Genomic DNA, 144,179 nt, shown 5'->3' on the forward strand with positions numbered 1-144,179 from the left:
ACGGCACATTCCACTGTTACAGGAGTTTTTGTCATGGAAAGAGGAGCGCAGTGGAGCCGCATGGCGCAAAGCAACGCCGTGATGAAGCCTCACGGGACATGTTGGGGCATGTCCAGCTCATGCACAATCACAATCGGATAATCAATCAATCAATTTTTTTATATAGCGCCAAATCACAACAAACAGTTGCCCCAAGGCGCTTTATATTGTAAGGCAAGGCCATACAATAATTATGTAAAACCCCAACGGTCAAAACGACCCCCTGTGAGCAAGCACTTGGCTACAGTGGGAAGGAAAAACTCCCTTTTAACAGGAAGAAACCTCCAGCAGAACCAGGCTCAGGGAGGGGCAGTCTTCTGCTGGGACTGGTTGCGGCTGAGGGAGAGAACCAGGAAAAAGACATGCTGTGGAGGGGAGCAGAGATCGATCACTAATGATTAAATGCAGAGTGGTGCATACAGAGCAAAAAGAGAAAGAAACAGTGCATCATGGGAACCCCCCAGCAGTCTACGTCTATAGCAGCATAACTAAGGGATGGTTCAGGGTCACCTGATCCAGCCCTAACTATAAGCTTTAGCAAAAAGGAAAGTTTTAAGCCTAATCTTAAAAGTAGAGAGGGTGTCTGTCTCCCTGATCTGAATTGGGAGCTGGTTCCACAGGAGAGGAGCCTGAAAGCTGAAGGCTCTGCCTCCCATTCTACTCTTACAAACCCTAGGAACTACAAGTAAGCCTGCAGTCTGAGAGCGAAGCGCTCTATTGGGGTGATATGGTACTACGAGGTCCCTAAGATAAGATGGGACCTGATTATTCAAAACCTTATAAGTAAGAAGAAGAATTTTAAATTCTATTCTAGAATTAACAGGAAGCCAATGAAGAGAGGCCAATATGGGTGAGATATGCTGTCTCCTTCTAGTCCCCGTCAGTACTCTAGCTGCAGCATTTTGAATTAACTGAAGGCTTTTTAGGGAACTTTTAGGACAACCTGATAATAATGAATTACAATAGTCCAGCCTAGAGGAAATAAATGCATGAATTAGTTTTTCAGCATCACTCTGAGACATGTTGATAAACATGTTGATGGTTTGGATGAAGTAACTGATGAAAATAACTCAGACAGAACAATCGGAGAGAAAGAGTCTAACCAAATACCGGCATCACTGAAAGCAGCCAAAGATAACGATACGTCTTTGGGATGGTTATGAGTAATTTTTTCTCTAATAGTTAAAATTTTGTTAGCAAAGAAAGTCATGAAGTCATTACTAGTTAAAGTTAATGGAATACTCAGCTCAATAGAGCTCTGACTCTTTGTCAGCCTGGCTACAGTGCTGAAAAGAAACCTGGGGTTGTTCTTATTTTCTTCAATTAGTGATGAGTAGAAAGATGTCCTAGCTTTACGGAGGGCTTTTTTATAGAGCAACAGACTCTTTTTCCAGGCTAAGTGAAGATCTTCTAAATTAGTGAGACGCCATTTCCTCTCCAACTTACGGGTTATCTGCTTTAAGCTACGAGTTTGTGAGTTATACCACGGAGTCAGGCACTTCTGATTTAAAGCTGTCTTTTTTAGAGGAGCTACAGCATCCAAAGTTGTAAAACTATTGACGAGATACTCTATCTCACTTACAGAGTTTGGGTAGCTACTCTGCACTGTGTTGGTATATGGCATTAGAGAACATAAAGAAGGAATCATATCCTTAAACCTAGTTACAGCGCTTTCTGAAAGACTTCTAGTGTAATGAAACTTATTCCCCACTGCTGGGTAGTCCATCAGAGTAAATGTAAATGTTATTAAGAAATGATCAGACAGAAGGGAGTTTTCAGGGAATACTGTTAAGTCTTCTATTTCCATACCATAAGTCAGAACAAGATCTAAGATATGATTAAAGTGGTGGGTGGACTCATTTACTTTTTGAGCAAAGCCAGTAGAGTCTAATAATAGATTAAATGCAGTGTTGAGGGTGTCATTCTCAGCATCTGTGTGGATGTTAAAATCGCCCACTATAATTATCTGAGCTAAGCACCAAGTCAGACAAAAGGTCTGAAAATTCACAGAGAAACTCACAGTAACGACCAGGTGGACGATAGATAATAACAAATAAAACTGGTTTTTGGGACTTCCAATTTGGATGGACAAGACTAAGAGTCAAGCTTTCAAATGAATTAAAGCTTTGTCTGGGTTTTTGATTAATTAATAAGATGGAATGGAAGATTGCTGCTAATCCTCCGCCCAGGCCCGTGCTACGAGCATTCTGACAGTTAGTGTGACTCGGGGGTGTTGACTCATTTAAACTAACATATTCATCCTGCTGTAACCAGGTTTCTGTAAGGCAGAATAAATCAATATGTTGATCAATTATTATATCATTTACCAACAGGGACTTAGAAGAGAGAGACCTAATGTTTAATAGACCACATTTAACTGTTTTAGTCTGTGGTGCAGTTGAAGGTGCTATATTATTTTTTCTTTTTGAATTTTTATGCTTAAATAGATTTTTGCTGGTTATTGGTAGTCTGGGAGCAGGCACCGTCTCTACGGGGATGGGGTAATGAGGGGATGGCAGGGGGAGAGAAGCTGCAGAGAGGTGTGTAAGACTACAACTCTGCTTCCTGGTCCCAACCCTGGATAGTCACGGTTTGGAGGATTTAAGAAAATTGGACAGATTTCTAGAAATGAGAGCTGCTCCATCCAAAGTGGGATGGATGCCGTCTCTCCTAACAAGACCAGGTTTTCCCCAGAAGCTTTGCCAATTATCTATGAAGCCCACCTCATTTTTTGGACACCACTCAGACAGCCAGCAATTCAAGGAGAACATGCGGCTAAACATGTCACTCCCGGTCCGATTGGGGAGGGGCCCAGAGAAAACTACAGAGTCCGACATTGTTTTTGCAAAGTTACACACCGATTTAATGTTAATTTTAGTGACCTCCGATTGGCGTAACCGGGTGTCATTACTGCCGACGTGAATTACAATCTTACCAAATTTACGCTTAGCCTTAGCCAGCAGTTTCAAATTTCCTTCAGTGTCGCCTGCTCTGGCCCCCGGAAGACAATTGACTATGGTTGCTGGTGTCGCTAACTTCACATTTCTCAAAACAGAGTCGCCAATAACCAGAGTTTGATCCTCGGCGGGTGTGTCGTCGAGTGGGGAAAAACGGTTAGAGATGTGAACGGGTTGGCGGTGTACACAGGGCTTCTGTTTAGGGCTACGCTTCCTCCTCACAGTCACCCAGTCAGCCTGCTTCCCCGGCTACTCGGGATCTGCCAGGGGATAACTAACGGCGGCTAAGCTACCTTGGTCCGCACCGACTACAGGGGCCTGGCTAGCTGTAGAATTTTCCACGGTGCGGAGCCGAGTCTCCAATTCGCCCAGCCTGGCCTCCAAAGCTACGAATAAGCTACACTTATTACAAGTACCGTTACTGCTAAAGGAGGCCGAGGAATAACTAAACATTTCACACCCAGAGCAGAAAAGTGCGGGAGAGACAGGAGAAGCCGCCATGCTAAATCGGCTAAGAGCTAGTAGCTACGCTAAGCTAGCGGATTCCTAAAAACACGCAAAGTGAATAATGTGTAAATAATTTAGAGGTGATTCAGCAGAAGGAGTGCTTTAGTTAAGGCACGTAAAGATTACACTGGGAAACAAATCGTAATCTAGATAACTAGATCAATCTAACTGCGCAGATTAAACAGCTAACAGATACAGAAAAACACCGCTGTGCTCCGGAACAGGAAGTGATACAATACCGCAATGAGAGCCAACCACCAGTAGAGGCAAGCAGACTAATCACACGACTGGAAAGCAACTGGAATCCATCTGAAAGCCATCTCAAAGCCGTCCTGTGAGACCAACACAGAGGTGGTTTTGTCCCGCACCATGAGCGGCATGGTGGCGCATTCATCCGCTTCTTTTTCCATGAAAAAAACTCCTGTAACAGTGGAATGTGCCGAAAAAGTGCTGATGTCCACGTCTCCTGCCTTTTTGTGAAAGTCAGACGACCTCCCGGATCAACAAAGCCTTCACGTTGGAAATGATCTGGTTGTTTCAGCGGGGTCTGAGCATGTCGATCGGCGCTGGGAGCGCGCCGCGCTCTCAGCAGTTGTGGGCCGTCCTTAAAGCGGCAGTAACACTCCGTAATCTGTTTAATCCCCATAAAATCGTCCCTGAAAGCCATATTAATTTTTCGAACGGTGTCCACCTGGAGGTCTCTCACAGTTTGTGGAAAAAAAATTGATGCAGCAAAGCTCCAAATTGTTCAGACATTTATTCGCAATAAAAAAATAGACGAGAGGGGTGGACCAGTGCTCACACAAAGCCTGCTCACAGGCGAATGACGCAACCGACAGGCGTGAAAAAACTCACGCATGCGCACGAAGGTTCAAGCTTGGCTGACGCAATCACACGTGATTCAAATCCATATGGTTTTTGCATTTTGACAAGACCTGCTCTATGAAAGAGGAACAATTTCTTCATTTAGGTTACTTTGTAGATTAGGTGAAAATTTTGTACTTTGAAATTTGTAGCAGCAGTTCAGATTGGTTAAAGAAGCATTGATATTTTATCTCGATCTTCTGTGAAAAAGTGCAAAGCCTGAAATTGCATTTCAAGATTTTGAATACGTTTCATTTTGCAAAATGACTTTTTACATTTACCATTTTCCAGGAATGTCTAGTCATCTGATTCAACTTCACCTTCATCAGAATGTATCTCTTCATCCCCCAAATCCCCATCATCAAAGAAATGCTCTTCCTCTACCGGTGCATCTTTGTTTTCTCAGTCAGTGCAAGAGCAGAACTCTGCAACTTATTCTTGAAACAAGCGCATGATTTAGTGTGGCATTTATTCTTCTTGCACTTGCAGTTTGCCAGCTCAAGAACTGAATCGGAGACTGGGAGAAGATCCATCCATTTAACCTGGAGGACACCATCATCAATTGTCCATCCATGGCTGATTGGTGGTGGGATGCTTGGATTGGGTTGAAGGCAGCGGTGATGAATCCCTGCCTGATAATTTGCCCAAAGAAGATGCTTCTCCAAGGAATCTTTGTTGGGTGGCAGGGTGTCATCCATGTGTTTGCCAGTTTTAAAAAGAGCTGCCCTGACATCATTCACATGCTTCAGATCTTTGACATACAGTGAACAAACAAATTCCTCTGCTTTGCTGACCAAGCCCTCATCAACCTCCAACGTCCTCCCAACTTGGGAGAAGAAATCAACAAATTTGGGTTCCCCCAACATCAGTTTGATGGGCCTCACTTTCACAGACACTGTCACAGTCTGTGAAGGCATGTAGTCTTATCAAGGCCAATGGGGCCGAAGGATTGCCGGTTCCTGTCTCAAACCACAGACAACAGTCCAAATCCTTGAACTTTGCAGTGCACAGAATCAGTACATCTGTGTCAGGGGACTGAATTACTATGGAGTTCGCAGTCTCCCTGGCATGAAGTAGTAGGTGGGTGTCTGCCTCTTCATGAGAGCATTTCAGCTCTTCAACTTCTGCAACTATGGGAGAGAATGAGGTGCCAGCAAAACAGATTTTGTGGCAGGTGTCTGAATGGCCAATGAAGAGAGTGAAGGAGTGTCCCCGGCCATCTTGTACCCATGATTTGATAAAGAACTGAATGAGAAGGTCTTTGTTTGTCCCACAGTACGTCTTTCACTGAGCAGGTACTTTTTGACCCTCTGAAAAAATCTCAGTGGCCCTCAACTGTGAAGCAGACTGAACCTTAGCCCTGTGGTCCCACTCTGCATTCTTGATGCTGACTGTTGGGTACTGGTCTGTAACAAGATGAACCGTCTTTGCAGAGCTCTCCCTGGCACATTTTGCCACTTTCTTCAGGTACAATGTGGCAAGTTCCCCAAAGGTCTTTGGAATCTCTCTCAGGCTGATGCTCTAAAGGATGGCCATCGCATCAAGTATCCAAACTGAATTGGGTGGGACTCTATTGGCAACAGATAATGGCGTTTTGTCCTCCAGGTGATGACGCAGATTCGCCTTGTGCATCTCCATGAGGCTCAGGGTGTAAGCCAGTAACTCCTCAATCTTGATCACCCTTTCTCTTCCTATAATTACAAGGTGTGCCATCAGATTCCTCGCTGACTTGAGAATTGTTTCTTTCCCACTAGTTTTAGTCTTTGTTACCTTGCCAACACCTCAGAAGGACTTTGACTTCAGGTCTTTGATGGCATCATGGAACCCTTTCTTGACTGTTAGAAGCTGGTCCTGGCAGAACTCTATGAAACAAAGCTCTCCTTTCTCTGAAGCAGACAGGATATCCTTGGCAATGGCATCAGGGACCATTACTCCAGAGACAATATGGACTAGATTCTTGGAATCATAGGTACAGGGATTGATGAATCCCTCCATGCACTCAGTGATTTGGCAGATAGCAGCTTCTTCCCTCTTGGAATGGGGTACATCTAGATTCTTCCATGTCCATCCCTTGACATCCCTCCCAGCATACTCGAAACAAGATTTTGTTATTGCTGCCCTCTCTGGATGAGACAGGATCCATCTTTGAGATGCACCCTTGTTAAGAGTGAATCCCACCATTCTGCCTTTTGTCTTTGTGTCCCTGTTGCATGTCTGCTCAATTGTCATGTCACATGCAACTTGTGAAAACCCATAGCGCTCTTGTCTTTGCACCACGAAGTCTCCATTCATGAAATTGTAAAGTTGAGTTCAACATCCAAAACATGTAAGAGCTCTTTATGTTAAGGAGAGGTAGCAGGTGAACATAACTAAACGCAGCTGCAATGTTTTGGAGTGTACATGGTTTCTCACCTCTCAATTGCCTCCAAGGCCGCAGTACTTTCAACTTCTTCATACTTTGACAGTGAGATCTAAACTCTTGATGATTCTATGAACTCAGACCAGCTTTTATCAGTGAAATCTGTAATTTTTGACTTGCTTTCACAAGCATGCATCAAGCAGGTGGCCATGTTTTCATCCTCGAACCCAGGGGCTTACCTGTAGTGCATTTATGTACAGAAGAGCCTGGGTTCTACCTCGATCTAGGCATTAGTCAGCCATCAATTCTAATGATTTTTTTCTAGAAAATGTGCAAATCTTTTCAAGTGGAAACAGGCTGAAATTACATATCGATAGATAAAGAAATTTTAAAAGTTATTTCCCAGTAGTTACCAGATATGCACTACAAAAATTAAAAATAAATGGTCACATCTCATGGCCTAATCACCTTTCCTTCTAACAACACTCAATAAGCATTTGGGAACTGAGGACACTAATTGTTGAAGCTTTGTAGGTGGAATTCTTTCCCATTCTTGCTTGATGTACAACTTCGTTGTTCAACAGTCCGGGGTCTCCATTGTTGTATTTTGCACTTCATAATGCACCACACATTTTCAATGGGTGACAGGTCTGGACTGCAGGCAGGCCAGTCTAGTACCTGCACTCTTTTACTACGAAGCCACGCTGTTGTAACATGTGCGGAATGTGGCTTGGCATTGTCTTGCTGAAGTAAGCGTGGACATCCCTGAAAAAGACGTTGCTTGGATGGCAGCATGTGTTGCTCCAAAACCTGGATGTACCTTTCAGCATTGATGGTGCCATCACAGATGTGTAAGTTGCCCATGCCATGGGTACTAACACACCCCCATACCATCACAGATGCTTGCGTTTGAAATTAGCGCTGGTAACAATCTGAATGGTCTTTTTCCTCTTTTGTCTCGAGGACACGACATCTAAGTCATGCTAAGCTAACTGAGCTAGCTGTGCTCAGCTTGGCTGATTATTTCTTGTGAATCTTATTTTGTTTTATTTTATTGTTTTGTTAGTATTTTATTATTTTTTAGGAGTGCATTAAATTCTGTATTTTTGGTGTTTTTAAAAATTTTTATATGATGCTGGCAGAGAGGGTGGCTCTCTTGGAGAGCCGTGTTCGCAAGTTGGAACAGCTTATTAGCCTCGTGGACATTGATGTTACGGGCATGGTTGATGTTGACCCAGCTGTTATGCCTACTGGCATTAGTAAAGAGGGGCCGGCCAGGGAGGATGGTTTTCGGACTGTCGTCGGGCGGAGGAAGTCACATGGTGCTCGGCGGAAGTCACGTGGGGCGCGGTGCCCAGTTGTGGCACCCAAATTATATTCACCTGTGCGAACTATGAACCGATTTTCTCCTCTGGATATGCCTGATGTCAGTCTTATGAGCCCACGGACTTCCACTGTCCCCAGGCCGAAACGTCGGTGTTAGTGATAGGGGATTCCATAACCCATAAGGTTGAGTTGCAGACGCCACCTGATGTTCAGTGTTTTCCTGGGGCGAAAGCTCCTGACATTGCCTCTTACCTCAGAGTACTAACGCTGCAAAATGGTAAACAGACCAAGAAATCCGACATGAAATACAGTCATATAGTTATTCATGTTGGCGCAAATGATGTTAAGATGAAGCAGTCAGAAATGACAAAAATGAATATAGAGAAGACTTGTGACCTTGCTAGAAGGTCATGTCGGCATCGATTAATAGTTTCTGGTCCCCTCCCCTCCCGGGGTGGTGATGAGGTTTTTAGCAGGCTGTTATCGTTAAATAAGTGGCTGGCACAGTTTTGTACACAACACGGTTTTGGTTTTGTCGATAACTGGCCTTCGTTCTGGGTCCGGCGTGATCTGTTGATGCCAGATGGCTTTCACCCTACTAGAGAGGGAGGTGCCATCTTGTCCGTGAATATAGATAGGGCTCTGCAGGGAGGGTAACACTTGGAGTATACAGCAGGTCACAGAATATGGGATGAATGTGGGTGTGGGATCCACTAGTTTAGCGGGGAATTTAGTGCGGACAATTCAAGGTGCTGAAAGTGTTTTTTTTAGGAGGGAGATTTATCAGATTGAGACTGTGGCCTGCTCCTGTAGACGTGTTCATAGAATTTACAGGGGTATATGTTTTTCAAATTTAGTACCTATTACTACATTGGATGACATTGGAATCGAGGATGGCCTGCTGGTTGTTCCTGCTGTATTAAATATTTCACGTCTGATGCCTGCGATCCGTGTGGAGTGTGTCAGGCCTAAACCTATTTTTAGGTATCTTGGAAATGTTATTTTGGAACCACCCACAAACCCAAATAGTCCAATTGTCAACTTTGCCGAGGTCCTTAGTTTGGGTCTTATAAATGTTAGATCATTGTCTTCAAAATCTATGTTGATTAATGATTTAATTGTGGATCACCATTTGGATATGATTGTTTGTGTGAAACCTGGCTTAAACCTACAGTTGTTTTTCCCCTGAATGAAGCATGCCCACCGGCATACACATTTAGTCATGTTTCCCATGGTATGAAGCAGGGCGGGGGTATTGCTTTTATTTATAAGTCTAGGTTTACGTTAGTAACTGTTGGGGGTCACAGGTATGGATCGTTTGAGCATCTGATTCTCCGCTCTGCCAATGATGTTACTTATTGTTTGGGGCAGAAGTATGGACATCAGTCGTGTTATTTTGTCATTGTTTATAGGCCCCCTGGCCCATATTCTGAATTCCTGGATGAATTTGGTGAGTTTATTTCTAACTTGTCAACTAATGCTGATAATGATCTTGATTATGGGTGATTTTAACATGCATTTGAATCGGCCCTCTGAACCCCTCTGTAAATCATTTATGGAGATTGTAGATGCATTGGGATTTCAGCAGTGTATTCAGGGCTTGACACATATTAGTGGTAATACCCTGGATTTGGTTTTGGTATGTGGTATTGCTGTCATGAATATTGGTATATTGCCCCTTGCATCAGTGGTCTCTGACCATTCACTTATTAAGTTTACATTTACATTACCGCGTTTAGTGGAGCAAAAACCTGGCCTATTACTGCGGCGACGCATTAAACCTTCAAGTAGGACTGAACTTGAAGCGAGATTGCCTGGTCTTTTAACTTCAACTTTGCAGAATGCTCAATCAGTGGACAGTCTGGTGGATGGTTTGAATTCGGTACTCAAAACTACACTTGATGAAATTGCGCCTCCTTTATTAAGGCCTTGCCTTCCCAAAGTGCAGTCGCCTTGGTTTAATGGTTACTTGCGGGACCTCAGGCAGAAGGCTAGAGGTCTGGAACAGAAGTGGCGTAGCTCTAAATTAGAGGTGTTCCACTCTGCATGGCATGATGCAGTTGCAGAGTATAAGCACGCACTATGGACTACAAAGCGGGCTTACTATTCGGATTTGATCAATAAAAATAAGCACAACTCAAAATTTTTGTTTGATACTGTAGCATTTCTTATCCATGGTCGGTCACCTGTTAGTCCTTCTCCGTTTATAGCTCAAGATTTCTTGGAGTACTTTGAGAAGAAAATAGAAGACATTAGATTGAGCATATCAAAACATGCTTTGGCTAAATCACTGCACCCTGCTGTGGAGGTGGGTGTTAAAAATGAGGTGACATCTAGATTTACAGAATTTGATACTATTTCACTAGACGCGCTAGCAAAGCTCGTGACGTCTACAAAAAGCACAACCTGCCTATTTGATCCTATACCAACAAAATTGTTTAAGGACTTGTGGCCCGTTCTTGGGCCGACTGTGCTGGAAATTGTTAATCTTTCATTAAGCTCTGGTTCTGTGCCTGGGTGTTTTAAATCTGCAGTGATTAAACCACTGCTTAAGAAATCTGGTCTTGACCCTGGTGTATTGAGTAATTACAGGCTGATATCAAATCTGTCATTCTGTTCGAAAATTCTGGAAAAAGTGGTCTCACGGCAGCTTGCAGACCATCCTACTGAGAATGATCTTTTTGAGCCACTTCAGTCTGCTTTCAGAAAACATCACTCCACAGAGACAGCGCTTACCAGAGTGGTGAATGACTTTCTGTGTACAGTGGATTCGGACACCACAATGGTTTTAGTGCTCTTGGATCTTAGTGCTGCGTTTGATACTATGGATCATCGTGTTTTACTTGATAGGCTAGTAGTTAGTTTCCCTCTGGCAGATCCCGAGCAGCCGGGAAAGCAGGCCGACTGGGTGACTGTGAAGAGGAAGCGTAGTCCTAAACAGAAGCCCCGTGTACACCGCCAACCCGTTCACATTTCTAACCGTTTTTCCCCACTCGACGACACACCCGCCGAGGATCAAACTCTGGTTATTGGCGACTCTGTTTTGAGAAATGTGAAGTTAGCGACACCAGCAACCATAGTCAAATGTCTTCCGGGGGCCAGAGCAGGCGACATTGAAGGAAATTTGAAACTGCTGGCTAAGGCTAAGCGTAAATTTGGTAAGATTGTAATTCACGTCGGCAGTAATGACACCCGGTTACGCCAATCGGAGGTCACTAAAATTAACATTGAATCGATGTGTAACTTTGCAAAAACAATGTCGGACTCTGTAGTTTTCTCTGGGCCCCTCCCCAATCGGACCGGGAGTGACATGTTTAGCCGCATGTTCTCCCTGAATTGCTGGCTGTCTGAGTGGTGTCCAAAAAATGAGGTGGGCTTCATAGATAATTGGCAAAGCTTCTGGGGAAAACCTGGTCTTGTTAGGAGAGACGGCATCCATCCCACTTTGGATGGAGCAGCTCTTATTTCTATATATCCAGGGTTGGGACCAGGAAGCAGAGTTGTAGTCTTACACACCTCTCTGCAGCTTCTCTCCCCCTGCCATCCCCTCATTACCCCATCCCCGTAGAGATGGTGCCTGCTCCCAGACCACCAATAACCAGCAAAAATCTATTTAAGCATAAAAATTCAAAAAGAAAAAATAATATAGCACCTTCAACTGCACCACAGACTAAAACAGTTAAATGTGGTCTATTAAACATTACGTCTCTCTCTTCTAAGTCCCTGTTAGTAAATTATATAATAATTGATCAACATATTGATTTATTCTGCCTTACAGAAACCTGGTTATAGCAGGATGAATATGTTAGTTTAAATGAGTCAACACCCCCGAGTCACACTAACTGCCAGAACGCTCGTAGCACGGGCCGAGGCGGAGGATTAGCAGCAATCTTCCATTCCAGCTTATTAATTAATCAAAAACCCAGACAGAGCTTTAATTCATTTGAAAGCTTGACTCTTAGTCTTGTCCATCCAAATTGGAAGTCCCAAAAACCAGTTTTATTTGTTATTATCTATCGTCCACCTGGTTGTTACTGTGAGTTTCTCTGTGAATTTTCAGACCTTTTGTCTGACTTAGTGCTTAGCTCAGATAAGATCATTATAGTGGGCGATTTCAACATCTACACAGATGCTGAGAATGACAGCCTCAACACTGCATTTAATCTATTATTAGACTCAGTTGGCTTTGCTCAAAATGTAAATGAGTCCACCCTTATAAGACTGAAATGATGGTTCTTGGTCCAGTGAGACATCGGCATCAATTTGACCAGCTAACGGTTAGCCTAGGCTCGTGTGCCATACATCACACTGACAAAGTGAGGAAACGGGGTAATTTTTGATCCTGTTTCCTGTCCCCAGATGTTTTTGCTTTTGGCTTAGTCGGTTGTTCTTGGCTGTCAGGGGCCAGCCGTTTGGTGGGGGTACTGTTGTGGTTCTGTCAGTGTCGGGGTTTTAGTCTCCTGTCTCTTTTGTTTGTCTCTGCTTTTATTTGTCAAGTAGTCATCTCTGCATTTGTGTCTTTATTTCCTTCAGTTTCTAGCATTGTCTGGCTATCTGGTGCCATCTGGTGTTCCCTTTTATTATATTCAGTTTCAGGTAATGTCTGAATGTTTGCTGCCCTCTGATGTTCTCTTAAATTCTCTACATGTCATCAGTCTGATTAAGTGCACCTGCTTGGGTCTGCAACAATTAAGGCTGGTTTATATATATATATACACACAATGAGGAAAATAAGTATTTGAATACCCTGCGATTTTGTTCTCCCACTTAGAAATCATGGAGGGGTCTGAAATTTTCATCTTAGGTGCATGTCCACTGTGAGAGACATAATCTAAAAAAAAAAATCTGGAAATCACAATGTATGATTTTTTTTTATAATTTATTTGTATGTTACTGCTGCAAATAAGTATTTGAACAGCTGTGAAAATCAATGTTAATATTTGGTACAGTAGCATTTGTTTGCAATTACAGAGATCAAACGTTTCCTGTAGTTTTTCACCAGGTTTGCACACGCTGCAGCAGGGATTTTGCTCCACTCCTCCATACAGATCTTCTCTAGATCAGCCAGGTTACTGGGCTGTCGCTGAGAAACACGGAGTTTGAGCTGCCTCCAAAGATTTTCTCCAAAGATTTTTTTTTTTTTGGTCTTAATTCCACTTGCCGTGTTTGGAGGAAGAAGAGTGCTGACTACCATCCCAAAAACACCGTCCCTACTGTGAAGCATGGGGGTGGAAGCATCATGCTTTGGGGGTGTTTTTCTGCACATGGGACAGGACGACTGCACTGTATTAAGGAGAGGATGAATGGGGCCATGTATTGTGAGATTTTGGGGAACAACCTCCTTCCTTCATATGAAAATGACCCGAAGCGCACAGCCAGGATAACCAAGCATTGGCTCCATAAGAAGCATATCAAAGTTCTGGAGTGGCCTAACCAGTCTCCAGACCTAAACCCAATAGAAAATCTTTTGAGGGAGCTGAAACTCCGTGTTTCTCAGTGACAGCCCAGTAACCTGGCTGATCTAGAGAAGATCTGTATGGAGGAGTGGACCAAAATCCCTGCTGCAGTGTGTGCAAACCTGGTGAAAAACTCCAGGAAACGTTTGACCTCTAATTGCAAACAAAGGCTACTGTACCAAATATTAACATTGATTTTCACAGGTGTTCAAATACTTATTTGCAGAAGTAACATACAAATAAATTATTTTTTTTTTTAAAAATCATACATTGTGATTTCCAGATTTTTTTTTTTTTTTTTTGATTGTGTCTCTCACAGTGGACATGCACCTAAGATGAAAATTTCAGACCCCTCCATGATTTCTAAGTGGGAGAAGTTGCAAAATCTCAGGGTGTTCAAATACTTATTTTCCTCACTGTATTTTGAACCAGGTACAGTACGACTTGTGAACAACATTATGATATATTATAGTAAAGGGCAGCGCTATGAGCTGGGTTAAATTTACCTGTAAGCATAGAAGAGAATGATTCTTGTTGGGTTCAGCAGATGCACTTACTAGTAACACGCTTAAAGGACAAAATTAGGGGGTAGGGGTAATAATGTGGTTTATGTGGTTTTTAAAATACCACATGCCCTCCAGTTGCCCTGCATATTGTTACTGGGTGGTCAGGAACTAAAATGCTATAACCTTTGTCAACCTTTCAACATTTGATGGCACAGAATGGAGAAAATGGAGCAATTTTTTTTCTAAAAAGGTGAAATTTTGTTAATTTCTTGATATTTTTTCTTAAAAATTAGTATAATTTTTTTTTACCAGCTTTGCATTAATAATGATTAATGTATAATATGCTCCCTAATAGGTAGACACAATGTATTGATCATTTTGATGGCTAACAAAGCCCATATCTACATATCATTATTTGCATTTTTTGATGGGTACCGAACTTCAAGAGCTCAGTATCTATATATCAATAAACTAGGGTCAATATCTCATTGACCCTAGTTTTGAGAAATATATGTCAGCGAAAATCCCCCTTTGGGGCGGTGGATACCCGGCCTGTGGTCTAATTGAAAAGAAGATTCAAAACCACAAAACTAATTTCTGGCAATAGAAAATAAATATGTTTTAAAAATAGTACTAAAGTCACATTTCAAATGCCAACCAGCAACCTGTTCCACAAGATAAGAGCATGGAAAAAAAAGGCTCTGAATCCTGCTGACTTCTTTTTAACCCTTGGGACACAGAGCAAGTCTGCGTCCAAGGGCACGAGGAGGCTCAACAGGTTCAGCAAGATAGCTGAGTTCATGACCATTTACAGCCTTATAACCTTGAAATCTGCGAGTCACATGGAGCCAGTGAAGGGAAACCAGAACGGCTGTGATCAGACCTCCTCCTTTTCATCAAAACAAAGCAGCAGTATTCTGTACCATCTGTAGACATATTTGTGGCATTTCCAGAAAATAAAACATTTCGATGGTAAACTATGGAATGAAAAGATAATAATTGGACAAATGCCAGAACATGTCCCGTGAGGCTTCATCACAGCGTTGGTTTGCGCCATGCGGCACCGCCGCGACGCGCAGAATTCCTCCGCACAGCTGTCTCAATGTGCCGAAAAAGTGCTGATGTCCACGTCTTTTCACAATTCCTGTGCTAGTCAGACGACGTCCCGGATAAAACACAACATCCAATTTGTTAATGAACGGCACATTCCACTGTTACATGAGTTTTTGTCATGGAAAGAGGAGCGGAGGCTTCGTGCGTCGCGGCGGTGCTGCATGGTGCACAGCAACGCCGTGATGAAGCCTCACGGGACATGTTCTGGCATGTCCAGGCACATCCACAATTTCTCAGATAATCACTCGATGGAAAAACCACCAACAGCTGTCTGAACGCCATCCTTTGAGACCAAAATAGAGGTGTTCCTTTGTCTTGCTCCATCAGCAAATCGGTCGTGACGCGCGAAGCCTCCGCTCGGCTTTCCATGACAAAATCTCTTGTTAAAAGTGAAATCTGCCGGAAAATGGTTGATGTCCAGCTCTTGTGATAACCAGAGAAAGTGCACACGACGGTCCCGGCTCCACAGAGCCATCCGTTTAGAAATGATCCGGTGGTTTGTGGCTCTCGATGACGGCACGGAGCACGGCGCGCCGAGCGTCCTTAAAGCCGTCCTTAAAGCTGTAGTAACACTCCTTATTCTCTGTGAAGCCCGTAAAATTTTCACCGAAAGCCAGATAAATTTTTCGAATGGTTTCCAGCTGCCAGTCTAACAGTTTCTGAAAAAATTCTGATGGAAAAAAAGCCCAAATCATTCCGCCATTTCCTGACAATGAAAATCCGCCAAGGGGGTGGACCACTCGTCACTCAAAGCCTGCTCACAGGCGAATGACGCAACCGACAGGCGTGGAAAAACTCACGCATGCGCACGAGGGTTCAAGCTTGTCTGACGCAATCACACGTGATTCAAATCTATATGGTTTTTGAAAAAAATAATAAGGTCGGATACTTTTCTAGTAGACCTCGTACATTTCCACTTTATCAGTTCCATCAGTGCAATAACTTACTGTCATCAGGTCAAACTCGCCACTCTATTTTCATGACTGTTGTTCTAATATTTATTGTTAATTTGTTTCTTTGCAGACATGCAGCCGTTGTTGGTGATTAAAGAAGAAACTCTCCTTGAACACCAGGAATGGAATCTGAGTGTTGACCAGGAGGACATTAAAGAAGAAGAGAAGCTGTGGATAAGTCAGCAGGGAGAGCAGCTTCAGCAGCTGGAGGAGGCAGATCTCACCAAGTTTGGTTTCACTGCCGTCCCTGTGAAGAGTGAAAATGATGATGAAAAACCAGAGTCATCACAGCTTCATCAAAACCGAAGTGATGAGAGCACAGAGGCTGAGCCTGTAGCCAGCAGCTCATCTGTACACAGAACACTGACAGCAGAAGCTGATGGAGAGGATGATGGAGGACCACAACCAGCCAGCAACTCAGGTCCAAACAGTCATTTACAACCAGATACCAGTGGCAGGAGTTCAGACAGTTCTGGAACTGATGACAGTGATGACTGGAAAAAGACCAGAGAACTACAGTCACATTTTAACTGTCGAAAAAATACCAATATTGTTCATTCAGACAACACTGATGAGAAACAATTTAAAGGCTCTAAATGTGGAAAAGCATCTGGTCACTTGAGGAAGAGGAGACAAGCAAGCAAGAAACCATTTAGTTGTTGTGATCGTGGTAAAAAACAGGAACAAAAGGGCACTCAGAACAAACCCATTAGAATTCAGACAGGACAAAAAGCATTTGGCTGTACTGAATGTGGTCGAAGATTTGAACGAAAGAGCAACCTGACTAGACACATGATAATTCATACAGGAGAAAAACAGTTTGGCTGTTCTGAATGTGGTCAAAGATTTGGACAAAAGAGCAACCTGAAAAACCACATGATAATTCATACAGGAGAAAAAAAATTTGACTGTTCTGAGTGCGGTAAAAGATTTGGTCTAAAGAGCAGCCTGAAAAACCACATGATAATTCATACAGGAGAAAAACAATTTGGCTGTTCTGAATGTGGTCAAAGATTTAGACGAAAGAGCCACTTGAATACACACATGATAATTCATACAGAACAAAATCAATTTGACTGTTCTGAGTGTGGTAAAATATTTGGACTAAAGATCAGTCTGGACAAACACATGATAATGCATACAGGAGAAAAACAGTTTGGCTGTTCTGAGTGTGGTAAAATGTTTGGACTAAAGAGCAACCTGTACAAACACATGATAATTCATTCAGGACACAAACCATTTGCTTGTTCTGAATGTGGTCGAAGATTTGGACAAAAGAGCAACATGAACACACACATGAGAATTCATACAACTTCTTCGAGTGTTGCAGGGAGACGTCTCTCCTCTGCCAGCACTCGGCTCGATAACCGCCCAGATCACCAAAGAACTGTTCCCGGAACCCAGCAACAACAGCCTTAAAGGGCCAACTGTAAAGTTGTCCATTCAGGAGAGGAAAAAGATCTTACACTGCTTCACTTGCTCAAGATATGAGAAGTGGGGCAGGGAAAAAAAGTCTCTCGAATCTCAAAATATTTAACAGCAGAAATAATATAAAGTATAGAAGAAGAATCCCAAGAAAAATGAATGATCACCAGTGGCTAGAGGAAGCGAAACAGGTTTGAAAGGAGTCAGTGGAAGAGGGAGGAAGAGTGGGTATTGCTGTGGACAATAGAATATGCCAAAGTGAAGTTAGATGTGATCAAATGTCATAAGTATGTATTTAATTCATGCACTTGAATTTTTTTTTTTTTTGTGGTGTTGTCAGGTTTTGCTTAGTTTTTCAGCTTTTTCAGTTTATGAATTCTTTTTCAGATAATTTTCACAGAACATTGGTTATCTCTGCTAAGCATAATTTGTTGTTGATTTTGGCACTTTGGCCACATAATGCAAAATGTACACCAAATGGGCTTTTCAATATAAAATTCAAATGTCCACAAAATCCACAGTCTGGATCAGATCTGGATCAAACTTTGTCAGGCAATAGTGCGTGCCAGTCTGCACCTCAGTTTAAAATATGAGTGCGATCAGGGCACGTTTGATTATGGTATTGTGTAAATGAGGTTTTCAATGTTTAAAATTGAATGGCCACAAAATCTGTAATCTGGATCAAACTTTGTCAGTTGATAAAGGATACTAATTTCCATAACACTCTAATATAAAAGAATTTTTTTTATAATTTTTGACAGTTATGAATCTTAAAAAATCGTTGTGTTAAAGATAAGGATCTTTCCAGTTTTCCAACATTTTTTCTGACTTTGACCTTCAACATTGAATCAGTTCTTGCCTATCAAGATATAAATCTTCAATAAAAATTTCATAACGATATATGAAAAATTGTGGGCTCCAGGCCATTCTAAAACAGACAAACAAAAAGTGGCCAAAACAGAACCTCATTGGTGGAGGTAATTAAACAATGTTTTAAGAAATCTCCCAAAAAGGTTTGGACCAGAGTGGAAAGTTTGGTCATTATTAAACTTAAAATGTCAAGTAATTTCCTTGGTGATCTTTAAAGTATTAGGGAGGGTGTCTGCTGCAGAAATTACCCATACATGGCTGCGTTTTCTATTGCCACAGTTAAGAGGAGGACATTGTCAAGAAAATACTGCCAACCAGACTCTCCTCAAAATATCCATCTCTTTGGTGTACATTAGACTGCACGGAAATTTTGTTTGAAAGACCAAGGCATCTTGAACTTCAAACTCTGACTTGGTGTGACTACAAATACCCGCAAACACCTTGTTGCATTGCCTGCAAAGGTCTGATCAGCCTTCTATCAGATGGTTATGGGCGTAGAGCTTCAGATAACGCTATTGTCAGGCTTCCTGTTGCTCTTGGACCCTGGTGATGAAATACTGGTGGATCAGGGTTTCACAATAGAGTGTGTTTATGGTGTGCCAAGCTACATATACCACCTCTGAGCTCAGGGATCGAGCAGAAAAATTCCATTGATGTTGGCAAGACCAAGAAAGTTGTAAATGCCGGATACATGTTGTGCGAGCCGTAGGCAGCCTGAAACGGTTTGGCATCCTCAAGAACAAAGTGCAATTTAACACTGATGCCTCTTCTGGATGACATGGTCTTTGTGTGTGCAGCATTGTACAATCTTCTCCCACCACTCGTGTCCTGGGAATAGCACTGCACGAGATCTAAACACTTGGTTTTTTTTTATATTTGTATGTGAAGTATTTTATAAGGAGACATTGCACATTTCAACAGTAATTCAGGGTTCTCAGTTTTGCATATATTTGTCATGGGATTGTTTCTTTATCACTAACCAATATGTTTTGTAGGTACTTATCCATATTTTTGTTTGAGTGTAAATATGGATTGTAACTTTATCATCCTCAATTAACAATTTTGGGGGGAAATGTCTGTAAAAACAGTTGTCCTCTTATTTATGTTAGAATTTTTGTGTGGCAGTGTGTATGCAACTCAGATGTAAAGTCTGTCCTGCTTCATCATATCTTGTGATTTCATAGCACCCATTTCAGTGAATAGTCATTTTGGGTACAAAACGGTTATTAAAATAGTTTCTATTTTTCTTGTTTGAATATTTCTTTGCCAATAGTCGCACCGTCATTCATCCATTCTCATTAAAATCACTTTTCTGAGACCCCAACAAATGTAAGGAATATTCATGAGATATCAACTAAGCTGACCAGCAAGTATTACAGCTACATTTATGTATTTAAATCATTTTTTCTAAGAACAGCGAGCCAAGCTAAACAAACAAGCTTTACTGTAAGCTGCAACAGCTAATGCTAACCATAGGCCACAGAGCAAAAGCTGTATCTTGTCAGTTGGTGGTGACTCAAGGTGCAACGTAATTTCTTTATTTCAGAGAGAATGTCATTTAAATGCAATTTTCAAGAAGTTCCCTCCTCAAAAGTTGCTCTAAAGTTTTTAATTACTCTTTTAATCATATCAATTAGTCTTCGTTTTAGACTGTTGTAATTATTGGGAAAAGCAGGGAGGTTGATTTGAAAAATCTCCTGAGTTATTTCCTGACACCTGTGCCTTTGTTCTTGGGAACTGGTAATGTGAAGTCAAATTGTTGCATGAGTTGGAAAAAGGAGCCAAGTGTTATGGTTAGAGGTTCAGACGGAACTGAACTGTTATAGGTGATGGACTCAAACACTGGGAGCAAGAACCAGAACAGCTTGTGAACGAAAGCAGATTTATTTATAATACTAAATAAATCAAAAGTGCTGAGCTGAGACAGGGCCCACATGTCGTGGTGGAAGTTCGGGAACTGCAGTGCACACAGGGACAGACTTGGGAGTCTGAGAACAGCTGGAGTCCTGGAGCATATTGAGCTGGGACTGGAGCCAGGAGGGACACACAGAGCCAAGGAACTAGGAGGATGGAGGAGAACAGAGGTGAGTGATTGCACTCGTAACACTGAAAGACTAACCACAAATGGTTCACTGAAGGCTTAAAGCAGGAACGTTCACAGTTCAGGAAATAAAATTCACTGTTGAGGGAATAGGATTCACTGTTCAGGAATTGTCCTCAGAGGTCGGGTCAGATGCTGTGCGTCTTATGATGCAGTTTCCATTAAGCTGGACTTGACTTTAGATACAACTTTGAGAGTTCTTAGTTCTGCATCAGAGCTCATACACTTCTTGGAATTAATTCTTGGAAACATGCATAGTCACAAATGAGCAGCATGAGAACGGGATCTCACAGACATGCAGGAACTAAACTGAAGCATGGCAGAACTACACGCTCTGACGTTGAGAGCAGATGAGTTCCAAAGTGACTTAGTGCTTGGTAGTGGCATGGGAGCCAGGAGCGTACACAACATGGAAGGCGCGCAGGAGGGCATCTGGAAACACTAGAAATAAACGAGCTCTAATACAGGAATTAGAGTTGGTCAGGTTACCTTGGAATGAGCTGTGGAAAGCTCAGATGTCGAGTGCATGGAAGCAGCAGGAATGTGGCACAGTCAAGGTCACGGAGAGCATATGTAAGGTTCACGGTGTCATGGACTTGGAATCACAGATTGCTCTGGCTGCATCACAGAAGACTGGCAAAGACTGAGCTCAGAGCCGGGGTTTAAGTAGCTGGCTCATAATCAGGAGCTCATGAATGTCAGGTGAGAGGAGATGATGAGCTGCAGATGTTCCTCGGCTCTGAAGTGCGCCACCTGGAGGGAAAACAGACAAAGTACACACAAAAGGTTAGACAGGGCAAAGGACCAAGGCAGACCATGACAGCAAGTGTGTGCCAGAGATACTTTGGGGTTCAGGTTTGATTTTTGATGTAGTGGCCTTTGTTCAGCAAGCACAGAACATCTGTGTCACATCTGGTCATTTAGCAGACAAGCTTCTGAATGAATTAGTTGGTGTGACCAAAAAGTGTGGATGCAGTATGGTGGACTTTGTATGTGATCACTATCCATCACGCAGCATTAAAAACTGAAGGAGAATGCAGGGCAGTCAGTGGGCTCAAGCAGTTAAAATCACTTGGCCTGAGCAGAAAACACCAAAGCAATTCGAGACGTTCTTGGCTGAGGGGTCAGATAAGGAAAACCTGATTGAATTTTTGTGCGAGTCTTGGGTGAAGTCCTGATACAGACGTCTTTGTGCCTCACTGACAGCAGCTCATGAAATCTTAGCTGCTGACTTGCTCTTCCTCACTGGTTCTGGAGATAACCGTTGAATCATCTGTATCTGCAAGCTTGCTGAAACACTTGGGAAGAAAAATGCAGAGAGCACTTCTCAACGTCCACACGTTCACTGATTGCAACTCTGAGTGTCTCCAAAGGAAAGGGCAAAGTAAAACCCCTCACCTTATTCCTTAAGTCAGAGGACTTTGTAACCTTGTTTGCTGAGTTGGACACAGAGTGGGAGACTTCAGAATCTGTACTGCCAACCACTGAGAGATTTGTTTGTGCAACGTATGACCAGAAGGAATGTTCAGATGTGAATGTTGCCAGGTATAGTTTGTTTAGGCGAATGTGTAGATCAGATTTTCCGTTGCTGCCTCCCAACCAGGATTGTCTGCTGCACCATGTGAAAAGTGCCAAACTATCAAGCAGTCATTCATAGTAGGTCCTTTCTGCCTAGCGGGACCATATTTTGATTACGGAAAACCAGTGGTGGTGTTATGTGTTGGACGCAGGACGGAGAACCGACCAGCGTTTGAAGGACCCAGTATGAAATAAGCAGAGCACGGTACAAAGGATAACAAAATTTAATGACATAACAGTGACGTGCTAAGTACAAACAAATGAGTGCGCGGTCTGGCGTGGTGGATAAGCGGTGCGCTCCTAGCAGCACAAACGGTCCGGAGCCAGAACCAGTTTGGACCCAAGGACCCCGCCGACGCCCCCCAGGTGGCCGCGATAAACCGAGTCTGTGAAAGAAGAAACCATCATGTGAGTCCACACTCCACACACAGAGAGACCACTCAAAGGTGTACATAAACAGCAAACACTTCCTGGCTTAATCACTAATCAGCTTCCCACCCTGCAGGCATGGAACACCCAGTTCACATTATCATTGCAGTGGAAGCTGATTAAACGACTAACATAACAGCTCAATATAATAAGGTGTGAGGGACACCACATTTACTGACTGTACAAATGTTAGTCACAAAACCTAACGTACCTCAGGAAGTGTGCTGACGAGCGTGAGACCTCACCCCCTCCTCTTTCACAGACCATGGCGTCAAACCTGGACGGTCTCTGCATCCATGATAATGAGATGGCTCTCAAGACGACGATCTCACCCGTCTGGTCACAAGGTCGAGTCTCTGGCAAATACACACTGTGTACTCCAGACTTAAATGCCACCATGCTCCAATCCATGTAGATGCACCACAGCTGTGAGTCCTGATGAGCTGCACATGATCAGCCTCAGGTGATCAGGGTGAGGTCCTGATAACTCAGCCACACAGCCACTCAGTCCTAAATGCGTGCCACCTGGAAGGAAAAACAAAAAACAGAAACAGAAGACAGAAACGAAAGGCAGCCAGGCACCCCCAACCATACAACAGGTGGGCACTGTTCAGGATGTTATGAGGCCTCGCGGAGCATCTGATTGATGCGTTATTATGACACCGCACCGCAAAGTTCAACTACCAAAAATAGCAACATTCTGGGTGCAATGAACATGTTTTCACTATTAATTGATTTGTGTGACTGACATCGTTATTCAAGCATTCAAACGGCGATTTGTATCGCCACACAACTCCAACCACACGAGAAGGTTTTTTGACAGTTCTTGTTATTGAAAGAAACCTTGTCTCCCTAACCAGATAGAGTTGTGATGTCATCACGCATGCACTTAGGCGCTGTCAAGCAGGATGTTTTTCTGCTATGCTGGGGGGAAAAAAAAACAAAACAGAAATTTTTGTCTTGGAATATTCTTGTGATTTTGTTGCACCATAACTCTGTCCAGGATCATTTTGGAGCACATCCCCGATTTCAAATTATATAATGTCCATTTTGCTTCAGGGTCTGTGGAATTAGATGTCTATTGTCATTTTAAACCAAGATAAAAGTCCACTGTGTCCTTCATGATATCACCACCAGGGGGCAGGCTTTTACCTCCCTATTCCATGATACGTATGTTGATCAGTTGTTATGATGCATTTCTACAACACTTAACTATTTCTTGTAAATGTCAATAAAATATTATCTATTGATATTCTAAATAATTCTTTAGCCGTTTTCACATCTCATGGATATGCCGCTAATTAACGGCTAATTACTCATTAAGGACCAACTATTTTTGAGGGAACTTGGCAGTTTCTGATAGTCCTGACTACCACAGATCAAAATCAAATGATATTCTCTTGCCACTTGAAAGTCAGTGCAAATTCAAAAACTATATCCTGGACAGATTTTGCCCCGTGGCCAACCGGTGGGAACTGAAAAAACTGTTTTCTGTCAAATCTGTGATTTATTTGCTACGAGGTAAGAAGCTCTGAGAACATTCTCTCAACATCACATCAGTCCAAGATGATCTCCAGTCTGCTTCTTTACTCTGTTGATTTGAAAATAACCCCAGTAGAAATTTAAATATCACTGTTTGTTGTAAATAATCACAAAATGTAGGAATACTTTAATAACTACACAATGAAAGATTAAGTTTTAGAAAAACATGGTTTGAGTTGATTTAGTGTGAAACTACAGGTTCAGCTATAACACCATGAATTTATTTTTGGTAAATGGATTTTTTGAACACGATGCAAAGATCAGAGGTGATCAGCCCCCACAGAGGATTGATTGATAACATTAATATGACGTCATAGAGCCGCATCGTCATGCAGGAGTGTTTTACAGAATGACCACAGAACACAACTGACACATTATGGTGGGCGTGTCTGTCCATGCAGAGGAGGAGGAGCCAACATCCAGCTGACTGAAGCTGTCAGAAACCTGGATCAGAGCAGCTGAACGTCAGCGTTGTAAATCTGGACACCCTGTTGTCCTCAGTTCATGTCCGTCTCTTCTGTCATGTTGATCTTCCAGCATTTCTGCTGCCAAATTGTCTTCATGACAGAATCAGAAACGCCGCTGATTTTTCCCCTTTAAGACACTCCTCGTTCCACCTCCACCATCGACCTCTGACCTTACAGTTACAGCAGCAGACATCATGAACTGGTTCTAGTTAATAACCAGAGCTCAACCGGGTTTATTCTCCAACTATTTCCCTGCACTATGCAGGTGAGGAAAATGATGACAAACCCCAAATAAATTTTTTTTACCAACAGCTGTAAATTTTCTAAGAGTCATTTTAGTGTTTATACTATTGGGTGACCGGGGATTGCCTCAAGGTATTTTTTCAGGTTCTTCTTCATCAGGCCTGTTGCTCCTACCACAACTGGAATGATATTGATGTCTTTCAATGACCATGTTGTTCTTAGGTCATTTTTCAGGTCTTGGTATTTTGAGATCTTTCCCCTTTCAGCTCGATTCAGGCCGTAATCATTGGGGACTGTCACATCAATGATTTTGGCTGTTTTCTCTTGCTTGTTCCAGATGACAATATCAGGTTTGATTGCACCTCCTTCTATGTGTCTTCCTGCTGGGATCTCTTTGTCGTAGAAGATCGTTATTTTTCCATTGGATGAGACTGGTGTTGGCTCGTGCTCCCAGACATGTTCTTTGACTTACATCTCCAGTTCCTTGCAGATCTTCCAGTGGAGATATTGACAGATCTTGTTGTGTCTGGATGTATAATGCCCATCTGCCATGAGGACCTGGCATGCTGAAGTTAGATGGTTTACACTCTCAACAGCTGTATGACAGAATCGGCATTTATCATTCTGTGAGACCCCTGCCATTTTTTTTAAGCGATTTGTTAGAAGTCCCTGATCTTGTGCTCCAATCAGAATTCTTTCTCCATCAAAACCAAGTTTTCCATTTTTAAGCCACTGCATTGATCCAACTTTGTCGATGTATTCCTTTTCGAGTTGTTCTTGGAAACGTCCGGCTCTTTTGTGCTGTTTCCATCTTTCCACTCGATGTTTTCCTTCTCTTTTGCTGTATTGTTCTCTGGTCTGTCTTGCAAGTTTTGTTGCAGGCATGAGACTGTTGCTTTTTCTCTCTTGTAGAAGTTCTCCGACAAAGTTTTTTGCCAATTTAGTGACTGAGGTCTGTTCAGTTAAGGCCTCGTGGTGTTGTGCGACCTTTTTTACGATTTCTTCCTCAGAGCTCTTTAAGTACTGTCCAATAATTATCATCGATGCTCTGTAGGCCTGGTTGATTTCAGTGAGACCCAGACCGCCTTCTCTGCGAGGGAGATATATTCTGTCCATGCACTGATTTCTGTATGTGGGTGATTCTTAGACTACGGGCACTTATTATGTCCTTTGATCATACTGTATGAAAAAACAAAAAAAAGGGGAAATTTCACACTTTTATAGTTATCTTTACAATGAAAATGTGTTAAGAAATTTGTTGTAGTAGTCTATGATGACTTTTTCACCTTTTTTCAGCATCATTATATGCAAATATTACCGTTTTGTGCTTGTCCCACACCCAGACTTTTGATCTTCAATGATAAAAATGAATGGTAAAGAAACGTTTTTTCTAATGTTTTAAAATATCTCTGAATAAAATATCAGTAAAATAATCAAAACATAATTGGGGTATTCAGTGTCATACAACTGTTGTGATTTTTTTAAACAAAATGTAGTTGTCCCACACTATTGCCGTAATTTCCACCACAACACTGTAATGTCCCTTTAAACAGTTTGTATGAAAGATTGTTTGGGTAGTTTCTATGGAGATAAACAGTGACATCAGAGCACATGTATATAGCGCCAAATCACAACAAACAGTTGCCCCAAGGCGCTTTATATTGTAAGGCAATGGTGTGGTGGAAATTACATTTACAAGGCCAATAGTGCCCGTAGTCTAAAAATCACCCATGTGACTTTGTGGAGGGTGAGCATCTTCCTGGTTTTTGTGTCCAACTTATTAAGCTCACATTGTGGCCAGTCCACTATGCCAAACCCATTGCAAACCCATTGCATTGGTATTGCAAACTGGTTTATGGCTGTGATCTTGTTTTTTGGTGTCAACTGTGTTTTGCAGATCTTTTTAAGCGGTTTAGGTATTCTTGTGTTGTTTTTGTTCTCATTTTCTTGTGCTCAATTGTATTACTTTGTTCAATTCCCAAGTATTTGTATGTGGAGTCTGCAGCCAGATCTTCAATGTAGCTCCCTTCATCCAATTGTATGTTTTCGGTTTTTGTCTTTTTACCTTTCGTCAATGTGCATTTTGAGCATTTATCCAGTCCAAATTCCATATCAATATCTTTTGAGAACTTATGGACAGTTTCCACAAGCTGATTGAGTCCCTTTTTTGTGTAGGCATAGATTTTCAAATCATCCATGAACAGCAGGTGGTTTACAAGTTTTTGGTTTTCCTTTCCTTTGTCTTTACTTAAGTCATATCCGATGTCATGCTCCTTCAGGATCTTGCTGAGCGGGTCCATGATTAAGCAGAATAAGAGAGGCGAAAGGCTGTCTCCCTGAAGTATCCCTCTCTGAACTCGTATGTCTGGGATTGTTATTTGTCCCTCTGTGTGGTTGAGGGTGATGGTGGTGTTCCACTTGTTCATTTGTGCTCTCGGGAAAGATCTTATTTCCTCATTGATGTTGTAGAGTTCTAAACACCTCATGATCAAGGAGTGTGGTACACTATCAAATTTTTGTAGTCAATCCATGCTGAGGTTCCTCTGCCTTTTTTTGCAATCCTCCAGAATAGTTTTGTCTGTCAGTAACTGGTCTTTAGCTCCTAATCTTCTTCTGGAACAACCTTTCTGTTCATTTTCCAGGTAGCCACCAGTGTCAAGATGTTCATAAATGGCATCAGTTATGATTCCTGTCAGCCATTTGTACATTGTTGTTAGGCAGCAGATGGGTCTGTGCTTGTTGGGAAGCTGTGTTTCCTTGGTCTTTGGAATTAGGCTTGTGTTCCCTGTCGTTAGCCAGTTTGGTGTGTCCTCTTCTCCGTTCAGTATTCTTGTGAAAGTCACAGCATAATGTTGGTGTAATGCTGTCAGTCTTTTCAGCCAAAAATTTGGGATTTTGTCAATGCCAGGTGGCTTGAAGTTACTGTATTCACTTATTTTCTTTCTGATGTCCTCTTCAGTGATTACAATTGCTGGCATTTGTTGTTTGTCTTTGTTTTTCTGTTTTATTTTTTCAATCCACTCAGCCTCTTGGTGTTGTTTTGGGTCTTCAAAGAGTGGTCTCCAGAATTTTTGAATTTCCTCTCTCTCAGGTGGCTGTTGTACTTCTATTTTGTCGTTTGCCAGCTTTCTGTACACTAGTCTGGGATTTTTGCAAATAGTTTATCTGTTTTGCTTGTATTTTCTTATCTTTGTTCCTAATTTGTGCTGCAAAAGCTTTTACTAAGGCTTGATGTTCAGCCACCCCTCCACCTAGCTGTTTGTCTTCAACATTGTATTTTCTTTTAATGCGATTTACTTTTTTAAGAAAATTCTTTTTGTGGTCCTTGTTTCCTAAAAATGTGGCCATTTGGGAGATCTCTGCTCTTAGATGGCTGATTTCTTCTTGTAATTTCTTTTTCCATTGTGGCATGGTATTCTTTTTCTTATTTGTGGTTCCGTTTCTCTCCAAATCTTGTGGGGCTAGTTTACTTTGTATGTACCATGCCGCTCTATAATTTACAGAGTTTAACTCTGTCAATGTGGCTCCTCTTGGGACCAGTTTGGTCAATCCTATGTTAACTTTTTGCAGGATATTTTTAAATTTTGTATTCTCCTTTAGTTTAGTCAGCTTTGGCTGCTCTTTCATGTCCATTTTTCTTGTTGCTTCAATCTTATTTGCCAATTCCTCTTCTAGTTCCTGCTGTTCTGGGTCTGTGTGCACCTGTATATTGTTTTGTAAATGAGCTGGTGAGCTGTTCATTTTTTCGGGGAGCAGTGAGTTGCTCGTTTTTTCGGGGGGCAGTGAGTTGTTCGTTTTTTCGGGGGGCAGTGAATAGTAAGTTTTTTCGGGGGGCAGTGAATGGTTCGTTTTTTCGGGGGGCAGTGAGTTCGTTTTTTCGGGGGGCAGTGAATAGTAAGTTTTTTCGGGAGGCAGTGAATGGTTCGTTTTTTCGGGGGGCAGTGAATGGTTCGTTTTTTCAGGGGGCAGTGGATGGTTTGTTTTTTCAGGGATGTACTTTTTTTGAGGGCAATCATTTTTTGGTGGTGCAATGGGTTGTGTCAGAGGGCAGATGTCGTCTCTGATCATTTGCTCAACCTCCTGTTGCATCGCTTTTATTTCATCCTCCAAGAAATGTTTTTGTGTGATAAAGTTGGATTTTTGGGTGGTGAGAGTCTTACATGGGATGTCTTTCTTACTTGGGCAGTGGTGGCGGGGTATTTTTTGCCATTCTCTAGATCTCTTTGTCTGGTTTTTGGGGTATTTCATTTTGGCATATTCCTTTGCCCACAGCAGTATCCACTCTTCCTCCCTCTTCCACTGACTCCTTTTAAACTGGAGTTGCTTCCCTTTATCCATCAACTGATAATCTTTTACCGCTTCCTTTATTTATTTATCCTTTATTTTTTTATTTCCTCTGCTGTCAGATATTTTGCGATTTGTGAGGCGATCGATTCCAGTTTTGCAGTTGTGGTGGCTTCTTTCTTTTCTGGTGGTAGATCCGCTTCTTGTATGCGCTCCTCAAATACTGCCTTTTTCTTTCTGCCCCACTTCTCATGCCTTGAGTAAGTGAAGATCTTTTTTTTCCCTCTTCAATGGTCCAATTTACTGTGACGTAGTTTCGTTTGTTTCTTCTGGCCCATTGATGCTGTTGTTGCTGGGGTCCAGGATCAGAACTATGCTGATCTGGTGGATTATCCAGCCGAGTGTCCTTCTGTTCCAGTATTTGTCGTCGATCAGAACAGCTAAATGGTTTTCTTCTTGCTTGCCTCCCCTTTTGTTGCTCTGAGTTGTTCATGTGACCAGATGCTTTTCCATATTTAGAGCCTTTAAATTGTTTTTCATCAGTGTTGTCTGAATGAACAATATTGGTATTTTTTTGACAGTTAAAACTTGACTGAAGTTCTCTGGTCTGTTTCCAGTCATCACTGTCATCAGAACTGTCTGAACTCCTGCCACTGGTATCTGGTTGTAAATGACTGTTTGGACCTGAGTTGCTGGCTGGTTGTGGTCCTCCATCGTCCTCTCTATCAGCTTCTGCTGTCAGTGTTCTGTGTACAGATGAGCTGCTGGCTACAGGCTCAGCCTCTGTGCTCTCATCACTTTGGTTTTGATGAAGCTGTGATGACTCTGGTTTTTCATCATCATTTTCACTCTTCACAGGGACGGCAGTGAAACCAAACTTGGTGAGATCTGCCTCCTCCAGCTGCTGAAGCTGCTCTCCCTGCTGACTTCAGGAAGAGTTTCTTCTTTAATCACCAACAACGGCTGCATGTCTGCTTTGTACAAGCGAACTCGAGGATTGAAAGCAGTTTCCAGAACTTTCCGTCCTTTGTTCTCTTCTTTTAGACAATGAATTTCTTCTTCATAGTTTGTGATCAATCCTGCTAACAACTCAAATACTTCTTCATCAGCAGCTGTTGGCAGTTGTTTCAGCCTGTCCCTCAGCTGTCGGGATTTAGAAATGTTTGTAGAAAACCTTGTAGTCAGTAGAAGAGCGGAGAAAAGTCCAGGCACCGAGGAGTCAGTCCATTCATTTGTACTGTATGAATTAACGTGTGCATTCATGTGGCTCTTTTGTCCAAATCTTTGACCACATTCAGAACACTCAAATGGTTTTTGTCCTGTATGAATTATCATGTGTCTCTTCAGATGGTTCTTTTGTCCAAATCTTTGACCACATTCAGAACAGTCAAATGGTTTTTCTGCTGTGTGAATTGTCATGCGTTTGTTCACAGAGCTCTTCTGTTTTTGTCTTTTAGTCCGATCAGAACAGCCAAATGGTTTCCCACTTACTTGCTTCTCCTTTTGTTGCTGAATTTTTCACGTAACCAGATGGTTTTCCATATTTGGGTGATTTTTAGACTACGGGCACTATTGGCCTTGTAAATGTAATTTCCACCACACCATTGCCTTACAATATAAAGCGCCTTGGGGCAACTGTTTGTTGTGATTTGGCGCTATATACATGTGCTCTGATGTCACTGTTTATCTCCATAGAAACTACCCAAACAATCTTTCATACAAACTGTTTAAAGGGACATTACAGTGTTGTGGTGGAAATTACGGCAATAGTGTGGGACAACTATATTTTGTTTAAAAAAAATCACAACAGTTGTATGACACTGAATACCCCAATTATGTTTTGATTATTTTACTGATATTTTATTCAGAGATATTTTAAAACATTAGAAAAAACATTTCTTTACCATTCATTTTTATCATTGAAGATCAAAAGTCTGGGTGTAGGACAAGCACAAAACGGCAATATTTGCATATAATGATGCTGAAAAAAGGTGAAAAAGTCATCATAGACTACTAGAACAAATTTCTTAACACACTTTCATTGTAAAGATAACTATAGAAGTGTGAAATTTCCCCTTTTTACTGTTTTTCATACAATATGATCAAAGGACATAATAAGTGCCCATAGTCTAAGAATCACCCTTATATTTTTGTTGAGTGTATGTTTAGGTGTCTTGATGGTCAAACTTGCACCCTTGTTAAGGGCAATTTTCAAGGTTTGTTGTAAAATAATTCAAAAGCTCAATTCAGGCTGGGCCACATAGCCAAAAAATTAAAACTAAAAAAATCCCATATTGGTAAATTTTCATCTTTACTCTGACTCATAATTTGACTAAAGCTTGAAGAAACCATGTCAAATTGAAAAACCAATTATTAGCAATTGATTAAAATAATTTGTCATGTTGTAGTAAATACACTCTCAGAGCATTTTGTAATTTAACAATAATTTGGTCCCAGTGTCAGAGACGAGGAAAAACACCCTGAAGCTCTGATCTTGTGCCAAACATCAGGGCGACTCCCCCAATATAGATCTGACAGAGACAGATGTACATACAGAACAGTAACACTGAACAGCACAGTAACAGTCAGGAGCAGAAAAACAGCCGAAACACACAGAAAAATCCTACAGCAATAAAATGCAACAGCCAATCACATCTACTGTTCACACTGAGCAATGACAAAGACAACTGATGATGTCATGTAGTCTAGCAGTGGGCGATGTAGCCTCAAAATTATCCATTAGACTATAACTCCTCCCTGTCACTCAATAACATAACAGCTGTCCCCTCCCTGTCTCACTGTGTCTCATCAGTCCTTTTAATGTTCCTCAAATGTCCAATACTAACATGTCTGCAGTTGGTCACATGTCCAAGAACTCTTCCACTCTCAGAATGTGTAATAAATCATTTTTATGTGTGATATTATCAACACCATCAGGGGCCATAATTCACCCTCAGTGTTAAAGAGCTTTTTAAAGTTGTCTTATCCAGATAGATCTTCAGTTTTATTTTCTTCTAATATGGTTATTTTTATTACAGGGCAGCGTGGGGGTTAGTGTGCTTGCTTCCAAACCAGAAGGTCATCGGTTCAAGAGCACCTGTGCCCATTCTCCATGTCATGTGGAATTGTGTCTGGAAGGGCATCCGGTGTAAAACTTGTGCCATATCAACATGCAGATACATATCAGATCTGCTGTGGTGAGTCTGAACAAAAAGAAGCTGAAAGAACTTACGATGGTTATTTTTCTTATCCAGTCTCCTGCTCTTCATGTCGACTTGTATCTCTGGTTATCTGTGCAGCTGGAACATCAGCAGTTTAAATTAAGTCTTCTGATTCTAACTCAGGGGTGGGCAACTTGTTCCAGAAAGGGCCAAGAGGGTGCAGGTTTTCTTTCAGTAACTGATTCCATCAGGTGATTTCACTGATTAACTGATTCCATCTGCTCAAAGTGATATTAATCACTGAAATCACCTGATGGAATCAGTTGCTGCAAAAAAAAACCTGCACCCTCTCAGCTCTTTCTGGAACAAGTTGCCCACCCCAGTTCACGTTTTGAAGCTCAGTCTTTCTACAACAACGTGAGCAATGTGATGCATCTTATGTTCAGATGTTAATTCATGAGCTTCAGATTTTATGAAGTGTGCAAAGTTCCATTTTTGTTTGTATAAAATGAGGAACAACAGTAATCGATAGTATCTATTGATCAGCTTCATCAGTCCATCACCAAGCTGAACTGTCCATTTATCATCATTGGATCATCATCATTGACTGGTCGTTGGCTCTCACTGCGGTATTGTATCACTTCCTGTTCCGGAGCACAGCGGTGTTTTGCTGTATCTGTTAGCTGTTAATCTGCGCAGTTAGATTGATCTAGTTACCTAGATAACAATTTGTTTCACAGTGTAATCTTCACGTGCCTTAACTAAAGCACTCCCTCTGCTGAATCACCTCTAAATTATTTACACATTATTCACTTTGTGTGTTTTTAGGAATCCGCTAGCTTAGCGCAGCTACTAGCTCTTAGCCAGTTTAGCATGGCGGCTTCTCCTGTCTCTCCCGCACTTTTCTGCTCTGGGTGTCAAATGTTTAGTTATTCCTCGGCCTCCTTTAGCAGTAATGGTACTTGTAATAAGTGTAGCTTATTCGTAGCTTTGGAGGCCAGGCTGGGCGAATTGGAGACTCGGCTCCGCACCGTGGAAAATTCTACAGCTAGCCAGGCCCCTGTAGTCGGTGCAGACCAAGGTAGCTTAGCCGCCTTTAGTTTCCCTCTGGCAGATCCCGAGCAGCCGGGAAAGCAGGCCGACTGGGTGACTGTGAGGAGGAAGCGTAGTTCTAAACAGAAGCCCCGTGTACACCGCCAACCCGTTAACATTTCTAACTGCTTTTCCCCACTCGGCGACACACCCGCCGAGGATCAAACTCTGGTTATTGGCGACTCTGTTTTGAGAAATGTGAAGTTAGCGACACCAGCAACCATAGTTAATTGTCTTCCGTGGGCCAGAGCAGGCGACACTGAAGGAAATTTGAAACTGCTGGCTAAGGCTAAGTGTAAATTTGGTAAGATTGTAATTCACGTCGGCAGTAATGACACCCGGTTACACCAATCGGAGGTCACTAAAATTAACATTGAATAGGTGTGTAACTTTGCAAAAACAATGTCGGACTCTGTAGTTTTCTCTGGGCCCCTCCCCAATCGGACCGGGAGTGACATGTTTAGCCGCATGTTCTCCTTGAATTGCTGGCTGTCTCTGCAGCTTCTCTCCCCCTGCCATCCCCTCATTACCCCATCCACGTAGAGACGGTGCCTGCTCCCAGACCACCAATAACCAGCAAAAATCTATTTAAGCATAAAAATTCAAAAAGAAAAAATAATATAGCACCTTCAACTGCACCACAGACTAAAACAGTTAAATGTGGTCTATTAAACATTAGGTCTCTCTCTTCTAAGTCCCTGTTAGTAAATGATATAATAATTGATCAACTTATTGATTTATTCTGTCTTACAGAAACCTGGTTACAGCAGGATGAATATGTTAGTTTAAATGAGTCAACACCCCCGAATCACACTAACTGCCAGAATGCTCGTAGCACGGGCCGAGGCGGAGGATTAGCAGCAATCTTCCATTCCAGCTTATTAATTAATCAAAATCCCAGACAGAGCTTTAATTCATTTGAAAGCTTGACTCTTAGTCTTGTCCATCCAAATTGGAAGTCCCAAAAACCAGTTTTATTTGTTATTATCTATCGTCCACCTGGTCGTTACTGTGAGTTTCTCTGTGAATTTTCAGACCTTTTGTCTGACTTAGTGCTTAGCGCAGATAAGATAATTATAGTGGGCGATTTTAACATCCACACAGATGCTGAGAATGACAGCCTCAACACTGCATTTAATCTATTATTAGACTCAACTGGCTTTGCTCAAAATGTAAATGAGTCCGCCCACCACTTTAATCATATCTTAGATCTTGTTCTGACTTATGGTATGGAAATTGAAGACTTAACAGTATTCCCTGAAAACTCCCTTCTGTGTGATCATTTCTCAATAACATTTACATTTACTCTGATGGACTACCCAGCAGTGGGGAATAAGTTTCATTACACTAGAAGTCTTTCAGAAAGCGCTGTAACTAGGTTTAAGGATATGATTCCTTCTTTATGTTCCCTAATGCCATATACCAACACAGTGCAGAGTAGCTACCTAAACTCTGTAAATGAGATAGAGTATCTCGTCAATAGTTTTACATCCTCATTGAAGACAACTTTGGATGCTGTAGCTCCTCTGAAAAAGAGAGCTTTAAATCAGAAGTGCCTGACTCCGTGGTATAACTCACAAACTCGCAGCTTAAAGCAGATAACCCGTAAGTTGGAGAGGAAATGGCGTCTCACTAATTTAGAAGATCTTCACTTAGCCTGGAAAAAGAGTCTGTTGCTCTATAAAAAAGCCCTCAGTAAAGCTAGGACATCTTACTACTCATCACTAATTGAAGAAAATAAGAACAACCCCAGGTTTCTTTTCAGCACTGTAGCCAGGCTGACAAAGAGTCAGAGCTCTATTGAGCCGAGTATTCCTTTAACTTTAACTAGTAATGACTTCATGACTTTTTTTAACTAATAAAATTTTAACTATTAGAAAAAAAATTACTCATAACCATCCCAAAGACGTATCGTTATCTTTGGCTGCTTTCAGTGATGCCGGTATTTGGTTAGACTGTTTCTCTCAGATTGTTCTGTCTGAGTTATTTTCATTAGTTACTTCATCCAAACCATCAACATGTCTATTAGACCCCATTCCTACCAGGCTGCTCAAGGAAGCCCTACCATTATTTAATGCTTCGATCTTAAATATGATCAATCTATCTTTATTAGTTGGCTATGTACCACAGGCTTTTAAGGTGGCAGTAATTAAACCATTACTTAAAAAGCCATCACTTGACCCAGCTATCTTAGCTAATTATAGGCCAATCTCCAACCTTCCTTTTCTCTCAAAAATTCTTGAAAGGGTAGTTGTAAAACAGCTAACTGATCATCTGCAGAGGAATGGTCTATTTGAAGAGTTTCAGTCAGGTTTTAGAATTCATCATAGTACAGAAACAGCATTAGTGAAGGTTACAAATGATCTTCTTATGGCCTCAGACAGTGGACTCATCTCTGTGCTTGTTCTGTTAGACCTCAGTGCTGCTTTTGATACTGTTGACCATAAAATTTTATTACAGCGATTAGAGCATGTCATAGGTATTAAAGGCACTGCGGTGGTTTGAATCATATTTATCTAATAGATTACAATTTGTTCATGTAAATGGGGAATCTTCTTCACAGACTAAGGTTAATTATGGAGTTCCACAAGGTTCTGTGCTAGGACCAATTTTATTCACTTTATACATGCTTCCCCAGCATTGCTTAAATTTTCATTGTTACGCAGATGATACCCAGCTTTATCTATCCATGAAGCCAGAGGACACACACCAATTAGCTAAACTGCAGGATTGTCTTACAGACATAAAGACATGGATGACCTCTAATTTCCTGCTTTTAAACTCAGATAAAACTGAAGTTATTGTACTTGGCCCCACAAATCTTAGAAACATGGTGTCTAACCAGATCCTTACTCTGGATGGCATTACCCTGACCTCTAGTAATACTGTGAGAAATCTTGGAGTCATTTTTGATCAGGATATGTCATTCAAAGCCCATATTAAACAAATATGTAGGACTGCTTTTTTGCATTTACACAATATCTCTAAAATTAGAAAGGTCTTGTCTCAGAGTGATGCTGAAAAACTAATTCATGCATTTATTTCCTCTAGGCTGGACTATTGTAATTCATTATTATCAGGTTGACGTAAAAGTTCCCTGAAAAGCCTTCAGTTAATTCAAAATGCTGCAGCTAGAGTACTAACGGGGACTAGAAGGAGAGAGCATATCTCACCCATATTGGCCTCTCTTCATTGGCTTCCTGTTAATTCTAGAATAGAATTTAAAATTCTTCTTCTTACTTATAAGGTTTTGAATAATCAGGTCCCATCTTATCTTAGGGACCTCATAGTACCATATCACCCCAATAGAGCGCTTCACTCTCAGACTGCAGGCTTACTTGTAGTTCCTAGGGTTTGTAAGAGTAGAATGGGAGGCAGAGCCTTCAGCTTTCAGGCTCCTCTCCTGTGGAACCAGCTCCCAATTCGGATCAGGGAGACAGACACCCTCTCTACTTTTAAGATTACGCTTAAAACTTTCCTTTTTGCTAAAGCTTATAGTTAGGGCTGGATCAGGTGACCCTGAACCATCCCTTAGTTATGCTGCTATAGACTTAGACTGCTGGGGGGTTCCCATGATGCACTGAGTGTATCTTTGTCTTTTTGCTCTGTATGCACCACTCTGCATTTAATCATTAGTGATTGATCTCTGCTCTCTTCCACAGCATGTCTTTTTCCTGGTTCTCTCCCTCAGCCCCAACCAGTCCCAGCAGAAGACTACCCCTCCCTGAGCCTGGTTCTGCTGGAGGTTTCTTCCTGTTAAAGGGGAGTTTTTCCTTCCCACTGTCGCCAAGTGCTTGCTCACAGGGGGTCGTTTTGACCGTTGGGGTTTTTACGTAACTAATGTATGGCCTTGCCTTACAGTATAAAGCGCCATGGGGCAACTGTTTGTTCTGATTTGGCGCTATATAAATAAAATTGATTGATTGATAAGTCACAGTTTGTCTTATTTATTTTGCTGATATTTGGTGTTCAATCAACGCAAACTAACAGCTATCATTTGGATGTGGTGGAGTTGGTCTGAAATAAAGTTTAGTGGACAAACCTGCTCTGGATCAGCGAACTTCAGGCTTGAAAACAGCATCCAGCACGTTGACTAGTTTCTTCTCTTCTTTAAATCCACTCGTTTCTTCTTGCTGCTCTGCGATCTGTTTGTTTCTACCAACTCAAATATCTCGGCTTCATTAGCAGCAGTTAGCCGCTGTTTCAACAACCTTCTCAGCTCTTCCACCTTTTCGCGCTAACTTCGCTTTTTCTTCTTCCGGTTTACTGTCGACATTTATGCTTCTGGAGGTCTTCAAAAACATATTCGAGGATCACAGAGTGGTTTGGTCTGTTCAGAGAAGTTTCCAGCGTCTCCAGCTAACTAGCTTTAGCCTCGGACGACAACAGGAAACAGTTCTTCGTTTGTAGTGAAGAGTTTAACGTTGCATTACCGCCACCTACTGGACTGGAGTATTAACAGTGACTTGCAGTGACAAAAGAAAAATAATGAAAAAAGCTATATCTCCTCCATCAGTCCTGTAATTTAAAGATGTTGAACTGTTGTGTTCTTCAATGTGCTCTTCACTCTGCTGTCATTGTCAGAGTGCAGCAGATGATCAATAAATGACTGACTTTGCTCCTGTGAGCAGTTTTCCTCCCAGTCAAACAAACTGAAGGCTGTTTGTTCCTCCTTTATGTTAAGATGCGGTTTTCCAGTCCAGTGATGTTGATCAATGATGAATGAATAAATTTATTTAGCACACAGACTCAAAAAAACGATCCACAAGACAATTCCACAGTGACGTGTGACCAAAAGGGGGTGAACAGAAGCAAAGCTTATAAACACCCATCCCTTATATACATACATATATACTCATTACCAACCCCCAGAGCAAGCACACAGGTGACAGTGGTAAGGAAAAACTCCCTCTGATGTATTGAGGAAGAAACCTCAAGCAGACCAGACTCAAAGGGGTGACCCTCTGCTTGGGCCATGCTACAAACACATTTAACACAACACAAAGTCAAATCCCATCATCATAAACATATCTAGTGTAGATACATACCTACATACACATACAAGGACATACATACATATATACACATACCTACATACACGCATATGCAAAGCACACACACACAAACTGGACACAACTAAACAATGATCAACAAAACACCCTAACCCTCTACACCTTTCCTCCTCCCTATACCTAAAAAAAACCATGTACCTATACCGCTGCTTAAACTGGTTCATGCTTGGACACTGCTTGAGCTCCACCCTCAATCTGTTCCACATCCTCACTCCGCAAACAGAAATACAAAAACCTTTTGTTGTACGTGCCCACTGATGTTTTAAGTTAAACTCCCACCTCAGATTATAATCCCCTACTCTACTAAAGAACCTGTTTTTAATATTTCCAGGAAGTAAATTGTTTATTGCTTTATACACGATTTGTACATTTTGAAAATGAACCATATCAGTAAATTTTAAAATTTTGGATTTTAAGAATAGTGAATGATCAATGCCATGGATGTTACCATCTTCAAATGTGGCACCAAATATTAGGTCACTGTAACTATGAGGATGTGTTAAAGTTGAAAAGTGACAGAGGGGATGAAAATTAAAGGTCAAACTGATGAGGCTGATCTTAAATGTCAAGTGTGAGTCGAGAGCAGGAACAGAGAACCAGATGAAAGAGCAAAAGTATCACTCGGACATACAGATTTGTCAGGACCTACAGAGCCAGCAGCAAAGGATGGTTTCAGGTCCACATTAACATTCACTGATCACTATTCAGGAGCTACTTTTGGGTATTTTTGAAAGCTCAGAGTGACACAGTTAAAGCTACAGAGAAGTTCATTGCTGATGGAGCATCTTATGGAAAAATCAAGTGCATCAGATCAGATAACGGCACAGAGTTTACATCTCCAGAGTTTCAGTCACTGCTTTGTCTAAACACCATTCAGCATGAGACCTCAGCTCCTTATTGTCCCCATCAAAATGGGACAGAGAAGAAGTCTGACCTTTCAAGGATGAGAAGATTTGGGTTGGTGTGTCGTGTCCACAAACAGAACAAGAAAAAGGTGCACTCACAATGACAAAAAGGGGTTTTTGTTTTCTGACAAAAACAGCTCTTCATATCTTGTCTTTTATCCAGATACAGGAAGAGAACTCAAAAACAGGTTGGTGAAGTTCATCATCAAATGTATAAATGAGTGTCAGACTCGGACAGATCTTGACATGGTGCCACAGATTAATGCTACCTGGTAGCATTAATCTGTGGCACCAGAAGATCAAATGAGCACCCCCCCCCCCCCCCGACTACTTATTTGGAACCCAAAAGGTCACATCCTTCAGCTCCTTCTGGGAATTTGTAGGCCAAATGGAGCATGTGATATGACTCTTCTGAGGTCCCTCCAGTGGCATTGAATGGAGGTAACAGAATGCTGCTGATAGGTGGTGCACCCGCTCCACTGCCCTGTCCAGCGGCGTTGTTACAGCTTGGTGAGTGGAGAGGACAATTGATTCAAGAAGTCTCAAAAAAGAAGTTCTGGTGGGCTACTCCATCCGGTGGATTAGTTCAATGCCACTTGAAGAACGTCTGTTGGAGAATAGCCTTTAATGCAGGAAGTTGATTTCATGAGCTTCATTCTGATCCTGCACACAGTGAGGTGGGAGCGACGTGCCACTACACCAGATACATGGTTGCCCTAAGTTTTGGTAAAAACTCTTAACATTTGTACCTGCTCTCTTAGAGAATTTTGGACCTGAGGCAAAATGCCTTCATGTCCTGGATTTGTCCACGGTTTCTCTCTAATTTTAACATACCCAGAAACCCTCTGACAGGAAGCGTTCAGAGGAGAATGCAGATCCACTTCAGTTGAGTCCTTTCAATGCCACCACAGAGAACTATAATGGTGTTGGGGAACCAGTCTTTGGATACCTTAAAAGAAGTCTTTAATGGCTTCAACTGTGGTATTTCATGATCTCCAGGTTTTCTTTGTGTCCTAAAACAGAAGTGAAGTTTCACTTTAACAGTATTGTGTTGAATCGGTTTGGATTTTTGTTTGGATCATTTGAGCCGCTCTGGTGTCTTTGAGCCAGGGGTTCCCAACCTCCCTCTGCATCTGAGGTTTTGATGTCTGATATTTGTGATCCCGGCTGCTTCAGATACTGACGTTTCCTTCCTTTGTGTCTTTGGTCTGGACGTGTTCAATTGTGGATCTGTCCATCGTTTTAGGGTTTTGCACCTGTGTGACTGATTTGACTGAAACCTTAATTGATCATTACTCAGTGTGGTTCTTCACTTTGTCATGACCTCGGTCTACTTTTTAGATCACTGGCAGGTGTTTTTGGGCTGTATACAGTGCTTTTGTACAGGAGTAGTTATAGTTGATCACATGACCATGCGTGTGGTGCCATCTGAAGGTTGAGAAATGTTGCTTGGAGCACTTGTGCATTGAACATAAGAGCTCTAGGGGGTTTATTTCTCACTCAGGCAGAGCAGCTCAACCCTGCGTACATGACGACGGGACAGTTTGCCCCCTGTGGCAAGGAATGCACCCTCAGGCTGTTGAGAATGCGCGGCAGCAGGCCTACGGCATGAGGATGCAGGACAACCAGGTACGTTAGACACTACACACAGCTGCAACATCTGAGGATTTAATTTCGAAAAACTAAACTCTCACCTCCTTGAAATTGGTCAAATATGAGAACATTTGTTACATTTCTGTCAGAACTTTCTGTGTCACTATGACTGGGGAATGTTTGATTATGATGTAATGTAAAATACACATTAAATGGGGTTTTCCATATTAAATTTAAATGGCCACAAGATCTGGATCAGATCCGGATCAAACAGTCAGTAAAGGATACCATCCTACATAACACTCTCAAATATGAAAGAAATTTGATCTTTTTGACAGTTATGAATTTTTGAAAATTTGTTCATTGTTGAAGACAGAGATTTTTCCTGACTGTCCTTTGACCATAGATGACCTTGAATATTGAATCATTCTTGCCTATCAGGATAGGAATCTTCAGTAAAAATTTCAGAATGATATATATGAAAAATTGTGGGTACCAGGCTGTTCACAAACATTACTCTGGAACAAAGACGACAGTGTTTGACATAAGCAGGACGTTAAAGAGCAAAGTGACTGCAGCTCACAATGAGCTTCTTCTTGTATTTTTACATAAAACAAACAATAACAGAATCTATAAACCCAGATGATATATTCATGAGAGTTTTAGACACAATATACAAAGAGTTTAATGATGTTGTCGTTTAATGATGTTGTCCGTGAGGAACCTGATCAGAGCATCACAAATGCATTTCTCCTGTCATGAATGTACTGAGATTATCCATAATGCACTGGAGACAGCATAAACTTAACTTTAACGGTCTTAAAACTTGCCTTGTTGCTAAGCGACTGCAAGATCTATATTTTATATAAGGTATATTTGATCTGAATAATTCCGGACGTGTGGGATACGTGGGTTATATCTTGATCTTTCAAACTAACCGGTTGTTTGCAAACCTTCACAGCAATAACAGTACAGCACAGATGAAGCATTTTTATTCTGAGAGCTGTGTGACTGTGAGCGATAACCGGGGCAGCTACAAAATGTAAGAGCTACAAAATGTAAGGCTTGTTAAATTATTCAGAATAACTGATCAAATCAGAATAACTGATCAAAACCTTTAACCTTTTTATGTCTGATATTGTCGAGCAGAGTACTGGAGTTCACAGAATACCTGTGAACGAAGGACTGGCTGCAGAGCAAAAGACCGGAAGTGAAGAACCCAAACTCCTCTTGCGCATGCGCGGCACAACCTCAGCCCCCGAGATCAGAAGTTGGCGTTCCATCTCTCTACTTCTATGATTGATCCAACTTTGTCACTGTATTCCTGTTCCAGTTCTTCTTGTAATAGTCCAGCTCTTTTGTGTTGTTTCCATCTGTCCACTCTATGTTTTCCTTCTCTTTTGATGTATTGTTCTCTGGTCTGTCTTGTGAGTTTTGTTGCAGGTGTCAGATTGCTGCTTTCCTCTCTCTTGTAGGTGATCTTCGGCCAAGGTTTTTGACAGTTTTATTACTGAGGTCTGTTCGGATAAGGTCTTCTCGTGAAGTTGTGCTTCCTTTTTCATGACTACTTCTTCAGAACTGTTTAAGTACTGTTATCGATGCTCTGTAGGCCTGGCTGATTTCAGTGAGACCCAGACCACCTTCTCTGCGAGGGAGATATATTCTGTCCATGCACTGATGTAACCTTGTGGGGGGTGAGCATCTTCCTGGTTTTCCTGTCCAACTTATTAATCTCACACTGTGGCCAGTCTACTGTACCAAACCCATAGGTCACCACTGGTATTGCAAACTGGTTTATGGCTGTGATCTTGTTTGTTGGTGTCAACTTTGATTTGCTGATAAATGGACTGCATGTATATAGCGCTTGACCACGTGTCTATATACATGAATGCATATAGCGTTGGTCATACTTAATGTGACCATTGCTATATACTTAAAGTAGCACTGGTCACGTTAAGTATGACCAGTGCTACATACTTAATGTAGCACTGGTCATACATGTGTACACTGTATGACCAGTGTGCTGACCGATGACAGGGATCCTCTGTTCAAGACCCAGCCATAATGGAAAGTCACTAAGGGCCCTTGTGCAAGGTCCTTGCACAAGGGCCCTTAGTGACTTTCCATTATGGCTGGGTCTTGAACAGAGGATCCTCTGGTCTGAAGCCCAACACTTAACCACTAGACCATCTCCTCCCTATTTTAAGTGGTTTAGGTATTCTTATGTTGTATTCTTTCTCATTTTCTTGTGATCTATTGTAGCATTTTCTTCAATTCCCAAGTATTTGTATGTGGAGTCTTCAGCCAAATCCTCAATGTAGCTCCTTTCATCCAGCTGAATGTTTTCCATTTTTGTCTTTTTACCTTTCTTGATTGTGCATTTTGAGCATTTGTCCAGTCCAAATTCCATACCGTCTTTGGAGAACTTATGGACTGTTTCCACGAGCCAAATGAGTCCCTGATCTAAGTCAGCAAAAATTTTTAAGTCATCCATGAACAGCAGATGGTTCAGAATTTGTTTTTTCCTTCCTCTGCCTCTACTTAAGTCATACCCGATGTCATCTTGCTAAGCGAGTCTATGGTTAATAAAAGTGGTGAGAGTCTGTCTCCCTGAAATATCCCTCTCTGAACTCATACGTCTGGGATTGTTACTTGTCCCTCTGTGTGATTGACGGTGATGGTGGTGTTCCACTTTTTCATTTGTGCTCTCAGGAAAGACCTTATTTCCTCATTGATGTTGTAGAGTTCAAAGCACCTCATGATCCAGGAGTGTGGCACGCTGTCAAATGCCTTTTTGTAATCAATCCAAGCCATGTTGAGGTTTCGGCTCCTTTTTTTGCAATCCTCCAGGATAGCTTTGTCTATCAGTAACTGGTCTTTAGCTCCTAATCTTTTTCTGGAACAACCTCTCTCTTCATTTTCCAGGTAGCCACCAGTGTGCAGATGTTCATAAATGGCATCAACTATGATTCCTGTCAGCCATTTGTATGTTGTTGTTAGGCAGCAGATGGGTCTGTACTTGTTGGGTAGCTGTGTTTCCTTGGTCCCCTGGGCGTGTATGAATTATCATGTGTCTGTTCAGGCTGCACTTATGTCCAAATCTTTGACCACATTCAGAACAGCCAAATGGCTTTTGTCTTTTTTTTTTATTTCTCTTCAATTTCTTTTTTTACAGAGTGTAATGGGCCCCAACCCTGGGGTCTACAGTTACATCCTAAACATTAATCATTATTGGCATTGTATCCGAGGGCTCTCTTCAAGATGGTAACTGTTCCTTTAACTGCGGATATCTGCACCTCATGGGCACTTGGGTGACCAGGGATTGCCTCAAGATATTTCTTCAGGTTCTTCTTCATAAGCCCTGTTGCTCCCACCACGACTGGTATGATATCAATTTCTTTCATTGACCACGTTATTCATAGATCATTTTTAAGGTCTTGGTATTTCGTGATTTTCTCCCTTTTAGCTCTATTCAGGCCATAGTCATTGGGGACTGTCACATCAATAATTTTTGCTGTCTTCTCTTGCTTGTTCCAAATGACAATATCAGGTTTTACTGCACCTCCTTCGATATGTCTTCCTGCTGGGATCTCTTTGTCATAAAAGACAGTCACTTTTCCATTGGATGAGACTGGTGCTGGCTCATACTCCCAAACGTGTCCCTCTACTTCCACCTCCAGTTCCTTGCATACTTTCCAATGTAAATACTTACAAATCTTGTTATGCCGGCTTGTGTAATGTCCGTCTGCCATGAGGATCTGACATGCTGATACTAAGTGGTTTACACTCTCAACAGCTGCATGACAGAAATGGCATTGATCATTCTGTGATATTCCTGCCATTTTTTTTGAAGCCATTTGTTAATAGTCCTTGGTCTTGCGCTCCAACTATAATTCTTTCCCCATCAAAACCAAGTTCTCCGTTTGTAAGCCACCGCACAGATCCTTCTTTGTCTATGTATTCTTTTTCAAGTTCTTCTTGGAATCGGCCAGCCCTTTTGTGCTGTTTCCATCTGTTCATTCGATGTTTTTGTTCTCTTTTGCTGTATTTTTCCCTGACCAGTCTTGCTAGTGTCGTTGCAGGTGTCAGCTCATTGCTTTCTCTCTCTCGCAAAAGATCTCCGCCAAAGTTTTCTGCCAGTTTTATAATAGAGGTCTGTTGTGGCATAGTCTTAATATGATGTTGCATAACCTTTTTCATAACTTCTTCTTGAGAGCTCTTTAAGTACTGCCCAATACTTATTATAGATGCTCTATAAGCCTGGTTGATCTCCACTAGACCTAAGCCGCCTTCTCGACGAGGGAGATATATTCTATCCATACATTGATTTCTGTATGTAATTTTATGTAGGGTGAGCATCTTCCTAGTTTTAGTATCTAATTTGTTAAGCTCACCCTGTGGCCAGTCTACTATGCCAAAGCCATAGCTCAACACAGGCAATGCAAACTGGTTTATGGCTGTGATCTTGTTCTTTGGTGTCAATTCTGATTTACAGATCTTCTTTAAGCGGTTTAAGTATTCTTGTGTTACTTTCTCTCTTTTTTATGCTCTATTGTAGTATTTTCTTCAATTCCCAAATATTTGTACGTGGAATCCTCAGCCAAATCTTCAATAACGTTCCCCTCATCCAACTGTATATTTTCTGTGACCTGCTTTTTACCACCTCTGATTGTACATTTAGAGTACTTATCCAGCCCAAATTCCATACCGATTTCCTTAGAAAACGTATGGACTGCCTCCACTAATCTCCTGAGTCCCCTCTCTGAATCTGCAAATATCTTCAAGTCGTCCATAAACAGAAGGTGACTCACCACCTGTTTATGTTTTCTTCCTCTACCTCCATCTAAGTCATACCCGATGTCCAATTCCTTGAGGATCTTGCTTAATGGATCAATACTAAGACAAAAAAGGAGTGGAGAGAGACTATCTCCCTGGAATATCCCTCGCGTCACTTTTATGTCTGGGATTATTATCTGCCCCTCTGCATGGTTTAGAGTGATGGTGGTGTTCCACTTATTCATTTGTGTTTTCAAGAGAGATCTTACTTCCTTATTGATGTTATACAATTCTAGGCATCTCATAATCCATGAATGTGGGACATTATCAAATGCCTTTTTGTAGTCAATCCAAGCCATGCTGAGGTTTCTCCTCCTTCTTTTGCAGTCCTCCAGGATAGCATTGTCTATCAATAACTGGTCTTTAGCACCTAATCTTTTTCTGAAACAACCTTTCTGCTCATTCTCCAGGTAGCCAGCAGTGTCCAAATGTTCATAAACGGCATCGGCTATAATTCCTGTCAGCCATTTATAAGTTGTTGTTAAGCAACAGATGGGTCTATACTTGTTGGGGAGCTGCGTTTCCTTGGTCTTTGGGAGTAGGGTTGTGTTCCCAGTCGATAGCCAGTCTGGTGTGTCCTCTTTTCCGTTCAATATTTTTGTGAAAGCTGCGGCATAATGGTGGTGCAGTGCTGTCAGTCTTTTTAACCAAACATTTGGGACTTTATCAATGCCAGGTGCCTTAAAGTTACTATATTCATGAATTTTATTTCTTGTCAATTCTTCAGTTATGATCATTGCTGGCATTTGCTGTTTATCTTTGTTTTTCCGTTTTATTATTTCAATCCACTCAGCCTCTTGGTGCTGTTTAGGGTCTTCAAACAGTGGTCTCCAGAACCTCTCAACTTCTTCTCTCTCAGGTGGCTGTTGTACTTCTACTGTATCATTTACCATATTTCTATAGACTAGTCTAGGGTTGTTTGCAAACTGCTTGTTTATCTGTTTGGCCTTTATTTTCTTATCTTTGTTTCTAATTTGAGCGGCTAATGCTTTCACTATGGCTTGGTGCTCAGCCAGCCTCACAGCCAGTTTATCTTCAATATTGTATTTTCTTTTAATGCGATAGACTTTTCGAAGAAGGTTCCTTTTATGACTTTGGCCTCCCAGAAATATCGACATCTGGGAGATCTCTGCTCTGAGGCGACTATTTTTTGTCTTTTTTTTTTTTTTTTATTTCTCTTCAATTTCTTTTTTTACAGAGTGTAATGGGCCCCAACCCTGGGGTCTACAGTTACATCCTAATCATTAATCATTATTGGCATTGTATCCGAGAGCTCTCTTCAAGATGGTAACTGTTCCTTTAACTGCGGATATCTGCACCTCATGGGCACTTGGGTGACCAGGGATTGCCTCAAGATATTTCTTCAGGTTCTTCTTCATAAGCCCTGTTGCTCCCACCACGACTGGTATGATATCAATTTCTTTTAATTACCACGTTATTCGTAGATCATTTTTAAGGTCTTGGTATTTCGTAATTTTCTCCCTTTCAGCTCTATTTTGTCCTGTATGAATTATCGTGTGTCTGTTTAGGTCACCCTTTTGTCCAAATCTTTGACCACATTCAGAACAGCCAAATTTTTTGTCCTGTGTGAATTTTCATGTGTTTTTTCAGGTGGCCCTTTTCTCCAAATCTGCGACCACATTCAGAACAGCCAAATGGTTTTTGTCTTTTGTTTTTTCATTTATCTTTGATGTCTTTTTAGTAGAATGTGTCTGTTGAGGTCAGCCTTTTGTCCAAATCTGCGACCACATTCAGAACAGTTAAATGGTTTGTGTCTTTTGTTTTTTCATTTATCTTTGATGTCTTTTTAGTAGAATGCAATGGGCCCCAAACCTGGGGTCTAAAGTTGCATCCTAGGTTCTATAGTTATCTTAACCAGATCTGGCATTGTATCCGAGGGCTCTCTTCAAGATGGTGATCGTTCCCTTAATCGCAGACAACTGCACCTCATGTGCACTTGGGTGACCGGGGATTGCCTCAAGGTATTTTTTCAGGTTCTTCTTCATCAGGCCTGTTGCTCCTACCACAACTGGAATGATATTGATGTCTTTCAATGACCATGTTGTTCTTAGGTCATTTTTCAGGTCTTGGTATTTTGAGATCTTTCCCCTTTCAGCTCGATTCAGGCCGTAATCATTGGGGACTGTCACATCAATGATTTTGGCTGTTTTCTCTTGCTTGTTCCAGATGACAATATCAGGTTTGATTGCACCTCCTTCTATGTGTCTTCCTGCTGGGATCTCTTTGTCGTAGAAGATCGTTATTTTTCCATTGGATGAGACTGGTGTTGGCTCGTGCTCCCAGACATGTTCTTTGACTTCCAACTCCAGTTCCTTGCAGATCTTCCAGTGGAGATATTGACAGATCTTATGTCTGGATGTATAATGCCCATCTGCCATGAGGATCTGGCATGCTGATGTTAGATGGTTTACACTCTCAACAGCTGTATGACAGAATCGGCATTTATCATTTTGTGAGATCCCTGCCATTTTTTTGAAGCCATTAGTTAGAAGTCCCTGATCTTGTGCTCCAATCAGAATTCTTTCTCCATCAAAACCAAGTTTTCCATTTTTTAGCCACTGCATTGATCCAACTTTGTCGATGTATTCCTTTTCGAGTTCTTCTTGGAAACGTCCGGGTCTTTTGTGTTGTTTCCATCTTTCCACTCGATGTTTTCCTTTTTTTTTTGCAGTATTGTTCTCTGGTCTGTCTTGCAAGTTTTGTTGCAGGCATGAGACTGTTGCTTTTTCTCTCTTGTAGAAGTTCTCCGCCAAAGTTTTTTGCCAGTTTAGTGATTGAGGTCCGTTCACTTATGGCCTCGTGGTGTTGTGTGACCGTTTTTATGATTTCTTCTTCAGAGCTCTTTAAGTACTGTCCAATACTTATTATCGATGCTCTGTAGGCCTGGTTGATTTCAGTAAGACCCATACCGCCTTCTCTGCGAGGTAGGTATATTCTGTCCATGCACTGATTTCTGTATGTGATTTTGTGGAGGGTGAGCATTTTTCTGGTTTTTGTGTCCAATTTGTTAAGTTCGCATTGTGGCCAGTTCACTATGCCAAATCCATAGGTCACCACTGGTATTGCAAACTGGTTTATGGCTGTGATTTTATTTTTTGGTGTCAGCTGTGTTTTGCAGATCTTTTTTAAGCGGTTTAGATATTCTTTTGTTGTTTTTGTTCTCATTTTCTTGTGTTCAATTGAATTACTTTGTTCAATTCCCAAGTATCTGTATGTGGTGTCTGCAGCCAGGTCTGCAATGTAGCTCCCTTCATCCAATTGTATGTTTTCGGTTTTTGTCTTTTTTCCTTTTGTCATTGTGCATTTTGAGCATTTATCCAGTCCAAATTCCATGCCAATGTCTTTTGAGAACTTATGGGCAGTTTCCACGAGTTGAGTGAGTCCGTTTTTTGTGTTGGCATAGATTTTCAAATCATCCATGAACAACAGATGGTTCACAAGTTTTTGGTTTTCCTTTCCTTTGTCTTTACTTAAGTCATATCCAATGTCTTGCTCCTTCAGGATCTTGCTGAGCGGGTCCATGATTAAGCAGAATAAGAGAGGTGAAAGGCTGTCTCCTTGAAGTATCCCTCTCTGAACTCGTACGTCTGGGATTGTTATTTGTCCCTCTGTGTGATTGAGGGTGATGGTGGTGTTCCACTTGTTCATTTGTGCTTTCAGGAAGGTTCTTATTTTCTTATTTATTATTTTATTTTATTATTTTCTTATTTTCTCATTGATGTTGTATAGTTCTAAGCACCTCAAGATCCAGGTGTGTGGTACACTGTCAAATGCCTTTTTGTGTCCTGTATGAGTTAACGTGTCTTTTCAGGTTACCCTTTTCTCCAAAACTGCGACCACATTCAGAACAGATAAATGGTTTGTTTCCTGTATGAATTATGTGTTTTTTCATGGATCCAGATGCTTGAGAATACATAAATTCTGCCTCAGCAATGTTGCATTTGCTTGAACTAACAATATTAATATTTTTTTGACAGTTAAAACCTGACTGAAGTTCTCTGGTCTGTTTCCAGTCATAACTGTCAACAGTCTCAGTTCCAGAACAGTCTCCTGAACTCCTGCCACTGGTATCTGGTTGTAAATGACTGTTTGGACCTGAGTTGCTGGCTGGTTGTGGTCCTCCATCGTCCTCTCCATCAGCTTCTGCTGTCAGTGTTCTGTGTACAAATGAGCTGCTGGCTACAGGCTCAGCCTCTGTGCTCTCATCACTTTGGCTTTGATGAAGCTGTGATGACTCTGGTTTTTCATCATCATTTTCACTCTTCACAGGGACGGCAGTGAAACCAAACTTAGTGAGATCTGCCTCCTCCAGCTGCTGAAGCTGCTCTCTCTGCTGACTTATCCATGGCTTCTCTTCTTCTTTAATGTCCTCCTGGTCAACACTCAGATTCCATTCCTGGTGTTCAGGGAGAGTTTCTTCTTTAATCACCAACAACAGCTGCATGTCTGTAAAAAAACAAAGTTGTTGCACTGATGGAACTGATAAAGTGGAAATATACAGCAGGACCCGATTTCATAAAGCAGTCTAATCTTTCAGTCTACTAAACTTACTTAGTCGACTAAAGCCCCAGTCACACAACACTAACGAAGGACACCAAAGCCCAAACGAAACAAGAAATCTGGACTTACATTTACTCTCGGAGGCATCATTTAACCGATGCCTAGCTTCCTTCCTGCAGCTGGTCAGAATTTTCAAACGAAAAAATGTGAACAAATCCCGACAACGACCTCAATTCGTCCATATTCTTTTTTGCTCTCTGTCCTTGATGGTTCCTCATCATTTGTGTGGTTTCTGTAATGTCAGTTTTCTGTCTGATTGTCATCCAACCTCCCAAGCCTGATGTGTTGCATGAATGTTGATTATATCTGAACGGAATAAGAACTAAACCCCCGACGAGCGACACGTAACATCCTTGCATTGCTGATGACTCGTCCACGTATGGGACGAAAAGCAACGTTGTCATACAAAAAATAAAAAAATAATTGTAAGAACATTTTATCAACTACTTCAACTATTTACGCACGTTCCAAATGTTTGTGGCTAGCTTGCGTGTGCACACACGTTGTTGTGAAGACGAACAACATCTCTCTCCTGTTGTCAAGACAACCAAATCCCACCACTGCAAGTCCTACAGACATGAGGACAAGGCTGGCTGCGCTTGGTCTCATACCTGCAGTCCGTCACGTCATCCTGAATGTTTCATTTTGATTTTGTTTAAAGCGTCAATGTTCGTTTCGTTCTTCTTTCATTACTTTTGGTTTTGTTTTGTTACTTTTTGCGCTCTTGATTCACAGGCTTTTCTGTGATGGGAAAGGTGCAGGATCATCATCGTCCACCTTTTAACAACACCACAACATCCACCTTTGCGATTCTTTTTCCTTCATTCAGCTGTCGCAGTGTGGCATGTGACCATGCCCTAAGGTTAATCGGCTAACATTAGCTGTCTAATCTTAGTTTCACATCGACAGCTAAACTTGTAAATTAGCCGTCTAACGTTAGTCGACAATTTTCACAGCATAAACAGCCTCACGAGTGCCGCTGCCACGAAACACCTCCAATGAATGAGAGTTTGGTTTACTTCCAGGTTGGTCATCTGCTACAACCATTTTTGAGGTAAGACACTGAAGTTTTGTTGACTAAAATAAGATTAACTTCCTCTGTCACAGGCTAAAAACTTTAGCTGGCTAACGTGAAACTTAACCAGACTAAGCACTTTGTGCGATGACTAACATCAAAAGATTAGTTGACTGAGTGAGTTTAATAGACTAGAGCGCTTTGTGAAACTGGCCCAGGAGGATTTGTTTTACATTTCACACATACTTTAGCTGGACTCCAACAAAATGTCAGAACTCATGAAATACAGCATGAATACATCTACAGTGACATTCAGTGATGAAAGTGGACCATGAGAAAAACCTTAAACTTTCCTGCAAGTCCCTAAGACCCTGGCGGGGGGAGGGGGGTGTTCTCTCACAGAAGAATTTGAAATCTCAGATGCTCTCAGGTGACATTTTCAGATCTATTTACCCACCAAAAAAAAATCTCTGACAAAATTATAATCCACAGTCTGTCACATGGATTAGAATACGGTGTTATTACTATTTAATAAAATCACATACTCACACTGGACTGTTACCGTTCTCTCTCTACATTTATTTCAACATCTGACTACAGCAATTTGTGCTCCTATAACAACCAATGGTATCTTAAAAACAACAAAGTAAATTTGATACAAGTAAAGTTGCATCTACTGTTCATTAAGTCACCAATCTAACTTTTAGTTCTCAGGAACACTGATCTGGGATTAAATGAGATTCTTTTCTAAACTTGTATAAATTTAATTTTCCATCCAGTGCTGATGCCAGCATTTCTGGGATAATCACAACTTCACTTTGTGCAAAATGACACGCAAACCTTTTACACATCAATATCTGACTTCTATGAGCGTGATAAATATTTATATTTCCCTCCACATGAATATTTCACACCCACGTAACAGAAGAAACCATAAAATGCAAATTTAGGTCACCTGAATGCATGTAAAAAGGGAACAAAACTGCACAAAAAAATTTTAAAACAAAAGAACAATTGAAGCTGAGTAAATATAAGATATATAAAAACAAACTAATATTATGCAATCTTGCAAAAGGCAGTATAACAGTGAATTATTGCAAAAAATAAAACAAATGTTAAAAGGTACTTGGAAGCTCAAATAAAATCATCAAAAATAAAAAATAAAAAGTTGTAAAAGATTATCAAACATTTTCACACAAATAACGATACAATTGTTAAGGAAAAGAAAGCTACAGTAGATCATCTCTCACTTATCCTCAAATGCTTATCCGGAATCAGGTCACGGGGGCAACAACTCCAGCAGGGGACCACAGACTTCCCTTTCCCGGGCCACATTGACCACCTCTAACTGGGGGACCCCGAGGCGTTTCCAGGCCAGTGTGGAGTTATAATCTATCCACCTCGTCCTGGGTCTTCCCCAGGGTATCCTCCCAGATGGACATGCCTGGAACACCTCCATAGGGAGGGGCCCAGGGGGCATCCTTACCAGATGCCCGAACCACCTCAGCTGGCAAATTTCAATGTGAAGGAGCAGCAACTCTACTCCGAGCTCCCCACGGATGACCAAACTCCTTATCATATCTCTGAGGGAGACACCAGCCACCCTCCTAAGGAAGCCTATTTTGGCTGCTTGTACCTGCGATCTAGTTCTTTCGGTCATGACCCAACACTCATGACCATAGGTGAGAGTAGGAATGAAGACTGATCAGTAGTTCAAGAGCTTTGCCTTTTGGCTCACCTCCCTTCTCATCACAACAGTACAGCAGAGCGAATGCAATACCGCACCTGCTGCGCCAATTCTCCGGCCAATCTCACTTTCCATTGTCCCCTCACTCGTGAACAAGACCCCGAGGTACTTGAACTCCTTCACTTGGGGCAAGACCTCATTCCCTACCCAAAGTAGGCAATCCATTGGTTTCCTGCTGAGAACCATGGCCTCAGATTTAGAGGTGCTGATCCTCATCCCAGCTGTTTCACACTCGGCTGTGAACCGATCCAGTGAGTGTTGGAGGTCACCGGCTGATGAAGCCAACAGGACCACATCAACTGCAAAAAGCAGTGATGAGACCCTGAGCCCACCAAAATGGAAACCCTCCTCCCCGTGACTATGCCTTGATATCCTGTCCATGAATATCACAAACAGGATTGGTGACAAGGCGCAGCCCTGGCGGAGGCCAACCTCCACCGGAAACGAGTCCGACTGACTGCCGAGAACCAGAACACAGCACTCGCTTTGCGAGTACAGAGATTGGATGTCCCTGAGAAGGGACCCCCTCACTCCATACTCCAGCAGCACCTCTCACAGTATCTCCCGAGGTGCCCGATCATACGACTTCTCCAAGTCCACAAAATACATGTAGACTGGATGGGAATACTCCCAGGCACCCTCCAGGTTCCTTGTGAGAGTGAAGATTTGGTCAGATGTTCCATGACCAGGACGGAGTCCGCATTATTCCTCTTCAATCAGAAGTTCAACCATCGGCCAAACCCTCCTTTCCAGCACCCTGTAGTAGACTTTACCAGGGAGGCTGAGTAGTGTGATGCCTCTGTAATTGGCACACACTCTCTGGTCCCTCTTTTTAAATATGGGGACCACCACCCCAGTTTGCCACTCTTTGGCACTGTCCCAGACCTCAACGCAATGTTGAAGAGACATTTCATCCAAGACAATCCCTCCACACCCAGAGCCTTCAGCATTTCTGGATGGATCTCATCAACCCCAGGACCTTGTCACTGCGGACTTGTTTGACTACCTCAGTGACTTCCACCAGGGAAATTGATGAATATCCTCCATCAGCTTCCAGCTCTGCCACTACTATAGGGGGCACTCCAGTCTGATGCAGGAGTTCCTCAAAGTCTTCCTTCCAGTGCCGGATTACATTCTCAGTTGAGGTCAACAGAGTCCCATCCTTACTCATGGGTGCTGGTGAGAAAAATTTTTTTGACGGAAGACAGCACAATACAAGCACCGCAGGCGGGAATTGTACTAGGTGGGTCCGGGGGCATGCTCCCCAGGAATTTTAAAATAAAAAAGGGCGCATTTTGGTGCATTCAGGGGAATTCTGGACACACAATTCTTAATTAGAAAAATCACTTTTCCTCAGTGATTTTTCTAAATAAAAAAAGTGTATCTCTGACTGCAAAAAAGTTGTACACTGTGATACCAATTTTTCACTGGCACTATAACCCAATATATAATACCAAAATAAGACATCCAAAGAAATCTGCTTAGATAATTTTATATGTAATAATAAAACCTCAGATTGCTATTCTGGTGAATTTTAATGGGTATGAAGCCCTCTGAAACAAAGAAAACTCACTTCAAACTGTGAAGTAAAAACACAGTACTGATTAGGAGGGGTCTGGGGGTGCTCCCCCAGAAATTTTTTAAAAGAGCAAGTCTAATTTTGTATATTCTAGTGAATTTTAATGGGAAGCCCTCTGAAACAAAGAAAACACTTCAAACTGTCAAAAATTCTTTGTCTTCTGTAGTATTTTGATCGGTTCTAATCCGGTAAATGCTCCAAAAGGGTGCTGTGTTGCTGACTGTAAAGTCAATAAAATACAAAATTAGGGCCTAAAGCAATTGACAATGTTGTTCTGCTGTGCACAAAGTAACACTGTTACCAGTTTTGAAAACGCATGCACACTGAGAAACTCAAAACTGACTTATTCACATTTAATCGGTAAAATGCTCTCACTCGTAAAACAAACTAGGGCAGCAAGTAATGATTATTTTAGTAATCGATTATTTATTTCAATTAATTGTTTTTTGTTTTGTTTTTTCACTTACATGTGAGTCTTGCCATTATGACTTAGAGCAACATGTGGCCTACAGCATAGGATTAATCCAAAGCAGATATCTTTCCCCATTGTAATGCTATCACTCAGAAAATGCGTCCAACATGTCACGCAACATCAAAGTTTGAGCTTGTAACAAAGTTATGATGTTATATTCTGGGCAATTCCACGGGTGCGGACGTGACATGTTGGACGCATTTTCTGAGTGATAGCATTACAATGGGGAAAGATATCTGCTTTGGATTAATCCTATGCTGTAGGCCACATGTTGCTCCAAGTCATGACAAGAGACCAGAATTTTCTATTGCCCCTGGGACCGCTTATCCCTTCTTGTGTGGGCGTTCAGACGTGACATCAGAAAAATGCCTTTTCAGCAGTCATCAATCCAGCTGTTAGAATTCTGTGAATCTTGGGGAATTATTTCAAAAAGGCTTATACCTGAAGATAAACAACTAAAAGGCCTGGGTTATGAGAACTACAAATTTTATTAAACTCCTTCCATTAGAATACAATAGAAAATTCAAAATGTTGTGGAGGTGACAAAAAACTGTTGCAGACGTGACAGAGTCCAAATACTGGGAACATGGTGAACAATTATATCAATAAAACAACAGAAAAATACCAGCTGCACACTGATGAACACAAAAAAAAAAAAAACCAACAAATCTTTAAAATCAGAAAAGTTATTTATCATTGAATAATTGTCTTAGGTATACTTTCACTATAACTTTAACAGAAACTAGGTGCACACTCAAAATTTTGCACGCTTACCCATTTTCAAAACATGGAACAGCTAATTAAACTAGGTTATGTGAAAACAATCATTTGCTGAGAGTTAAGGAAACAATTAATTTGGACTGAGCTGCAAATTGATGTGTACCATGCAATGGGCTCTCCCATAATGTTCCAAAACATTTGAACTCTGAACTCAGGAATTGAACGGTAGTATATAACAATTCTAAAATGAACAGATATTTCAACATTTTAAAAAGGACACTAGTTAATTATGTGCACTCAAATACTTTTCAAAACAACTCTGTACACTCATGGCTCAAAATCATTTTTTGATGTGTTGCAGTTTAATTTTTAGATCAGAATATGTATAGCAAAGGCAATAAAATTTGGAGCACTTTCATCATTTCTAACCAATCTTAAAATGTTTTATGTAGTAAACTTGCAATTCAAACCAAATTTTGTGTAGCAATTCCTGAAACTTGCTACACACTTACAACGCAAATTGCTACACAAAGGCCTTATTTTGAGTCTTGAGACTGCAGTATTTTCAATTGAGAGACAACAGAGCGAGGGCAAGGCCATGGCCAATCATCCAATGGTTAGGCCTACACATGAAATTACCTAGAAATGAAAGTACTGACACAAATGCACAAACATGAGGGGCATAAAATGCGACAAAATGACTCACCTCTCTAATATAAAAGTGGGAAAATGTGTCCATTCTTCAGAGAAATCAAAAATACATAAAACTGGGGAGAGAAAGCTTGCTTTCAATGTGACCAGTGGGGTATTGCATCATCTTTTCAACCTGGCTACAGGCAGCTGAGAGGGGTCATTTGGATATTGCATCATCTTTTAAAACCTGGCTGGCATTATGAACAGGTAGGCCAGGTTGCCATCTTTTGGTGTCAGCCCTAGCTGTTCATCATGATCCCAGAATCCAGGTAGGCCTTGTATACCACTTCCAGGGATCATAATTGCATTATGAAATTATGTGTGTCACGTCCGCAACAACTTTTCGTATATAGAGTATATATACCATAAAATATCTGGGAGCCAGACTGAAAGAAGAATGATACAAAGTGGGCACCTGTTAGGGGACTGTATGTTACTTTTACATTAGAAAAGAAAACTAATTCTAAGGGGCAAGGAATGAGTACTTCACTTAGAAGTAAAAAAAAATTGTTGCGGACATGACAAGGCGAAGGGGGGGAAACGGGCTTGAAAACTCAAACAAACGGGCCGTGTCAAAAAAAAAAAAAAAAAAAAAAAAAAAAAAAAAAACTATATGAGTGTTGTCAACTGCCATTTAGAAATAATTTTTCTCTCCTTGAGTCATCCCTGTTTTTTTTTCTTTTTCAAATATCCAACAAATAGCTATTTTATTCAATGAATGGATCTATGATTTTTGGGAGGTCCCCCAAGGGGTGGAAGGGAATTTTTTTTGCTTGTCTGTGCATTTTCTATTTCACTAATATCCATTCTCAACAAAAAAAAGTTTTAGGTATAAAAATTCCAGTTGAAATTTTGATGGATAGGTTGACGTTTATGTGGAACTGCCCTTCTCGTCAAAAACATATCTGGAGTAGTGTTTTGTTTTATTTTGTACATACATACATCACAAAGAGATTTCCATCAGGTTTCACCCGATTATGAGCATTGTTAGATGCCTACAGAAACTATCTCAACCACTGACAACATATGTACAGCAAGAGTCCACAAAGTATTTCAAAGGCCTGACTAAAGTGTAATATGTGATCTTTAATAACATATTTTCATGAAAAAAGACAAATGTGCAGTTTACTACATTTTATTTTTTCTTGTGTAAAAACACAGCTTACATGTGGTTTGACCGAAACAAATTATTAAACTTGAATAAAACAGGGATGAAGTGGAGGTTTAACCCTCTGGGGTCTGAGGGCATTTTTCAAGTTTCAATCAAGTTTTATGTCTCGTTTTTCAGGACAACCTGTACTTTCAGAATATATATGCTATAGTAGTGTTTTATAAGTGTAATAAAGGTTTACAATCAGAAATAAGAAAGGAAAACGTAAAGCGGGAAATAATTTTCCACACACATTTATTCAAAACACACAGCAAACTATAATAAACAACTGTTTTGACACTTTATAAAGGTAATTTGAGGTCTTGTGTGAAACACTGTACAACAAAAAGGTTCAAACAATAAACACAAATGCACATTTTGAACAATATATTCAAAATGGTCTATGCGTTATGTCTTCATCTCAAAGCAATTTCTGTCTGCTATTACACAAAGGTCACATCACAAACTTCTGCTTCTCTGAAGTTGACTGTGTGTTTGTTCTCACCTGCTCTGAAAGCAACATTCACATTTCGAGGCCCATTCACACTCTGAGGAGCGGCCCCTCATGGTACCATATGCGCATGTGTATATGTGGTTAAATTTCCCAAATGACGGAAATCCGTCGTGGTGACGGAGAACTTTAACTAGAAGCTGGCACGGTGCACGATGGGTGGCTGCTTAGTGAGGAAATAGTTTATTTGTGTAATTGTTCTGAATAAAAAGCAGTGCGGGCACATTTGGTCATTCAAATATGTTTTTATTATTCATGTCTTTACTTTTTCTTCATGGTGAAACTAGAGTTGCTGACCTTCTTGGTAGGCTTCATAGATAGGGCTTCACAGATAATTGGCAAAGCTTCTGGGGAAAACCTGGTCTTGTTAGGAGAGACGGCATCCATCCCACTTTGGATGGAGCAGCTCTCATTTCTAGAAATCTGGCCAATTTTCTTAAACCCTCCAAACCGTGACTATCCAGGGTTGGGACCAGGAAGCAGAGTTGTAGTCTTACACACCTCTCTGCAGCTTCTCTCCCCCTGCCATCCCCTCATTACCCCATCCCCGTAGAGACGGTGCCTGCTCCCAGACCACCAATAACCAGCAAAAATCTATTTAAGCATAAAAATTCAAAAAGAAAAAATAATATAGCACCTTCAACTCCACCACAGACTAAAACAGTTAAATGTGGTCTAGTAAACATTAGATCTCTCTCTTCTAAGTCCCTGTTAGTAAATGATATAATAATTGATCAACATACTGATTTATTCTGCATTACAGAAACCTGGTTACAGCAGGATGAATATGTTAGTTTAAATGAGTCAACACCCCCGAATCACACTAACTGTCAGAACGCTCGTAGCACGGGCCGAGGCGGAGGATTAGCAGCAATCTTCCACTCCAGCTTATTTATTAATCAAAAACCCCGACAGAGCTTTAATTGATTTGAAAGCTTGACTCTTAGTCTTGTCCATCCAAATTGGAAGTCCCAAAAACCACTTTTATTTGTTGTTATCTATCGTCCACCTGGTCGTTACTGTGAGTTTCTCTGTGAATTTTCGGACCTTTTGTCTGACTTAGTGCTTAGCTCAGATAAGATAATTATAGTGGGCGATTTTAACATCCACACAGATGCTGAGAATGACAGCCTCAACACTGCATTTAATCTATTGTTAGACTCGATTGGCTTTGCTCAAAATGTAAATGAGTCCACCCACCACTTTAATCATACCTTAGATCTTGTTCTGACTTATGGTATGGAAATTGAAGACTTAACAGTATTCCCTGAAAACTCCCTTCTGTCTGATCATTTCTTAATAACACTCTGATGGACTACCCAGCAGTGGGGAATAAGTTTCATTACACTAGAAGTCTTTCAGAAAGTGCTGTAACTAGGTTTAAGGATATGATTCCTTCTTTATGTTCTCCAATGCCATATACCAACACAGGGCAGAGTAGCTACCTAAACTCTGAGTGAGATTGATTATCTCGTCAATAGTTTTATATCCTCTTTGAGGACAACTTTGGATGCTGTAGCTCCTCTGAAAAAGAGAACCTTAAATCAGAAGTGCCTGACTCCGTGGTATAACTCACAAACTCACAGATTAAAGCAGATACCTCGTAAGTTGGAGAGGAAATGGCGTCTCACTAATTTAGAAGATCTTCACTTAGCCTGGAAAAAGACTCTGTTGCTCTATAAAGAAGCCCTCCGTAAAGCTAGGACATCTTACTACTCAACACTAATTGACGAAAATAATAACAACCCCAGGTTTCTTTTCAGCACTGTAGCCAAAGAGTCAGAGCTCTATTGAGCCGAGTATTCCTTTAACTAGTAATGACTTCATGACTTTCTTTGCTAATAAAATTTTAACTATTAGAGAAAAAATTACTCATAACCATCCCAAAGACATATCGTTCGCTTTGGCTGCTTTCAGTGATGCCGGTATTTGGTTAGACTCTTTCTCTCCGATTGTTCTGTCTGAGTTATTTTCATTAGTTACTTCCTCCAAACCATCAACATGTCTATTAGACCCCATTCCTACCAGGCTTCTCAAGGAAGCCCTACCATTAATTAATGCTTCGGTCTTAAATATGATCAATCTATCTTTATTAGTTGGCTATGTACCACAGGCTTTTAAGGTGGCAGTAATTAAACCATTACTTAAAAAGCCATCACTTGACCCAGCTATCTTAGCTAATTATAGGCCAATCTCCAACCTTCCTTTTCTCTCAAAAATTCTTGAAAGGGTAGTTGTAAAAAAGCTAACTGATCATCTGCAGAGGAATGGTCTATTTGAAGAGTTTCAGTCAGGGTTTAGAATTCATCATAGTACAGAAACAGCATTAGTGAAGGTTACAAATGATCTTCTTATGGCCTCAGACAGTGGACTCATCTCTGTACTTGTTATGTTAGACCTTAGTGCTGCTTTTGATACTGTTGACCATAAAATTTTATTACAGAGATTAGAGCATGCTATAGGTATTAAAGGCACTGTGCTGCAGTGGTCTGAATCATATTTATCTAATAGATTACAATTTGTTCATGTAAATGGGGAATCTTCTTCACAGACTAAGGTTAATTATGGAGTTCCACAAGGTTCTGTGCTAGGACCAATTTTATTCACTTTATACATGCTTCCCTTAGGCAGTATTATTAGACAGCATTGCTTAAATTTTCCATTGTTACGCAATTTCCTGCTTTTAAAATAAGATAAAACTGAAGTTATTGTACTTGGCCCCACAAATCTTAGAAACATGGTGTCTAACCAGATCCTTACTCTGGATGGCATTACCCTGACCTCTAGTAATACTGTGAGAAATCTTGGAGTCATTTTTGATCAGGAAATGTCATTCAATGTAACTAATTCATGCATTTATTTCCTCTAGGCTGGACTACTGTAATTCATTATTATCAGGTTGTCCTAAAAGTTCCCTGAAAAGCCTTCAGTTAATTCAAAATGCTGCAGCTAGAGTACTGACAGGGACTAGAAGGAGACAGCATATTTCACCCATATTGGCTTCTATTCATTGGCTTCCTGTTAATTTTAGAATAGAATTTAAAATTCTTCTTCTTACTTATAAGGTTTTGAATAATCAGGTCCCATCTTATCTTAGGGACCTCATAGTACCATATCACCCCAATAGAGCGCTTCGCTCTCAGACTGCAGGCTTACTTGTAGTTCCTAGGGTTTGTAAGAGTAGAATGGGAGGCAGAGCCTTCAGCTTTCAGGCTCCTCTCCTGTGGAACCAGCTCCCAATTCGGATCAGGGAGACAGACACCCTCTCTACTTTTAAGATTAGGCTTAAAACTTTCCTTTTTGCTAAAGCTTATAGTTAGGGCTGGATCAGGTGACCCTGAACCATCCCTTAGTTATGCTGCTATAGACTTAGACTGCCAGGGGGTTCCCATGATGCACTGTGCGTTTCTTTCTCTTTTTGCTCTGTATGCACCACTCTGCATTTAATCATTAGTGATTGATCTCTGCTCCCCTCCACAGCATGTCTTTTTCCTGGTTCTCTCCCTCAGCCCCAACCAGTCCCAGCAGAAGACTGCCCCTCCCTGAGCCTGGTTCTGCTGGAGGTTTCTTCCTGTAAAAAGGGAGTTTTTCCTTCCCACTGTCGCCAAGTGCTTGCTCACAAGGGGTCGTTTTGACCGTTGGGGTTTTTCCGTAATTATTGTATGGCTTTGCCTTGCAATATAAAGCGCCTTGGGGCAACTGTTTGTTGTGATTTGACGCTATATAAATAAAATAGATTTGATTTGATTCTTAACAGGCACCCCGATTGTCTCCCTGTGTTCAGTATATCTTAATAAACACGAAACATAAGGAGTGTCAAACTGTCAGTCGGCATACCTAAAATTTTTTTTTTAATACTTCAGTGTGTGGGCACTGCTCTGAGCTCACAGTGGCCTCACACACACACACACACACTCACTCTTTTTTGTTTTAACGGTTCAAGTTTATTTCATTTGACATCATACAAAAATAAATTATCCCTGCGTGTCATCTGTAGCTCCACTCTGTGTACTTTCTTTTCTGTGTTCATGTTGACTGATCTGATGGACAGGGGATTCTCAGCTCCCAGGGCCAACTTACATGCATTTGCACATTTAAATAGGGGCGTTTAAAGGGAACATGCTTGGATTCATGCGTACGCACACTTTGATACATCTGGATATTTTTGTGATTATGCCAGTTTCTGGGTTTTGGAGTACACATTTCAGTAGAAAATGCACTCAAGTCTTTGTATATGAGGCTCCAAATGTTGACGCAATGCATCCTGGGTCAATTTTTTCCTATATGTGGTCGGGAGAATTCCTTTTCCATATTCAGAGTAATTAAATAGTTTCATAGCAGTGGAACACCTGCTCCCACTAACAGATGTTTCACAGAGTTTTGATCAATTCATACCTGAGTTTTGAAGAACCTGTGATGACTGTGGCATTTCATCATCATTTTCAGTCTTCACAGGGACACGGGCAAAACCAAACTTGGTCTTCTCAGTGTCCAGCCAGTGAAGCTGCTGTCCCTCGTTACTTGTCCAGACTTCCTCTTGTTCCTGTTTAACGTCCTTCTGGTCGATACTCTAACTCAACTCCTGCTGTTCAGACAGCATTTCTTCTTTAATCACCAACTGCTGCAACATGTCTGCAAGGAAGCAAATAATATGAAGAACAACATTTGTCAGAGTGAAGACAAACCAGCAGCACTGTCACCATGAAGTTACTGCACTGATGGAACTGATACTGTGGAATAACACATCAAGCCTCCTTGATTTAGATTTTTTTCCACATTCTTGATCTGGACCCAGATGATGCTTTCACACAACTCAGAGGTTCAGTCCAGTTGAAGAAATACTTGATATTTGTTAAAGTTTGATCATCGTCACCTTGTTTGTACAAAACTGGACAAATGTGCCACGAACAATCACAGCTGAGCACAGTCTGCTGCGAGCTGCACTTTGTCTGGTCAACTACATCACAGAACACACTCAGATCCTGAATGAGAACCACCCAGATAGACAGCTGGTCCAACACCCCCCCAATCAATGTAAGGATCCGACCTCACTGGGCTGCAACATCCTGCAAAAGGCAACTGCGAGAGAAATTGCTTGATTTCCCTGGGTGGTGCTCTTCCCTCGCATAACTTGCATGGTGTTGCGTTTGTATTCTGGTGAGGTAACAAAGCTCCTCCCAGTTTTCTCTCAGATCCATCACTGGTGTTGTGCGACCCCCTAAATGCTCTTGCCCGCACTCTTCACATAAGACATACATGAGAGAATGGGGGGTTGGGGGCGATGATGGCCCACACACATAAGTAGCCGTGGGAGCACACCAAAATAGCAGACATGATCAGAGAGAAACAGCCACTTCTGGAAGTGACGGAGCTGTTGCCAGACGGGCCGTGGTTGCAACAGACATCAGGACTCCTGTTCAAACATTCTGGACTTATGCATTTAATGTTTTCTTTTTATTATTATTTCAGAGCACAATACTGCAGGAGCAGAGCGCACAGTGTTTTGTTTTTTATCTGGAGGGCTCTCTCTCTCTCTCTCTGTCTTGTCCCCCCTACTCTTTCTCTCTCCCTCTGAGGATGTGTGGTGGGAGTTTTGGGACATCCTCATTGTGAGGATGATACACGATCAGCGAAAAAATATGAGTATATGTTTTGATTAAATGGCAAATCCAGCTCCAACAGCGTTCATATGTGTCTTAAACCAAGAAAAACCTTCTGCTAAATGCTGTGCCATGGAAATGTGATGGCATCTGTCCATCAGAGCTAAAACACAAGAGGATGGAGGATGTATCTGTGCCAGATCAACATTGAAGTCCACATATCTGCTGAGGAGACCCCCGAATTGGAAACCCCCCCCCCCCCCAAGGAAACAGCCAAAGGGACTTACAATGTTACTGCCGCAAACATCAAATCAAAGGACACACACGCCCCTGAAGCACTTCTGGACATCGCTGCATAACGGAGAAGAGGCTGTTCCAGCTCGCGGATGAGCGCTGTGGGCAGCCAAAGACAAAAGGATCATATAAGCGGGGGATTATATAGCCAACGGGGACATCACTCTGCAACCAGTGAGTGTGCTGTAGGTTTCCTTAATATTACTATTATTTTTTGTAATTTATTATTTTACTATTTATTTTATCTTGTCCTTACTGGATACATTCAGGGGAATTTCCAGTCTGTTCACATGGATAATAACAGCTGAACACTGTGTGCAAACATGTCATTTCAGCTGTGAGTGGCCACTTCAGTGAGATACCAATGGCGACATTGTCGCTCATTCACGTTTGGTCGCTAATTTGCATCTCCAACTGCTCTCCACCACTCGCACCCAGTGAGATAGGACCCTTACCATTTATCAATTCCACCTGATGATGATAATAATATTAACAATAATGCTGTCTGATATGCAAAGTACAACACCGCCAATGTGTTTTATACCTTAAGACACTTGTCCAAAAAAACAACTTTGGAAAACACTGAGGTGCATTTGCTCATTAAAGCTTTGATCATTTGGAACTCCAGTTGGGTCCGTAAGTATTTGGACATCACCAACTTTGTGTTTGCACGTGGATGAACAACACAATGGTGTACAAGTCTCTCTCTCTCACACACACACACACACACACACACAAATAAAACTGTTTTGAGTGAACACTCAAACATTGTAGATAACACATTTTTAATAATGTAATAATTATATAATCATTTTTTAATTTAAATTTATATAATTATATAAATAATTGTAAATACACATTTGTGACTTAAAATGATTTATAGCAAACACTACGCACATTTTTTTTCCAAACAACCATAGAGATGAGGACAAATTTATTAGCCCCAAATGAAAACATTTTCTTCCAAAAATTTCCCAATTGCTTTTTTAACAAAGCAAGGAAATTTCAACACTGAAGATAAAAATCAACTTTATATATCCCGAACAAAATTATTTTGCCAGAGTACAAAGACAGGAAACGTTTTTATATACTATAATTACAACAAATTTATGTGAAATGACTGGAAGATATATTGTACAAGATGTCTGACAATATTGCACATAACTCTGAATAATTCAATAACTCTGTTCTTCATGTATTCATCCTGCAGAAGGCGGAGCAATTATACAGTCTGATTGCCACAGCTGGAAGGACCTGCCATGGCATTCTGTGGTGCACCTCGCTGGTCTATGGCTGAAGGTGCTCAGACAAGAAGTCCGTGTGGCACGCAGGGGGTGGGAGGTGTTGTCCAGGATCCTGAGCAGCTTCCTCAGCATCCTACTCTCTGACACCTCCATCACAGATTCCAGCTCAACCCCCAGGACAGAGCCAGCTCTCCTGAGGAGCTTGTTGAGTCTGTTCGCATCAGCTGCCTTCAGCCTGCTGCCCCAGCACACTACAGCGTAGAAGATGATGCAGGAGACCACTGTCGTCTCTGGGGTGCACTGTTTGGTACTCACAATACATCTTGGTTTGAGCATTTAAAGCAATAGCGAACAGTTCTAACAAATCTCTCTCACTTGCTGTATGCCACATTTTGGTGTACGTAGGGATGCTCGATCCAGGGTTCTATCACCGGTAAGCGGTGCCGGGCCATATAGCCCAGACCTGCAAATTTCCTCTCGGCTCTCGGGTTCAAATTTCCTCTCCTGCCTGGCACGGATTATCCAAAAAATGAACTAAAATGTTGTTGAAAAATGTACCAATTCAATCATATTCCAAGCTTTTAGTGTTGTACTGTTGTTTTATTTTGCAATTTCAACCAAATAAGTAAAGAAATAAAAAACAGATTTCTGATTTTCTTCATATCTCTGCCACAAACACCAGAGAGATCAGCAGCTACTGATCTCTCTGCTGTTTGTAGCAGAGAGATCAGCAGTCAGCTGCTTTCAGCATTCACTGAAAGCAGATCAGAACGGAGAGGCACAGCGTCTCTCTCCGCTGTGACTTAATGGAAAAAAAAAAACCAAACTCCATTAAAATGTTTCATTAAAATAATCCAGAGTGTCAGTATTTGTAGATGCTGATAAATTCAGAAGTTTATGGTTTATTTTACAGTTTATAGGCTCCCATTTCTAAAAGGTTCATTGGAAACTACACTGACATTGAGGTGGGGGGGGGGGGGGGGGGCCCTCAGCTTTTGTCCAAACATGACCACTAGTGGTTATATTGTTTTTTGTTTTTTTTTTAAGCACAGTGGTCCCTCGCTATAACGCGGTTCACCTTTCGTGGCCTCGCAGGTTCGCTGATTTTTTTTAGTGCAATTTTGCATGCTTTTTTTTTTTTTACAGCGCATTGTGTTCTGTGTCCTCATCAGGCGGGACGATCGCGGCACCGGTCGGCATCACCGCGATTGGCTAAGGGAGAGCACACGCATTGTGTTCTGTGTCCTGATTGGTTAAGGGACTGTAGACCATTGTCAATCAGTCTCCTCCGTGTCCTGTCTCCTGTACAATACAGAATGCGGTCAGCTTGCCAAATTTGTTTATAAGAATCTTCTCGCCCAGAAGAAAAAAAAGAGTGCCAACAACTCATAACTATGTTCTTCACTCGGAAAAAGAGACCTGCACCGAGGTGTCACTCAGTAGAAAAAGACGCGACAGCGGAGCGGCGCCAGGACGAAGTGGCACGGTCAGAGGAACTGTGAAATACTGGTGAGTTACTATTAATAATTTCTTATTTGTCCAACCTCGTAGGTTGATTGTTAAAATTAAATTTGTTAGTTCTAAAACCCATCATAATTATTTATAGGAAAACGTTCTATTTTTATTTCTCAAAAAAATGTTTGGGCCTGAAAACAGGTTTTGATCTTTGGTTTCATTCTATAATACTGGACTTATTTTTCTACTAAGGTTTGAAAAGTGAGAAAATGTTAATGCCTGTTTGAGAAAAGTGTATAAAGTGTGTAGTGAGGAGTTTTACGCCTTAAAACATCTATAATAATTGTAAAAAACTAACGCTGACTGCTTCGCGGATTTTGCCTATTGCGGGTTATTTTTAGAATGGAATGCAATCCCACTCAAACATTTTAAAAATAACTTTAGTTTTACAAATATTACAACATAAATGTCTTTTTTGTCTATTATTCTTGCTTTCAATGCATGTAAAACCCACACAAAATTGGTTGAAATAGGGCTTGCCATTAACATTGCAGAAGTATAAAACCCTATAGTTGCAGGGGGTCTTGTCCCCTTAAACCCCGCCGGAGGCCCCTGCACCAGCGACCGTGATCCACAATCATACGATTTGCCCAGCACTAAAATGGTTCTTGCTAGAACATGGGTTAAAGCAATAAATTTTCATCTGACTGAAATTTTTCCCTGGCAAAATTCAATGCCAGCAATTCCCTAAAATGTGGCGTAGTGGGGGCACACACTCTTTTTTCCTCAATAAATACAACAAACACATTATACAGCATACAAATCTATTCTAAATAGCCTCTAAGGATGCTTTGTCTGTCTCAGACAAAGCATAAAAAGAATGCAAAACCTGAACATAAAGGTACATAAAAGGGTGGTGGGGGTGGGGTGTAGTCTTGATTCTGGGGGGTCTGGGGGATCTCCCACAGAATTTTTTTTTAAAAGAGCAAGTCAAATTTTGTATATTTTGGTGAATTTTAATGGGTATGAAGTCCTCTGAAACAAAGAAAACTCACTTCAAACTGTCAAGTAAAAATTCTTTGTCTTCTGTAGTATTTTGATCTGTTCTAATCCGGTGTTGTACAGTCAATAAAATACAAAATTAGGGCCTAAAGCAACTGACAATGTTGTTCTGCTGTGCACAAAGTAACACTGTCACCAGTTTTGAAAATGCATGCGCATTGAGAAACTCAAAACTGGCTTATTCACATTTAATCTGTAAAATGCTCTCACTCATAAAAAACTTGGGCTGCAACTAACGATTATTTTAGTAATCAATTAATTTTTTTTTTTAAACTTACATGTGAGTTTTGCCATTATTTCTTGAAGTGAGTTATTATTAAAAGGCCTTTATCACGCAACAGCAACGCTTGAGCTTGTAATAGTTATGTTATATTCTCATCAAAAACATACCTCGAGTAATGTTTTGTTTTATTTTGAGAGATTTCCATCAGGTTTCAACCTAACAAGAGTCCACAAAAGTATTTTAAAGGCCTGACTAAAGTGTAATATGTGATCTTTAATAAGTTATTTTCATGAAAAAAAGACACAAATGTGCAGTTTACAGCATTTTATTTTTTTCTTGTGTAAAAACACAGCTTAGATGTGGTTTGACCGAAACAAATTGTCATTAAACTTAAATAAAACAGGGATCAAGTGGAGTCACTAGATGTTCACAGGAAACCGTTATTTATTTCTGTATTTGTGTTATTGCTACTATTATTATTATATAAATAAAAAAAATTACTATTCATAATACATTTGACTCTTATGACAACAAACGCTAAGCCATTAATTATTTAGTATACAGAAAACAAATGCACACAGACTGCAGAGATGTGAACAGCTTAATGCTAACTTTAACATTGAAAACGCCATAGACATGCTAACGCGTTAGCATCCGTCCCATTTTTAAGTTATAAAATACATCTATCAACTGTTTTAGAAGACTATAACAGGTCAGTTTAATATAAAAAGGTAAATATTACTCACAGACATATTCGCTTTAGGGTTTTAGCGGGGGAAAATTAAGATAAAGGGAAATAATACAACAAACCATCGAAGCAGAGAGGCGGATCAATGCTTTATTGGTTCAAAGCAAAGCCCCACCCCGCTCTACTTGGTGAGTGTCTGCCAATGTTCTCACAAAGACAGGGAGGAGAAAGAACGTGGCTCATGGCAAGCAGTAAACAGAGCGGAGAAGAGTGAAAATTCACACAGTCCCTTCCTCCGCAGTCCACGCCGACATTGCTGCTGCTTTGATTAGCGCAGAATGGGATGTTGCTTTGACAGTGAGACTACCATATTTCGGCCCCAAAACATGCATGATACCACGTGCGCACGCGTATCTGTGGTTAAATTTTCCAAATTACAGAAATCCGTCGTGGTGACAGAGAACTTTAACCCATGCCCTTGGCTGCAGATTGATGATCGATTTTGTGATCGCATCATATGATCTGGTGGAAAGTTGGATCAGATGGTGGGGGAGGACTTTGGACAGACCTGGTAAGCGCAAACGGATAGTGCAGGTGAACTGGGAACGTCTGGAGGAGCCCAATGTCCGACTCCAGAGGCAGTTGCAAGGTATCAACAGGCCTGAAGGACGGCAGCCTCTGCTGTGGGGGAGGCAAAGCAGCGGATGTGGGAGGAGTTCGGAGCAACCATGGAGAAGGACTTTCAGTTGGCACCAAGGTGCTTCTGGCAGACCGTGAGGCACCTCAGGAGGGGAAAACGAGGAACCATCCAAGCTGTCTACAGTAAGGATGGGACTCCGTTGACCTCAACTGATGATATAATATGCAGCTGGAACAAACACTTTGAGGAACTCCTGCATCAGACCAGAGCCCCCTCTATAGGGGCAGGTCTAGGAGTGGCAAACTGGGGTGGTCCCCATATTTTAAAAAAGGGGATCAGAGAGTGTGGGCCAATTACAGGGGCAACACACTACTCAGCCTCCCTGGTAAAGTCTACTCCAGGGTGCTGGAAAGGAGAGTTCAGCCGATAGCCAAACCTCTGACTGAAGAGAAATAATACGGGCTCCGTCCTGGTCTTCACTTTCACAAGGATCCTGGAGGGTGCCTGGGAGTATGCACATCCAGTCTACATTTGTTTTGTGGACTTGGAAAAGGCGTATGATCATGTACCCCGGGAGATACTGTGGGAGGTGCTGCGGGAGAATAGAGTGAGGGGGTTCCTTCTCAGAGCCATCCAATCTCTGTACTCACAAAGTGAGAGCTGTGTTCAGGTGCTCGGCAGTAAGTTGGACTTGTTTCTGTTGGGGACTGGCCTCCGCCAGGGCTGCACCTGGTCACCAATCCTGTTTGTGATATTCATGGACAGGATATTGAGACGTAGTCGGGAGAGGGGGGTTTCCAGTTCGGTGCGCTCAGTGTCTCATCACTGCTTTTTGCAGATGATGTGGTCCTCTTGGCTTCATCAGCCTGTGACCTCCAACATTAACTGGATCAGTTTGCAGCTGAGTGTGAAGCGGCTGGGATGAGGATTAGCACATCTAAATCTGAAAGGAGACAGCTGAGGTGGTTCAGGCATCTGGTAAGGATGCCCACTGAGACCTCCCTCGGGAGATGTTCCAGGCACAGCTATCTGGGAGGAAACCCTGGGGAAGACCCAGGACTAGGTGGAGAGATTATATCTCCACACTGGCATGGGAATGCCTCAGAATCCCCCAGTAAGAGCTGGTCAATGTGGCCCGGGAAAGGGAAGTCTGGGGTCCCTTGCTGGAGCTGTTGCGCCCGCAACCTGATCCCGGATAAGCGGTTGAAGATGAGTGAGTGATTAGTGATCATCGACGATGCTCACGTGAAAAACTCTAGATTAATAATGAAGGATTTTGATGGAGATTTTTTTTCCCTTTCAGTGGACAGAATTTCTGTTCAACTGTCCTCCTCAGTGTGCTCTGAGCTGCCGTTTCATAGTGTTTCACAGCCTCTGGACTAGGGCTGGGGACCAAACTTCGGTTCTTTTGCAGCACCGACCGAAATGCTTTTGTAGTACCGAGTATCAATACATGGTTCGTCTTTCGGTGCCAAGTTTAGGTACCCAGAGGATAATCACGTGCAAGAAGAGAAGTCAGCAGCCATCCTCCTCTCAGCATTCAAGTCCGCCTGTAGATGTTACAGAGCACAAGCAGCCTGATTCAAAATCTCCACCACCAGACTCCGCTTCAACTGCAGCTAAATACATGCATCGTTTTGAAGCAATGAAGCACTGCTCCAACCCGCTGCTTCGTTGGTTCTTTGCTTTGCTGCTTTGAGAAGCGACAACTCCGCTTCTTAACCCCTCTCAAAGCCATTAAACTATGTCAATTGTGAGTCACTTTTGTGCAGATTAAAGTCACTAACTGGGACTCCTGTCTTGTTGCGAGAAAGAAATGAGAATCGTCCTCCGTTCTGTTCTAATAGCTGCAAATGCTGCGTGGCTCTCCGTCGAGTCAAGTTAGAAAGATAGAGTCCGGTCGGAATTAATAACTTCAAAGCGAATTACCGTTTGAATCAAATGACACCGCTTTCCAAACGTTGTAGTTCAAACAATAAACTGTAACCTATCAAAATGTTTTTTCCTCCCAAAATAAAATGTCCTACGCCGACGTGCTGCAGTAGCCGAGTTCAGCTCAGAGATATGGAGAGACTTTCATGCCAAAATGTCTGAAATGAAATGCTTTTGACAAAAACTAGTGTTTTCAAGTGTTCTTTTGCACTGGAAATTATTTGTTGTTTATTTTTTCTGTAAGAAAACTGCTTGGAGTGGAAAATTACCAAAGCTGAAAAAGAAAACCCAAGATTTGTACTATGTAATGTAATTTTCTTTTTGTTAGAACTGATCTTAGAAAATTGGTATCGAAAAAAGTATCATTCAGGAACCGGTATCGAAGTGAAGGTATCGTTATTGGTACCGGTATCGAAAAGCTTTGACAATCTGAACCCGAGAGCCGGGCAGAAATTTGCCACTACCCTCGGCGAAGAACACTGCAGAAGAGAGTTCTCTCAAACGGCTCAGCTTCAGAAACTTCCTGCCTCCCCTCCTCATGCTCAGCAGCAAACAAAGCGGAGAGCATTCAGCAGCAGTTGAGAGGTTTCACAGTGGCTCCTCTCCAGTGTTGGTAAACGTTGCAGGTTGTATCGGTATTTTCCGATACTTGAATTACATCAGTATCAGAAGCCGATACTGGATCTGTTGCATCCTTAGTTGCAGGTATTAAGCTCTGAAACTTCACAGGTTAATAGTCCAGACAGTACTCTTTAAAATGGTATATTAAATTACATACAACCCCAATTCCAGTGAAGTTGGGACGTTGTGTAAAATTTAAATAAAACAGAATACAATGATTTGCAAATCCTCTTCAACCTATGTTCAATTGAATACACCACAAAGACAAGATATTTGACGTTCAAACTGATAAACTTTATTGTTTTTGTACAGATATTTCCCAATTTTGAAATGGATGCCTGCAACACATTTCAAAAAAGCTGGAACAGTGGTATGTTTACCACTGTGTTCATCACCTTTCCTTCTAACAACACTCAATAAGCATTTGGGAACTGAGGACACTAATTGTTGAAGCTTTGTAGGTGGAATTCTTTCCCATTCTTGCTTTACGAGTTCAATTGTATAACAGTCCGGGATCTCTGTTGTCGTATTTTGCGCTTCATAATGTGCCACACATTTTCAATGGCCGACAGATCTGGACTGCAGGCAGGCCAGTCTAGTACCCGCACTCTTACTACGAAGCCATGCTGTTGTAATGTGCAGAATGTGGCTTGGCATTGTCTTGCTGAAATAAGCAGGGACGTCCCTGAAAAAGACGTTGCTTGGATGGCAGCATGTGTTGCTCCAAAACCTGGATGTACCTTTCAGCATTGATGGTGCCATCACAGATGTGTAAGGTGTCTATGTCATGGGCACTACCACCCGCCCCACCCCCCCACCCCCATACCATTACACATGCTGGCTTTTGAACTTTTGTCTGTTTCTTCTCTTGTCCAGAGAACACGACATCCATGATGTCCAAAACAATTTGAAATGTGGACTCATCAAACCACAGCACACTTTTCCACTTTGCATCTGTCCATTTCAAATGAGCTCAGGCCCAGAGAAGGTGGTGGCATTTCTGGATGTTGTTGATGTATGGCTTTCACTTTGCATGGTAGAGTTTTAACTTGCACTTGTAGATGTAGCAACGAACTGTGTCAACTGACAATGGTTTTGTGAAGTGTTCCTAAGCCCACGCAGTAAGATCCTTTACACAATGATGTCAGTTTTTAATGCAGTGCCGTCTGAGCAATCGAAGGTCACGGGCATTTAATGTTAGTTTTTGGACATGCCTCTTATGTGTAGAAAGTTCTCCAGATTCTCTGAATATGGACTGCAGATGATGGAATCCCTAAATTCCTTGCAATTGAATGTTGAGAAACATTGTTCTTAAACTGTTGGACTATTTTTTCACGCAGTTCACAAAGTGGTGATCCTCGCCCCATCTTTGCTTGTGAATGGCTGAGCCTTTTGAGAATGCTCCTTTTATACCCAATCATGACACTCACCTATTTCCAATTAACCTGTTGACCTGTGGAATGTTCCAAACAGGTGTTCTTTGAGCATTCATCAACTTTCCCAGTCTTTGTTGCCCCTGTCCCAGCTTTTTTGAAATGTGTTGCAGGCATCCATTTCAAAATTAGCAAATATTCGCACAAAAACAAAAAAGTCTATCAGTTTGAACATTAAATATCTTGTCTTTGTGGTGCAGACATTGACATTAAGCTTTTTAGTGTACTTGTCTGTTGTGTGGGCCGCTGAAGAGGAGGTACTGCTGGCCCACCACCAGAGGGCGTCCTGCCTGAATGGCAGGCTTCAGGCACGAGAGGGCGCCGCCGCCTCACGGGAGCAGCTGCAAATGACAGCTGTCCCTCATCACCACCTGACAGCTGTTCCTCATCATCACCATCTCCATAAAAGCCAGGCAGCAACTCCACCTCCCTGCCGAGATATCAGTCTACCTGGAAGGTAAAATTCTCAGCCGCTGTTGTGCCGATTGCACGTAATCCTTTTCTGAACTATTTGCAGGAGTTCCTGTACTTCTATTTGCAGCTGGGAGCTGGGTTTTTGTGGACGGTGGAGGAGTGACGACCTTCACTCTTCGCTCCACATACGATAAGTAGAGGTTCAGGCTCTGCCGTTATATTGCTTGCCTCTACTGGTGGTTGGCTCTCACTGCGGTATTGTATCACTTCCTGTTCCGGAGCACAGCGGTGTTTTTCTGTATCTGTTAGCTGTTTAATCTGCGCAGTTAGATTGATCTAGTTATCTAGATTACGATTTGTTTCCCAGTGTAATCTTTATGTGCCTTAACTAAAGCACTCCTTCTGCTGAATCACCTCTAAATTATTTACACATTATTCACTTTGCGTGTTTTTAGGAATCCGCTAGGTTAGCGTAGCTACTAGCTCTTAGCCGATTTAGCATGGCGGCTTCTCCTGTCTCTCCCGCACTTTTCTGCTCTGGGTGTGAAATGTTTAGTTATTCCTCGGCCTCCTTTAACAGTAACGGTACTTGTAATAAGTGTATCTTATTCGTAGCTTTGGACACCAGGCTGGGCGAATTGGAGACTCGGCTCCGCACCGTGGAAAATTCTACAGCTAGCCAGGCCCCGGTAGTCGGTGCGGACCAAGGTAGCTTAGCCGCCGTTAGTTCCCCCTTGGCAGATCCCGAGCAGCCGGGAAAGCAGGCCGACTGGGTGACTGTAAGGAGGAAGCATAGCCCTAAACAGAAGCCCCGTGTACACCGCCAACCCGTTCACATCTCTAACCGTTTTTCCCCACTCGACGACACACCCGCCGAGGATCAAACTCTGGTTATTGGCGACTCTGTTTTGAGAAATGTGAAGTTAGCGACACCAGCAACCATAGTCAATTGTCTTCCGGGGGCCAGAGCAGGCGACACTGAAGGAAATTTGAAACTGCTGGCTAAGGCTAAGCGTAAATTTGGTAAGATTGTAATTCACGTCGGCAGTAATGACACTCGGTTACGCCAATTGGAGGTCACTAAAATTAACATTAAATCGGTGTGTAACTTTGCAAAAACAATGTCGGACTCTGTAGTTTTCTCTGGGCCCCTCCCCAATCAGACCGGGAGTGACATGTTTAGCCGCATGTTCTCCTTGAATTGCTGGCTGTCTGAGTGGTGTCCAAAAAATGAGGTGGGCTTCATAGATAATTGGCAAAGCTTCTGGGGAAAACCTGGTCTTGTTAGGAGAGACGGCATCCATCCCACTTTGGATGGAGCAGCTCTCATTTCTAGAAATCTGGCCAATTTTCTTAAATCCTCCAAACCGTGACTATCCAGGGTTGGGACCAGGAAGCAGAGCTGTAGTCTTACACACCTCTCTGCAGCTTCTCTCCCCCTGCCATCCCCTCATTACCCCATCCCCGTAGAGACGGTGCCTGCTCCCAGACCACCAATAACCAGCAAAAATCTATTTAAGCATAAAAATTAAAAAAGAAAAAATAATATAGCACCTTCAACTGCACCACAGACTAAAACAGTTAAATGTGGTCTATTAAACATTAGGTCTCTCTCTTCTAAGTCCCTGTTGGTAAATGATATAATAATTGATCAACATATTGATTTATTCTGCCTAACAGAAACCTGGTTACAGCAGGATGAATATGTTAGTTTAAATGAGTCAACACCCCCGAGTCACACTAACTGTCAGAATGCTCGTAGCACGGGCCGGGGCGGAGGATTAGCAGCAATCTTCCATTCCAGCTTATTAATTAATCAAAAACCCAGACAGAGCTTTAATTCATTTGAAAGCTTGTCTCTTAGTCTTGTCCATCCAAATTGGAAGTCCCAAAAACCAGTTTTATTTGTTATTATCCATCGTCCACCTGGTCGTTACTGTGAGTTTCTCTGTGAATTTTCAGACCTTTTGTCTGACTTAGTGCTTAGCTCAGATAACATAATTATAGTGGGCGATTTTAACATCCACACAGATGCTGAGAATGACAGCCTCAACACTGCATTTAATCTATTATTAGACTCTATTGGCTTTGCTCAAAAAGTAAATGAGTCCACCCACCACTTTAATCATATCTTAGATCTTGTTCTGACTTATGGTATGGAAATAGAAGACTTAACAGTATTCCCTGAAAACTCCCTTCTGTCTGATCATTTCTTAATAACATTTACATTTACTCTGACCCAGCAGTGGGGAATAAGTTTCATTACACTAGAAGTCTTTCAGAAAGCGCTGTAACTAGGTTTAAGGATATGATTCCTTCTTTATGTTCTCTAATGCCATATACCAACACAGTGCAGAGTAGCTACCTAAACTCTGTAAGTGAGATAGAGTATCTTGTCAATAGTTTTACATCCTCATTGAAGACAACTTTGGATGCTGTAGCTCCTCTGAAAAAGAGAGCTTTAAATCAGAAGTGTCTGACTCCGTGGTATAACTCACAAACTCGTAGCTTAAAGCAGATAACCCGTAAGTTGGAGAGGAAATGGCATCTCACTAATTTAGAAGATCTTCACTTAGCCTGGAAAAAGAGTCTGTTGCTCTATAAAAAAAAAGCCCTCCGTAAAGCTAGGACATCTTTCTACTCATCACTAATTGAAGAAAATAAGAACAACCCCAGGTTTCTTTTCAGCACTGTAGCCAGGCTGACAAAGAGTCAGAGCTCTATTGAGCTGAGTATTCCATTAACTTTAACTAGTAATGACTTCATGACTTTCTTTGCTAACAAAATTTTAACTATTAGAGAAAAAATTACTCATAACCATCCCAAAGACATATCGTTATCTTTGGCTGCTTTCAGTGATGCCGGTATTTGGTTAGACTCTTTCTCTCCGATTGTTCTGTCTGAGTTATTTTCATTAGTTACTTCATCCAAACCATCAACATGTTTATTAGACCCCATTCCTACCAGGCTGCTCAAGGAAGCCCTACCATTATTTAATGCTTCGATCTTAAATATGATCAATCTATCTTTGTTAGTTGGCTATGTACCACAGGCTTTTAAGGTGGCAGTAATTAAACCATTACTTAAAAAGCCATCACTTGACCCAGCTATCTTAGCTAATTATAGGCCAATCTCCAACCTTCCTTTTCTCTCAAAAATTCTTGAAAGGGTAGTTGTAAAACAGCTAACTGATCATCTGCAGAGGAATGGTCTATTTGAAGAGTTTCAGTCAGGTTTTAGAATTCATCATAGTACAGAAACAGCATTAGTGAAGGTTACAAATGATCTTCTTATGGCCTCGGACAGTGGACTCATCTCTGTGCTTGTTCTGTTAGACCTCAGTGCTGCTTTTGATACTGTTGACCATAAAATTTTATTACAGAGATTAGAGCATGCCATAGGTATTAAAGGCACTGCGCTGCGGTGGTTTGAATCATATTTGTCTAATAGATTACAATTTGTTCATGTAAATGGGGAATCTTCTTCACAGACTAAAGTTAATTATGGAGTTCCACAAGGTTCTAGGACCAATTTTATTCACTTTATACATGCTTCCCTTAGGCAGTATTATTAGATGGTATTGTTTAAATTTTCATTGTTACGCAGATGATACCCAGCTTTATCTATCCATGAAGCCAGAGGACACACACCAATTAGCTAAACTGCAGGATTGTCTTACAGACATAAAGACATGGATGACCTCTAATTTCCTGCTTTTAAACTCAGATAAAACTGAAGTTATTGTACTTGGCCCCACAAATCTTAGAAACATGGTGTCTAACCAGATCCTTACTCTGGATGGCATTACCCTGACCTCTAGTAATACTGTGAGAAATCTTGGAGTCATTTTTGATCAGGATATGTCATTCAAAGCGCATATTAAACAAATATGTAGGACTGCTTTTTTGCATTTACGCAATATCTCTAAAATCAGAAAGGTCTTGTCTCAGAGTGATGCTGAAAAACTAATTCATGCATTTATTTCCTCTAGGCTGGACTATTGTAATTCATTATTATCAGGTTGTCCTAAAAGTTCCCTAAAAAGCCTTCAGTTAATTCAAAATGCTGCAGCTAGAGTACTGACGGGGACTAGAAGGAGAGAGCATATCTAACCCATATTGGCCTCTCTTCATTGGCTTCCTGTTAATTCTAGAATAGAATTTAAAATTCTTCTTCTTACTTATAAGGTTTTGAATAATCAGGTCCCATCTTATCTTAGGGACCTCGTAGTACCATATCACCCCAATAGAGCGCTTCGCTCTCAGACTGCAGGCTTACTTGTAGTTCCTAGGGTTTGTAAGAGTAGAATGGGAGGCAGAGCCTTCAGCTTTCAGGCTCCTCTCCTGTGGAACCAGCTCCCAATTCAGATCAGGGAGACAGACACCCTCTCTACTTTTAAGATTAGGCTTAAAACTTTCCTTTTTGCTAAAGCTTATAGTTAGGGCTGGATCAGGTGACCCTGAACCATCCCTTAGTTATGCTGCTATAGACGTAGACTGCTGGGGGGTTCCCATGATGCACTGTTTCTTTCTCTTTTTGCTCTGTATGCACCACTCTGCATTTAATCATTAGTGATCGATCTCTGCTCCCCTCCACAGCATGTCTTTTTCCTGGTTCTCTCCCTCAGCCCCAACCAATCCCAGCAGAAGACTGCCCCTCCCTGAGCCTGGTTCTGCTGGAGGTTTCTTCCTGTTAAAAGGGAGTTTTTCCTTCCCACTGTAGCCAAGTGCTTGCTCACAGGGGGTCATTTTGACCGTTGGGGTTTTACATAATTATTGTATGGCCTTGCCTTACAATATAAAGTGCCTTGGGGCAACTGTTTGTTGTGATTTGGCGCTATATAAAAAAATTGATTGATTGATTGATATTGTTCCTGAGCTGGAGGTGGAGGTGTTCCCTCCAAGTGAAAAAGAACTGTTTGCTGATTGTTTTGCTGGGTGTGCACACACCCACCATAAACTGTTTTTGCTTCCTGCCAGCAGTACCGATCCGACAGCTGGAGACGGTGGCCACCTGAGGATTCAGGACTTGGCAGCTCCGGTGTGTTCCAGATCCGTGGGCAGTGGAAATCGTGTGGGACCCGGCTCTTCTCTGGACAGACGTCTTCTATCCTTGAGCCTGCCCACACGTCACCTCGTATTATTGACTATTGTTCTAAACTGCATTTGTCTGTTTTTTCCGTTGTGCACATTCACAACAAATTGTTGTATTTCGGCTGATCCATTGTCCGTTCATTTACGCCCCCTGTTGTGGGTCCGTGTCACTACACTTTTCCCAACACTTGTCCATAGGACAAGTAACCCTAGCGGTATACGAGGTCTGTTAGAAATGTATCCGACCTTTTTATGTTTTTCAAAAACCATATGGATTTGAATCACGTGTGATTGCATCAGCCAAGCTTGAACCTTCGTGCGCATGCGTGAGTTTTTTCACGCCTGTCGGTTGCGTCATTCACCTGTGAGCAGGCTTTGTGTGAGCACTGGTCCACCCTCTCATCGTTTTTTTTATTGCGAATAAATGTCTGAACGATTTGGAGCGTTGCTGCATCAATTTTTTTCCAGAAACTGTGAAAGACCTCCAGGTGGACACCGTTTGGTAAATGAATATGGCTTTCAGGGACGATTTTGTGGGGATTACACAGATTAAGGAGTGTTACTGCCGCTTTAACGACGGCCCACAACTGCACCAATTGACAGGCTCACACCCCGCTGAAACAACCAGATCATTTCCAACATGAAGGCTTTGTTGATCTGGGACGTCGTCTGACTTTCACAAAAAGGCAGGAGACGTGGACATCAGCACTTGTTCGGCACATTCACTGTTACAGGAGTTTTTTTCATGGAAAGAAAAGCGGAGGGACGTGCCACGGAGCCGTTCATTACGCAGCACAAAACCACCTCCGTGTTGGTCTCACAGGATGGCTTTCAGGTGGATTTCAGACAGCTATCGGTTGCTTTTCAGTCGTGTGATTATCCGAGAAATTGAGCAAGAGCTGGACATGCCCCAACATGTTCTGTGAGGCTTCATCACGGCGTTGCTTTTCGCCATGCGGCTCCACCACGACGCGCGGAATTCCGCTCTTCTTTCCATGACAAAAACTCCAGTAACAGTGGAATGTGCCGTTCATTTCTAAACTGGACGCTATCTTGATCCGGTATGTCGTCTGACTAGCACAGGAATTGTGAAAAGACATGGACATCAGCACTTTTTCGGCACATTGAGACAGACGTGCAGAGGAATTCCGCGCGTCACGGCGGTGTCGCATGGCGCAAAGCAACGCCGTGATGAAGCCTCACAGGACATGTTGGGGCATGTCCAGCTCATGCTCAATTTCTCGGATAATCACACGACTGAAAAGCAACCGACAGCTGTCTGAAATCCACCTGAAAGCCGTCCTGTGAGACCAACACTGAGGTGGTTTTGTGCCGCGTAATGAACGGCTCCGTGGCGCGTCCCTCCGCTTTTCTTTCCATGAAAAAAACTCCTGTAACAGTGGAATGTGCCGAAAAAGTGCTGATGTCCACGTCTCCTGCCTTTTTGTGAAAGTCACACGATGTCCCGGATCAACAAAGCCTTCACGTTGGAAATGATCTGGTTGTTTCAGCGGGGTGTCAGCCTGTCGATCGGCGCTGGGAGTGCGGCGCGCTCTCGGCAGTTGTGGGCCGTCCTTAAAGCGGCAGTAGCACTACTTATTCTGTGTAATCCCCACAAAATCGTCCCTGAAAGCCATATTAATTTTCCGAACAGTGTCCACCTGGAGGTCTCTCACAGTTTCTGGAAAAAAATTGATGCAGCAAAGCTCCAAATCGTTCAGACATTTATTCGCAATAAAAAAACCGACGAGAGGGGTGAACCAGTGCTCACACAAAGCCTGCTCACAGGCGAATGATGCAACCGACAGGCGTGAAAAAACTCACGCATGCGCACGAAGGTTCAAGCTTGGCTGATGCAATCACACGTGATTCAAATCCATATGGTTTTTGAAAAAAATAAAAAGGACGGATACTTTTCTAACAGACCTCGTACTTGTCCTATAGGAAAAGCTGGTTGTCCGGACAAGCAAGCGCCACAGGCGCGAATCGCGTGAAGCGTACCGGACGCACACGATACATACGCCAATGGCGCGTGTCACCTAGGGGTGTCTGGGGGCATGCTACTGTGGAAGTACTGAAATTACACTTTTTCATAAATTGCTTCTCTCCTGTGTGGGTGGTAAAACTGAATTTCCAAAAAATAAATTTTGTTACATTTTGCATGCATAGCCTCTTGCCTTTTAATCTGTTAAAGACATAGCTCATAATGTTTCTCTCCTGTGATTGTTCATAATTGGCGAAAAAATTTAAATAATTGGTAAATGCCAATATGCATCTGCTTCTCTCCTGTGTGTTTTCTGAATCGCTATTCAATGCATGATCATTTGCCAGTATGTTTTTTTGATAAAGCAAATCAAATTCTTTTACTGCAACATTTAAAAATGACTTACTGGTCCACAATTGAAGGAAAATCCCGACAGACATGGCACTATATTGTGTTGTCCTCTTCCTTGTGCCCCAGCCACGGATAATCCTGTGTCCAGCTACTCACAAACTTCCTCTCTCTTCCTTTCTCTTCATACCTCTTCTTTGAAGCTTCTACACTTGCGGGGGTTGATGCTTTGCATTTGACTGGTGTTTTCCCTAGTATCTGGCCCGGTTTCGGAGGTTTTAGAAAAGAGATTCTGTTCAATATATTCTTCAAAAGGCGTGTTAATCGATGTGATGTTCGTTATTTAATGTTTCCCACCACAGCACCTTGCAAGAAGATGCTACGAACGCACACTCCATACAGTGGTCTCGTGCACACATCATACAGGGTTCTCCCCAGAAATTTTTAGTAGAGCGGTGCTGCTGGCAATTATTGCCCGAGGCGGCGCATTACAAGTCATTTTGACTGGTTTTAGATGCATTGAAAGCAAGAATAATAGACAAAAAATTTACACTTATGTTGTAAAAAGCACGGTGGCTCAGTGATTAGCACTGTTACCTCACAGCAAGAAGGTCATGGGGCCTTTCTGTGTGGAGTTTGCATGTTCTCCCCATGTTTGCGCGATTCCCTCCAGGAGTTCGGGCTTCCTGCCAGATCCAAAGACATGCAGGTGTGATAAATCGTAAACTTTAAATTGTCCGTAGGTGTGAATGTGTCCATCTGTCTGAGTGTGAGTGGTGTCCAGGGTGAACCCCGCCTCACACCATATAACTGCTGGGACAGGCTCCAGCCCCCCACCACTTCATTGGAGTAAGCGAGTACCGAAAATTGATGGATAGATGAAAGAATTTGAGAAATAAGGCAGCTAGCCTCAGCTGAGCAATTTCATTTACATACACAGAATTTTCATTTTCTGCAACACGGATTCTTTAAGCCAAAGAAACACTAAATATCAGTTACTTATTTGTGGAAGTGTTCTACAAATAAATGTTAATTTTGTTCATAGATTTACATTTGTTCATGTTGCTTTTTTCTTCTGAAGTAAAAAGTAAGTAAGACCTTTGGCTGCTCCCTTGTTTGCACTTGGGGTCGCCACAGTAAATCCAAGGTGGATCTGCATGTTGATTTGGCACAAGGACACAGGGCAGGGCAAGATAATTTGGCCGATATCGGACCCGATCTTCCCCTTCCAACAATCTTAAGGACGCCCCAACAATCGTGATGACACTAAAGAAAATCTTATCAGATATTCCTGCCTTGTGTGGTGTGTTCAGAGCGCTCTGATCTGTTCGGAAGGACTTCTGAGGCGCTCCGATCGCAAATCGGGGATATTCATTATGTTGGATTGCCTTGGCCCAATATCGCAGTGTGTGTTGTGTCCTCCAACCACAAACAAGCAAGAAGCCTGCTGAATGTGACGTGCAGCCAAACAGAAAGTGAGGTGACAGACGTACGGAGCGGAAAAAAAAATCAAAACGGTTGTTCTGACTTACCAGAAAGTCCGGTGGTCACACTGTCTCCAGTCCTTTAAAGAACGCCTTTTCATTTTGTATTGTTTTTTCCGTGTGTTAAATAGTCCACAAACTTTCTCCATTTGTTTACTCTGAAGTCACGTTTAATATCGAGAGATTTTGTGAGATTTCCTGTCTGACCTGGGAATGTTCGTGTGTGTAATGCCGCATTCACACCGGATGACACGCGAGCGACGGTGGCGGTGACAACAGGTTGCCATGTAATCCTTATGGAAGGACGTGTTGTGGTGCCACAAAAGTTCAAGCCACGCAATGCGACGCGAATGAAATGATTTTGAGCAATTGGCGCGTTTGTGGCGCGATATTGCATCGCGTTGTCCTACTCCCCAAGTTTAAAAATCTGAACTTTTTCATCTTGTCGCGTCGCGATGACCAATCAGGGAATGGATATGTAGTGACGTGGAGATGTATGGAGTTTATACTTGATGTGGACATGTCCTGTCTCTGGCAGCAGTTTATACTTGATGTGGAAATGTCCTGTCTCTGGCAGCCAGCCTGTGAGCAGGACTTATGTCCCTTTTGTCCTTTATTTCACAATTATGACAGAGTTTGAGGGGAGAGCAAGCAGCAGTACGGCAGCAGCCATATTTTTCTTTTCATGTGCGCACGCGAACAAATCGTCCGTGAAGATAATTTTATTAACTACACAGATGTATAATAAAACAAATGGTGACTGGTTTATAACACAATTATGACAGAGTTGGAGGGGAGAGAGAGCGAGGAACCGCACGGCAGCCAGTTTTTTTTCTCTGTTCACATGTGCACGCGAACGGGACAGGAGGTCCTCAAACTGGGTCCTGGAGAGGTACAAGTACAGCAGAAAGCGGCCATCATCTAGACGCAGCTCCTGCAGAAAATGATGAAATTGTTAGTGTTGCGTGGCGTGCGGTGTGAACGCGGCATAAACCTGTTCATGTGTGGTGTGTTGACTTCACCGTATGGCTGAACACCACATACTGTACGACCAAACCTGTTAGATCTATGATTTTTTTTTTTTTTTAATCTCCACGTGTTTGGTCTCACAGGTTTTGGAAACCTACAGATAATTTTAAAATCCTGCCATGTGAACGAGGCATTACCCTTGGACACCACCCCTGCAGCCTTTTTCGCCACTTAAGTCTGTATTTTTATTGATTTATTTTTTCGGGTCTTTCCGAATGTCCGAGGGTTCTGCACGCGCCAAACGAGCAGGATGTCGGGGGCGCGCGTCTCTGTGAACGCGTTTCCTTTTGTCCCTTTGAAAAATATTTCTTCCGATTAAAGGACTGTTTTATTTCAAGCGTGTTTTACTGTCGAATTCACGGCCACGAGCCACTGCAGTAAACACATTAGAAACAGTCCATACGTTTAGAAAACAGAAATAAAGTTAACTTTGATCTGTTCAGCTGCTATGCTAACCAGCTCCAAACTAGCCCTGCTGCTAACGTCCTGCTAAACTAGTCTGTTAATGAGTCCAAAGCATCCATTAGCATCACTTGGCTCATGTACAAATAAAGTGTGTTACCTGCTGCAATGCTCCACTTCACTGACTCGGCCGACTGATAAGAATTAAAGATGAATTTGAAAAGTCGGAAAAGAACAGAGAACGTCAGCGAACAGACTGTCACCTCCGTCCAAACAGCACAGTGATTGGCTCAGACACATCAGCCAATCAGAACGTCGCTTCTTGGAGGAGTCCAACACAGTCAACATATTTTGTGTTGAAAAGACGAAAATACTCCAAAGGGGTTTTTTAGTCTTTAGACCACGTTTAACCCTGATGTTATTTTTAGAACCATGGATGAGGTTATCTACTGACTGACCATCAATAAAACATTAAAAAGAAAAAAGATCACTGTAACAAAAAACTAAGTGAACAGACCCATAAAGAGAACAATGAGATGACATTTCACCATCTAAAGAAAAACAGTTACCCCTTGCGTTGAATGGGTAACTCAGAATGAATGTTTAACAGTTCAATGGTACGACTATTTTATTCGCCCTATTGAGAGATCCCATAATCCCTTACGCGCCAGAGAATCACTGTAGTCATACACAACATAGAGAATCCACATGACAACAATTGGAAATGAACATTATACTACTAAAATGTCATTTTTATGCTTTTCATCACGTTAATAAGAGACTACATGCATGATACCCTGAAAACTTGCTAAAACAAATATTCCAAATAATCCGTGTCTGCTACGTTTAATCTGCATGGAATTTAATAAACACAAACCTAATTTCATATATTTTATAAATATTACTCTGGAATAAACTGGACAAACAGTGCTGTAAAGGACAATAATCAGGACGTTAAAGAGCAAACTTCACTTTCCCCCAGAATGACATGAACAGGAAGCGATCGCGGCTCACAGCAACTCCCACTGAAAATAACAGAAAAACAACCTGTGAATCTGGCATGTTTACATTAAACAACCACAATAACAATGTCTAAAACCCCAGAAAATATATTCACCAGAGTTGTTGCTATGTTAATCCAGTCCATTAAAGTGCAGCCTGATCAGAGCGTCTCAAAGCATTTCTCAATGTTACTGACATCTCGCAGCGCGGCGACCTCTTCAAAGTTTTGCGAGATTTTGCAGGATTTGAAGCTGAGTTGAATGGTACGTTCCAGCTTTGAAAGAATGAAAAACTTTCATTATTTGTTTAATGGCTAAAATAGATCCTTGTCATTTGATATTTTATTAATTCCTAAACAACAGAAAAGAGACTTACATTTTGGTGTTCCACTGGTGCTTAACAGTCCAACACGAACTTTAAATTGGAGTCCAAAATTGCGACGATGCAGTCTGTGATGCCGTGCACTGATTCCTGTACTTAAAAAAAAAAAAAAGACTTGGTGTAGTTCCAGAGTCCAGCAAAAAATCACATCAGAAATTTGTCCAGCTTTTCATCCTAACAGCGCTTCATAATTCCAGATGGCATACAGCAGAGTGGATTTGTTTTTGTATGTGTGTGTGTGTGTGTGTGTGTGTTAGAAGAATTAGCACAGTCAATAAGCTCCTTCAAACCATCGTCCGTCAACAAAAAACAAACTCAGCTATTTTTTGCTAAACAACGTCCCTGGTAGAGTGAGCACGCGCAGTGGTCGGGTGTGCAATAGCAAATTGCACCAAAATTGCACGCTAAAAAAAGTACTATTGTGTAGTCAGTGAAACAATGGCCTCATATATATACATATACTCAACAAAAATATAAACGCAACACTTTTGGTTTTGCTCCCATTTTGTATGAGATGAACTCAAAGATCTAAAACTTTTTCCACATACACAATATCACCATTTCCCTCAAATATTGTTCACAAACCAGTCTAAATCTGTGATAGTGAGCACTTCTCCTTTGCTGAGATAATCCATCCCACCTCACAGGTGTGCCATATCAAGATGCTGATTAGACACCATGATTAGTGCACAGGTGTGCCTTAGACTGCCCACAATAAAAGGCCACTCTGAAAGGTGCAGTTTTGTTTTACTGGGGGGGGATACCAGTCAGTATCTGGTGTGACCACCATTTGCCTCATGCAGTGCAACACATCTCCTTTGCATCATCTGTGAAGAGAACACCTCTCCAACGTGCCAAACACCAGCGAATGTGAGCATTTGCCCACTCAAGTCGGTTACGACGACGAACTGGAGTCAGGTCGAGACGCCGATGAGGACGACGAGCATGCAGATGAGCTTCCCTGAGACGGTTTCTGACAGTTTGTGCAAAATGTCTTTGGTTATGCAAACCAATTGTTCCAGCAGCTGTCCGAGTGGCTGGTCTCAGACGATCTTGGAGGTGAACATGCTGGATGTGGAGGTCCTGGGCTGGTGTGGTTACACGTGGTCTGCGGTTGTGAGGCTGGTTGGATGTACTGCCAAATTCTCTGAAACGACTTTGGAGACGGCTTATGGTAGAGACATGAACATTCAATACACGAGCAACAGCTCTGGTTGACATTCCTGCTGTCAGCATGCCAATTGCACGCTCCCTCAAATCTTGCGACATCTGTGGCATTGTGCTGTGTGATAAAACTGCACCTTTCAGAGTGGCCTTTTATTGTGGGCAGTCTAAGGCACACCTGTGCACTAATCATGGTGTCTAATCAGCATCTTGGTATGGCACACCTGTGAGGCGGGATGGATTATCTCAGCAAAGGAGAAGTGCTCACTATCACAGATTTAGACTGGTTTGTGAACAATATTTGAGGGAAATGGTGATATTGTGTATGTGGAAAAAGATTTAGATCTTTGAGTTCATCTCATACAAAATGGGAGCAAAACCAAAAGTGTTGCGTTTATATTTTTGTTGAGTATATATATATATAAAATTTTCCTCACTGTATATATACAGTGAGGAAAATAAGTATTTGAACACCCTGCGATTTTGCAAGTTCTCCCACTTAGAAATCATGGAGGGGTCTGAAATTTTCATCTTAGGTGCACGTTCACTGTGACAGACATAATCTTAAAAAAAAAAAAGAAGGAAATCACAATGTATGATTTTTTTAATAATTTATTTGTATGTTACTGCTACGAATAAGTATTTGAACACCTACCAACCAGCAAGAATTCTGGCTTTCACACACCTGTTAATTTTTCTTTAAGAAGCCCTCTTATTTTGCAGTCTTTACTTGTATTAATTGCACCTGTTTGAACTTCTTACCTGTATAAAAGACACCTGTTCACACACTCAATCAATCACACTCCAACCTGTCCACCATAGCCAAGACCAAAGAGCTGTCTAAGGACACCAGGGACAAAACTGTAGACCTGCACAAGGCTGGGATGGACTACAGGACAACAGGCAAGCAGCTTGGTAGAAGACAACTGTTATGATTATTTATTAGAAAGTGGAAGAAACACAAGATGACTGTCAATCTCCCTCGATCTGGGATTCCATGCAAGATCTCACTTTGTGGGATAAGGATGATTCTGAGAAAGCTCAGAACTACTCAGAACTGTACAAACTGAAAATGACCTTTGTCACCATTTTTGCTGTTTTTACCCTATAACTCTATGGAATTCAGTCATAGATAGTCCAAACTATACCTTTTTGGAATTGCTATGATCAGACAAATAATGTGGTATAGTTTTCAACATGATTGGAGCATTTTTAAAGTTTGACCTCTGTGTAATTCTTCAATTGACCCCTACCTGGCTGCCTATTGAAAAGTCAGGTGGCTAATCGGTTATTTCAATAGAGTAATGTCTATGAGTATTTGTACCGACTTTGATGCTTGTATCACCATTTGTAGGATTTCGCTCTAAATATTCTCTTATCTGCTGCACTAAATGGTGTTTTGACAAAGCAGTGATTGAAACTCTGGAGATGTAAACTCTGTGACGTTATCTGATCTGATGCACTTGAGAAGTGAACAGAGTGAGTGGTGACGTCAGTGGATCGCATCAGAGAGCAGCTCGTCTGAACAGTTATAACAAGAAGTTAAATCTTTCATAAACATACAACCCCAATTAAAGTTGGGACGTTGTGTAAAATGTAAATAAAAACAGAATACAATGATTTGCAAATCATCTTAAAACTATATTTAATTGAATACACCACAAAGACAAGATATTTAATGTTCAAACTGATAAACTTTATTGTTTTTATGCAAATATTTGCTCATTTTGAAATGGATGCCTGCAACACATTTCAAAAAAGCTGGGACAGTGGTATGTTTACCACTGTATTACATCAGCTTTCCTTCTAACAACACTCAAAAAGCATTTGGGAAGTGAGGACACTCATGATTGGGTCTAAAAGGAGCATCTCCAAAAGTCTCAGCCATTCACAAGCAAAGATGGGGTGAGGATCACCACTTTGTGAACAACTACATGAAAAAAATAGTCCAACAGTTTAAGAACAATGTTTGTCAATGTTCAATTGCAAGGAATTTAAGGATTCCATCATCTACAGTCCATAATATAATCAGAAGATTCAGAGAATCTGGAGAACTTTCTGCATGTAAGAGGGAAGGCCGAAAACCAACACTGAATGCCCGTGACCTTCGATCCCTCAGGGGGCACTGCATTAAAAACCGACATCATTGTGTAAAGCATCTTACCGCGTGGGCTCAGGAACACTTCAGAAAAACATTGTCAGTTAACACAGTTCATCGCTACATCTACAAGTGCAAGTTAAAACTCTACCATGCAAAGCGAAAGCCATACATCAACAACATCCAGAAACGCTGCCGCCTTCTCTGGGCCCGAGCTCATTTGAAATGGACAGACACAAAGTGGAAGTGTGCTGTGGTCTGATGACTCCACATTTCAAATTGTTTTTGGAAATCTTGGACGTTGTAACGTTAGTGCCGTGTGACCGGAGCTTAAATAGCATTATTCAGCCCAGAGCCCTGTTGTTAAGGGTGACCATGAGCCATCGATAGATAAAGGAACAACATAATTTAGTATAGCAAACAATGAATGCATGCTGCTAATGCTAACCTAACAGATTACCTAACAGATGGTTGCTAAGGTTGGTATATGATTATTTTATCATATTTGTACTGTTAAATTCACAGTTCAGTTTCCTTCCACATTTTATAAATATTTGCTGTTAATTTTTGCTATTGTTTTTCTTTTTACAGTTTTCCATCGTGATTTTACAGGATTTCCCTGTTAATTTCACTGACATTTTTTACAGTGTGTAGGTCCTGAAAAATTGGTATGTCCAGGTGAGACATTTGCTCTTTCATCTGGTTCTCTGTTCCTGCTCTGGACTCACACTTCACATTTAAGATCAGCCTCATCTGACCTTTAATTTTCATCTCCTCTGTGACACTTTCATCTCCAACTTTAACACATCCTCATAGTTACAGTGACCTAATATTTGGTGCCATGTTTGAAGATGGTAACATCCATGACATTGACCAACATCACTTTCATCTGGAGGCTGAACAGTGTTTAAGGGTGATTCTTTAACTACGGGCATTATTGGCCTTGTAAATGTAATTTCCACCACACCATTGCCTTACAATATAAAGCGCCTTGGGGCAACTGTTTGTTGTGATTTGGAGCTATATACATGTGCTCTGTCACTGTTTATCTCCATAGAAACTACCGAAACAATCTTTCATACAAACTGTTTAAAGGGACATTACAGTGTTGTGGTGGAAATTACGGCAATAGTGTGGGACAACTACATTTTGTTTAAAAAAAATCACAACAGTTGTATGACATTGAATACCCCAATTATGTTTTGATTATTTTACTGATATTTTAAAACATTAGAAAAAATGTTTCTTTACCATTCATTTTTATCATTGAAGATCAAAAGTCTGGGTGTGGGACAAGCACAAAACGGCAATATTTGTATATAATGATGCTGAAAAAAGGTGAAAAAGTCATCATAGACTACTAGAACAAATTTCTTAACACACTTTCATTGTAAAGATAACTATAAAAGTGTGAAATTTCCCCTTTTTTCTGTTTTTCATACAATATGATCAAAGGACATAATAAGTGCCCGTAGTCTAAGAATCACCCTTAAATAGTTCAGTTGATCAGACACCTGAATGTCAAATGTCAGACTGTCCTTATGGACGAGCTGTTGTGTGTTGGGGGGTGTGGCTGGAGGTTTTGGTGTTTTCTTTTCTTTGCTCCTCAGGTGGCATGGAAGCTGATTTGTCTGTGGAAAAAAGGTGCTGGCTGAAGAATCCTTACCCTCGTCAATATCATGTGAGGCACCTGGGACTGGTGCACGCAGCCCTAAAGACTTTCAGCTGTAGCGGATAATTGGATGGCGTTCTGCTTTTAAGGCATGTGTGAATCAAGCAGAACTGCCGGGAACTTGACCTTGTGATGTTCGTTTGTGAGACGCTGAGGACCGCACCTGGGTTTGACACAATAAGCCTGTGAAGCAAGGAAGGGTGAGGACACATGCTGTCAGCACACAGTAAAGGTAATTAACTGTTGGACTAATTGTAGATAGTAACTTGATGTTTTGCTACATAGTATACGTGAAATTGTGATGAGAATGGTGTGGCTTGCTTCTCACTGTTGTGGCGTGCAGGATAAGTGATCCTCCACTTATTGTGAGAAGCTGCTCATGTGCGTAAAGATAAAAAGTACAGACCTTGATGTGTTGCTGATAGCATGTGTTTTGTGAAAGAAATTGCTATAACTGCTAATGTACCTCACATCTTCTGTGCTTCAACAGAGAGTCAGTTTGTCGTGTCTGTCTGATGGTAGTGAGTCCAGGAGTACCGGACTTCTCTCCCCATGAACACTGGAGAGCGTGCCAGCAGTCACTCCTCTTGAAGGACATTGGGTTGGGGTTTTTTGTATAATTTATTTAGGCACAGGTGAAAAATAAATTTTTTGTTGAAGGAACCGCTTTCTGGTTAATTTTAGTGCTGGGTCCTGTCTGACACAGGTTCGCTCCTCAATCTGCGTCGACACATAACACGAGCTCCTTCTATCCCTCCTTGAAGATGATGTTCGCTGCTTTGATGGAGAAGATGTCTTTGGGGGAACAATGGGACGTACAACACCTCCATCAGTATCGTGTCCACCGCAGGTCCTCTGCTGTCAATCAAGTGAACGTTGGCTGCCCCCTTCTTCAACACAATCCTGTTGGTCCTCTGTCCATCAGCAGCTCCAATATGTGCTTCTGCAGCTTGAAACTTGAGTCAAAACTCTTAAATAAACCAAAGTCTCAAATCTGTGATGCTCTCATGAACAGCTTTTTGAAGGGATGTCAGCTCTGTATCCAGGCTGATCACACGTGGCTTCACTTTACCAGCATCATGGTCTCTGAGAATCTGAAGCACCTTCCTGCTGTCGTCCGCTGCATCTCTCATCACAAGTGACAGACTTTTATCATCCAACACTTGAATCAGTTCAACAAACACCTTCATTTCTTTCATTGTCTCATCTGCATCCTCGTCACCTCTTTTGAGATGCAGGTGTGTGAGATAGTTTCCCTATAACTCATAGTTTTTCTCATCTCCATTAAAACATAATCAGTTCCATCGACTTCCAAACTCCTTCCTAGGTCCGGAAACTGTTGGTGTTGTCATCATAAAGGACTGGAATACTGTATCTTATCATGGAGGAACAAACTCACACACAGCCTTCAGTTTGTTTGACTGACAGGAAACTGCTCACAGGAGCAAAGTCACAGTCATTTATTGATTATCTGCTGCACTCTGACAATGACAGCAGAGTGAAGAGCACATTGAAAAACACAACAGCTCAACATCTTTAAATTACAGGACTGATGGAGAGAATATATATTTATTTTCTTTTTCTCGTGTCTGCGAGGCGCTTGTTCATACTCCAGTCCAGTAGGTGGCGGTAATGCAACGAAGAACTGTTTCCTTGTTGTCGTCCGAGGCTAAAGCTAGTTAGCTGGAGACGTTGGAAACTCTTCTCTGAACAGACCAAACTTAATTCTGTTATCCTCGAATATGTTTTTTGAAGAGCTCCAGAAGCACAAAGCTCGACAGTAAACCGGAAGAAGAAAAGGTGAAGTTAGCGCGAAAAGGTGGAAGAGCTGAGAAGGTTGTTGAAACAGCGGCTAACTGCTGCTAATGAAGCCGAGATATTTGAGTTGGTAGAAACAAACAGATCGCAGAGCAGCAAGAAGAAACGAGTGGATTTAAAGAAGAGAAGAAACTAGTCAACGTGCTGGATGCTGTTTTCAAGCCTGAAGTTCGCTGATCCACAGCAGGTTTGTCCACTAAACTTTATTTCAGACCAACTCCACCACTAGGGATGGGCGATATGGCCAAAAATCCATATCACGATACACACTGCAACCTCTTGCGATAACGATATTATCACGATACATAAATTATATGATAAATCATTTCAGAACAGGTTACATAGACCCTGAGGAAAGCCAAACGGCTAAATATATTGAAAGAAAGAACATAGAATGTAGGCATACAACATTTATTATGCCCCCACTGTAATAATACAGAAAGCTGTAGACATAATGTTGATAACTCAGCCACATGGGGTGTGCAGCCAGTACATTCTGAGTGCTGGTCCCAAGCCCGGATAAATGAGGGTTGCTTCAGGAAGGGCATCCGGCGTAAAACAAGGCAACCCAACAATTCAGACTAAGAATCAAATTCCCATACCGGATCGGCTGCGGCCCGGGTTAACAACATCCGCCACTGGTGCTGTTGCACAACGGTGCCGGTGGAAATTGGGCTACTGCTGGGCGAAGACGACGAAGAAGAGGAGGAAAACGTTGCCACGAACAGCGGGAGAAGAAGAAAACTAGAAGGGTGGAAATGAGAGTGGGGACTTTGAATGTTGGTAGTATGACTGGTAAAGGGAGAGAGCTGGCTGATATGATGGAGAGGAGAAAGGTAGATATATTGTGTGTGCAAGAGACCAAGTGGAAGGGAAGTAAGAGCAGGAGCATCTGCGGTGGGTACAAGTTGTTGTACCATGGTGAGGACAGGAAGAGAAATGGTGTTGGGGTCATTTTAAAGGAAGAGTATGTTAAAAGTGTGTTGGAGGTTAAGCGAGTGTGTGACAGGGTGATGAGTGTGAAGTTGGAAATTGAAGGGGTGATGATGAATATCATCAGTGCATATGCCCCACAGGTAGGTTGTGAGATGAAGGAGAAAGAAGATTTCTGGAGTGTGTTGGATGAGGTGGTGGAGTGTGCGCCCAAGCATGAAAGAGTGGTGATAGGAGCGGACTTCAATGGGCATGTTGGTGAAGGGAACAGAGGTGATGAGAAGTTTTGGGTAGATATGGTATCAAGGATAGGAATGGGGAAGGACAGATGGTAGTTGATTTTGCAAAAAGGATGGAAATGGCTGTGGTGAATACCTACTTTAAGAAAAGGGAGGAGCACAGGGTAACATAAGAGTGGAGGAAGGTGCACACAAGTGGACTACATTCTTTATAGGAGATGCAAGCTAAAAGAAATCAGAGACTGTAAGGTGGTGGCAGGAGAGAGTGTCGCTAGATGGCATAGGATGGTTGTTTGTAGGATGACTTTAGAGGTAAAGAAGAAGAAGAGCGTGAGAGCTCAACAAAGGATCAGATGGTGGAAGCTGAAGGAGGAAGACTGTTGTATGAAATTTAGTGAGCAGGTGAGAGAAGCACTGGTTGGAGGGGAAGCAATTTTGGACAACTGGAAAAGTACTGCAGATGTTGTGAGGGAGACAGCTCGGACAGTACTGGGTGTGACATCTGGACAGTGGAAGGAAGACAAGGAGACTTGGTGGTGGAATGAAGAGGTCCAGGAAAGCATAAGGAGAAAGAGGTTGGCGAAAAAGTTTTGGGATAGTTGGAGAGATGAAGAAAGTAGACAGGAGTACAGGGAGATGCGGCGTAAGGCGAAAAGAGAAGTGGCAAAAGCGAAGGAAAAGGCATATTGCGAGCTGTACAAGAAGTTGAATAGTAAGGAAGGAGAAAAGGACTTGTACGGATTGACCAGACAAAGGGACAGAGCTGGAAAGGATGTGCAGCAGGTTAGGGTGGTAAAAGATGCACATGGTAATGTGCTGACAAGTGAGGAGTGTGTGCTGAGAAGGTGGAGGGAATATTTTGAAGAGCTGATGAATAAAGAAAATGAGCGAGAGAAAAGGCTGGATGATGTGGTGAGAGTAAATCAGGAAGTACAAGAGATTAGCAAGGAAGAAGTGCGGGCTGCTATGAAGTTGGCCCAGATGACATTCCAGTGGAGGCATGGAAATGTCTAGGAGAGATGGCAGTAGAGTTTCTAACCAGATTGTTTAATAAAATCCTGGAAAGTGAGAGGTTGCTTGAGGAGTGGAGACGAAGTGTGCTGGTTCCTATTTTCAAGAACAAGGGTGATGTGCAGAGCTGCAGTAACTACAGAGGCATAAAGCTGATCAGCCACAGCATGAAGTTATGGAAAAGAGTAGTAGAAGCTAGGCTTAGAAAACAGGTTAAGATCTGTGAGCAGCAATATGGTTTCATGCCAAGAAAGAGCACTACAGATGCAATGTTTGCTCTGAGAATACTGTTGGAGAAGTACAGAGAAGGACAGAAAGAGTTACATTGTGTGTTTGTGGATTTAGAAAAAGCTTATGATAGGGTGCCAAGAGAAGAGTTGTGGTATTGTATGAGGAAGTCTGGAGTGGCAGAGAAGTATGTTAGGGTAGTGCAGGACATGTACAAGAATAGTGTGACAGCGGTGAGATGCACAGTCGGAATGACAGACTCATTCAAGGTGGAGGTGGGATTACACCAAGGATCAGCTCTGAGTCCTTTCTTGTTTGCAGTGGTGATGAACAGGTTGACGGATGAGATCAGACAGGAGTCCCCATGGACTATGATGTTTGCAGATGACATTGCGATCTGTAGTGAGAGTAGAGAGCAAGTTGAGTCTAGTCTGGAGAAGTGGAGATATGCTTTGGAGAGAAGGGGAATGAAAGTCAGTAGAAGCAAGACTGAGTACATGTGTGTGAATGGGAGGGAGCCCAGTGGAATAGTGCAGTTACAAGGAGTAGAAGTCGTGAAAGTAGATGAGTTTAAATATTTGGGATCAACTGTTCAAAGTAATGGAGAGTGTGGTAGAGAGGTGAAGAAGAGAGTGCAGGCAGGGTGGAGTGGATGGAGAAAGGTGGCAGGAGTGATTTGTGACCGAAGAATATCAGCAAGAGTGAAGGGGAAAGTTTACAAAACAGTAGTGAGACCAGCTATGTTGTACGGTTTAGAGACGGTGGCACTAACAAAAAGACAGGAGGCGGAGCTGGAGGTGGCAGAGCTGAAGATGTTGAGATTCTCTTTGGGAGTGACGAGAATGGACAAGATTAGGAATGAACATATCAGAGGGACAGCTCAGGTGGGACGGTTTGGAGACAAAGTCAGAGCGGCGAGATTGAGATGGTTTGGACATGTGCAGAGGAGGGACCCAGGGTATATAGGGAGAAGGATGCTGAGGATGGAGCCACCAGGCAGGAGGAGAAGAGGGAGGCCAAAGAGGAGGTTTATGGATGTGCTGAGGGAGGACATGCAGGTGGTTGGTGTGACAGAGGAAGATACAGAGGACAGGGGGAGATGGAAACAATTGATCTGCTGTGGCGCCCCTAACGGGAACAGCCGAAAGGCGAAGAAGAAGAAGTAGACATAATGTTGATATAAATAAAAACAAAAACAAAAGAGGTGTCTTTTTAAAGAACAGACACTGTACTGAAAATCCTTTCAACATAGTTAAATTTTGTTACCTGAACTGGTACTGTGAAGGAGGTTAATACTTCCAGTATTAGGCATAGCCTTTTTAAATGTATCAGTGTAGTGCACATATACTTCAAATGAAACCATTAAGGTGCAAAATGAAAACACAATTGGAATACTTACAGTATAAGGCACATATGTAAACTAAACAGCATTTTTTCAAGTATAAAGGTTTCTTTGCAGTAGTGCCATGCCATAAACAAAAAAAAAGTGCAAACAGTATAGAAGGCATAAAGTGGCAAAGAACAGAAAATTTGGTCTCTTTGTTAAAAAAACAAAAAAACAAAAAAAAAAACAAAAACATGAATAATATAAATTTCACACCATCTTTAAAACTTTTGATCTCAGCTGTTGTATAGTAAGATACAACATAACACGACATAAATGGTAAAGCTGGGAACTCACTGAGACTTGTTTACATCATTTGACATTTGTTACGCTCTAAAGATTATTCGCCAGAAATACAAGCTTGTCTACAGTCTCTGGGTTCAACAGAGATCGGTGGCATGTAACTATGTTGCCCCCTGTGCTAAATGCCCTTTCGGAAGGGGCACTTGTGGCCGGGATACAGAGAGTCTTGCCACCCTGGGAAAATTAACTTGGTGCAGCCGCCACCAGCCCAGGGGGTCAGTCTTTCCATCAACCGGCATGGTCCTCAGGTAACTTTTTAGCTCCCCTTCGATGGCGTCTCTGTCAGCGAGAGCACCTGTGCCATCAGAGGCCTTTTTGAAAAAGCTTCCCAGGCTCCGTTTGACTTTCTTCGATTCTGTCTCAACAGCAACTTCAGCAGCTTCAACACCAGCAGCTGCAGCCTCTTGCTTGTGTGTGGCTCTGTGACCATTACAGCTTGCACCGCCAGCAGTGACTGAATTTCTGCTACTGCTCTGGTCTTGATGAACATCTTGCGGTCATCAGCTATATATGTATCTTTAAACCGTGGGTCGGTCAGTGAGGCCATATCAATCAAATCAACAGTTTCTGGGTCTGAGTACTTCTCATTTAAGTACTCTAGGATGATCCTTTTCATGTCCTTGGTCAGCTCTGCATCATCATCAGCTGCAGTAAGAACAGTGTTATTGAAAAGGTGGAGAACGGGTTTAATGTATGACACGCTGACATACTGTTCCCCAGACAGCGCGTCAGTGAACTCAAGCAGTGGGCCAAGGGTCTTGCTCATGTTTTCCAGGACATCTGTATCTTGCCACGTGGGTACCAGGTGTCTGGTTTTCTTGTCTGCTTTCAGTACCTGTGATAGGGCCTTCTCTTGCTCAAGCACCCTCTGGATCATCATCTGTTGTGACCCCCACCTTGTGGGAGTTTCTGTGATGAGATGCTGTAAGGGAAGATTGTGCTCAACCTGGGCTTTCTTCAATGCTTTTCTTCTTTTCCAAGAGTGGGAAAAGGAACTTACAATCTTCTTGCATAAGGCAACAGCACGGTTGATTTGGGGGTCCTTCACACTTTTTTCTGTTGATAAATAAGATATTATTTGTTAATTAAATCTCACTCTCCATCTCTCTCATGCATGCACACATACGCACATGCACGCTCACACACACCCGCATACCTACACACTCACACACTTCACTTAAACCAAATGCCACAAATATAAAGCATTTGCTATATATGTACTACATCTCTAAACACAGATGCAATATGCCGTATTACATGCACATTTGACTCTTTTACGACAACAAACGCTTGACAGCTGCAACTGCTTATTGCTAACATTAACATTGAAAATGCCATAGATATGCTAACGTGTTAGCATTAGTCCCGTTTTTAAGTTCTAAAATACGGGGGTAGGCTGAAAAGTTCTAAGGCTCACTATGATGCAGTTAACTATCATAGTGAGCCTTAGAACTTTTCAGCCTACCCTCGTACATATATTAAGTTTCAGAAGACCATAACAGGTCGCTTTAACATAAAAAGGTAAATAATACTCACAACCATATGCTCTTTAGGGTTTTAGCGGGGGAAAGCGAAATAAAAAAATTAATCAATGAAGCAGTGATCAAAGCACTGGTTCGATCTGCGAATCACTGCTTCAATTGGTTCAAGGTTCAAAACAAAGCCGCGCTGCAGAAAAGTTGATTACAGACCCGCTGCAGGGTCTGTAATCAATGTAGAGAAATTATAATTTTCCTGACAAACACCCCCAAAAACAACGGCCACTCTGAAGGACCGATAAGGGAATCATTAAGTAAAAAGGTTATTGATAATATAATAATAATAATAATAATTTCTTAACGATACCCGAAAGGAACCGGTTCTCGATACCCACCCCTGCTACAGCAGGATGTTAAAATATTATAACATTATGCACTAAATATTTAACCTACCGATGGCGAGGTTTAGCCTATGTCCAAAGCACTGCAGCCTGGTCCAGTCATTCAGAGACGCTGCTTTGACCACGTTCGCTCCATTATCAGTGGTGATGCACACTTGGCATTCTTCCTTAAAACCCCATGACTCAAGCGCGTCTTTGAGTCCTTGTGCTATCTCCTCGGCCGTATGTTCAGTAGGGAAGTACGATGTCTGCAAACACCGGCTGCCAAGATTCCAATCATCCGTTCGTTATATAGTGAATGGTCAGGCTGAGGAAAGGGTCCATGGTTCAGCTCGACCAAAGGTCCGCTGTAGTGGCAAAGTACTTAAAACCACAAAGCTCTCTTTCAACCTTTTCGCGAAGCTTGGAATCTAATCTTGGCATCTCTGTTTCTGTAAAGTATTTGCGGCTTGGCAGCTCGTATCGTGGCTCAATAGCTCCGATCATGGTTTTAAAGCCGCGTCTCTCTACGGTTTGAAAGGGTACCATGTCCTTACACAAGTAAACAGTTATAGCCCTCGTAATGTTGTTCCATCGCAGGCTTTTCCGATTGTAAGGAGTACCTTTTGACAATGATTATTCAATGGAGGACTGGTTCAGTCTCTGTTGTTTCTGTCCCATGTTCTTGTGACTCTAGCTTGGGGCCGCCTGCATTCGCTGGCACTCTTGGTATTCAGTGGCGTGTTATGCTTTGAGGTGGTAGAACAGATCAGTTGTATTGCAGATCTTAGCTAAAACTGTTGCCCCACACATTCTGCAGAGTATTGTTTTCTGCTCGTCGTCGGACGGTTTAAATCCAAACCAATTCCAAATAATGGAAGTTGCACCGGTCTTTTTCACGAGTTCTTGTCGCTCCGTTTCGCCTTCCGCCATGTTGTTTGATGCATGCAGCAGCAGGTCACGGGTAGTCGATGTCATGAACATGCGTTACCACGATAGAGCATGTAATTAAAATCTCTGTCATAGACCATTTTTATATCGTTTATATTGTATATCATTTATATTGCACATTACTATCCACCACATCCAAATGATAGCTGTTAGTTTGTGTTGGAGTTCTTATTATAGACTGAACACCAAATATCAGAAAAATAAATATGACAAACTGTGGTTTATGATGATAAATGAAGGACAGTTCAGATGAAGCCGATCAATAGATACTATCAATCATTTATCAAACTTTGTTGTAGATATATATATGAATGTAAGGCATATACAAGTGTGTGTGTGTGTGTGTGTGTGTGTGTGTGTATATATATATATATATATATATATATATATATATATATATATACACACACACACATCTCTGGCTATTATTTAGGATCATCTAACCAGTCGTCTGCAATAATCTTATACAGGTATTTTCGGATTCCTGCCAACTCCAGCTTTTTTCTGTATCGATTCCGTGCCTCAGGTTGCAAATTTTCTTTGTACAGATACATCATCAAAAAAACAAACTTGGAAGTAGAGAAACAATGAACTTTGCGGATGTGCTCGCATTTCCCCCAAACAAAGATGGCACCTAGAAAATGCGTCACGCGTGACGTAATGCCGACTGCGAGAATGCTACTCTGCCACAAGAACTAAGGTTGTCCGCTACAAATATAGTATTAAGCATTTTGTTATTCATTTAACATTGATATTTAGATAAATGCATCACAAATTGTTCTGTGGAGCTGATTAATTTCATAAATTAACTTTTTTTTACAGGTGGGCTTAAGTGGTACATCCCATCAAAATGCATGCAAACTACAGTGAGCACATGCTAATATTCAATGTCAAAAACTTTATGAATGTGTGCACAGTAGTAACTGCTGCATTGTTTGATGCAAACTGTATTTAGGCTCCATGCGTATTTTTTGAGCATATCTTACATTTTGAATGGAAAGCACTGTCTTTTTTTAAGCATTCCTCACGGTGGAACCATTTAAGCCCAGCATGCTCCATATAAGTCCAGCTCATGTATTTCAATAGAGAATTTCCTCTACTACAAGTTAAAGACATTTTTTTCTGTTTAAAAGTAACAGCTCACTGTGTGAGTTTAAATTACTGATCAACTTTACTAGATAGATAGACAGGGAGACATATAGGCAGATGTGAATTTTAATATGTAAATATGAATTTAAATAGTATGTAAATATATGATGTTATGGGTTTATTTGGAACACACATAGGCTTAAAGGTTACCATGGTACCAATTAAGCCCATTCCAGACATTTGACTTTTTCCCTAAAATTTGTTAATGACATCTTTTGAATTGTACATCAACTAATTACTACAAACCCTGGCAAAAATTATGGAATCACCGGCCTCGGAGGATGTTCATTCAGTTGTAGAAAAAAAGCAGATAACAGACATGACACAAAACTAAAGTCATTTCAAATGGCAACTTTCTGGCTTTAAGAAACACTATAAGAAATCAGGAAAAATAATTGTGGCAGTCAGTAACGGTTACATTTTTAGACCAAGCAGAGGGAAAAAAATATGGAATCACTCAATTCTGAGGAAAAAATTATGGAATCATGAAAAACAAAAGAACGCTCCAACACATCACTAGTATTTTGTTGCACCACCTCTGGCTTTTATAACAGCTTGCAGTCTCTGAGGCATGGACTTAATGAGTGACAAACAGTACACTTCATCAGTCTGGCTCCAACTTTCTCTGATTGCTGTTGCCAGATCAGCTTTGCAGGTTGGAGACTTGTCATGGACCATTTTCTTCAACTTCCACCAAAGATTTTCAATTGGATTAAGATCCGGACTATTTGCAGGCCATGACATTGACCCTATGTGTCTTTTTGCAAGGAATGTTTTCACATTTTTTGCTCTATGGCAAGATGCATTATCATTATCAATGATATCATCATCCCCAATCCTCCTTTCAAATGATGGGATAAGAAAAGTGTCCAAAATATCAATGTAAACTTTTATTGATGATGTAATGACAGCCATCTCCCCAGTGCCTTTACCTGACATGCAGCCCCATATCATCAATGACTGTGGAAATTTACATGTTCTCTTCAGGCAGTCATCTTTATAAATCTCATTGGAACGGCACCAAACAAAAGTTCCAGCATCATCACCTTGCCCAATGCAGATTCGAGATTCATCACTGAATATGACTTTCATCCAGTCATCCACAGTCCACGATTGCTTTTCCTTAGCCCATTGTAACCTTGTTTTTTTCTGTTTGGTGTTAATGATGGCTTTCGTTTAGCTTTTCTGTATGTAAATCCCATTTCCTTTAGGCGGTTTCTTACAGTTCGGTCACAGACGTTGACTCCAGTTTCCTCCCATTCGTTCCTCATTTGTTTTGTTGTGCATTTTCGATTTTTGAGACATATTGCTTTAAGTTTTCTGTCTTGACGCTTTGATGTCTTCCTTGGTCTACCAGTATGTTTGCCTTTAACAACCTTCCCATGTTGTTTGTATTTGGTCCAGAGTTTAGACACAGCTGACTGTGAACAACCAACATCTTTTGCAACATTGCGTGATGATTTACCCTTTTTAAGAGTTTGATAATCCTCTCCTTTGTTTCAATTGACATCTCTCGTGTTGGAGCCATGATTCATGTCAGTCCACTTGGTGCAACAGCTCTCCAAGGTGTGATCACTCCTTTTTAGATGCAGACTAACGAGCAGATCTGATTTGATGCAGGTGTTAGTTTACAGGGTGATTCCATAATTTTTTCCTCAGTTGAGTGATTCCATATATTTTCCCTCTGCTTGGTCTAAAAAAGTAACCGTTACCTACTGCCACAATTTTTTTTTCCTGATTTCTTATAGTGTTTCTTAAAGCCAGAAGGTTGCCATTTGAAATGACTTTAGTTTTGTGTCATGTCTGTGATCTGATTTTTTTCTACAAAATTAAACAACTGAATGAACATCCTCCAAGGCCGGTAATTCCATAATTTTTGCCAGGGGTTGTAAGTATTTGATCACTTAACAACCAGCAAAAATTGTCTCTCACAGACCTTAGTTTTTCTTTAAGAAACCCTCTTATTCTGCACTCTTTACCTGTTTAATTAATTGCACCTGTTTGAACTTGTTACCTGTATAAAAGACACCTGTTCACACACTCAGTCAATCACACTCCAACCTGTCCACCATGGCCAAGACCAAAGAGCTGTCTAAGGACACCAGGGACAAAATTCTAGACCTGCACAAGCCTGGGATGGGCTACAGGACAACAGGCAAGCAGCTTGGTAGAAGACAACAACTGTTGGAGTAATTCTTAGAAAATCAAAGAAACACAAGATGACTGTCAATCTTCCTCAGTCTGGGATTCCATGCAAGATCTTATCTTGTGGGGTAAGAATGATTCTGAGAAAGCCCAGAACTGCATGGGAGGACCTGGTCAATGACCTGAAGAGAGCTGGAACCACAGTCACAAAGATTACATTAGTAACACATGATGCTGTCATGGTTTAAACTCCTGCAGGGCAGCAAGGTCCCCCTGCTCAAGCCAGCACATGTCCAGGTCTGTTTGATGTTCACCAATGACCATCTAGATGATCCAAAGGAGGCATGGGAGAAGGTCATGTGGTCAGATGAGACCAAAATAGAGCTTTTTGGTATCAACTCTACGCGCCATGTTTGAAGGATGAGAACAATCCCAAGAAAACCATCCCAACCATGAAGCATGGGGGTAGAAACATAATTTTTGGGGGTGCTTTTCTGTAAAGGGGACAGGACGACTGCACCGTATTGAAGGGAGGATGGATGGGGTCATGTATTGTGAGATTTTGGCAAACAACCTGCTCCCCTCAGTAAAAGCATTGAAGATGGGTCATGGCTGGGTCTTCCAGCATGACAATGACCTGAACACACAGCCAGGGCAACTAAGGAGGGGCTCCGTAAGAAGCATTTCAAGTCCTGGAGTGGCCTGGCCAGTCTCCAGACCTGAACTCAATAGAAAATATTTGGAGGGAGCTGAAACTCCAACCCTGAAGGATCTGGAGAAGATCTGTATGGATGAGTGGACCAAAAATCCCTGCTGCAGTGTGTGTAAACTTGGTCAAGAACTACAGGAAACATTTGACCTCTGTAACTGAAAACAAAGGTTTCTGTACCAAATATTAAGGTTTGTTTTTCTGTTGGATCAAATACTTATTTCATGCAAATGAATTATTTAAAAATCATACAATGTGATTTTCAGATTATTTTTTTTAAGATTCTGTCTCTTACAGTTGAAGTGTACCTATGATTAAAATTACAGACCTCTACATTCTTTGTAGGTGGGATAACTGGCAAAATTCACAGTGGATCAAATACTTATTTTCCCCAATGTAGCAAAAATAGTGAAACTTAAATTTTGGTGGGCTGAATGGGTCCACTTACCCTAACCATCGTACGTTCTCTCAGCTTCTCTCTTTTTTGGTCAGGGTTGCCACAGCAGATCTGATCAGACATGGGATAATCACAATCTGTAATCATACTCGATTATACTCATTACTTTTTTCATGTAATCTGTAATTTTAACCAAAGTAGATAATTGTAAAAGTAATTGTAATCTTTGGAGAAAAAATGTAATTGTGAGAATTCTGTCAAGATTACTCTCAAATAAAATTGCTTATCTAAAATGGATAACAAAATTGTTCCGAAGATTTCTTTTCCATTAGTACCAACAATATGCAAGGAGATTGTTTGACGTTTCACTGGTCGCCCAATACTGTACGGCAGACCAATTGTAAACTCTAATTATCATCCTAATAGGAATACATGTAGCCTCCAACTTACAACCACGCCTTACATTCATGAACATTAACACCTGTTTCAGAACAATGCAACAATTGCCCCTCCAAGCATCCTCAACAACTGCTTTCACTATGAATTGATGGAACCTTTTCTTATCAATAGCCAAGACAAAGGGCAGACATACACAAGCAGAATTTCTTTGTGAGGCCTGCTTTCTCTGTGAGCTTCTGGAGCCCCAATCTTCAGACATTCTTGTCTACTGGAAGGCTCACCAGTTCAAACTTCCCATCTTGGCAAGTCTGACCTCACAACACTTGTAAATTTGAGCCACCTCTGCTCCAGTTAAGCACCTATTTAGTATTGCTGGATGCATTTTTGGACCAGACTGGTGCTTGCTGAAGAACACAACCTTTGAGCGACTTATACTTTGAAATGCAACAAGAACTTGTATTTTTCAAATCTATTCTGGCATGAGGACATGAACAAGTTTCAGTTGCCTCTGCTTCAGTGGGGTATCTGTTCAGTGTCACTGGATGCATGTTTGCATGAAAGACTAATGTTTACGAAAGACAAGAAGTGGATTATTTCTGCAACGAATTGTAATTGCAATCATAGAATTGTAAAAATAAATGGTAAAATGGTAAATGGACTGCATTTATATAGCGCTTTTCCATCTGCATCAGACGCTCAAAGTGCTTTACAATTATGCCTCACATTCACCCCGGTGTCAGGGTGCTGCCACACAAGGCGCTCACTACACACCGGGAGCAATAGGGGATTAAAGGCCTTGCCCAAGGGCCCTTAGTGATTTTCCAGTCAGGCGGGATTTGAACCCATGATCTTCTGGACTCAAGCCCAACACCTTAACCACTAGACCATCACCTCCTTTGGTGATTGCCCTATCTAAATGAAAACTAAAGGTACCCTAACACTTGTACGACTTTGATGCATGCACTTGCACGCACATCGTCATGATGATCCCACCCCCGTGTTCACAGCTGGACGCCATGCTTTGTTCCACTGGCTGCCATGCACGCAATCATTTTCTCTGCAAGTTGGCTGCTGGAAACAGCTCTATTGCTTCCTGAATCAGAGAGGAGCACTCCAGCCGAGCCATTTGCGTGCGCACACCTAATGAGTTGGAGAAAGCATTTGGAGCAGTCTACAAAGGTAATTATTTGTCATGTTTACATTGTCATGGCTTGGTAAAACGGTTGCATGTTCTTTCCTTCTTGTCTGCAGTTGTAAAAGTATGTTTATGATAGATTATAGCATCTTGTTATAATCGTTCACATGAGCTGCGCTCTGATGTGAAGTGGTGATGCGGCCACTCACTCTGTTCACTTCTTTACTTGACTTGACGAGTTGCAAGTAGTGTTGGTGAACAGATCACGCCACGTTGCACGGCATTTATGCGTGAAAGATTTTTTTGAACATTTCAAAATTCTCCTTGTGCAGTTGCACGCGCCGGCGCCTCTCTCACATTCAGTCTACACCTGTTAAAGAAGAGTTTACTCTCTTGCACGACACAGTGCGTGCAAGTGCATGTATCAAACTCAGGCAAGTGTCAGGGCACCTTACAGACAATGTTTTTTATTACAATTAAAGTTTTAAATTTGTTGCCACAATATTTTTCAAATGTCCCATTGTAAATGAAATTTTCCTGTTACTTTGCCACAAAATGGGAACAATGTCTTAAGATGCCACGCACTTGCACACACTCTGTCGTGCACGAGAGTAAACTAGTTATAAACTCATTGTAAACTGTTGTAAACGGTACACAGCTTTGTGCATGTGTGCAAAGAAAATGTTTAAATCTTCAAAATCTCCATCACACATGAATTACATGAACTTCAAGTGAACATTGAACAAGGCCTTTTCAACAGCCAACTCAGAGAGAAAATGATTAATCTGCTACAAAATAATTATTTTATATATGCAAGCATCCAGCGCACAATGCGGGGCATCCAGCTGGGAACGCAGTGGCTGGGATTGTCACGACTAAGTGCGTGCAATTGCGCAGATCAGTCGTGCAAATGTCAGGGCACCTTTAGTGTTTTCTTTTGTCTTCCTGAGCACTGTCTGTGTAAGTTCAGAACACTTGAATTTATTTTATCACTGTCTTATCACCATCATATCATTTTTGGATTACTGGGAGTGTCCTTGCATGGTTGACATCATACCTGACCAGTCGTTCTCACTGGGTTTTGTACAGTTATACTACTTCTAACCTTAGGTAAGAAGGTCAAGAATAATGTTCCGTGTTGTTGTGCGCTATGGCGCGTAATAGCGCATTAAGTTCTGTCACGTTGTGAATGAGACGAATTGTCTCCACACACACACCCATATTCATCCAACCGTCAGTTGCTGAACAATTCAGATCTTTCCAGTTTGTTCCTCAAAGTCCACACCGGAAGAACTTTGTGATTACATGCTTAGTTGGGCGCTGTGCCATGGAGTGGTGCAGAGAGGAGGAGATGGAGAGAGCCACATGTGTGGCTCCACGCGGCTCTCGTCTTGCTCATTTTTCCAAACATCAGGTGGAACACCTGCAGGAGCGCGCTGAGGAGCATTGGAACAAAACTTTTAGCCGACTTGGTGTCAGTGTCCTCCTTCGGCATACTGCAGCAATGAAACTGAATGCAGTGCAGCGGGGTTTAATTGTGTGCATGTCAGAGAAGAACACTGTCACGCTCTATTAAGGATCACCTCTAATCAAGACGGATCAACACGCTCAGTTGCGACCTCCACGACATGAGGTGAAATGAGGATGGTGCGTGACATTTGTGGAAGATTTTTTTTGACAGCCAAAAATATGCTCCACGAAAATCACGCATATCACGCACCAACACGCACTATTAAGAAACCTATTCAGATGCATTAAGTCATGTTAAAAATGCCAGGAATATGCCAAGAATGAGGCAAATATGACATTTGTAATGCGTCCTGCCTATGTGTAAACGCAGCATTAGACTGATTGCCTTGCATCAGTGAAAAGTGAAAAGACAGTCTAGCAATTTTCTACTTTTAAACTCTGATAAGACTGAAATGATGGTTCTTGGTCCAGTGAGTCATCAGCATAAATTTGACCAGCTAACGATTAGCCCAGAGTCGTGTGTCATACATAACACTGACAAAGTGAGGAGGCTTGGGGTAATTTTTGATCCTATGTTGTTCTTTGACCTCCACATTACAGATATTACGAGGACTACTTTCTTCTGCCTGCGAAATATAGCGAAGATTCATCCCATCCTGTCTATGGATGATGCTGAGACCCTGATTCATGCATTTGTTTCTTCTAGATTGGACTACTGCAATGTTCTATTTTGTGGTTTACCGCAGTCCAGCATTAGGGGTCTCCAATTGGTTCAAAATGCTGCTGCCAGATGTTTGACAGGAAGCAGAAAGTTTGACCAAATTAGACCCATTTTGGCATGTCTCACTGACTTCCTGTCCCTGTGAGATCAGATTTTAAGGTTCTGTAACTAACCTATAAAATTATTCATGGACCAGCACCTTCCTACTTAGCTGACCTAATTAAACCCTACGTACCGGCCCAGGCTCTGTGTTCTCAGGGCACAGGACTACTTTGTGTCCCTAGGGTGAATAAAAAGTCTGTGGGTCACAGAGGTTTCCCTTATCATGCACCTGCTTTGTGGAATGATCTCCCTGCATCAATAAAACAGTCAGATTCTGTAGAGACTTTCAAGTCCAGACTTAAGACGCACTTATTTTCCCTTTTGTATGGCTAGCATACTCGCATAGTGTGTTACTGCTTTCTACCCTTTAAAATTCATCTTATTAGTAAAGAGAGTGGGCCATAGCCTCAACTTTATCTAAAGTCTGGGTCTTTTAGTGAAGCTTAGAGCTAGTGGCCGGCGATCACCTTAGTATTTCTTCTGTTTTTCTTGTTGCTAAATGCTGACAAATTATACTGTATTCGTTGTCTTTCCGATACCTGATTTTTTTTTTCTCTCTGTTTGAGGTGCGGCTCCATCCAGAGATAGGAGTGATGTCTTCAGTTGCAGGCCTCTTGTCCTGTGCAAAGGCATGGACTCCCATAATTTTCCAAAATTTCCTGTAAACTGTGTCGGTAGCATGGCCCAAGCAGAGGGTCACCCCTTTGAGTCTGGTCTGCTTGAGGTTTCTTCCTCAAATCATCAGCGGGAGTTTTTCCTTACCGCTGTCACCTGTGTGATAGCGGTTGGTAAGGTTAGACCTTACTTTTGTGACGCTCCTTGAAGCAGCTTTGTTGTGATTTGGCACTATATAAATGACAATAAAATCTTAGCTTTATTTAAACAAACATCTTATGGACATTAATATAATTTCTCTCATTCTCACTCACTCACTCATTCTCTTTCTCTCTGTAATCAGTTGGTTACAGCACGTAAGGAAATCAGGTTTGGTGTCTCCTGCTTTAGGATGTTTGTCCCAGCACAGGGACATTTCTGTGTTGTCTCTCACTTGTGATTGGTCAGCCTGGGCAGCAGATGATTAAATCGGCCTGTTTTTAGTCTTTCCTCCACTTGGTCGTTGACTCTCTCTCTCTTTTGTGTGTTTTAAAGTCTTTCTACAGACATGTCTGAAGTCCAGCAGCTGAGGGAAATGTTGAAACTACAGCTAACACCTGCTGATGAAGAAATGATCACAGACCAGGAAGAAGAAATGTGTCATTTAAAAGAAGAGAACAAAAGAGGTAAAGGGCTGGATGCTGTTTTTAATCAAATATTTTCCTCATTCTGTTAATACTTACACAAGTGGATGAGAAGGATTTTGATGAAAGATACACATAAAATTCTCCATATTCTGTAAAATCTCTGGATAATTTATGCCTGAAGGAAAGTGACGTCACCACCCTCAATGTTTCGACTCCGTTTGTCCAAGCTCAGCAAGACTTTGAATTTAGAAATGAACAAAGGTAAATGAAAGGATTCTGGTGCCAGTGATTTGTGGATTCTGGCACATAGAGGTTTGGTTTATTTTGATCCAACACTTGGCACTAAAAGGTCAACATCGGTAACCTGTTGTACACGGGTACGAGCAGCTCTGGTTATGAGCAGAGGAAGAATAATTATCTTTGTTCTCAGAATTTGTTCATCACTGCAAAATTAATTCAAATCGATATGATTTAAATGAATAAAATCCATTATTTTCTTCAGGTCCCATCAGCAACTCAACCTAGGGCACTTTTCCTTGGTAACTTGACGGTTTTGCTGTCAGGGGTGACATGTCAACCTGAATAGTGTAAATGGGGAAGTGTGCAGAAATGACACCCCCTGGGTCAGGGGGTGTCCAGGTGCATCCGGACATGTTCACTTGGCATTTGCCATGTACCACAGGTGTCAAACATATCGCACAACATGCAACATCCTATTCTCAAGGTCGGCGCAACGTCAGTTCCGGTGAAGTGGCCGTTCCATAGGCATGAATTCGTACTTCACGACTGGCCGCTCGATGAAAACACACTCGGTCTGTATGCTGCTCTGTTGAAATGAACTGGTTTGGGTTTTGTGTCTAGCTTGTTTCAGTCAGCCAGCTGACAGCTATCATTGCTTGGAACAATGAAATGTATAGACCAAGCTGACCTGAAATGAACCATTGACAAAAAAAAAGGCCCCTAGAGGCCGCTCGGGTAAAGCCCGACCTCAGGAATACTTTTTTGTGGATATCCAGAAAATAAAGCATTACAATGGAGCTGCGTAGTCTCATTTGATCCTCTGCGTGATGTCGCAGGATTTGATCACATGTTGGGACAGCCTGAACAAACACGGGAGAGACTAACCTCTGAGTGGAGCGGGGGAGTTTCAGCACAAACCGCTCAGCTCGGTAAACTTAAAAATGTACTTGCTGCCACCTAGTGGATGTGCTGGTTTAAGTAGTTTCTGCTGAAACCCCTATCCTCTGACAGGTTGGTGCTGACACTCCCACACTCCGCCCAGGGATTAGTCTCTCCCCACAAACAGTATAACGTCTGATGTAAAAATGCTGTACTGTTTTGTTTTTGGCTGCAATCACCGAAGCAGTCGTGAAAGAGCTGTTTTTTTGGTTCCCAATGGAAAAGGGAAGACAAGGCAAATACAAGGTCTGTTAGAAAAGTATCCGACCTTATTATTTTTTTTAAAAACCATATGGATTTGAATCACGTGTGATTGCGTCAGACAAGCTTGAACCCTCGTGCGCATGCGTGAGTTTTTTCATGCCTGTCGGTTGCGTCATTCGCCTGTGAGCAGGCTTTGAGTAAGGTGTGGTCCACCCCTCTCGTCTATTTTTTATTGCGAATAAATGTCTGAACGATTTGGAGCTTTGCTGCATCAATTTTTTTCCTGAAACTGTGAGAGACCTCCAGGTGGACACCATTCGAAAAATTAATATGGCTTTCAGGGACGATTTTATGGGGATTAAACAGATTACGGGGTGTTACTGCCGCTTTAAGTACGGCCCACAACTGCTGAGAGCGCGATGTGGACATCAGCACTTTTTCCGGCACATTCCACCATTACAGGAGTTTTTTTTCATGGAAAGAAAAGCGGAGAGACGCGCCACGGCTCCGTTCATTACGCGGGAGAAAACCACCTCAGTGTTGGTCTCTCAGGACAGCTTTCAGGTGGATTTCAGATGGATTCCGGTTGCTTTCCAGTCGTGTGAATATCCGATTGTGATTGTGCATGAGCTGGACATGCCAGAACATGTCCCGTGAGGCTTCATCACGGCTTGCTTTGTGCCGAGCGGCTGCACCGCGACACACGGTGGAGCAGCTTCTCTTTCCATAACAAAAGCTCTTGTAACAGTGAAATGTGCCGTTCATTTTTAAACTGGACGCTGTCTTGATCCGGTATGTCATCTGACTAGCACAGGAATTGTGAAAAGACGTGGACATCACGTCTTTTCACAATATCCAGCTCATGCACAATCGCAACCGGAATCCGTCTGAAATCCACCTGAAAGCTGTCCTGAGAGACCAACACCGAGGTGGTTTTACCCGGTGTAATGAACTGCGCCGTGGCACGTCCCTCCGTTTTTCTTTCCATGAAAAAAACTCCTGTAACGGTGGAATGTGCCGGAAAAAGTGCTGATGTCCACATCTTCTGCCTTTTTGTGAAAGTCAGACGAGGTCCCGGATCAACAAAGCTTTCACGTTGGAAATGATCTGGTTGTTCCAGCGGGGTGTCAGCCTGTCGATGGGGGCTGGGAGCGCGCCGCGCTCTCAGCAGTTGTGGGCCATCCTTAAAGCGGTAGTAACACCCCGTAATCTGTTTAATCCCCATAAAATCATCCCTGAAAGCCATATTAATTTTTCGAACGGTGTCCACCTGGAGGTCTCTCACAGTTTCTGGAAAAAAAATTGATGCAGCAAAGCTCCAAATCGTTCAGACATTTATTCGCAATAAAAAAATAGACGAGAGGGGTGGACCACACCTCACTCAAAGCCTGCTCACAGAAGAATGACGCAACCGACAGGCATGAAAAAACTCACGCATGCGCACGAGGGTTCAAGCTTGTCTGACGCAATCACACGTGATTCAAATCCATATGGTTCTTTTTTTTTAAATAATAAGGTCGGATACTTTTCTAACAGACCTCGTAGTCGAGGTTGTTTTGGTCATTTTTAGCCTGTACACCTAGCCAGAGAGTAGCTGCCTTCTCTCGCCTGCACAACCGGAATGACATGTTTGAGCTCTGGATCATAAACAAACCACAACACATGTCCACATGCCACTATATTGTCACATTTTCTTTGAATTTTCACTTTGTTTGCCATGTAATTTACCCAAAAACTCAGAGAAAGTGCCATGTTTCTGATGGGGACAGACAAGAGCTGTCCCTGGAAGAGTCATAATATGCATCATATTTTACCCCTTTTAGCACCCTCCCTCAAATGAGTCTGTGGTGCCCAATAGTCAGTTGTGGAAGACAAAGACGTGAATTACAATTTGTGAAATTTAAAACAAATCCTGATGTTCTTTTCCACTTTATCAGTTCCATCAGTGCAATAACTTACTGTCATCAGGTCAAACTCACCACTCTGATACTTTATTTTAATGAGTGTTGTTCTAACATTTATTGTTAATTTGTTTCTTTGCAGACATGCAGCCGTTGTTGGTGATTAAAGAAGAAACTGTCCCTGAACACCAGGAATGGAATCTGAGTGTTGACCAGGAGGACATTAAAGAAGAAGAGAAGCTGTGGATAAGTCAGCAGGGAGAGCAGCTTCAGCAGCTGGAGTTGGCAGATCTCACAGAGTTTGGTTTCACTGCCGTCCCTGTGAAGAGTGAAAATGATGATGAAAAACCAGAGTCATCACAGCTTCATCAAAGCCGAAGTGATGAGAGCACAGAGGCTGAGCCTGTAGCCAGCAGCTCATCTGTACACAGAACACTGACAGCAGAAGCTGATGGAGAGGACGATGGAGGACCACAACCAGCCAGCAACTCAGGTCCAAACAGTCATTTACAACCAGATACCAGTGGCAGGAGGTCAGACAGTTCTGGACCTCAGACTGATGACAGTTGTGACTGGAAACAGACAAGAGAACCTCAGTCAAATTTTAACTGTCAAAAAAATACCAATATTGTTCATTCAAGGAACACTTATGAGAAACAGTTTAAAGGCACTAAGTATGGAAAAGCATCTGGTCACATGAACAACTCGGAGCTACAAAAGGAGAGGCAAGCAAGAAGGAAATGGTTTAGTTGTTCTGATTGGAGTAAACGGCAGAAACAGAAGGGCACTCTGAACAAACACATTAGAATTCAAACAGGACAAAAACAATTTGAATGTTCTGAGTGTGGTCAAAGATTTGGACAAAAGGGCAACCTGAACACACACATGATAATTCATACAGGACAAAAACCATTTGTCTGTTCTGAGTGTGGTCAAAGATTTGGACACAAGAGCAACCTGAACAGACACATGATAATTCATACCGGGCAAAAAGCATTTGACTGTTCTGAGTGTGGTCAAAGATTTGGACTAAAGAGCCATCTGGACACACACATGATAATTCATACTAGGGAAAAAGCATTTGTCTGTTCCGATTGTGGTCAAAGATTTGGGCGAAAGAGCTCTCTGAGCAGACACATGATAATTCATTCAGGGCAAAAAGCATTTGTTTGTTTTGAGTGTGGTCAAAGATTTGGACAAAAGAGCACTCTGAACAATCACATGATAATTCATACAGGGGAAAAACCATTTGTCTGTTCTGAGTGTGGTCAAAGATTTGGACTAAACAGTAACCTCAACTCACACATGAGAATTCATACAGGAGAAAAACCATTTGTTTGTTTTGAGTGTGGTCATAGATTTGCACTAAAGGGCAACATGAAAAAACACATGACAATTCATACAGGGCAAAATGCATTTGTCTGTTCTGAGTGTGGCCAAAGATTTGGACTAAAGGGCAGCCTAAACAGACACATGATAATTCATACAGGTAAGGATAAAATAAGTGGATTTACCAACACAGAAGAAAGAAGCCACCACAAGTGCAAAACTACAATGGATGTGATGTCAGTTGTGGTGGGCAATGGGGCTTATGAAGAAGGGAACATCTTGGAGAGCCCTCTGATAGATGCCAGCAATGTTTAGAGTGCAACTATAGACTCCGGTTTTGGCACCCATTGCATTTTCTTGAAATCAAAGAGAAATTATTAAAAAAAAGACAAACAAAATACCACTACCTTAACAATGACCTATGAACGACACGGTCATTGAAAGAAATCGATACAGGGATTAAAGTTCTCCATCGCTGTGACTGATTTCCTTCAATTGGGCTCAGAGCTGGCTGTAGCCATTTTGGTGCCCTTGGCCTCAGATTTGCTGTGGCAGGGAACAGCTGAAGGGACTTATTTTTTAAGCAAGGTTATGATTTAGATTATAAAATGACAACAGCAGTATGACAGACCTTAAAGGTTTAATTGTTGATCAAACACACCCACACGCAAACAAACGCACACCAAAGTAACATAAATAACAGTGACAATTAAATGAAATAACATAAGTAAAACTAGAATTCCTGTTAAGAATTTGTGCAAGTTGTGACAGCTCTCATAATATGAATAATAAAAAGGTGCTATGTTTAAATAATACAAAACAGTGCAATATAACATAAAAAGAGAATACAAAAGTTGCAATGCAGGTGTAACTCAGTCAGTCCCAATGACACCAATTTTTGTTTTCCAACAACATAAATGGAAATGGTGTTGTGATCCGTGAACATGTTGTACTTAGTAACAGTGAGTCTTTTCAAAGCAGAATGTGCAAACAAGACAACATAAAACTATAATGTAGTTCTAAAATCTTATCCAATTCTGGTTTATCTTAACTGTCTACCTGTCTGCCTTGTAACAACAGTGCAGGGTAAGTCATCCTGACGCTAAATCATCAAGACTGGACACAAGATAGAACATTTACTGCATCCCCGAGACACAACGTCCACAAGACACATGGACACACATTCAAAAGTCAAGTTTTAGAATAACGCCTCGGTTTTGTTTTTTTGTTTTGTTACTGAACCATATTTGTGTTTAATGACTGCAAGTTTAAGAAGAAAATCCACTTATTAAATTCCACGTCGGCCAACTAGTCAAACAATAAATAAATAGTAAATGTGCTGCAGAGTAAATTAATCCAACACAAAAGACAAACTTTTAATGAAGAGTTTGCATTTACACTCTGTGTCACGGTGTTAAAGTTTCTGATGCAGCTCTGCTGTTCAGATTAAAGCTACTGTGTGTAGATTTGTGAAAACTGCACCAAATAAAAGTTTCTTTTATTTATTCTAATAGGTTTTAATTGGTGTTGAATGAAGTAAAAGTTGTAGAAAATCTGTCCCCTTAAAATGTGTTTATCCTGAAGTATTTAAATAATGTGGAGGTTAAAGTCTTTCTATGATGCTACATTAGAAAAGAGCAGCAATGGTTAGTGAGTGCAGTAGAATCTTGTTCAGCAGGAGAACAATTTGGTGTTTTCTTTGCTGTCTCCACCTTGTTTTACCTTAAATCCTTGGATGTGATCACAAAAGGGTTTCTCGAAAAAGATAGATGGTGAACAGCTTAGGACTTTTTTTTCTTTGTTCACAATTTGTAATTTTGGTCAAATAGTGAAATTCATCATAACACATTTTCTCTTTCAGTTTCTGATTTTAATTCTGATCATTTTGTTTGATTCTTTTAAACGTTCAGAATTCTTCCTCACAATATTTTGAACTTTGTTGGAAAAATAGACTACTTTGGAAAATAATCAAATTCACCCAGAATGCTTCTTTTCATCCTGTTTTTGATTAATTTTAATTCTGATGGCTTTGTATGATTCATCAAAGCTCTATTCTTGAATGCAGAATTTTAAAATATGATGACTTGCCATCCATCAATTGTTATGTTCTCCACCCCCCTCCAAAATTAAGCAAACAACAAAGAGTCAAGTAAATTAGATCAATTTGTTTTGTTGTGAACAGCATATGATTGATTCAGATGAATGCTTCTAAGACGTCAGTAGCATGCTTGTCTTCTTCCTTCTTAGTGTTTTTGTCATCCTTGGAGTTCAGTATTTCCACCAGTTCCTCCTTTGTGAACTTAGCAAACTTCACTGGCAGGTGACGTTTGTTGCCATTTTTTCAGTCAGTGTCTGTCAGCTAGTTCCTGACCTTCTTATGCCGCGCTCTGATTGGCTAGCTGTTGGCAGTAAGCTCTAATGCTATTGGTCAGTGGGAACCGATCCAATATAACTTTTGGTCCTAGCCTTTTTGGATCCAACATAACTTTCTGGAGCCAAGCATACCAAAATACAGGTAAATGATGGACAGAAATGCTAATCTGTGATTGGCTATTGCAATTTGAGTGGCGAACACACACACACACATACACACACACACACACACACACACACATATATATATATATATATATATATGAGGTCTATTAGAAAAGTATCCGACATTATTATTTTTTTTTCAAAAACCATATGGATTTGAATCACGTGTGATTGCGTCAGACAAGCTTGAACCCTCGTGCGCATGCGTGAGTTTTTCCACGCCTGTCGGTTGCGTCATTCGTCTGTGAGCAGGCTTTGACTGAAGAGTGGTCCACCCCCTCGGCGGATTTTCATTGTCAGGAAATGGTGGAATGATTTGGGCTTCGTGCGTCGCGGTGGTGCCGCATGGCGCACAGCAACGCCGTGATGAAGCTTCACGGGACATGTTCTGGCATGTCCAGGCACATCCACAATTTCTCGGATAATCACTCGATGGAAAAACCACCAACAGCTGTCTGAACGCCATCTCAAAGCCGTCCTGTGAGACCAAAATGGAGGTGTTCCTTTGTCTCGCTCCATCAGCAAATCGGTCGTGACGCATGAAGCATCTGCTCGGCTTTCCATGACAAAATCTCTTGTTAAAAGTGAAATCTGCCGGAAAATGGTTGATGTCCAGCTCTTGTGATAACCAGAGAAAGTGCACACGACGGCCCGGCTCCACAGAGCCATCCGTTTAGAAATGATCCGGTGGTTTGTGGCTCTCAATGGCAGCACGGAGCGCGGCGCGCCGAGCGTCCTTAAAGGTGTAGTAACAGTCCTTATTCTCTGTGAAGCCCATAAAATTTTCACCGAAAGCCAGATAAATTTTTCGAATGGTTTCCAGGTGCCAGTCTCTAACAGTTTCTGAAAAAATTCTGATGGAAAAAAAGCCCAAATCATTCCGCCATTTCCTGACAATGAAAATCCGCCGAGGGGGTGGACCACTCCTCACTCAAAGCTTGCTCACAGGCGCATGACGCAACCGATAGCCGTGGAAAAACTCACGCATGCGCACGAGGGTTAAGTTTGTCTGACGCAATCACACGTGATTCAAATCCATATGGTTTTTGAAAAAAATAATAAGGTCGGATACTTTTCTAATAGACCTCGTATATATACATACACACGGACAAAACTGCTGGTACCCCGATATTTTATGCCCACATTTTAATATATGGTCAGAAATAAATACAAACAAAGCAATTTTGTTTCATCAAAATATTTCTAAAAATGTCCAAAGTTCACAAGACACCATGATAAAACAAGGTAGAGGAAACGTGGCCCGGAGGATGCCCAGGGCCCTCATCTGGAGCCAGGCTTGGATGTAGGGCCTGTCAGCGAGAGCCTGGTGGCTGGCTTGCCACGGAGCACAGCCCGAAAAAGCAACATGGACTTTCCATCTCCACCCTGTGGGCTTACCACCCGCAGGGGGAACGGCTGATGTCGGGTGCGCTGTCCTTTGGGTGGCAGTGAAAGTCGAGGGCCTCGATGGACCAGACCCGGGCGGCAGGGGCTAGCTCTGGGGGTGTGGAACGTCACCTCGGTGTGGGGGAAGGAACCGGAGCTTGTGTGGGAGGTGGAGCGATACCGGTTAGATCTGGTGGGCCTCGCCTCCACGCACAACCTCGGCTCTGGAACCACTCTCCTTGATAGGGGTTGGTCCTTATTCTTCTCTGGAGTTGCCCAGGGGGTGAGGCGCCAGGCGTGTGTGGGGATGCTCACAAGTCCCTGGCTGAGCGCCACTACGTTGGAGTTTACTCCAGTAGACGAGAGGGTCGCCTCCCTGCATCTTCTGACTGTTTGTGCGTATGTACCAAACAGCATTTTGAAGTACTCGGCCTTCTTGGAGTCCCTGAATGGAGTCCTCTATAGGGCTCCGGTGGGGGACTCCATTGTTCTGCTGGGGGACGTCACGCACGCTTGGGCAATAACAGAGACACCTGGAAAGGTGTGATTGGGAGGAACAGCCTACCTGATCTAAACCTGAATGGTCGATTGTTATTGGACCTCTGTGGTAGTCATAGACTGTCCATAATGAAGACCATGTTCGAACATAAGGATGCTCATAAGTGTACATGGTACCAGAGCACCCTAGGCTGAAGATCAATGATTGATTTTGTGATCGTATCATCTGATTTGAGGCCTCATGTTCTGGACACTCGGGTGAAGAGAGGGGCAGAGCTGTCAACTGATGACCATCTGGTGGTGAGTTGGATCAGAGGGTGGGGGAGGACTTTGGACAGACCTGGAAAGCCCAAACGGATAGTGCGGGTGAACTGGGAACGTCTGGAGGAGCCCACTGTCCGACAGATCTTAAACTCACACCTCCGGCAGAGCTTCTCTAGCTTCCCTGTGGAGGTTGGGGGCATTGAACCAGAATGGGCAATGTTCAAAGCTTCCGTTGCTGAAACTGCAGCAGGTGGGGAGCTGTTGCCTGAAGGTCTTAGGTGCCTCAAGGAGCGGTAACCCTCGAATACCGTGGTATACTGTGGAATACCGTACAGTGATCTCCAATGCTTTAAAATGGACAAAAAACCCAGAGACGCGTGGAAGAAAACAGAAATCAACCATCAAAATGGATAGAAGAATAACCAGAATGGCAAAGGCTCACCCATTGATCAGCTCCAGGATGATTAAAGACAGTCTAGAGTTACCTGTAAGTGCTGTGACAGAAGACGCCTATGTGAAGCTAATTTATTTGCAAGAATCCCCCGCAAAGTCCCTCTGTTAAATAAAAGATGTGCAGAATAGGTTACAATTTGCCAAAGAACACATCAACTGGCCTAAAGAGAAATGGAGGAATATTTTGTGGACTAATGAGAGTAAAATTGTTCTTTTTGGGTCCAAGGGCCACAGACAGTTTGTGAGACAACCCCCAAACTCTGAATTCAAGCCACAGTTCACAGTGAAGACAGTGAAGCATGGTGGTGCAAGCATCATGATATGGGCATGTTTCTCCTACTATGGTGTTGGGCCTATATATCGCATACCAGGTATCATGGATCAGTTTGGATATGTCAGAATACTTGAAGAGGTCATGTTACCTTATGCTGAAGAGGACATGCCCTTGAAATGGGTGTTTCAACAAGACAGTGACCCCAAGCACACTAGTAAACGAGCAAAATCTTGGTTCCAAACCAACAAAGTTAATGCCTCGCAGATGTGAAGAAATCATGAAAAACTGTGGTTATACAACTAAATACTAGTTTAGTGATTCACAGGATTGCTAAAAAAGCAGTTTGAACATAATAGTTTTGAGTTTGTAGCGTCAACAGCAGATGCTACTATTATTGTGAACACCCCCTTTTCTACTTTTTTTTTTTTTACTAATAGCCCAATTTCATAGCCTTAAGAGTGTGCATATCATGAATGCTTGGTCTTGTTGGATTTGTGAGAATCTACTGAATCTACTGGTACCTTGTTTCCCATGTAACAATAAGAAATATACTCAAAACCTGGATTAATCTTTTTAGTCACATAGCACTACTATTATTCTGAACACTACTGTATAATGCACACGTATGAAAGCTCACAACACAATTATATTATTTATTTATTTAACCAGCTGACAATCTTTTCTTCACCTTGTTGCTGCACCCGAACGCTGCACAAAAAGTCATTTTCAGATCACTTTACCCCAAGTTTAGATCAGCGTATCATCTATTTCTATTGAATCTAAAACCTGACGACGCATAAAAACGCTAAGCAAGATGGAGGCTTCCTGGCAACCACTCACAGGCTGCATCAGCCATCCAGTGGATTAAATAGAAATCGATGACGGTGACAGAATCAGCCGATAACCGGCCTCAATTAGGCCAGGAGTAGGAATCCCCACTCCTAAACGACCAATAGGAGAGCAGCGCTTCCGCCACACCCCCAAACATGACGATCAACATGACAGAAGAGACGGACATGAACTGAGGACAACAGGGTGTACAGATTTACAACCCCTGGCAAAAATTATGGAATCACCGGCCTTGGAGGATGTTCATTCAGTTGTTTAATTTTGTAGATCACAGACATGACACAAAACTAAAGTAATTTCAAATGGCAACTTTCTGGCTTTAAGAAACACTATAAGAAATCAGGAAAAAAAATTGGGGCAGTCTTAGGTTACTTTTTTAGACCAAGCAGAGGAAAAAATTATGGAATCAATCAATCAATCAATTTTTTTATATAGCGCCAAATCACAACAAACAGTTGCCCCAAGGCGCTTTATATTGTAAGGCAAGGCCATACAATAATTATGTAAAACCCCAACGGTCAAAACGACCCCCTGTGAGCAAGCACTTGGCTACAGTGGGAAGGAAAAACTCCCTTTTAACAGGAAGAAACCTCCAGCAGAACCAGGCTCAGGGAGGGGCAGTCTTCTGCTGGGACTGGTTGGGGCTGAGGGAGAGAACCAGGAAAAAGACATGCTGTGGAGGGGAGCAGAGATCGATCACTAATGATTAAATGCAGAGTGGTGCATACAGAGCAAAAAGAGAAAGAAACAGTGCATCATGGGAAACCCCCCAGCAGTTTACGTCTATAGCAGCATAACTAAGGGATGGTTCAGGGTCACCTGATCCAGCCCTAACTATAAGCTTTAGCAAAAAGGAAAGTTTTAAGCCTAATCTTAAAAGTAGAGAGGGTGTCTGTCTCCCTGATCTGAATTGGGAGCTGGTTCCACAGGAGAGGAGCCTGAAAGCTGAAGGCTCTGCCTCCCATTCTACTCTTACAAACCCTAGGAACTACAAGTAAGCCTGCAGTCTGAGAGCGAAGCGCTCTATTGGGGTGATATGGTAATACGAGGTCCCTAAGATAAGATGGGACCTGATTATTCAAAACCTTATAAGTAAGAAGAAGAATTTTAAATTCTATTCTAGAATTAACAGGAAGCCAATGAAGAGAGGCCAATATGGGTTAGATATGCTCTCTCCTTCTAGTCCCCGTCAGTACTCTAGCTGCAGCATTTTGAATTAACTGAAGGCTTTTTAGGGAACTTTTAGGACAACCTGATAATAATGAATTACAATAGTCCAGCCTAGAGGAAATAAATGCATGAATTAGTTTTTCAGCATCACTCTGAGACAAGACCTTTCTGATTTTAGAGATATTGCGTAAATGCAGAAAAGCAGTCCTACATATTTGTTTAATATGCGCTTTGAATGACATATCCTGATCAAAAATGACTCCAAGATTTCTCACAGTATTACTAGAGGTCAGGGTAATGCCATCCAGAGTAAGGATCTGGTTAGACACCATGTTTCTAAGATTTGTGGGGCCAAGTACAATAACTTCAGTTTTATCTGAGTTTAAAAGCAGGAAATTAGAGGTCATCCATGTCTTTATGTCTGTAAGACAATCATGAAAAACAAAAACGCTCCAACACATCACTAGTATTTTGTTGCACCACCTCTGGCTTTTATAACAGCTTGCAGTCTCTGAGGCATGGACTTAATGAGTGACAAACAGTACTCTTCATCAATCTGGCTCCAACTTTCTCTGATTGCTGTTGCCAGATCAGCTTTGCAGGTTGGAGTCTTGTCATGGACCATTTTCTTCAACTTCCAAAGATTTTCAATTGGATTAAGATCCGGACTATTTGCAGGCCATGACATTGACCCTATGTCTTTTTGCAAGAAATGTTTTCACAGTTTTTGCTCTATGGCAAGATGCTTTATCATCTTGAAAAATGATTTCATCATCCCCAAACATCCTTTCAACTGATGGGATAAGAAAAGTGTCCAAAATATCAACATAAACTTGTGCATTTATTGATGATGTATACAACGCTGACGTTCAGCTGCTCTCATCCAGGTTTCTGACAGCTTCAGTCAGCTGGATGTTGGCTCCTCCTCCTCTGCATGGATAGACACGCCCACCATAATGTGTCAGCTGTGTTCTGTGGTCATTTTGTAAAACACTCCTGCATGACGTTGATGCGGCTCTATGACATCATATTAAAATGTTATCAATCAAATGTTATAATGGTGTTCAGGTTCATCAGTGGTCAGTTTCAATGTCAGAAAAGCAGCTAATCATCTTTTAACGATAAACCGTCCAGATACAAACTCTGAATGTGTCTCTGACAGTTGGATCGTGTCCCTCACATGGACTGAGAGCCACCTGGCATCATGGGTGTGGTCAAGAACAAATATCCACATTTAGATCCTAAGATTCACCCGTTTCTAATTTCATGTTCAGAAATTTCACATCCCACAGGTCAGTGACCTCTAGCTGACCCCAGAGGTCAAAGTGAGAACATCTCCACATCTTAAGCTAAAGCTTCTGTCATCAAGAACAAACCCTGAAAGTTTCATGTTTTCATTCTGTGCCCAGTTGTCCTGATTAACAGCCCCACTAACACACTTTTTGATTGAAGAGCGTCATGTAGTAGAATGAAGCTGTTTGTACTTTTATTGTGATGACTTGATTGTAAAACACAGAAACCGAGACAAATGACATTTGATCCATGATACATTTAATGTTTGTTACATTTTACAAATTCATTCATGAACAAAGAAATGATTTAAACTTGGATGATCTGTAAATGGTGTTGCCAGTCACGTTTCAGTTTGAAGTAAAAGAGAAGCAGATGCAAATTAACACTTATCAAATAATGCCAAAGATTGAAATTAAATGTTTGAAAAAGGTTGTCAAATGTTACCATGGCAACCCTTCAGAGAGACAAATGTCCAGTTTTTGTTCTCCATATTACAGTTCTCAGGTCAAAGTGGTTCTTATTCCACAGCTGACGTACTTTTAATAGAAGATTGTGATAAATATGAAGCTGTGTGTGTGTGGGAGGAAGAATTCAGTCCAGCAAACTGTCTGTCTCCGTCTCTGAGGCGTCCCTGTTTACCATTTGGTCCATAAATGTTCTGGATTTTTACATCAGTGCCTGTTGGCCACCTGTGGCTTTCTGTGCTCATGTGACATCACAGCAGCGCTGTTACAGCAGCCAACATGACCGCCTGCTGGTGGCTTTAGACCAGCCACACAAAAACGCTCTTAACTTTAACATAAATGATCACACATGCCTACAACTTTTCATATAGGCTCTCAATATCATAATCTACCAACCCATTAGTAAATTATTCGTGGGTTTTCTTTTCCTTTAAAGGCCCACTTTTTCAGCAATTTTAAATACATTTTTTTGCACATAATAATAGTAAGATTCTAATGGAACAAGATATTACAACCCCTGGCAATAAGTATGGAATCACCGGCCTCGGAGGATGTTCATTCAGTTGTTTAATTTTGTAGAAAAAAAGCAGATCACACACACGACACAAAACTAAAGTCATTTCAAATGGCAACTTTCTGGCTTTAAGAAACACTATAAGAAATCAGGAAAAATAATTGTTGCAGTCAGTAACGGTTACTTTTTTAGACCAAGCAGAGGGAAAAAAATATGGACTCACTCAATTCTGAGGAAAAAATTATGGAATCACCCTGTAAATTTTCATCCCCAAAACTAACACCTGCATCAAATCAGATCTGCTCGTTAGTCTGCATCTAAAAAGGAGTGATCACACCTTGGAGAGCTGTTGCACCAAGTGGACTGACATGAATCATGGCTCCAACACGAGAAATGTCAATTGAAACAAAGGAGAGGATTATCAAACTCTTAAAAGAGGGTAAATCATCACACAATGTTGCAAAAGATGCTGGTTGTTCACAGTCAGCTGTGTCTAAACTCTGGACCAAATACAAACAACATGGGAAGGTTATTAAAGGCAAACATACTGGTAGACCAAGGAAGACGTCAAAGCGTCAAGACAGAAAACTTAAAGCAATATGTCTCAAAAATTGAAAATGCACAACAAAAATGAGGAACGAATGGGAGGAAACTGGAGTCAACGTCTGTGACCGAACTGTAAGAAACCGCCTAAAGGAAATGGGATTTACATACAGAAAAGCTAAATGAAAGCCATCATTAACACCTAAACAGAAAAAAACAAGGTTACAATGGGCTAAGGAAAAGCATTCGTGGACTGTGGATGACTGGATGAAAGTCATATTCAGTGATGAATCTCAAATCTGCATTGGGCAAGGTGATGATGCTGGAACTTTTGTTTGGTGCCGTTCCAATGAGATTTATAAAGATGACTGCCTGAAGAGAACATGTAAATTTCCACAGTCATTGATGATATGGGGCTGCATGTCAGGTAAAGGCACTGGGGAGATGGCTGTCATTACATCATCAATAAATGCACAAGTTTACGTTGATATTTTGGACACTTTTCTTATCCCATCAATTGAAAGGATGTTTGGGGATGATGATATCATTTTTCAAGATGATAATGCATCTTGCCATAGAGCAAAAAATGTGAAAACATTCCTTGCAAAAAGACACATAGGGTCAATGTCATGGCCTGCAAATAGTCCGGATCTTAATCCAATTGAAAATCTTTGGTGGAAGTTGAAGAAAATGGTCCATGACAAGGCTCCAACCTGCAAAGCTGATCTGGCAACAGCAATCAGAGAAAGTTGGAGCCAGATTGATGAAGAGTACTGTTTGTCACTCATTAAGTCCATGCCTCAGAGACTGCAAGCTGTTATAAAAGCCAGAGGTGGTGCCACAAAATACTAGTGATGTGTTGGAGCGTTTTGTTTTTCATGATTCCCTAATTTTTTCCTCATAATTGAGTGATTCCATATTTTTTTCCCCTCTGCTTGGTCTAAAAAAAAGTAATGACTTTAGTTTTGTGTCATGTCTGTGATCTGCTTTTTTTCTATAAAATTAAACCACTGAATGAACATCCTCCGAGGCCGGTGATTCCATAATTTTTGCCAGGGGTTGTAAAAGCCAGAGGTTGTGCAACAAAATACTAATGATGTGTTGGAGCGTTCTTTTGTTTTTCATGATTCCATAATTTTTTCCTCAGAATTAAGTGATTCCATACTTTTTTCCCTCTGCTTGGTCTAAAAAAAAAAATAACCGTTACTGACTGCCACAATTTTTTTCCTGATTTCTTATAGTGTTTCTTAAAGCCAGAAAGTTGCCATTTGAAATGACTTTAGTTTTATGTCACGTCTGTGATCTGATTTTTTTCTACAAAATTAAACAACTGAATGAACATCCTCCGAGGCCGGTGATTCCATAATTTTTGCCAGGGGTTGTATTATTAAATATACCATTTTTATAATTATTACTATTAAATAATATATTAATTATTATTATTACTATAACAGGGTTTTTCCCAGAAATTTTTAGGATAGCGGTGCTGTTGGCAATTATCACCCGAGGCGGCACGCGTTGCGAGTCATTTTGACTGGTTTTAGATGCATTGAAAGCAAGAATAATAGACAAAAAAAAAAAAAAAAAAATACACTTATGTTGTAATATCAAAGTTCTTTTTTGCATGTTTCTGTGTAAGTTAAAATAAATAACATTGAAAAGTTTGGGGGAGCAGTGAATGACACATTTTGGGGGGGCAGTGCCTGATTCCTTTTTTGTTGGTGTGATGTTTGCAGTGTTGTCAAAGTATCTTTGAAAAGTTACTTTTTTAGTTGCTTTATGCAGTTACTTCATTAGCAGCTTTATGCAGTTACTTCATTAGCAGCTTTATGCAATTACTTTATTAGAAGCTGCCAAAAACTTGCAACTACAACCCCTGGCAAAAATTATGGAATCACCGGCCTCAGAGGATGTTCATTCAGTTGTTTAATTTTGTAGAAAAAAAGCAGATCACAGACATGACACAAAACTAAAGTCATTTCAAATGGCAACTTTCTGGCTTTAAGAAACACTATAAGAAATCAAGAAAAAAAGATTGTGGCAGTCAGTAACGGTTACTTTTTTAGACCAAGCAGAGGAAAAAAATATGGAATCACTCAATTCTGAGGAAACAATTATGGAATCACCCTGTAAATTTTCATCCCCCAAATTAACACCTGCATCAAATCAGATCTGCTCATTGACATTGACCCTATGCCATGACATTGACCCTATGTGTCTTTTTGCAAGGAATGTTTTCACAGTTTTTGCTCTATGGCAAGATGCATTATCATCTTGAAAAATGATTTCATCATCCCCAAACATCCTTTCAATTGTCCAAAATAACAACATAAACTTGTGCATTTATTGATGATGTAATGACAGCCATCTCCCCAGTGCCTTTACCTGACATGCAGCCCCATATCATCAATGACTGTGGAAATTTACATGTTCTCTTCAGGCAGTCATCTTTATAAATCTCATTGGAAAGGCACCAAACAAAAGTTCCAGCATCATCACCTTGCCCAATGCAGATTCGAGATTCATCACTGAATACGACTTTCATCCAGTCATCCACAGTCCACAATTGCTTTTCCTTAGCCCATTGTAACCTTGTTTTTTTCTGTTTAGGTGTTAATGCCTTTCGTTTAGCTTTTCTGTATGTAAATCCCATTTCCTTTAGGCGGTTTCTTATAGTTCGGTCACAGACGTTGACTCCAGTTTCCTCCCATTCGTTCCTCATTTGTTTTGTTGTACATTTTTCGATTTTTGAGACATATTGCTTTAAGTTTTCTGTCTTGACGCTTTGACGTCTTCCTTGGTCTACCAGTATGTTTGCCTTTAACAACCTTCCCATGTTGTTTGTATTTGGTCCAGAGTTTAGACACAGCTGACTGAACAACCAACATCTTTTGAAACATTGCGTGATGATATACTCTCTTTTAAGAGTTTGATAATCCTCTCCTTTGTTTCAACTGACATCTCTCGTGTTGGAGCCATGATTCATGTCAGTCCACTTGGTGCAACAGCTCTCCAAGGTGTGTTCACTCCTTTTTAGATGCAGACTAACGAGCAGATCTGATATGATGCAGGTGTTAGTTTTGGGGATGAAAATTTACAGGGTGATTCCATAATTTTTTCCTCAGAATTGAGTGATTCCATATTTTTTTCCTCTGCTTGGTCTAAAAAGGTTTTTTCTTGATTTCTTATAGTGTTTCTTAAAGCCAGAAAGTTGCCATTTGAAATGACTTTAGTTTTGTGTCATGTCTGTGATCTGCTTTTTTTCTACAAAATTAAACAACTGAATGAACATCCTCCGAGGCCGGTGATTCCATATTTTTTGCCAGGGGTTGTAATAAGTAATGTAACTAATAAGGTAACCAGTAATCTAACTTGGTTACTCTTAAAATTGAGCAATCAGCAAAGTAATAGTTACTTTTCTGAGTACTAAATCTTAAAAATAACCAAGTTAGCTTATGAGTTACTTTATTACTTTATGCCAACAAATTGTCTGCAGGTGCTAATGACGTAACTGTAAAATATAACTGTATAAAGTAAATAATGAAGTAACTTTTCAAAGTTATGTTGCAACACTGGGTGCTTGACTCCTATTGTGTTGGGGGTGTGTTTGACTCCTAATTTGACTCCTTTTGTCTCTTGTTTTTTCATTTATCTTTTATTTATTGTAATAGAATGCAGTGGGTCCCAGACCCGGGGTCTAAAGTTGCATCCTAGGCTCTATAGTTACCCTAACCATATCCGAGAGCTCTCTTAAAGATGGTGATCGTTCCTTAAATTGTAGACAACTGCACCTTCTGCGCTTGGGTGACCGGGGATTGCCTCAAGGTATTTCTTCAGGTTCTTCTTAATCAGGCCTGTTGCCCCCACCACAACTGGGATGACATCGATGTCTTTCAATGACCATGTTGTTCGTAGGTCATTTTTCAGGTCTTGGTATTTTGTAATCTTCCCCTTTCAGCTCAATTCAGGCCATAGTAATTGGGGACTGTCACATCGATGATTTTGGCTGTTTTCTCTTGCTTGTTCCAGATGACAATATCAGGTTTGATTGCACCTCCTTCGATATGTCTTCCTGCTGGGGTCTCTGTCGTAGAAGACAGTTACTTTTCTGTTGGATGAGACTGGTGCTGGCTCATGCTCCCAGATGTTTTCCTTGACTTCCATCTCCAGTTCCTTGCATACTTTCCAGTGGAGATATTGATAGATTTTGTTGTGTTGGGATGTATAAAGTCCATCTGCCATAAGGATCTGGAATGCTGATGTTAGATGGTTTACACTCAACAGCCGTATGACAGAATCGGCTTTTGTCATTTTGTGAGATCCCTGCCATTTTTCTTAAGCCATTTGTTACAAGTCCGTGATCTTGAAGGAGGTCAGGGTCCAGTGTTTAAGACATTGGGTTTGAGACCAGAAGATCCTCGGTTCAAATCCCAGCTTGACTGGAAAATCACTAAGGACACTTGTTCAAGGTGTTTAATCCCCTATTGCTCCCTGTGTGTAGTGAGCACCATGTATGGCAGCACCCTGACATGGAGGTGAATGTGAGGCATTATTTGTAAAGCACTTTGAGCATCTGATGCAGATGGAAAAGCAATACATAAATGCAATCCATTTACCATTTGTGTTCCAATCAGAATTTTTTCTCCATCAAATCCAAGTTCTCCATTTTTCAGCCACTGCATTGATCCAACTTTGTCAATTACTCCTTTTCGAGTTCTTCTTGGAATCATCCAGCCCTTTTGTGTTGTTTCCATCTGTCCACTCGATGTTTTCCATCTCTTTTGCTGTATTGTTCTCTGGTCTGTCTTGCGAGTTTTGTTGCAGGCATCAGACTGTTGCTTTCGCTCTCTTGTAGAAGTTCTCCGCCAAAGTTTTTTGCCAGTTTGGTGACTGAGGTCTGTTCAGATAAAGTCTTCTCATGGTGTTATGCAACCTTTTTCATGATTTCTTCTTCAGAGCTCTTCAAGTACTGTCCAATACTTATTAGCGATGCTCTATAGGCCTGGCTGATTTCAGTTAGACCCAGACCGCCTTCTCTGCGACAGAAATATATTCTGTCCATACACTGATTTCTGTACGTGACTTTGTGGAAGGTGAGCATCTTCCTGGTTTTCGTGTCCACGCTGTGGCCAGTCTACTATGCCAAACCCATAGGTCACCACTGGTATTGCAAACTGGTTTATGGCTGTGATCTTTTTCTTTGGTATCAACTCTGTTTTGCAGATCTTTTTAAGCAGTTTAGGTATTCTTGTGTCTTCCTTCTCATTTTCTTGTGCTTGATTGTAGCATGTTGTTCAATTCTCAAGTATTTGTATGTGACGTCTACAGCCAGATCTTCAATGTAGATCTTCATCCAACTGTATGTTTTCGTTTTTTTTCTTTTTACTTTTTGTGATTGTGCATTTTGAGCATTTATCCAGTCCAAATTCCATACCAGTGTCTTTGGAGAACTTATAGTTTCCACGAGCCGACTGAGTCCCTTTTTTGTGTTGGCATCGATTTTCAAATCATCCATGAACAGCAGATAGTTCACAAGTTTTTTTTATTTTTCCTTCCTCTGCCTCTACTTAAGTCATACCCGATGTCATGCTCCTTCAGGATCTTGCTGAGTGGGTCTATGATTAAGCAGAATAAAAGTGGTGAGAGTCTGTCTCCCTGAAATATCCCTCTCTGAACTCGTACATCTGGGATTGTTATTTGTCTCTGTGTGGTTTAGGATGATGGTGGTGTTCCACTTGTTCATTTGTGCTCCCAGGAAAGACCTTATTTCCTCACTGATGTTGTACAGTTCTAGTCACCTCATGATCCGGGAGTGTGGCACGTTGTCAAATGCCTTTTTGTAGTCAATCCAAGCAATGCTGATTTTTCTCCTTTTTTGTAGTCCTCCATGATAGCTTTGTCTATCAGTAACTGGACTTTTGCTCCTAATCTTTTTCTGGAACAACCTTTCTGTTCATTTTCCAGGTAGTCACCAGTGTCCAGATGTTCATAAATGGCATCAGCTATGATTCCTGTCAGCCATTTGTACATTGTTGTTAGGAAGCACATGGGTCTGTACTTGTTGGGAAGGTGTGTTTCCTTGGTCTTTTGTAGTAGGCTTGTGTTCCCAGTCGTTAGCCAGTCTGGTGTGTCCTCTTCTCCGTTCAATATTTTTGTGAAAGCCACAGAATAACGGAGGTGCACTGCTGTCAGTCTTTTCAACCAATAATTTGGGATTTTGTCAATGCCAGGTTCCTTTAAGTTACTGTATTCACTCATTTTCTTTCTGATCTCCTCTTCAGTGATTACAATTGCTGGCACTTGCTGTTTGTCTGTTTTATTACTTCAATCGACTCTCCCTCTTGGTGTTGTTCTGCGTCTTCAAAGAGTGGTCTCCAGAATTTTTCAACTATGAATCATCATGTGTGTGCTTAGGCTGCTCTTTTGTCCAAATCTTTTACCACACTTAGAACAGACAAATGCTTTTTGACCTGTATGAATTATCATGTCTCTCTTCAGGTTGCCCCTTTGCCCAAATCTTTTACCACACTCAGAACAGACAAATGCTTTTTGCCTTTTTTATTTCTCTTCAATTTTTTTTACAGAGTGCAATGGGCCCCAAACCTGAGGTCTACAGTTGCATCCTAATCATTAATCATTACTGGCATTGTATCCGAGGGCTCTCTTCAAGATGGTAACTGTTCCTTTAACTGCGGATATCTGCACCTCATGGGCACTTGGATGACCAGGGATATTTCAAGATATTTCTTCAGGTTCTTCTTCATAAGCCCTGTTGCTCCCACCACAACTGGTAGGATATCAATTTCTTTCAATGACCACGTTATTCGTAGATCATTTAGATCATTTGCCCTGTATGAATTATGTGTGTGTTCAGAGTGCTCTTGTGTCCAAATCTTTTTCCACACTCAGAACAGATAAATGCTTTTTGCCTCATGTGAATTATCATGTGTGTGTTCAGGCTGCCCTTTAGTCCAAATCCTTTACCACACTCAGAACAGACAAATGCTTTTTGCCCTGTATGAATTATCATGTGTCTGTTCAGGTTGCCCCTTTGTCCAAATCTTTTACCACACTCAGAACAGACAAATGCTTTTTGCCCCGTATGAATTATCATGTGTGTGTTCAGAGTGCTCTTGTATCCAAATCTTTTTCCACACTCAAAACAGATAAATGCTTTTTGCCCTGTGTGAATTATCATATGTAGGTTCAGTTTGTCCTTTCGTTCAAATCTTTGACCACACTCAGGACAGACAAATGCTTTTTGCCCTGTATGAATTATCATGTGTCTGTTCAGGTCGCTCTTTCGTCCAAATCTTTGACCACACTCAGAACAGATAAATGCTTTTTGCCCTGTATGAATTATCATGTGTAGGCTCAGTTTGTCCTTTCGTCCAAATCTTTGACCACACTCAGAACAGACAAATGCTTTTTGCCCTGTATGAATTATCATGTGTCTGTTCAGGTGGCTCTTAAGTCGAAATCTTCGACCACACTCAGAACAACCAAATAGTTTTTGTCCTGTCTGAATTCTAATGTGATTTTTCCGAGTGCCCTTCTGTTTCTGTCTTTTACTCCGATCAGAACAGCTAAATGGTTTTCCACTTGCTTGCCTCCCCTTTTGTTGCTCTGAGTTGTTCATGTGACCAGATGCTTTTCCATATTTAGAGCCTTTAAACTGTTTCTCATCAGTGTTCCCTGAAGGATCAATATTGGTATTTCTTCGACAGTTAAAGCGTGACTCAAGTTTTCTGGTCTGTTTCCAGTCATGACCATCATTCTCAGTTCCAGAACTGTCTGAACGCCTGCCACTGGTATCTGGTTGTAAATGACTGTTTGGACCTGAGTTGCTGGCTGGTTGTGGTCCTCCATCAGCTTCTGCTGTCAGTGTTCTGTGTACAGATGAGCTGCTGTCTACAGGCTCAGCCTCTGTGCTCTCAACACTTGGGCTTTGATGAAGCTGTGATGACTCTGGTTTTTCATCATCATTTTCACTCTTCACAGGGATGGCAGTGAAACCAAACTTGCTGAGATCTGCCTCCTCCAGCTGCTGAAGCTGCTCTCCCTGCTGACTTATCCACAGCTTCTCTTCTTCTTTAATGTCCTCCTGGTCAACACTCAGATTCCATTCCTGGAGTTCAGGGAGAGTTTCTTCTTTAATCACCAACAACGGCTGCATGTCTGTAAAGAAACAAATTAACAATAAATGTTAGAACAACACTCTTTAAAATAAAGTATCAGAGTGGTGAGTTTGACCTGATGACAGTAAGTTATTGCACTGATGGAACTGATAAAATGGAAATGTACAGAAGGATTTGCTTTACATTTCACAAATTGTAATTCATGTCCTTGTCTTCCACAATTGACTATTGCAGTGTTTTGTTTTCTGGATTGGTACAAAATAATACAGGATACCTACAGTTGGTACAGAATATTCAGCAATGAAAGTGGTGAAAAACAATAAAGGCTGAAACCCAAAATTACCCCACCACCCCCTGGGAAATTATGGAATTCTAGAAGCTCTGAAATGCAATCTGAGGCTATAGACAATAAACTACAGTGAGTGCAGCACCCATTTTAGTGAGACAAAACTTGAAAAAGATTGAAAGGGTTAATGAAAATAAATTTCGTGGGGCAATAATAGATGAGAAAATCAGTTGGAAACCACACATCAAATTATCAAGAAGCATTTCAATGATCAACCAAAACATGTTGTGGAACATAAACCACTCCACATACTTTACTGTTCCACTGTCTTTCCACATTTAAATGACTGTGTAAAGATCTGTGACAATAACCATACGAGTTCAATAAAATCACCAACTATTCTTCAAAAAAGGACAAGACGGGTCATTCATAATGTCAGCTATCAAGACCATACTCACTCACTCTTCTGAAAGTCAGAACTATTAAATTAACAGACATAATACAAGTGACGCGCCGCTAGGGCTGTCACAATTATTACAATATTTGTCAATCGCGATTATTTTTCATATTCGCGATTACCGTGAATTATTTATTTTATCCACAAAGCATAAAACGACTCAGAATCTGACGTCATTGTGCTGCAGCCTCGCTCTCGTCTTAAGGCGGGACAATAACATGGAAGCTGAAGAGCAATCCGTCCTGCCGTTTGGATAATACGGCCGATTACAACAGTGGCCGTCTTCTTCAAAAGCCTTCTAAAATGCGGAGCTGTCGGTGTGTGTGTGTGTCTGTGTGTGCGCACGCAGAGTCAACAGGCTGCAGACTGCGAGGGAGGGGGTGCGTGAGGGAGATTCCTGAATGCAGGCGCGACACCTTACAGTCTGAGAACCATCAGTGCACAGTGAGCGCGGAGCAGAGAGGATTTTAACCCGAGTGAACATGTTAAAAAAACAAAACCAAAACATGGAGATGCTTTTACTTCTCTCTGAACTTTCTCTAAAGGTGTGATTCTGTCATTACAGTCCTGTTCACACCATGTGCACGTCGTATGCTGAATTTATGAGATCATGAGATGAAATAAACGGTCAAATAGCTTTAAAAACATATTTTAAAAATGAGAATATATGAATGAACTGAGCCACAAAAAAAAAAAAAAAAAAAAAAAAAAAAAAAAAAAAAACCTGACGGAGAAAATGTGGTGATGTTCAGATGCACAGATCACAAAAAGCAGGTGAGAACTCTGAACTTTAACAGCTGTTACTTTCCAAAGGTATTTATTTGTTCAATATGGGCTTAATGCAGTGTTTAAGCACAAAACATGACTGATGAGGAGAAACAATTTCAGAAATGCAACAGAAACAACCACAATTCAGAAAAAGTTGGGACTGTTGGGACTGTATGAAGATAAAAATAAAAATGTTGCACCATTCCCAGTTTCTCCACTCACAGAAGCAAAATGTTCTTCCAGAGTTGTGTAATTGTACTACAATAGTAGAATATAAAGAAGGGAAAAAAAAGAAAAACAAAAAGACAATATATTCATCAATCGCAATTATTTGTCTGACAATTAATCGTCTCCAGAAATTCCTAATCGTGACAGCCCTACGCGCCGTGTGCGGGCAGCGGCGCAATCGTCGCTCTATGATGAAGGCACAAACTGGAAATGACAAAAAAAAAAAATCTGCCAAATGCAGAAAAAGCCACAATCCAGGCAACACTGTCATAAAAAGCCACAAACCAACTGTAGTCAAAGCCACAAACCGGAAATGACATGGAAGAGCTGAAGAGCTTCGCTCCTCCTGTCTGCGACATAGACATATTAAAGTTCCAAAAAGCACAGATCTTGCACAAAGCAAAAAAATAACATTTTAACAAAAACATACAGAAACTGTTCAGGGATCAAGAGGGAGGACACCAGGTAAGTTTGAGTTATTTTCTGTGAGGTTCAGTGTGAAACTACAATACGAGGGCTGTCAATAAAGTAACGGTCCTTTTTATTTTTTTCAAAAACTATATGGATTTCATTCATATGTTTTTACGTCAGACATGCTTGAACCCTCGTGCGCATGCGTGAGTTTTTCCACGCCTGTCGGTGACGTCATTCGCCTGTGAGCACTCCTTGTGGGAGGAGTCGTCCAGCCCCTCGTCGGAATTCCTTTGTCTGAGAAGTTGCTGAGAGACTGGCGCGTTGTTTGATCAAAATTTTTTCTAAACCTGTGAGACACATCGAAGTGGACACGGTTCGAAAAATTAAGCTGGTTTTCAGTGAAAATTTTAACGGCTGATGAGAGATTTTGAGGTGATTCTGTCGCTTTAAGGACTTCCCACGTTGCGAGACGTCGCGCAGCGCTCTCAGCCGCCGTCGTCAGCCTGTTCAAGCTGAAAACCTCCACATTTCAGGCTCTATTGATCCAGGACGTCGTGAGAGAACAGAGAAGTTTCAGAAGAAGTCGGTTTCAGCATTTTATCCGGATATTCCACTGTTAAAGGAGATTTTTTTAATGAAAGACGTGCGGATGGGTCCGCGCGTCGATTCACAGCCGACGCGATGCTCCGCCACAACTACCCTTTCAAGAATTTTTGAGAGAACTAAAGCACTCCTTCTGCTGAATCACCTCTAAATTATTTACACATTATTCACTTTGCGTGTTTTTAGGAATCCGCTAGCTTAGCGCAGCTACTAGCTCTTAGCCAATTTAGCATGGCGGCTTCTCCTGTCTCTCCCGCACTTTTCTGCTCTGGGTGTGAAATGTTTAGTTATTCCTCGGCCTCCTTTAGCAGTTACGGTACTTGTAATAAGTGTAGCTTATTCATAGCTTTGGAGGCCAGGCTGGGTGAATTGGAGACTCGGCTCCGCACCGTGGAAAATTCTACAACTAGCCAGGCCCCTGTAGTCGGTGCAGACCAAGGTAGCTTAGCCGCCATTAGTTCCCCTCTGGCAGATCCCGAGCAGCCGGGAAAGCAGGCCGACTGGGTGACTGTGAGGAGGAAGTGTAGTTCTAAACAGAAGCCCCGTGTACACCGCCAACCCGTTCACATTTCTAACCATTTTTCCCCACTCGACGACACACCCGCCGAGGATCAAACTCTGGTTATTGGCAACTCTGTTTTGAGAAATGTGAAGTTAGCGACACCAGCAACCATAGTCAATTGTCTTCCGGGGGCCAGAGCAGGCGACACTGAAGGAAATTTGAAACTGCTGGCTAAGGCTAAGCGTAAATTTGGTAAGATTGTAATTCACGTCGGCAGTAATGACACCCGGTTACGCCAATCGGAGATCACTAAAATTAACATTGAATCGGTGTGTAACTTTGCAAAAACAATGTCGGACTCTGTAGTTTTCTCTGGGCCCCTCCCCAATCGGACCGGGAGTGACATGTTTAGCCGCATGTTCTCCTTGAATTGCTGGCTGTCTGAGTGGTGTCCAAAAAATGAGGTGGGCTTCATAGATAATTGGCAAAGCTTCTGGGGAAAACCTGGTCTTGTTAGGAGAGACGGCATCCATCCCACTTTGGATGGAGCAGCTCTCATTTCTAGAAATCTGGCCAATTTTCTTAAATCCTCCAAACCGTGACTATCCAGGGTTGGGACCAGGAAGCAGAGTTGTAGTCTTACACACCTCTCTGCAGCTTCTCTCCCCCTGCCATCCCCTCATTACCCCAGCCCCGTAGAGACGGTGTCTGCTCCCAGACCACCAATAACCAGCAAAAATCTATTTAAGCATAAAAATTCAAAAAGAAAAAATAATATAGCACCTTCAACTGCACCACAGACTAAAACAGTTAAATGTGGTCTATTAAACATTAGGTCTCTCTCTTCTAAGTCCCTGTTGGCAAATGATATAATAATTGATCAACATATTGATTTATTCTGCCTTACAGAAACCTGGTTACAGCAGGATGAATATGTTAGTTTAAATGAGTCAACACCCCCGAGTCACACTAACTGTCAGAATGCTCGTAGCACGGGCCGAGGCGGAGGATTAGCAGCAATCTTCCATTCCAGCTTATTAATTAATCAAAAACCCAGACAGAGCTTTAATTCATTTGAAAGCTTGACTCTTAGTCTTGTCCATCCAAATTGGAAGTCCCAAAAACCAGTTTTATTTGTTATTATCTATCGTCCACCTGGTCGTTACTGAGTTTCTCTGTGAATTTTCAGACCTTTTGTCTGACTTAGTGCTTAGCTCAGATAAGATAATTATAGTGGGCGATTTTAACATCCACACAGATGCTGAGAATGACAGCCTCAACACTGCATTTAATCTATTATTAGACTCTATTGGCTTTGCTCAAAATGTAAATGAGTCCACCCACCACTTTAATCATATCTTAGACCTTGTTCTGACTTATGGTATGGAAATAGAAGACTTAACAGTATTCCCTGAAAACTCCCTTCTGTCTGATCATTTCTTAATAACATTTACATTTACTCTGATGGACTACCCAGCAGTGGGGAATAAGTTTCATTACACTAGAAGTCTTTCAGAAAGCGCTGTAACTAGGTTTAAGGATATGATTCCTTCTTTATGTTCTCTAATGCCATATACCAACAGTGCAGAGTAGCTACCTAAACTCTAAGTGAGATAGAGTATCTCGTCAATAGTTTTACATCCTCATTGAAGACAACTTTGGATGCTGTAGCTCCTCTGAAAGAGAGAGCTTTAAATCAGAAGTGCCTGACTCCGTGGTATAACTCACAAACTCGTAGCTTAAAGCAGATAACCTGTAAGTTGGAGAGGAAATGGCGTCTCACTAATTTAGAAGATCTTCACTTAGCCTGGAAAAAGAGTCTGTTGCTCTATAAAAAAAGCCCTCCGTAAAGCTAGGACATCTTTCTACTCATCACTAATTGAAGAAAATAAGAACCCCAGGTTTCTTTTCAGCACTGTAGCCAGGCTGACAAAGAGTCAGAGCTCTATTGAGCTGAGTATTCCATTAACTTTAACTAGTAATGACTTCATGACTTTCTTTGCTAACAAAATTTTAACTATTAGAGAAAAAATTACTCATAACCATCCCAAAGACGTATCGATATCTTTGGCTGCTTTCAGTGATGCCGCTATTTGGTTAGACTCTTTCTCTCCGACTGTCCTGTCTGAGTTATTTTCATTAGTTTCTTCATCCAAACCATCAACATGTTTATTAGACCCCATTCCTACCAGGCTGCTCAAGGAAGCCCTACCATTATTTAATGCTTCGATCTTAAATATGATCAATCTATCTTTGTTAGTTGGCTATGTACCACAGGCTTTTAAGGTGGCAGTAATTAAACCATTACTTAAAAAGCCATCACTTGACCCAGCTATCTTAGCTAATTATAGGCCAATCTCCAACCTTCCTTTTCTCTCAAAAATTCTTGAAAGGGTAGTTGTAAAACAGCTAACTGATCATCTGCAGAGGAATGTGCTTGTTCTGTTAGACCTCAGTGCTGCTTTTGATACTGTTGACCATAAAATTTTATTACAGAGATTAGAGCATGCCATAGGTATTAAAGGCACTGCGCTGCGGTGGTTTGAATCATATTTGTCTAATAGATTACAATTTGTTCATGTAAATGGGGAATCTTCTTCACAGACAAAAGTTAATTATGGAGTTCCACAAGGTTCTGTGCTAGGACCAATTTTATTCACTTTATACATGCTTCCCTTAGGCAGTATTATTAGACGGTATTCCTTAAATTTTCATTGTTACGCAGATGATACCCAGCTTTATCTATCCATGAAGCCAGAGGACACACACCAATTAGCTAAACTGCAGGATTGTCTTACATAGACATGGTTGACCTCTAATTTCCTGCTTTTGAACTCAGATAAAACTGAAGTTATTGTACTTGGCCCCACAAATCTTAGAAACATGGTGTCTAACCAGATCCTTACTCTGGATGGCATTACCCTGACCTCTAGTAATACTGTGAGAAATCTTGGAGTCATTTTTGATCAGGATATGTCATTCAAAGCGCATATTAAACAAATATGTAGGACTGCTTTTTTGCATTTACGCAATATCTCTAAAATTAGAAAGGTCTTGTCTCAGAGTGATGCTGAAAAACTAATTCATGCATTTATTTCCTCTAGGCTGGACTATTGTAATTCATTATTATCAGGTTGTCCTAAAAGTTCCCTAAAAAGCCTTCAGTTAATTCAAAACGCTGCAGCTAGAGTACTAACGGGGACTAGAAGGAGAGAGCATATCTCACCCATATTGGCCTCTCTTCATTGGCTTCCTGTTAGTTCTATAATAGAATTTAAAATTCTTCTTCTTACTTATAAGGTTTTGAATAATCAGGTCCCATCTTATCTTAGGGACCTCGTAGTACCATATCACCCCAATAGAGCGCTTCGCTCTCAGACTGCAGGCTTACTTGTAGTTCCTAGGGTTTGTAAGAGTAGAATGGGAGGCAGAGCCTTCAGCTTTCAGGCTCCTCTCCTGTGGAACCAGCTCCCAATTCAGATCAGGGAGACAGACACCCTCTCTACTTTTAAGATTAGGCTTAAAACTTTCCTTTTTGCTAAAGCTTATAGTTAGGGCTGGATCAGGTGACCCTGAACCATCCCTTAGTTATGCTGCTATAGACGTAGACTGCTGGGGGGTTCCCATGATGCACTGTTTCTTTCTCTTTTTGCTCTGTATGCACCACTCTGCATTTAATCATTAGTGATCGATCTCTGCTCCCCTCCACAGCATGTCTTTTTCCTGGTTCTCTCCCTCAGCCCCAACCAGTCCCAGCAGAAGACTGCCCCTCCCTGAGCCTGGTTCTGCTGGAGGTTTCTTCCTGTTAAAAGGGAGTTTTTCCTTCCCACTGTAGCCAAGCGCTTGCTCACAGGGGGTCGTTTTGACCGTTGGGGTTTTACATAATTATTGTATGGCCTTGCCTTACAATATAAAGCGCCTTGGGGCAACTGTTTGTTGTGATTTGGCGCTATATATAAAAAAAAAATTGATTGATTGATATATATTACAAACTCATACAAACTATATATTAATAATAATAGCAAGCACAACAATAACAGTAATAATAACTAATCCAATAATTATATACAATTTTAGAGAAAGAGAACCTGAATAAAAACAACAGAAAATATAAAACCAACTAACAATGAACATACATGAATAAATAAATACATACAGAAATAAAAAAAAGTGTTTCCTGTGAACACCTAGTGACTCTTACACCTCCATTTCATCCCTGTCTTATTTAAGTTTAATGACAGTTTGTTTCGGTCAAACCATATTTTCAATGTGTTAAATTCTTCAGTGATTTCCTCCAGAACTATCTACCAAACTGGAAAACTGCTGCATCCTAGTAAGAACAGAATACTACTGGAATGAAATTGAATAAGGAAAGTTGGGTTTTTTCTCACCTAAATGGATGCTGCACTCACTGCAGTTTATTGTCTGGAATAGTCACAGATTGCATTTCAGAGCTTCTAGAATTCAAACATTTTTGTGCACGTGGTGTTGGGGGGGGGGTGTAATTTTGGGTTTCAGCTTTTTTGTTTCTTACCACTTTCATCCCTGAATATGTCAATCATGAGTCACTATGTGCACATTAAAGTTACTAACTGGGACTCCTGTCTTGTTGCGAAAAAAGAAACGAGAATCGTCCTCCGTTGTGTTCACACAGCACCAAACGCTGCGTGGCTCTCTGCTGAGTCAAGTTAGAACGATAGAGTCCAGTCGGAATTAATAACTTCAAAGTGAAACACCGTTTTGTTTATTTTTATTTATGCCCAGAGATCAAGGATACAGTGACCAATTTCAAATTTATTTACTTTAAGACTCAATGAAATACATAGAAAACCTGTAAAGCCTACTTTTTGTACAAAATTCACAAGAGGTATCGATAAGGGAATCGATAAGGAATCGGATTGATAAGCAGAATCAATAATGGCATCGATAAAATCTTATCAATACCATCCCTAACTTTTACTGAAGGTGGGATATGGCCAGCCGGCCAGCCAGGAGTGGTTTATGATCGTGGTTATGAAAGGAGAGATGGCAGAGATATTGGCCTTCAGGAGGGCTGAAGGTAGGGCTGAAACGATTCGTCGAGTAACTCAAATAATTTGATTACAAAAAAATGTTCGAGGCAAATTCTGTGCCTCGAAGCTTCGTTTAACGTTGTAGTACATATGCCAGGCCTGTGTGTGGCGCAATAATGTCCCGAGAAAAAAAAAAAAAAAACAGAAGACTAGAGCATGCCCACAAGCCGTGTAAATGCTAATCAAATTAGAGCCTAAAGCTACCATTTTCCATTGTGACACACAGAGTAAAATTAAGCCTTTTAAAAGAAAAGAGGGTCCACACTGATCATCTGAAACAGACTGCGCATTTAAAGTGAAGCAGTGAGTTTGTCTGTTTTTAAAAAACACATGGTCCGCTCACTCTGGGGAGGGACTATTGACTGGGCCGCCGGCTGCTGTGTCTCTCTCTGCCCGGTGTGAGGGGCTCTCACCACTCCACTCACACCGGGCGAGTCACAGCTCCATCCTCGGCTACACTGACAAACAGTTTCTGAAAAATCCTCTCAGCAAAATCCACTCTGGGATCAGTCAGGTTGTGCGGATTTTTGCTTTGATATGTCTTTTTCTGATCCAGCGCGGCCTTTTTTTTTTTTTTTTTTTATAAACATCTTTGATGTGCGTGTCTCTTCTGATTTACTAAGATTTTGGCGCAGTCACTGTGTCATTGCTTAGCAAGAGCCTTGGACTATTCATGTTTAAAAACACAAAAGTACTTTTATCCGATTACTCGATTAATCACCAGAATAATCAAGTACTAAAATAATCGATAGCTGCAGCCCAAGATGAAGGGAAAGGGCTCAGAGCATAGGTGGATGGTTTAATTTTTCTGACAATGTCCACCTCTCGCTGTGCGATGTTAAAGAAGGAGCAGAAAGGCTGGACATTCTCAGACAGTAGGTCAGCAGTTTTGGGGGGGGGGGGGGGGGGGGCAGGACAGCAGCGGTGGAAAGATGTGAGCAGATGTCAATTTTTGTCGGAAAAAAGTGATATGCACCTCTCTTCAGTGACCTCAGAGTGGGAAAGTGATGGTGGTTTGAGAAGGTGATTTATTGTTGAGAAAAGGTGTTTTGAATTTCCAGGGCTGATGTTAACGATGGTGGAATAAAACCTGGACCGTGCTTCACTCAGAGCTTCTGCATATGCCTTCCTGTGCTCCTTGTACGCCTGTTTATGAACAGTCAGCCCAGAGGCCTTGACCGCCGCTCAAGGACATGCCCAGCCGCCTTCATCTTATGCAGCTCACAGGTGTAACAGGGTGCTGAGTACAAGAAGGAAACTGTTCTGGATGTTAAGGGGGCATGGAGGTCCAGTAGACTGCTCAGGGACTGGTTGTAAAAATCCACTGAGTCGGCAACAGAAAGGAAGTCAGTATGAACAGAGAGAAGTTGAAGGTCCAGGGCATCCACATTAATCTTTTTCAGACTTCTGAATTTGGATCTGCCACTTGAGTTTGGTGTAGGGGGAAGGAAAAGGAAGCTCCATTGACACAACCTTGTGGTCAGAAACCAGTAGGTTGCTGATGGGGGCAGAGTTTGAGATGACCAGATCAAGTATGTGGGACACACGTGTCGGGACGGAGCCGCTCATGGCGCAGGACAAAAAGCAACGCCGTGATGAAGCCTCACAGGACATGTTGTGGCATGTCCAGCTCGTCCACAATTTCTCGGATAGTCACACGACTGAAAAGCCACCGAAAGCCGTCTGAATCTTCCGAATAGTGCAAGAGCTGGGCATGTTACAACATGTCCTGTGAGACAAACACGGAGGTACTTTTGTCCCCCGCCATTAGTGGCTCCGTGGCGAATTCCTCCGCACGTCTTTTCATGACAAAAACTCCTGTAACAGTGGAATGTGCCGAAAAAGTGGTATGTCCACATCTTCTGCCATTTCTGTAGTAGTCAGACGATGTCCCGGATCAACACAGCGTTCAGTTTGGAAATGATCTGGTCGTTTCAGCCTGTCGATCGGCACTCGGAGCGCGGCGCGCCCTCCACCATTGTGCGCCATCTTCAAACCGGTTGTAACACTCCTTAATCTGTGTGATCCCCATAGAATCGTCCCTGAAAGCCGTCTGAATCTTCCGAAAGGTTTCCACCTGGCTGTCTCTCACAGTTTCTGGAAAAATTTGATGCAGCAAAGCTCCAAATCGTTCAGACATTTTCCTCACAATAAAAATCTGACGAGGAGGGTGGACCACTGCTCACAGGCGAATGACGCAACCGACAGGCGTGAAAAAACTCACGTATGCGCACGAAGGTTCAAGCTTGGCTGATGCAAGTGCACATGATTCAAATCCATATAGTTTTTTTAAAAAATAAAAAGGTCGGATAGTTTTCTAACAGACCTCGTATTTTAAGTTGAAAGCCTTCATGTTTCCAAAGTTTGCTGAAATACGGTGTGAGTGAAGAGACTCTCGTTCCCTCACAGAGGAGAGAGAGGGAGGAGGAAAAAGTGTGAACAGCAGACGCTACAGCTGTAAAAACGCATCGAAACAATTTTAATAAATGATCATCTTCACCACACAGCCTCACTGAAACAGTAAAGTATGAAAAACTGATTCAGAAAGATTTTTTTCATCCAGGATTCATCAAGAAGAGAGCAAATGTTATGTCCATTAAATATTAATGTGTTTTTAAACTTTCCAATGTTATTTATTTTCTTAACAGACAGAAAAACAAAAGAACTTTGATATTACAACACAAGTGTAAATTATTTTGTGTATTATTCTTGCTTTCAAAGCATCTAAAACCAGTCAAAATGACTCGTAACGCGCCGCCTCGGACAATAATTGCCAACAGCACCGCTATACTAAAAATTTCTGGGAAGAACCCTGTATCATGTGTGCACGAGACCACTGTATGGAGTGTGTGTTCATAGCATCTTCTTGCAAGATGCTGTGGTGGGAAACATTAGATAACGAACATCGCATCGATTAACATGCCTTTTGAAGAATATATTGAACAGAATGTCTTTTCTAAAACCTCCGAAACCGGGCCAGATACCAGGGAAAGCACCAGTCAAACGCAAATCATCAACCCCTGCAAATGTAGAAGCTTCAAAGAAGAGGTATGAAGAGAAAGGAAGAGAGAGGAAGTTTGTGAGTAGCTGGACACAGGATTATCCGTGGCTGAGGCACAAGGAAGAGGACAACACAATATAGTGCCATGTCTGTCGGGATTTTCCTTCAATTGTGGACCAGTAAGTCATTTTTAAATGTTGAAATAAAAGAATTTGATTTGCTTTATCAAAAAAACATACTGACAAATGATTATGCATTGAACAATGATGAATTCAGAAAGCACACAGGAGAGAAGCAGATGCATATTGGCATTTACCAATTATTTAAATTTTTTTGCCAATTATGAACAATCGCAGTAGAGAAACATTATGAGCTATGTCTTGGTTAACAGATTAAAAGGCTAGAGGCTATGCATGCAATATGTAATAAAATTTATGTTTTGGAAATTCAATTTTACCACCCACACAGGAGAGAAGCAATTTATGAAAAAGTGTTATTTCAGTACTTCTACAGTAGCATGCCCCCAGACACTCCTAGGTGACACGCGCCATTGGCGTATGTATCGCGTCACACAACTCGCGCCTGCGGCGCTCGCTTGTCCAGACAACCAGCTTTTCCTATAGGAAAAGTAAACCGCCAGGGTTACTTGTCCTATGGACAAGTACACTAAAAAGCTGAATGTCAATGCCTGATATAAATAAGCCTTCTGACCCCCTCTGCAAATCATTTATGACATCCTGGATATACTAGGATTCCAGCAATGCATTCAGGATTTGACATACATTAATGGAAATACCCTGGATTTGGTCATTTGTGGTATTGCTGTCACAATACTTTTTTTTAATCTGTGTGGTATTTTATTAATGTCTTATTTGGAAAGGACTTTTTCAACTTTGTTGTTCTTTTAAAGTGCTCTACAAATAAAGTGGGATTGGATAAATATTGACATCATGCTTCTTGCATGAGTGATCTTAGATACTAAGTTTACAATCTCGTTGCTATGTTTACTGAAACAAGAACCTTATTTAACATCTTAAACGCGTTGGCCACCCGGGGGCGCCAAAGCTGTATGAAAAACAAATTTAACCACTTTGGCGCCGCCTGGTGGCCAACACATACAATCCGCCACAGATGTTTTTGTTTTTAAAGAGGGTAAGTCTTGCCCTTTCTAATACAATAAAAATCTTGCTGGGGGATTAAACGTGTATTGAGTAATAGCCTTCACAAATATGAGCATTTCTGAAAATTT

The 144,179-nt window shown here is 41.6% G+C and overlaps 3 long non-coding RNA genes across 3 annotated transcripts; all 3 read right to left on the reverse strand.

The window, feature by feature from the left end:
* Positions 1-20,291: 20,291 nt before the first annotated feature.
* On the reverse strand, positions 20,292-22,749 carry LOC117530257. The gene is made up of 3 exons (XR_004566266.1): positions 22,695-22,749; positions 20,966-21,229; positions 20,292-20,435 (listed from the first exon to the last, which is right to left on the reverse strand). It is a non-coding gene; the product is annotated as an uncharacterized LOC117530257 (long non-coding RNA).
* Positions 22,750-28,640: 5,891 nt separating this feature from the next.
* LOC117530269 lies at positions 28,641-41,004 on the reverse strand. The gene is made up of 3 exons (XR_004566278.1): positions 40,995-41,004; positions 29,036-29,041; positions 28,641-28,826 (listed from the first exon to the last, which is right to left on the reverse strand). It is a non-coding gene; the product is annotated as an uncharacterized LOC117530269 (long non-coding RNA).
* Positions 41,005-50,085: 9,081 nt separating this feature from the next.
* On the reverse strand, positions 50,086-84,389 carry LOC117530244. The gene is made up of 3 exons (XR_004566253.1): positions 84,253-84,389; positions 62,542-62,778; positions 50,086-50,145 (listed from the first exon to the last, which is right to left on the reverse strand). It is a non-coding gene; the product is annotated as an uncharacterized LOC117530244 (long non-coding RNA).
* Between the last annotated feature and the right edge of the window lie 59,790 nt (positions 84,390-144,179).

This window comes from Thalassophryne amazonica, chromosome 18 (assembly GCF_902500255.1).
Source record: "Thalassophryne amazonica chromosome 18, fThaAma1.1, whole genome shotgun sequence".
NCBI lineage: Eukaryota > Metazoa > Chordata > Actinopteri > Batrachoidiformes > Batrachoididae > Thalassophryne > Thalassophryne amazonica.